Raw genomic sequence first — 117,012 nt, 5'->3', positions numbered from 1 at the left:
TATTCCAAAAGTATTCCGTGTATTTCCCTAAAATTAAGTCATAACCTATGTGTTAATTGATATATCATATTAAAGTTTATATGATTTACATTTCTTGTAGATAATGTTTGTATTTTCACAAATCACTTAATCATACGAACTTTTATACAATTATCAATTATTTATATGTTATTTAATCCGAGTAATGAAACATAAATTATAAATATTTTTAAAGTACCAGAGTCTTTTTCATAAAAAGCAACATATCCTGCCGACTGTAGCTTGTTAACCTCTATAAAATAGTGGGTTGCTCATATTTTTTTTCTTTTTTCTAGACCCATTTTCTTCTTGTGACAGCGAACTACTGTTGTAGATCCTTAAACTCCAACTCTTTATGTTAAAATCATGTTTGGGAACGCCACTAGGTGTATTTTTAAAAATATATATATTTTAGATGCTAGCCCAGCTATATCTAACATAAAAAAAAATTATTTATTATTATTATTTTATTTTTTATAATATTATTAAATTAATTGAGGTTTAATTTTATTATCAATTTTTTTTACTTAAAAAATTATTTGATATTGTAACAGTGGTTGCTTTTCAAAATATTTTTTAAAAAAAAATTTATCGAAATAATATTTTTTTATTTTTTATACAACATATTAAAATAATATGAAAACATTAAAAAAGTAATTTTAAATAAAAAATTAAAAATATTTGTAAAACTAGAAAACAAACATACACTAAAAAAAATCAGTTTGATAAATTATTATTTTTTAGTTAAAATATTTTTGACCCCGCTCGTGGCCCGGCGTGGGCCACCGATACAGACTATGATGATATGATCTATACAAGCTTTTGTTCCCTTCACGCTCCGATCCCCTTGTGCATGTTCTCATTGACAACTGGCTCGTGATATTTTCACGTCCAAATTTCACAAACTACCACTGTTTACGATATGATGACGGGCATAAAAAAAATCAAAATCTGCATTATTTTACTTTCAACTACTTTTCCACTAGCATACAAAAAAGAACTATTACCATTTCCCATCAATCTCGCAAGACATGTCGTTAATGTATTGGTACCGTGGTTAAACTCTATTTTTGATAAATATTTTTTTAAAAAAATAATTTTAAATTAATTTATATATATTTTTTGATATATTAATATTAAAAATAAATATTATAAAATAAAAAATAAATATTATTTTAATATATATAGCATTCTCAAAAAATATTTCGAAGTTAGGCTGGTGTTTGATTTTGCGATCGTCTATTTTTGTTATTATATAATTAAATAAAAAATAATTTTAAAAAATATAATTCCAGTAGAGTTCATAACCTGATTCACGGGTTTGATTTGTTCGCCCAGGTTACTTGATTTACAAGCTTACCCACCGACTGAATATGTTTATTTTTGTTTTCAATCCTTTATTATTTTTTTTGATCTTGTCCTTCAAAATCGGATTGGTTAGGAAATAGACTGTATGATTTATTTTTGTTTATATTCTATAATGTTATTATAATCTCAAATAAATTTCTATTTTAGACTTGGTGTTCAATTTTGCAAAAAAATATTTTTATTACATAATTAAATAAAATAATTTATGAAAAAAGGTTGTTAAACTCAATATAGTCCATAACCCAGGTTCCGGGAGGACCGAGATTGATTCAATATATCATCATGTCAATATTTTCGTAGAAAGGTTATCATCTTGAAATTGTTTTAAAAGTTAAATCATGTGTTTACTCATCATCAAGATTGCCTTTAAATCCATAAAATTAACTAATTTAAGTCATGTCAGCTCCCACGCAGTTTAATTAGAAACTTGAGTTGGGCAAATAACTGTGAAGAAAGGTTTTAAAATTGATTCACATGATCAAATTTAATAATGTTGTAAAAAAATACTTTATGTGCTCTTAACAATATTCTTTATATTTTTAAAAAAGAGATTTGACAATGGGAGGACACGACCTAATCCCCAATAAATAAAATGTTTAAAGATAAAATCAAAAATAAATTCAGGAACAACAATAATTTTTTTATTTGAAGGTTAAATCGATAATAATAATAACCTTAATGAAAAGATTAAAAAAAAAGTCAGGATCAAATTATAGAAAATAATATATTATAAATTTTGATTGAATAATGAATATAAAAAATAAAAGTTAAAAAGTCATAAGTTAAAAGAATAAAGAATAAAATGAAAAAATAATATATTCTAAATCCAAAGCAGTCTTTTTAAAAAAATAAAAATGATAAAACCATAAATCCATGATATTATAATGCACAGTGAAGTACGAGTGCATGTTCACCGAATACGCTTTCCTTGCGTTGTCGATGTTGTGTTGGTGTTGTGTTATATACTGTCATTGGATATTGCAAAAGATCCCCTATTGCGTGCCCATCATGGCACTGGTTTACGATCTGATCGCGTTAGCACATAAGACCCCAGACTCCAAAAAACTAGCTACCAACAAAGGAATCAATCGATGGCCAAAATGGTGAAAGAAGGCAATTTTTTTTAAAAAAAAATATTTAAAACATACGAGTACTAAACAGAGGAGATGCCATCTTTTATTACATATATTTGTACGATTAAGCATGCATTCCCTGCAATTATTAATTAACAAAAACTAGGGTATTGTTTAGTATTGTATTGTGGCAGTGTTTTTTTTTAATTTAATTTTTTTAAAATTAATTTTTTAGATATTTTTAGAAGGCTTTAACATATTGATATTAAAAGTAGATTTTTAAAAATAAAAAATATTATTTTAATATATTTCTAAGTAAAAAATGCTTTCAAAATCAATTACTGCTACAATGTCAAACATTATCTTAAAAGTACGGGGAAATCACTAATCACCGATACTTATTGCATTGTGGATTACAATAGTAATTAAAAGTGTTTTATTTATTTATTTCTTCTTGTTATTTCTTCTTGTTATGAGTTTTTTTAATTTGTTTTTGTCAATTTTATTTTTAAATATTAGAGTGATTGAGAATTTGTCTTTGTAATTTGCTTTCTTTTTTTTTATAGCATTAACATGATTTACAAGTTTGTAAAGACAACTCAGGTTGTCTCGGTTTATAAGTTTGGTGAGATATTTATTTTTTTAAAATTAAACTTGACTTGTTATAGTTTTTTTTCTCATATAGTTAAAAATAATAATTCCAAAGAAAAACTTTGTTGTTAAGTTCTATAACATAAGAAAAGCTAGAGTGGGTGGGCAAACCACTATTCACCCACACCTACTATTCCATTGTTTTGCTTTTTTTTTGTTATGATTTTTATTTTATTTATTTTTTGTTAATTTTATCTTTTAATATTTAAATGATTGAAAATTTAGCTTTATAATTTATTTTTTTCTTTGTCTTTTTACAAGGGTTAGTGTGGATTATAAGTTTGTTAAGGTAACCTCGGTTGTCTCAATTTACAGGTTTAATGAGGTATTGTTTTAAAAAAATTAAACTTGATTTTTTTTGTATAGTTTTTTTCCCCACGAGGTTATTGTAATCTAAAAGGAACATCTTCTTATTAGACTGGTGTTTGATTTTGTGATTGTTTATTTTTTAAATAAAAAATAGTTTTGAGAAAAAAATATAATCTCAGTGGAGTTTCTCAGTTTATAGATCTGAGGCGCTAGCTTGAGTTTCTCTAATCATAAGTTTGACAAGTTTGCCCACCAACCAGATGTGTTTTTTTTTTTTGATCATCTAGTTGCTTTTAATTTATTTTTTATGTATGATTTTTTTTTTCTATAAGTTTATCGGTCTCAAATAAATATCTATTTTTAAATTGATACTTAATTTTATAAGCGTATATTTTTATCATGTAACTAAATAAAAAAATATAAAAATTTATTAAATCCAATAGAATCTATGATTCGAGTAACAGTAGAACCATCTAATATTTTATTATTTTAAAATTTTATTTTATTTTTTTAAATAAAATTATATTTTTATTGGGTATCAAAGTTATATTCACATTTAATTTTATTAAAAATTCAAATTAAACAAAGAGCCAAGTCCAAAAACATTTACAAGCTCTCGACATTTTATTTTACATTTTTTAAAAAATATCAGAACCAACCCGCTGTGAAGGTCAAAAGACTAGTTCTAAATAAACTCAACCATGTTTGCTTTTAATCTGCATAAGAGATTAAATTCAAATAAAAATATATTTATTTTTGTATTTAAAATATAAAAATTTTATTTTATTTTTTTATTTAAGTTATTTTTTTAAATATTTTATATTTTAATATATTGATATAAAAATAATGTTTTTTTTAAAATATTATTTTAATATATTTTTAATAAAAAATACTCTTAAAAAACATGTCACTGCTTCTCACCCTCTAAAGCCAAAAAAAATTATTTTATTAATTCTTTTCCAAAACTTTTTTTTAATAAAACATGATATCATTTTGACAGAGATCCAAATGAATCCAACATTATTGAGTAATGGATAGTTTTTTTTGTTTGGTCACCGTTTTTTACCACTTACAAGTAATTAATACTTAATAGTAATCCGAATAGCCATGCAACAACCATAAAACGTACATCATCCCAATTTCTGTCTGATTAATTTATATATCTCCCCTCTTTCTTTACTTATATTGAAAAATCAAGAAAAGATATTTTTATGACACCCATAATTTAGAGAGAGAAATAAAAGGGCAGGGAAAGAGCTTTATCCCTTGCCAAAACGAGGAAAAAAAAAAAAAAAAACAGGAACCCTTAAACCAAATGCACGCATCACGAACTCAAGCGCATCCACGAGGAGCAAATCCGACTCGTGAGGACGCCAAGTCATACACAACCCGGAAACCTTGTTGTTGGATATTTCCAATTATTGACAATCCACTCGCTGTACCTGCAAACGCAAAGCAAAAACTCCCACTATTATCCACTGGTATCAAATAGTTCGACGCCGGCAATGACACGTCAGCACCTCTGAAATGTAAAACCACCGTTGGCACCTTCACCTCTGTCTTCCCAGACAAATCAAAACATGTGTCAAACAACGAGAATTCCGGTGCCCGTTTCAAATTGGATGCTCCGACCCGGAAAGCATCACGTAGAGCCACATAAGCGGCCCGGGTCAGTCGGGTCACTGACGTGCCCGAATCAATTATAACGCCGCCGTTCCCTGTAGAGTCGAGTTTGAATAAAGAAGCTGAGATCCCAGAAACACGCGTCCCACCGACACTAATCCCGAGAAGCTCAACATAATAAAAGGTGTCTAATTTCGGGTTCGACAACAATGGAGTGAACCGGGTGGTTCTTGAAATAGCCGAGTCACCAAAAACTATAGAAGACGGTCTAGAAGAAGCAGACCGGTCTGCCAGACAGTAAGAAAACTTGCTGTTGAACCGGCGACCGATTTGTGAAGGGAAGGATAATCTTCCCCTACCGAGTCCCAGCAATCCAGCAGCACCAACAAAAAGGCCCTCATTGTCATGCCCACAACCAAGCACCACACGACCAACTCTGGTTCCTCTGAACGTCAGCGTTTCGGTTGAGAACTCACCAACAGTGAACGACCCATCTCCGTAAGAAACTTGATACAGACAAATCTGTTTTTTCGTGCTGCAGCCTGGATAATCAAGTCTCCTACACAAGGGTGACCCACAGGGGATATTAGCGAAGGACCTGGATTTAGTCGGGTCAAAAATCGGGTCGGTTTGAGAGTAACACTTCATGCATGGAGCACACTGGATCCAAACGATGTCGCTTCCAGTGTCAAGCACCATGTAGACATATCTTGCTGGGGTCCCTACACCAAGGCGCGTGAAGTACTCTCCACTCCCTTGAGCGAGCCCTGAGATTACAGAACTACTGAACCCAGGGCCGCGCGCACGCGTCAGGTTTGTACCGCCAACGGTTTCCGCAAGGGAAATTAAAGATTTGACACGTGCTGCATCACGTACAAGTCTGGAGTTGAAGAGATCTTGTGACGATTTGTCCGAAGACAAGGCATCTATGTGGTGTAACTGTACAGAGAGGAAAGTGGTGGCGGAACTGGAGGGTTCTGATGTTATTGGGTCGGTGAAGGTTTGGGTTCCGGGCTCGGTGTCGGCCCACGAGATAGTGGGTTTGTTAGGAAGGGGGTTGAGGGTTAGGGTTTGGAACTGCAGTGAAGTGGAGAGAGTGGCGGTGGTGGATAGGAAAAGGAAAATACAGGTGAAGGAAAAAAGGAGAGTGGAGGCATTTCTTGTTTTTCCTTCCATTGAATAAGAGAGAGTAAAATGAGAGAGTATACACTGAGAGCTGTTTGCATAAGTGAGGGAGTATAAATAATTGGGAGTGCTGTCAAAAGGGCTATCAGCTTTGTCGGGGACTTGGCTTTGTTTTTTCCTTCCATGATTTTCTAATTTCTATTTTCTACACAAAAATCACAAATGTGATTTCTAATATCAGTACACGACGGGCCTCTTGATAAATATAAGGAATTTAATAGTTAGATCGCTTTTTGAAAAAAAATTTGAAAAGGGTGTTTGACGTTTGCCGTGTTTTTGAAGTTTTTTGAGATTTTTTTAGTTTTATTTTTTAATTGTTTTGATATATTAATATTAAAAATAAATTTTATTTTAATAATTAAAAAATAACATTTACTTGACTTCTAAACATGCATAAAATAGAGTTTCTTTTCTTCTTTCTACGGTCTAACTTAATTTAAAAATTAAATATAATTTTTTAAGAAATTATACAGAAAAAAGTTAAATAAATAATTAAAAAATACAAATAAATAATATTAATTGAAACATAAATTTAACGGTGAAAAATCCGAAAGTTAGTTTGCTTTTGTCGGGTGAAAGTTGGGCTAGGATTAACGGTGGTTATTGCTAGACAGATAGGATAATATCTTATGATACTCGAGAATTGAGGTCACCCCTTGTGACTTGGCGGTGAACTGTGGTCATCCTCCCGCCGCCTCGCGTAGCCGCGCCGACTACGTTTTTAAGCAAAGTTATTCTTTCTGCATGTTTGTTGTTTATTTGTTGAAAAATAATTATTTTTAAAAAGTGAAATTTTTTTATATATAGTAGTATTATAGAAAATAAATTGAAAAATATTTTTTAGTGTTTGATTATGTTATGAAAAATAAGTTAGAAAATAAATTGTTAATATTTTTTTTAATTTTATTAAAACAATGAGTAACAAATTTTACAAATTAAAAAGTTGAATAAGAATAAAATTAAAAAAATATAATTTCATAAATTATCTTAAATAAAATAAATAATAATCAAAATAATAGAAATCAAATATAATAGATAAAAAAGTTGAAAGATGATAACATTAAAAAAAATACAATTTTATAAATTGATTCAAATAAATTAATAACATTAAAAAGAATGAGAACCAAATTTGATAGATAAAAAATTTTAATTAAGAAAATGATAAGAGAAAAGCAAATAACAAACAAAATATATGGCAATCAAAAATTTGAGGATCAAATTTGATATAATCAGTAAATCACGTGATATTTCTAAATTTTTCATAACTTCTGAAAAGTGTTTTCACCCCTTGTGACTTGGCGGTGAGCTGTGGTCATCCTCCCGCCACCTCGCGTAGCCGCGCCGACTACGTTTTTAAGCAAAGTTATTCTTTCTGCATGTTTATTGTTTATTTGTTGAAAAATAATTATTTTTAAAAAGTGAAATTTTTTTATATATAGTAGTATTATAGAAAATAAATTGAAAAATATTTTTTAGTGTTTGATTATGTTATGAAAAATAAGTTAGAAAATAAATTGTTAATATTTTTTTTAATTTTATTAAAACAATGAGTAGCAAATTTTACAAATTAAAAAGTTGAATAAGAATAAAATTAAAAAAAATATAATTTCATAAATTATCTTAAATAAAATAAATAATAATCAAAATAATAGAAATCAAATCTAATAGATAAAAAAGTTGAAAGATGATAACATTAAAAAAAATACAATTTTATAAATTGATTCAAATAAATTAATAACATTAAAAAGAATGAGAACCAAATTTGATAGATAAAAAATTTCAATTAAGAAAATGATAAGAGAAAAGTAAATAACAAACAAAATATATGGCAATCAAAAATTTGAGGATCAAATTTGATATAATCAACAAATCACGTGATATTTCTAAATTTTTCATAACTTCTGAAAAGTGTTTTCCGTCCAAAATAAAAAAAATACTTTTCTAAAAACCAAACCAAATTTTCCTTTTACTAGAAAGTATTTTCTGTTGAACAACTTTTCTAATGACCAACAAACACAGGAAAGTTTAAAAAGTAGTTTCTAAGAAACTATTTTCCATGAAACACACGGGGCCTAGGTTAATGGTAGATTTACACGGAGTGCTTATTATTTATAAATATATTAAAATAGTTAATTTTATTTTTTTAAAAAATTATTTTTAATATTATCACATTAAAATAAAAAAAACATTAAAAATATTAAAAAAAATTCAAGTTTTAAAAAAGGATGATCTAAGCCGTGAAAACAAACAAGGTCTATTATATTGAGGTATGGTTGAAATTATGTTTTTGTCCTAATAATGGTTTTGAAAGCATAAGTTAATTAATATACTTCAAAGTTTTACACTAGTTTTACTGAAAACTCCCTCCTAAAACCTTGAATATTTTAAATATATTTTCAAATCATAGTAATAATAAAAGCTATTATAATACTAAATACATCTTAAATTAAATCAAAATTGTTTGTACTAGAGCTCTCTCTTTTCTTTAAAAAAAATGTAATCTATAATTTTTTTAAAATTTATTTTTCAAATCACAACATTAAAAACTATTACAATAACAAGCAAACATTAAATGAGTTCGGAACTTCTTGTACTTCATATTCTGACAACATAAAAATTTATTTTAAAACTATTAAAGATAAATTTATTCCAGTATAGGTTTCTATTTTGGTGTGACAGACAACATGAATGAATTATTTGTTAGAGAATAATATAAATTATATATCGGAACCTCACCTAACAACTTAAGTTTTTGAACTGAATTGATTCTTTGACTTGGTATCAGAGCGTTGATAATCTCTGCTTTCATGGAAAGGATATATATATTTCAAATGAGGATGAACTAAAATTTGAGTTTTTTTTGTTAAAAATAAATAAATAAATAAATAGTTTTAATATATTAATATAAAAAATAATATTTTATATATATAAACAAAATACACTTAAAAAATAACTAATAACACAACATCACCGCATAATAATTGCAATCTTGTTTTTCGTAACATGCAGTGGCCGATCTTTTCAGAGACAAGGGATGACAGCAGCAAGATGTCAAAAACTTCAATATAATCAACAATGCCTCATATTTTTTTTTTATAATATAATTTTTAATTTTAATTTTATCAACTCATAATAATTCAAAATTATAATTAATAATATCAAACCTTCAATAATATCATTCATCATCTTAAAATTAAAATCACACAACAAAATCTAAACAATACTAACAATTTTTTAACTTTATTAATAATAACTCATTGCTCAATCACAAAATTTAAATTTACCAATTATTCTTTTAATCACATCAACTTATAACAAAAAATCATTAGCAACTTATTCTACAAAAATCAACAACAACCACATTTATTTTATCATGTTTATTTCTTCAACATTAACTATATACTAAAAAAGCTCCTTCTTTTATTGTAGCGCGAATACTATTTATCATTTCACATATTATTGTGAATCGAAGTATTTAGCTCAATTTAATCCTGGATTTTTTATTTTGCATGATTTAGATATTTTGAGTTTAAATTAATGTTGCATATTTTCTTGAGAGGAAGGGTTGAATTGAAAGACAAATAACTGAAATGAAAAAACATGTGAAATAGGTGGTGACTTTGAAGTATGTCTTAAATGTTTATTTTTGTTTCCTATTTTTTTGACTCTCTGTTAATCGGTCTCTTTAATTTTTAAAAATTTATTTTTGGTATCAAAATTAATTTTCCTTGTTTTTCAATATTTTTTTGGTGGGAGGAGAGAGAAGGACTCATCGGGTTCTGATGTAGAGAGAGAAAGTTATTGTTGACGACGATTCTGACCACTAAAATGATCAATTTTTTATGTCAAATAGTTTCACATAATGAGAGGAGTTAAAAAAAATACCTAAAAAACAAGTTTGAGCTCGAGAATATTTTTGGTTTCAGGTTAATTTTAGATTTTGAGGCTTTTTATGTTTCTTTGAGGCCATGAATTGATTTAACAAGGTTTTTAAGGTGTTTTTTTTAAGTGTTTTGGGATGAAAACAAAATGCACCTTGTTTTTTTTTAGCACCATAATGACTGAAATCTGAGAATTTAGATGATGTGTCGTTTATTTTTTCAAAAGAAATTTAGACCCATTAACCTAAAAAAAACCTACGCGTGGACCATTTCTTGATGGGCCTAGTGCTCGGCCTGAATTATTAAGCCCAGCAACACCCAACCTCATTTGTTTTTATTTTTTTCTTTTGATTTTTAATTAATATATTTTTTATATGTCTTTTTTTACATAATTTTTAAGTTTATGTTTTAATTAATACATTTTCTTTGTGATTTTTTGTGGCGAATTTAACATTTGTTAAATAGCGATAATTTTATAATAATATTGGGTGAATTTAATTTTTTAGAAGGTTAGTATGATTCATTTATAATTTTTTAAAATATTTTATATAGATTAAACTTATTTTAAAAAATTAAAAATGTTTTATTTTTTTATAATATTTTTAATATGTGCAGTCTTGAATAATATTTTTTTTCCTTTTATTTTATTCAATAAATTTTGTGTGTTGATTTTTGTTAAAAACTATTTTAATAACCAAATTCATTAAACATAACTAGATAAATGATTTGTTTTGCAATGTTAAATATATTGATCTAAAATTGTCTCTCAATCTTTCTAGTTTGTTTTTATTTATCGCCAGTTTTTTTTTAATTATCTCAACTTTATGACTTATGACACACGATAGACATATAATCTGAACATATCTCATGTCCAGGTCACGAGTTTCACGTATTAGCTCAGCTTTGTCAGGTGTAATATTTTTTTAATTTGTTATTGTTACCTTATTTTGTTATCGTATTATTAAATTAATCAAGATTTAACTCAGTTACCAAGTTTCTCTTACCTATTTAAAAACAAAATCATCTTCTAATTTTTGTTTTTTGGGTTTAAATTTTTTTTTCGACTCACAATATCGTGCGGGTCACCAATCTAGTTAAGAACAAAAACAAGTTTCATTAAAATCATAAACACACTCAAATAAAAATTTTCATCTAATTTACAAATTAAAACCTACACTAACATTACAAGATTCAATTTAATAAGCAAAAGTATTTTAACATCATAAATCACTTTCAAATAATTAAATCAACTAAATAAGTATATAACTCATGAATCTAAACACAATGTCTAATTAAACTACAAACCAAACACAACAATAGAGTTACAAATGTTAGTGTTTAGGGATTTTAAAAATCAACCTTCAATGATGGAGGAGGAATGACATTGAAGTAGCCGGAAATCAACAATAACAGTGATGGCACATCAACATCACGCGCAAGAGAACCACCATGACTGTTGGCATGTTTTCCCATATTCTAGTGAAGTCTGGAGGCGCGTGAAAACCTCTGCATGATACACCAACCTTTTCTCTTTCTACTAGTATTGGTAGTGTAGTCTCACATGAGAGCAAACAGGTTGAAGTTTCATGCCTTTCTCTCTCGACTTATAACCAAATCCTCTCTCTCTCTCTCTCTCATTTTTTGTTTTTCTTATTCCTTCTCTTGATTATCTTCAATAAAAAGTTAACATGGTTTGTGTTTACTTTGTGTGTTGATAGCTCCAGAGAGATTGAGGGAGACTGTTTAGAACATCTCCAATGGATAAGCTAAATGAAAAACTATATATTAAAAAATATTATTTTAGTTTTTTCATGTTTAATTTGCACACTCCAAAGGAAGTGTTAAATAAAATGCTAAAATGCCTTTTTTTCCGCACAAATGCTATTCCTATATATCTCTTCAAAGAGTCAAAACCAATAAAGTGGAGCTACTAAAAAAATAAACTAATTAAATGTAGTAATGTGGAAAAAAAATAACATCAAACTTATTAAAAAATAATAAAACACTTGTTTTTTCCACTCTAATATAAATGGCTCTTCAAACGGTTTTTTTTTATTGGAATATATATGATAAAAAAAGTTATATTTATACTATTTAAAATATTATTTTATCAATTTAGCTTTTTAAAATAACATTTTACATTAAAGATGCTATAAGCTTGTGTGTCTTTAAAGGGAAAAAAAATGTTTTTTTATTGGATAGAGGGAGAGGTTTTTTCGTTTGCTCTTCTTTTTGAATATTTAATTGCGAAAATATATCCTTTTTCCGTAAGTCTATTAATAGATCAAAACTAATTAACGTGGGAAACAGATCCAGTAACGCAAAACATGCCCACTTGACTCAACCAAACCCCACTTTTGTCGAATTCATACAAGAGTGACATTCCCATGTTCTCATTGATATAATATAGAGGTAACCAAAAGCATACAAGACAGTACTGGCGAGACTTTCATGTGTTCACGTTTTTCATGGAACTGGAGCTTCTTGTATTTGTGTTCTTCCCCTGTCCAGCTTTCCTTTCCCTTTATTCTTATCTTCTAATCCGCTAGCTTGTCTTCCTTTTTTGGCCCTTTCACAAATATCAGGTGCACTCACCATTTAAGAGTATCTAGCGTGGCAATACTGGGTCATGTCATACACAGCATGTTTTAGGGACGCAAGCAGACACTTTTCCAACTTTTTTTTTTTTAATATTAATATTTGAGTGTAGCTCGATTAATTTTATATATTTTAATTTTATATATTTTAAAGTTAATGATTATATAAATTTTTAATAGCTTTAAAATTTATAAGATTTAAATTAATTATTTTTAAAAAACAAATTTAAAATTTAATTAGATGAGTTATGTCTTAATATTTCACTTTCCAACCTTTGATCCGTAACTTTAAGAACTAGAACTTGATGAGTTATTTTGATGATAGGACATGTATGTGAACATGGTCCCAGATGAATGTACATGAAAGAATTATGGGGATATCCGTACTAGATCCACAAACGGCTAACGACAAAAATAAAAATAAAATGGTGCTGTCTGGAGATGTCAGGCTAGTTGTGTGCACAAAAGATGCACCCAGGTCCCTGGCATCTACATGTCCAAAATATTCTTGTAACGTGATTGCATATTCACAAATAAATCAAACCAACACCCCTCTCAGTGCCGACCCCTTCATCTACGAAAATCTTAAATTCGTTGAATACCACGTAAGTGAGGAGTGAAAAATGCTATGGCTTCTATTTAGCCATAGCCACGGCGCCCATGGCAATTAAGGTATGGTAGCTGTGATACAGTTGCAATGACAAGCTCGCCTACTGGTGCAAAATGTCCCTCTCTCTCCACCCAGGTCAAACTTGGTGATAATCAAACAAAAAAAAAGGACCTTGCAATAACATCCTTTCCCTTTTTCCCTTTCTATAGGTGAGAATGGAAAGGCAGAGAGGACAAAAAAGATGGCCGGGGAAAATAAAAGGAGGGAGCGAGGACATAAGAGATGGCAAGGGAAGCTCCATTCCAAGAGGGTGGCTAAAACCCACTGCCTGAGAAAGGGCTCCGTTGTAAGGTGGCTTAACATAATAGCAAGCTGAGTCGAGCAATAAGTGTATCTCATGCAGAAATTGCAGTTGAGGCCTGTAAACATTCTCAGGGGCAAGAACTTACCAAAAGCGTAAAAGAAAAGTAGAAGGAAAGAAGAATCATAACCTGGAAAGAGCATTAAAGTTAAGCTTCAGATCTGTTACAGTATCAGTGATATATAACTGGGGTAAATGAAAATAAAGATGCTATAAATGATGCTAGCTTTTGGATCTTGTTAAACCTTTGGACTCAAGGCATTTCTTAGCGTGAATCATTTGGTCAATTCCACCGATGATGTCACTGAAAACATAGATTAAAGTCAGTCAAGGCCCTTGTAGCTTAACATTGGAAACTTCCTCTTCAAAGTTCAAACAGGAGCACATAGAAGCACGGAATAACGGGACTGGGATCAGCAAGTCTTTGAGCTAGCCCTGATTGAATCTACTAAATAGCATAAACTCTATCTTGTTAAATTTGACAAACTATTTCCCCAGATGGAAAGATATATAGAAAGATGATAAAGAATGATGTATGCTCACGCATTATAGAACCCCGTCTAAATGATCAGTTCATTTCCAGGGCTACTAAACCAACAAGAAAACATGTCAACTAAAATGTCTTCATAACCAGAACTCTCAAAGGGGTAAAAGAAAAAGGACCATGTTAAAGTGCAAGTGCCAGGAGGAAACCAAAAGTAAAGATTTGATTTTGATGTGGCTTCCAATGCTACCGCAAAGCAAATCAATAATTGGAGCAAAGATATTTATCTTCAGGGAATAATGCTGATACTGAACGTATAATTTGGTACATACGCTATCAGTAGGTTGGCTATCTTAAAAGCTTGCTAAATAATCTATATATCTTCTCTGGGCCAATTCAATATTTCATCATCATCATTAATTATTTTGTTGTTAGGTTGTTCCATTGAACTTCTTTCAATTGTTATTTGATATATCTAGTTTTTGATCCAGTCGGTCCATATGAAACTGGGGTTGGATGCCAACAGCCAAACCTACTTGAGAAGGCAGGCTTCATTCCATCTTCTAGGCCTGGGATGCCAAACCACCGCATGTGCTTCTTCTTCTTTTCTTTTCACACTTGACCTTACAAATTAAAAACTTCTAATAACTAATTAAATCAGGATTCCTTCATGTGCCAAATTGAACCTTTTATCTTTGCATGAGTTATAATTCTCCAACTAGTACCTTAGTTAGTGACTATCAATTCTTCTATAGCCTCTTAGATTCAGAGAAGGTTTGCCAAACTCAAGTTTGGTTCTGCATACAGATCTGCTAATTGACAACCATAACTACCTTGCTGTCTACTGCAGCTCTAAGATCTATAATTTTCGTCAGCTGCATCATACAAGTTTTCGGCATTCATTTCTCTCTCCTTTTCTAGTTGCTTAATAGTAAATGACAATGTATTGTAGCTCAACTTCTTTATGAAAGTAAGGCTGAGATAGATAGCAAAGCCCTTCCATTAACAAGCAGTAAAAACTAGAGGGGCCATGGCACAAGTAAAGTCGCGTTTAGAACCACGAGGATGCAGTTTTAAATATTGAAAGCAGTCCCTTCACACAGAAGAGCTTAAAGGATAATATTGATTTCAAACTCTCTTCCAGAACCCACTTTGGTGTTACCCTAGTTACCTTTTCCTAATATGTAGAATTAAGGCAAATATGATTAGAAAGCTTGTCCTTGGCATGTGCAACAGCTTATTGACATACAAAAGGTGCACTATACTACAAATTCTAACATAAAATATAAAATATCAAACTAATCTTTGACGATAAACATTTCATTTGATCATCAACTTCCTTGAAAAACAAAGGAACACTTTAATGCAATAACCTTCATGTCATTTGGCAATACCAACAGTACATTCTTCAATCAAACATACCACTACTCCCTGGACCAGTCCCCGCTCTTACCACCAGTTTTACGCTCAAGCCGCACATCTGTCATCTGAATTTCCTTAGAAGCGGCCTTGCACATATCATAAACAGTTAGGCCAGCAACCGTCACAGCCATCATTGCCTCCATCTCAACCCCAGTTTTCCCAGATGAAGCAGCTTCCCCTTCAATTTTGACACTGTGATCATCCGGATTCAGCACTAGATCAACACGAACATGGGTTAGCATGATATTGTGGCATAATGGGATAAAGCTGCTAGTATGCTTTGCTCCATTTATGCCAGCAATTTTGGCCACGGTAAGGACATCGCCTTTGGCCATTTGGTTGGCTAAGACCATATCAAACACCTTCTTGCCAAGAATTACTTTGCAACTAGCAATAGCAATTCTCTTAGTGTTTTCTTTTGGAGACACGTCCACCATTTGGGCCTCTCCTGCACTTCCAATGTGGGTTAGCCCAACAGGATTATGATTCATTTTTTGATGTGCAAATTGGGATTCTTGAGACCTACTAAAATTTTCACTATTAGAACTGGCGAGTCCATGAGGTTTTAAACGGGATTCTCCAACCGCTTGATTGTTATTGATAGAACCTGCAGCAAGTTCACTTGGAGGACATTCACCAAAGACTGATTCCATTTCCTGAAACAAGCATTGGTGTATAAGAAAGAAAGATTGTGTAGCAAAAGTAATGAGTAATTCTCTTGAGAGAGACTGAGATTAATATCGAAACGCATTAACTATGTTTTTCTAGATGATTGAAGATTTTCATTATCAAAGGAACAAAGTAGGTGCTCAGCCTACTACAAGAACATTACAGAGGGATACAACCCTGAACAACTGGGACAGCAGATGATTTACACTTGACAGATTAACAAAATCCCAAAACAGATGGTGACAGAACCTTTACCTTATTCATTTCTTCAATGACACTTGAAATATCATAAGTTTTGTCAGTACTAAAGAACCTTCTCGAGTGGGGCAATGCCACTGCAGCTCGCCGAAGAAACATGACAAACAGAGCTCAATTTCGGCCCTACTGTTGCCAGGGAACAGAAAAAAACACTCAAACTTTGCCTGGTCAGAATATCATCAAAATTATTTGAAACAAAATAAAAATGAAAAAGAAGGAAAAAATCATTCTATATCCAACAGAGTTATTAGCATAGTTGATGCAATATTTTCAAGTATAAAGTCACGTAAAACTCAAATAAGCACGCTGCGTGAATATCTGTGCAACCAGGGTCTCGTTCAGGCATTTGTACAAACAGGTGACAAACATAAAACTTTTGTAAGACCAGCAGAGTTGAAAGGGAATTTAGGTGTATTTCGTACCTTTGAAGAGCGATGGTTTGCGCAGGATGTGTCGATGTGGAACGACAAACTCTATCTTGATTCGATGTCAGGAGTGCACTGTAGCTTGGTTTTGGTAATTCTATCAAGACTCTATTTCTTTTGTCGAGTTCGAGCAAATTTCAGGGCCGAAGTTGGCTAGCGGGTTAAAAAAAAAAAACGGGCGGGTTCTTTGGACTTTGATTCTTTTATTAAATTGGTCTCAATATTGTCAAATTGAGTTCGATTAGTCTTTCAAATTTCATTAATTAGTCATTCTTGATTCCTCTAACTTGATATATAAATTAAGCAGAAACAAGAAATTAAATTCACGACAAATATTGATTAAAATCTACTGAAAATTATAAATAAATACACTGAAATACAATTTCTAAATAATAAATATTTGAACACACACACTATTTTATTAATATTTACTTTTAAAAATCTCATTTCCTCACGGATATCTTTCCCTAACTAGATTCAACTAACATCCCACATTCATCTAAAAAAACTTCAAAATTTCTCCACTTCTGCAGATGCTTGATAAGTCACTAATTTTTTCTTTCAAAACTATGATTTATCTTGCAAATCTTTAACTCCATCTCACAATTACTATCAAAACCCTATGAAAAACCCATAATTATACAAATCCTAGTTTTTAATTTAGATGGGGAAGTTGGAGCAGGCTAAAGTTTAATTATTTCAGGGTCTGGGGAAACAAATAATTTTTTAGGGCTTGGGGGTAAGCAATATATCTTTTATTTATTTAGTAGGAATTAATATTAATATAATAATATATGTTTAAATATTTATTATATTTAAAAATTATAATTTACAAAGGGATGATGAAGTAAAAAAAAATAATAGAGGCTATTTTATCATTATTATAAATTAAACGCCACTATTTGAATGGGTTCGGGCTAAAGCAAGCTTAAGGACTATTCATAAAAGAGTTTTAAGGTGAGGTTAGAATTGACTTGTTAGTCTTATCAAACCAGTTTCAGGTAGCGTTTAGAAATGCGGTTGTAGTTATGTTCTTAAAAAAATTAAATTTTTTTTAAAAAAAATTTAATATGGTTTGTACGTTTTGGATCGTTTTGATGTGTTGATGTCAAAAATAATTTTTTAAAAATAAAAAAAATCATTGACATGTATTTTGACACGAAAAGTTATTTAAAAAACACTCGCAACCACACTACCAAACACTCTATCAGTTTTAAACACCTCGATTCATCTGCAGACTATGAAACCAGTATCTTTTATTTTCTTTAAATTAATTGAGTGAGTGTAGCCGTGAGAAGCTGGCTTTATGGTGTTTTTGTTGTCTGATTTCCTGGTCACTGATTTGACAGCATGCATAACCCCTTTTAATTCAAAATTCTTAGATTTTTTTTATTTCTTTTAAAATAATGGTATCACATGAGTATTATTTTTTTTACATTTTAAAAAAATAACCAGGATCATAGTGTAGCTCATGCCATCTAACTATTAATCATCAAGTTATACAAGCCTCAACAACTCGTGTTATGCGTGAATGATTTCCATGGCCTCTCGTGGGCCTGCAGATTCTACACCAAAATATTGCTTAGAGACCGTTTGGGAACGCGGCTGCGGCCGCGTTCCCAAAAAATTTGAATTTTTTTTTTTTTGCTAAAATTTAATATGGTTTGTACGTTTTGGATCGTTTTGATGTGCTGATATCAAAAATGACTTTTTTAAAAAATAAAAACATCGTTGGCATGCATTTTGGCACGAAAAGTTATTTGAAAAGCACCCACCACAACACTGCCAAACACGCTCTTAATCTGCAACATCCTAGTCACATTGTTCATAGAAAATGCACCAAGCACTTCCCTCAAGCTCACGGGCTTTTCTGTTTGAGACCAGGCCCATACATCTTGGACAAGTTGTTGGGCCTCACCAGCACGGTGATTTGCAATGGACTCGAGCCTCTTTTCTTATCACACAAAGAAGCTACGTCCTGATGAGGCTGTTGACCCAGCTGAAGAAGGTTGCCGAATACAGGCAATCTTGGTGGGCCTGGAGGCAGCCTGATGGATTTATGCTGTGACTTCAAATAACCACGAAGTGTAGGATTGAACACTGGGCGGCAACAAGGTCCATGAGCAGCCTTGTTTTGTTTCGCCAGGGAAGCTAATTTTCACAAGATTCTACCTGGGGTATTTAATAAAAGAAAGCTGATGAAACTCTAGAGAAGAAATTATAGTTTATCGGCATCTATATATAAGATTGAAAACTGAAAGCTTGAGCTTAAACGTCTAAGAACTTGCTCAATAGAGATTAAAAGGCGATTTACTACCACCCACTGTCTTTATTCCAGTGTTAACTAGATTACTAAATTTGAGCATTTAATTTTTCTGGACAGATACAGCATGCGTGATGATCTTTATATCATCCTACCTCAAAGAAATAGCTTTTGCATGACCCTCGAATTTCAAACCTTGAACCATTGACAGTAGACATAATAGCACGAACCCTCTAATCAGCCGAAGAAGTTGGACTAGTTTATCCTCAACTGAATCCAATAACCATGTTCAAATCTCGGTGAAACCTCCTTTTCGTTCTCTTTTTACGCAACATTAAACTTTTATCCTCAAATCACCCCCAAAAAACAGCTGACAAAAGCACAAGTGAAGTAACGCCATTTTTCAGTCCCTCTAACTCGAAAATTCTATAAGCATGAGAAGAAAATCCCGGTTGCTTGTGTTCCCAACTAGTCCTGCTCGAATCCGAAAAGCCAATTCGAGAGGTAACTTGAATATTCGCTAAGATAAGCAGTTTCAGAATGCATCTTGCAGAAATAAGAACTTGAATAGAATTCCATATTGGACAAATCAAAAACATGTACCAAACAGCAGCTGCAGCCTTCGAACCGAGATTGTGACAAAATGAAAGTGAAGAGGCAACATCGTAAGTCCGTAACAAGCTCGAGGACACGCAAAGATTTTACTTTGTTTTTAGCATCTAAATTGGCTATGTCAACATGAAATACAAGCAATGGTGTACCATGAATAATACCCCAATGTAGCAGTGCCTTTTCCAGTGGTTCATGCATGCTAAAATATCTTCAACACCAGAGCTCAGCTTTCTGTTGGAACATTACCTCATACTTACGGTTTGCCTGAAGAGGCAGCCCTGGCTTTATGCAACAACTGTTGTTCTCTTAGCATATCCTGCTCAGTATTATACTGTTCCCACCTCAACTTCCTAATCCTATCTTCCATTTGACTATAATTTGAAAATAAATCAGATATGCTAACGATTAGTGGGAATTACACTTCGAAAACTTCCCTGCAAACGGATGGATTTTTGCAATAAAAAGGTAGACATAAAAAAATAATAGTGAAAGCACAGGTACGAATCGACAACTCCTCGAGTGCATTAACTATTATAATAAGCCCAATCACACATACACACACACCCAAAAAAACAAAAAACCTCAATGACAAACGGCTTAAAAGGTAATCACAAACTTACTTGCTGCCAAGCGCAAAGAGCCCATTTTTCTTGATCATCCCACCATCTAAAGACAGGGCTCCGTGAGTTGTGCATAGGAGAGCAGAAAGCATGCCAGCTCTAGTCGTGTGTACTTGCAGGTAAGAAAATAGGTTATAGAATAGTGTCTCTCTGATGCTATGTCCGCTGGCAGTAACACAAAACAAATTCCGCTCATCCAAATTGACCACGTTCACCGCAAAGTCAAGAAATCAAGGACTCTTCTCATTTGGTAACTTTGGCTTTAAAAGGGCAAGTATTTTTTGTTGTTGTTGATAATTGGGTATGAAACCACCACCATACGGCCTGTTAATAAGCTGTAGACAATATCTCCATAAGCAATAAGTTATCCAAAAATGTTACCAAAAAGGAAACATAAATAGGGGTTTTGGCCTCATTTATAAGCGGGGTTGGCGCGTCAAATCTTCAAGACAAATGGCAGTAAATCGACCATCAATTTTCCTCCCATTTGAATATCCAAGACCATGCATGCCCGCTATGCTATTTAGTCTGCCTTCATCATAATTCTAAAACCTTAATCCCATCATATGTCTTGCAGACCATTCCCAGCATAGTCTCCAATCCCAAGACAACATAAAAACTTTTAAGCCGCAAGCAAATCATTTAGATGAATTCGATCGTACTTGATCCGCAATGTTATCTTCTTCTTTTTTCCCCTTTTCTGTCAATATGAAATATTGATAAAGGTAAAACTACATTAACTATGTTTTATTAAGACAAATTCCAATATATTATTCTTTTCAAAATTACAATTCTTCATTGCAATAGCTTAGAATACAATATGATAACTTGGAGAGGAGATCTAAGGAAGGAGAGGGAGAGGAGGAAGTAAGTTAACGTTCTACTTTTGTGCTTCAATTAGTTTGATTTCTATGCCATAATACTTAGCACTTTGTGTTGATGCGGAGTAAAGTGCTTTAGTTTGATAAGCAAGTTTAAAAGTTCCCTATTTAAAGAAAAAAGACTTGCCATACCTTATTTTTATTAATTATTTGAGAAACTAATACTAAAAGGATGTTTTGAGGAATGGTTACTGAGTACTGTGAGAATATTACTCATTTATTAACAAAGAATTTTAATAATTACTTATGTAAGAAGAGAGGATTGAATATCTTTATTTTGATATAAATTCTCTATTTTATTTTAAGTTCCTTAAAAGCTTAATACTATGATTGAAGTTAAGGGTGAGCAAAAAAATCAAAAAATTGATTAAACTGAGAAAATAAAAAAAATGATCAAAAAAATCAAACCGTGAAAAAAACCGATTAAAATTTTAAAAAAACCAATCGGTTCATTTCGGTTTTATTAGTCTGAAACAAAAAAAATTGAACCGAAAAAAACCAAAAAAAAAACCAAGGCAAACCAGATTTAACTAGTTTTGTCCAAAAGAACCAAATCAAAACTGGTTGGTTTGAACCGATTTTAGTTTTTTTAAAAAAATTAGTTTGATTATTTTTTTTTATAATAAAAACCGAACAAAAAATAATTATCTCTAATTGAATAATCGAAGTGGTGTCTTTTAAAGTGTGTGCGTGTGTCTATATATATATATATAAAAAAAATACCAAGAAAAATCTTTAATTCAAAAACACTAAAAGGAAATAGCAGATGGTAACTAAATTAACGGTGTAACGGAAAAATATTGTGAAGCTGGACTTTTTATTAACACCTATTATAAGGGCCTTTATAATTGGTGACCAAATTTTTTGAAAGAATAAATATCTTTTTAGTTAATTTTATTTTTTAATTCATTATTAATAGCATTTTCTAGTTTTCTTATTTGAATTGAATACCGTTTTTGGTTTTATTTTTCTATTCATTATTAACAAGGTTTTTTTTTAATTTTTCTACATAAAGGGTTGAAATAACTCTTGGCAAGTAGAGGCTCAGATAAATAGAAAATAAATATCTTGAATGTTTTCCCATAGTTACAGTATTTCTATGTTTTATATCTTTGAAAATAAATATAATTTGATCCCTTAAGTTTTAAATTTTTATATATTAGTCACTATAGTTTTAGATATTTAAATTTCAATCTTAAAATTTTATTTTCATCATGTATCACCCTTTGCATGTTGAGAGATGAAAAGAAAGTTATTGAAAAAGTAAGATGAGAGAGAAAGATTTTGACTTCTCAAAAAAAATTATCAATCTTCATATTAATTATTTTGTATTGGTGAGAGAATTCAATGGAGGTATTTTTATTTTGAATCATGGTAGAGAAAAAAAAAAACTAGTTGATTCAATAACTATAAACGGATATTAGCTTTTTAATAAAAAAACACATAGAGGATACTATACTATACTATAATATAATTTTTAGTTTTGATTAATATGGGTATCCGGGCTAGCTTGTGTGTACCTCGACTAATCTTACAAGTTCTAAAATTAACGACTATATAAATCTCCGATGGTCATGAGGTTTGTGAGAGATCTCTAAATAGCATTATCAGAGTTTGACCAGTTTTACTATAATATAATTAATATACTATGAACATGCTTACCAAACCTAATATATAGTAAGCTTTGTCCCCATATAGATGGAGGAGGGCATGCATTGACCATTGAATTGTTGCTTCCAATTAATAGAAGAAATTGTTCACACACGTTTCCTAGCTGAATTGGTCAGCCATCACGACCCCGGCTAACAGATCTTGGAAGACCGCAGATCGTTCATGTTTATGTTTCTTAGAGAATAATGGATCCCCATCCACCCTATTAAAATTAATTTTTAAAAAATTAAGTTAATATTTTTTATATCGCTGGTATAAAAAATAATTTTTAAAAAATAAACATATATTATTTTAATATATTTCAAAATAAAAAACACTTTAAAAAATAATTCTATTACACTTCCAAACAAACCCAAAATAGTAATCCACGACTGTACTGAAAGTATTTCGAATTTGACGACAGCATGGCATGTTCTTCTGCCTCTTCGCGTATTCGAAAACCTCGTCCCACCTTGTGTGGATCATTCAACTCCAACCAAAAGCAAAGGGAGAAGTTTGAAAACAATGAATATGAGGAAAATGAAGGACCCAATGAATTGACATGAAACTTTAAAGGAGTTGAATGAGATATGGGCGTAAAAGCTAAAGGCTAATACAATGTATGGACCCTTGTTCGGCCATGTGTTTTAGGCCTTCAGGAATCTGAAATCGTCCCTCTCCTTTCAATCCGTGTGACCACAGGAAAAGAAAATAATAAAAATAAACCAAGCACATGGTGTTTTTTCTTCTTCTTATTATTATCACTACAACGTGCCTGCCTGCCTGCCTGCCTCGGTGCTTCGAGATGGAAGCCTTGTTCTCTTCATATAAATTGAACAGTGAAATGGGTTTCTTATAATACTAATATTCAACCCCCACGCAAAGACTTGAATGATTGAATCGCCCTCATGCTGTGCACACGAAGAATTTGACACGGGTTCTTGGGCCTTGCAAATCAAGAGAAAATGGCAGTAGTATCTATCCTGTTATTGTCACGCTTTTCTGGGTGCATCATTTCAAAGTCACAAGTTTTACTCTTTTTTTAAGGGCACACATGCACCACATGATTTTTGTCATCACTTCTCTATTGGTTGAACCTGCTCACGGGCTTTCTGATCATCAATTTTCAATTTTGTATTGCAATGGCATGATGATGGTTTATCATCATCACCTACTACTTTATTAGAGTCCTTGGTTGTGTTGTACGCGCGACAAATCCTTGTGCTCTTATTATTCAGTCTCTCTCTTTGTTTTTGTTTTTTTAACTCGGAGTTCTTTTCTGCCAGTGTTGGAGATACCTCAAAGGCTTTATTGAAAGAGGGAGATGAAGGGATGGCCTAGAATTTGAGAACAGGATCTATTCTTTCCTCCTTTTCATGTGCATCTAAAGAAGCTTCACTTGATTGTCAAGACAACAGGGAAAAGTGATGAAAAGAAAATTGAACTAGGAATCTCTTACAGTTCCACTGCATGTCCTGTTTTTCGTTAAAAGAAGACAGACTTGAGCATTTCTTTAAGCAACGAAACAAGAAGGTTGAGGTACACAAGCACAGCAAATGCCACCCACTTGTTTGATTAAAACATCTGGATCCATTTTCACGAAGCTTGACTCTAGCCCATATGATAAGATATGGTCCCCAGTTGCAAGCTTTTTCACATTTTATTCAAACCACAGAACTGATAACGAGCTTCAATTTCTAAAGGAGATTTATCTGGAACGGCAATGGCAACATGGGATGTCTTTATTAGCTGCTATTCGATTTTTCCACCAATTACGTCAACATTTGATGATAGAGAATTGCTTGAAACATATAAACACGTTTCCTTCAAAATGGTAAATCTCAAACGGAACATGTGACTATCTTGAGTTGAGAGTCATTGATCACCACCTCCAGGACCTTCCACGCTACTAAATCAAAAACCTGCCACACATAACCTCCTGAATAAAAGATAATTTTATTGCAGCGAGGGCAAGAAAATGAATTGCCTCGTAGAAGACGTGGCTTAAGAGTAGCAGACTCGCAAATCAAAACCTTTAGCATCTCCTACTGCAAATTTTACAACTTGACTGAAATAGCTTGCATTGAGTTCATCTGAAACAAGCACCACGGACAAAAAAATATAGCCATGCGATGATAGTGCGCATTGCATGGAAAGGAACAAAAGAATTAAACAACTAAACATAAAAACAAAACAAGTATATCAGCTAAATAACCAACAATGATACAGTTGGTTAAAACTTAGAAATGTAATTCATCTGGCAAGAATACATCCTTGGAACAAAATATGTATACTATAAACAATCACAGAAAATTTGCTGCCCTACTTGGTCAATAGGTAGTTATTTTTCTACTTCTAGCCAGCTCTTTTTAAGATCCCTTGCGGTGTATCAAAACCACTGAAGAAGCTTTCAAAAGGGTTCTTCACTACATATACGCCTATGGACTATATGTCAACCTTAATTCTCGAACTACCCAGTTGATGATAATGAGTGTAATGAGCTGGATTCGCGGGAAAATGCTGCCATCAGCTTTTCCTTTGTTAGCTGCTCGGATCCTTGAGACTTGATCACAAATGTATGAAATACAGTGTCATTTGCAGCGGAAAGTTTTGACTCAACAACAGTGATTTGTGCTTCTTTGAATGCTTGAATCACTCTTGATGCAGGATGTGAATCCAACGGACAACTCACTCTTACCATCAACCCATCATGGGAAGCTTGAATGTCGAAATCTGGAGCTTGATTGTGACTTTCTCCATTTGTGTTAGCATCCAAAGCTGATGCATCTCTCGAAATGCTCCCTGACTTTTCCCTTTCAGCTTCCATTACCTTGAGCTTTGCTTGAAGCTCATTGATGTAAGAAATAGCATCTCCCAACAATGAAGCCTTGTCCATCTTGGAAATATTGGGCACGACAGCTCGTAATGCATAGAACCGCTGGTTAAGCTTCTCTCGCCGCTGCCTCTCTGCCTCAACATGATTGAGGGGTTCTTCTCTTCCATTTGCTGGCTTCCTGCCTCGTTTACGAGGCTTCCGATCATCTGCCGTGCCTGGCCGTTCTTCCTTGCATGAAGCTTCAACATCAGAATGCTCAGATTCTGCACTAAGTGGTTTGCCAATCACAGAAGGCCCCGAAGAGGCTCCTGAAAAATCAATTTGCATTTGCACCTGCTTTTGAGGTTGGTAATGGTTAAGCCTAAACTCCTCCCTAACCCCATTAACCAGCTCTTGTAGATTATTTGCTGTGGCTTGTGAACCATAAACATCACTTGGGGTCCCTTGTTTCATACCAAAACTCTGTGCCCAACCAGAACCAGGAAGGCCATTTTGAGCACCAGGTAATGCAAGCCTAGTACCATTCTGGTAAGCATTCCATGATGATCTCTCTTCCATTTTTCTGACGACAAGTTTCTCCCTAAAGCCATGACCATGACCATGATTTGAGTTCAAATCCTGACCAAAAATCTTCGGAACTCCAACTCTCTCCACAATCCCAAAATTTGAAAATGGGGAATTCTCATCTTTCTTTTCACTCACAGCAGGCATGGCTGCTGCTGCTGCTGCTGCAGCCATTGGCTTGGCTCTGATACTTGAATTCCGAGTGGAAAACCATGACCTTATTGATTGAACCATTTCTATACTTTCAGGAACAGATCTCACTGACCCTAATTCAACAACGCCAACATCAGTAGCCACCAACACAATTGTCTGAAACCCCGCAGACTTTGCAAGAAATGACCTCACACAATAATCAGGCCCTGGTTTCAAAGCATCAGAGATCCACATATGCTTCCCGGAGGCATAACACTTTCCTGGACCACCTTCTCCATGGGGAAAGGAGAAATACATGGAGGCCAAAAAGAACATCTCAGTATCGGTAACCTGGTCCAATCCCAAGGCATAATTATCCTCGTCTGATTCTCCAAACAACGTCTGCAGCTTCTGAATAACTCTCTTTCTCATCCTCTGCTGAGTCTCATCCTCATGGCGTATATTGAGAATTCTAGTGACCTCAGATTCTTCACCTTGTTTAGGCTCCCTGCAAGACCCATCTCCCCAACCCAGAACCCAGTCACCAGACTTGGAACATGAAATCTGCCAAAAAATGGCATAGTTCCAGCTGAAATTGGAGGCGTTGGGGCGGTCCACAAGATCAGAGAGCTTATTTTGCAAACTCTCATCACCACACATAGCCATTAACAGATTCTGATTAGCTACAGAATTTGATAGCAAGTAATTAAAAGCTTTAGTGCCTAAAACAGCAGCAACCATGGTCTTATCTTCATCGTTCCATGCCCCACCTCCCACACCCAGCTCAATCTTCATTTCTAGGACACCCAAAACTGAAACTTCAAACTACCGACTAAACACAAAGCTTCAAACTTTATTACCCAGAATCAAATCTTGGTACTGAAACCCCTAGTTTCTATTATAGCTAGGGACTAAAATATAATGCATTTAGCAAAATAAAACAAGCCCACATGGTTTCTCTCGTACAATACTGTATGCATAAATTCAGATCTCAGGAACTCTATAAGTTAAAATAGCAAAAATAACAAGTTGCAAGGAAAACCCAGAAAAAGTAAAGTAGATTGATGCAAAGAAGAGACAATTGAAAGAAAATACACACCGGTTGCGTCAGGCAAATTGGGATAATGAGACAACAATTGGGGTAAGGTAGCAGGATGGTATTTATTCTCATGTGGTATAAGTTTTCCAGGTAAAGGGACAGGTTTATAAAAAAAAAAATTCCCGGAAAGCAAGCAGAAAATTTGTTAAATATTTCAGAAGCAATAAGGAATGGGAAAAGGAAAGGAAAGGCTTTTTCTCTCTTTGGAGCCAAAGGGTGGAAAATGAGAGAGAGGGAGAGAGGGAGAGGGAGAGGAATGGATTTGCAGTTTGGTGTTCTGCCCTCTTACTCCTTAACTGCATAAGTGGACCATGGTTAAGTATAGATTGGATTCAAAAAAGTAACCATGGTTAAATGCATGATTAAATAAAAGAAACCTAAAATTTAATAGTATTTTGATTGAGAGATGAAAATAAAAACAAAGAAAGAATTGTTGGAGGTTGAGAAGTAGTCGGCAACGACGATTCTGTGGAGTTTGTTTGTTGGTCTAATAAAAGCAGTAAACAGTAGGCTCACCTGGTAACCCTTTTAAAAAACCCTTGTTTACACACCATCTCCTTTTCCAGACATCAAGGTTAGATTCCATATTGCTAAACGGCGACGGACACCCGATCAGTTTTAACACTTGTTATGTTCTTCTTCTTTCTTAACACAAATCACATTTGTTAACCATTGTCCTAAATTATTGTGATCCACTGGTTTTTCTTACTGTGTGGGGTCCGCTACTTCTTTGCTCGTAACAGAATTTGCATTTTTTTCTATGGTTTACATGGCATGATTATTTCTTCTCTTTTTTATTTTCATTTATAAAGAATAATTTCCACGTGTTAAAAACAAATCTGTTTTTCAATTATGAGGATTTTACGCCCCCCTAAACCGACCTCAAGTTTGAAATCTAGTGGCAAGGGAGATATCCAGGGATATTTTTTAAAAAATATTTTTTATTATTTTAATTTATTAACATCAAAAATATTTTTAATATATATATATATATTATTTTAATATATTTTAGAGTAAAAATCACTTTAAAAAAACATTAAAAAAACTCTCAATCGTCATAGAGAGAAGTGACATGGAAGATGAATGAATGAATGAATTGAAGATGGAGTTGGAGTTGGATGCGGAAAAAATCTAACTAGAAATAAAAATCTGCATCTCGTTGACTTCCCATGGCAGGTGGGAAGGAAAAATTCTGACAGCGTGGCTAATCGTTTCCAATTGTTGCTTCGTCTTGTCCTTCCTTCCTTTTTTTTTATTTTTCTTATCTAATACTTCTTAGTATTTTGATTTAAAAAAAACAATTCAAAACATATTAAAAAATTAATTTTTAATAAAAAAAATTAAAAATTTTAAAAACATTGGTTGCCTCACGTTTCTAAATGCTTACTAAATATAAAAAAAAAAAAAAAAAATTATTTTTAAATATATAAATGAATTGGTAAATTAGTGAAACTCATTATTAAAACCATTACAAGTTTTAGGTGATTTTTTTTCACATTTCACATTTTTAATATATTAGATTACTCTTGAAAACATTAAATTAATTAACGAGTAAGAGTAAATTATATTTGATATTTGATATTGCGGTAATTTTAGTGTTTAGAATTAAAATAAAAAAATAAATTATATGTTGATTAATCAAATAATTTTATATCATAATCAAGATAAAATACAGTTTTAATTTATATTGTTGCTTAACTTTTAAAAGTGAAAGGTGATTCTATTTAAATATTTATTGTTTTTCATTTAAAAAGTTAAAAAAAGTATGAAAAGCGATATTCTATGAGATATAATGCACATGAATCTTAATAACCCTGAAGAAATCTTAATAACAAGTATACAGAGCCTATATGATCTTAATTAAATCACGCAGTATTTTATATTTAAAAAAACAGCTACGTGATGTTTTCTTTCTCGCTTCTTCTTCTTTCTTTCTTTTCTTACACGTACTCTTTAAGCGTTTGATGGCTGAGGTTCAAGATTTTCATTCTAAACATGCAAGATTATGAGATTTCCATTCAAAATATTTATACAGCCGACTCTATTTTATTTTTATTTTATTTAAAAAAAAAAAACGTTCAATTTTTCAAATTATCAATTTTTCTCCTTGCCATCATCCAAGCGATGGCTTCCACATTTCGCACATGCATGCGCACACAAATTCATGGTTTCTTTTTTCTTGGCACAAGCAAGTAACAAGCGACCTTCGAGCGCCCACTTGTCACTGTGTAATGATTCTGAAAGATGAAAAAGTGGTCTGCGTGCAGTGTCAGAGTCCCTTAAATAGATCGGATTTGCTATTTATAGAAATACCCCCACCAAACGGAATTCCAAGGCTTCGAGCTGGAGGGCTTTTTCCAACAACGTTTCCACTTTTCCCTTTATTTTTGCGGTGGCGGTACTGGATTTCTCCTTTCCTTTTTCTTTTTCTTTTTGTTTCTTTTAAGTTTCATGAATCTACAACGAGGACTCCATCTTCTTAAAGCTCGAGATGTTTCCTCGGAAACCTCGCACTTAAACCATAGAAGATACAAGTGTGGGATCTCAGGATTATTTAAAGAGAAATTTTATATTATTTCATTACTACTGATTTCTCCACGCAGAAATTAAGTAGAGAATAGAGAATTTTAAAGAATTATTTCTCATTGTAGGCATAAATACTCAGATCATTTTTGTTAAAACCCATTCTTCTATTGTTATCAAACCCGTCAATCTAATGAACCAATCATTAAATGGTTGATCCAATAACTTGATCAGGAATCCATCGTCTTTCTCGGGGTCGAAGTGAAGTTCAATTCTAATAATATTGTTATTTATTTATTTTATATTCTATCTCTCTTTTTAAAAAAAATAAATCCAATAAATAAATCTTTAAATAATATAAAAAACATATCCCATTTAAAGTAGTTTACTTTCCCTTTTCTTTCTTTTTTTATTAACGAGCAATGCTAGTTTTGTTAAAGTTACGCATTTGATTTTTTAGAAAGTAAATTCCAAAAGAATATTCGATAAAACTGGCTTCATTAATTATTTCTTTCTGTATTTTTATTTATTTATTTATTTTTATTAACAAATGGTATATTGGGTTATTTTTTAAAATCATCGAAACAAATTCCCCTCTTTTGCATCCCGTCTAGATTTTTCAAAAAACTTCAGTGAAAACGTCAATTCCCAACAAAACGAGATTAATGCAGTTCATGAAAGATATAAATCTGAACAAAATCCACTAACATGCTGGCGATAGAAGACTAACAGTGTGGTTGCGGGTGTTTTTTAAATAATTTTTTGTGCTAAAATATATGTTAGTAATGTTTTTTTATTTTTAAAAATTATTTTTAACTTCAGCACATCAAAACGATACAAAACGTACAAAGTATATTAAATTTTAACAAAAAAAAATTCAAATTTTTTGAGAACGCGGCTGCAGCCGCGTTTCCAAACGCTGAGAAAGTTCTGAAACTTAATTTGAAGACACGATTCTAATAAAAAAATATATCTGGTAACTCAATCGGGTGGTGTATGGTTATATTTTCAGAATAAAATAGATTGAGATAATAAAAACAATAACATATTTAGTTAACAAAATAAAATAAAAAATAAAAATAGATCTATCTTCACAATAATTAAAGTGACTTTTTATATTTTAAAAACAGAAGATATAAGCGGGACATGTTTTACAGGACAATATTTTTTATTTATCATCTTTAAAATATCATTGTAAAAAACTTGTAATTTCAAAGTTGTTTAACCAAGTCATGTAAAGATAAAATAATTATTATCATGATTTTTAAATCTAAACTGAAAGTTTACTTGAAACAAGGCTAGGGTCATGGAATAGAAAGGTCAATCCAAAATGATTTTTTTAAAATAATCAAAATGACTTCTCTTTGACCAAAAAAATCTTAGGAAAAAATTAAATAGATTTTAGCTCTGGTTGATCTGGATTTTTTAATTGGATCATGCCGGGTCAATTCTTTTTTTATAGTTTTATTAAACACGGGGTGGTTCAGGCTCTGGGTTCCAATTTGACACTGGGCTTTGTTTTATAAGTAGGTTTATTATATTATTATTAATAATTTAAACACTCAATATATACTAAGAAAATATATGTTTGTTTTTTTAAATATACAAGTTAGAAAATAATTCATATTAAAAGTAATATATATATATATATATTATTGTCTCATTTATCCTCAATCGGATATGATATAAAAATAATTATGTTGTTTTTAATAAAACATTCAAATATAATTTTATCTTTACTTTTTATTTTATTTTACATGTCCTATTTATACCTATCCTCGTCTTTTTCCGTTTCATCATAAACCAAATATTATCTTAAGAAACCATGTCTGGTGGGAGATTTATTCTAGGCTTGCGCACAAGTAAATTCAAAACGTGCGCAGTGGCCACGGATCTGAAAGCTTATCTCTTTTCAAGGCTCGTGAGTACTGAGACAGTATTGCGGAGCACGCGGAGCATATATTGTATTGAACCACCCAGAAAGCAAAGAGGCCCGACTACGGTGGGTCCTAGCGTTCAAGTAGCCGGGTTAACACCTGACAAGAATATATCCGCACACGACAGTATTAACCCACAATCATGTTTCCATAAAATGAAATGAACCAATCGTTGAGGTTGCGTCGCTTTGGCCATCGATCCTGATATTGAAAGTTAACCAAAAAGAAATCCTATGAGACTTGTAATTTCTTGACAAGTTTGAGGTTTGAAGCTAAAATAAAAGATGTTGTGTTTGAGAGGGTCTTAACAGTTAATTTTTAAAATAATTTTTGTTTAAAAAGATAAATTATTTTTGATATTAGTATATTAAAATTATTTAAAAATATAAAAAAATATTAATTTAAAATAAATAAAAACATAAATTTTTTTAACTTTTTTAAAAACACCTTCAAAATTCAAAATATTTTACCCGAACAAAATTGAGTAGAATCTAAGAATAATAAAGGATGAAAGCGATACAAAGCCATAGTCTAATCGTGGGCTCATTCATTTATCATGTAAAGTGTAATTATAACTCAGTCTCTATAGTTAACAAAACCAAACGATTAGCCCTTATGATCTTGAAAAACTATATATTTAATCTCTATACTCTTAAATTCATTTATAATTTAATAGTTTTTGCCCCTTTTGTGTTATTTTAAATCTACTTTGTTTTTCAATTTTCTAAATAGAAAAAAAAAAGATGGTGCGAAAAGACAGCATTTTTTGAAATAAAAAGCTACGAAGTTAAGCATAATCAACATTAATCAAATAATTATTTAATTACTTTTTTTTTTTGTGTGATACTGGTGACATTGCAGACAAGAACAAACCTGTAACGGGCCACAAGGCTCACAACAGCCACTCAATCATGTTCCTTCGTGAAATGACGGAAGGACCCATATTCGACATGTTGTGCGAAGATTAAATTATTGAAGGCTGTGATGGGGGATTCATTGTTTATTTTCGTATAAAAAACAAAATGCTTATTGTACCTTTTCGGCCATGCCAATCTCTGATGATAAAATCTCACACAGCTTGATCCTCAAAACTTTGTGGCCATGCATCAATGCACGTCCAAATTAATGAGATGTCCAGCTCCTTTATTCTCTGGTATATATATATTTCACCGGAACATAAAATTTAATGGTTCGTGGTTAGATAATGCTTTTAGTTTTTATTTTATAGTTTTATTATATATTGTTTTTCATTTAGAAATATATTTAAATAATATTTTATTTTATTTTATTTTATTTTAAAATTTATTTTTTTCCATTAACACTTTCAAAAAAATTTAAAAACACAAATAATTTGAAACTAAAATAAAAACTCAAAATATATAAAAAAACACAGTTGGAAACAAGGTTTCATTATTATTTCTCTCTAATTTATTAGTGTAAAGAGTTATTTTTATTGATATCTGATTTAGCGGAGTCTTTGAATTGTTATATTTAATTAAAAATCATTAAAATAGTAAAGATTGTTTTTTAAAATATTTTTTATTTAAAAGTATTTTATAATAATATTTTTTTATTTTTAATATTACTGTATCAAAATAAAAAAAAAACTAAAAAAATTATTTTTAATTTTTTTAAATTAAACACTTTAAAAAATACAACGCGATATCAAATGGTGCAACTGCATTTTTAAAGCCCCAGTTCCAAGTCCACCTAATTAAAAATTAATAAATCACATCTACCTACGTACGGCCATCCTCTCGTTCTAAAAAGAAAGTCCTTCAGTCTAAATAAGTTTTTAGCATGTTACTTCTTGTTTTAAAAATATTAATGAATATTCTCATGTTAATTTACATATAAATTAAAATTAGATTTTTTCCTTAACAATGTATTTTTCATATTAACCTAATGTGCTTAGATCATATCGTCAAAGTTAATCCTAACACGTCTCGTATTAAAGATTTAAGTATTCATAGACTTTGTTAATCACAGCTCATCATATCTAACCTCTTCCCTAACCTAAAGATCTCCAACAAATGGATCCAAATTTGCTCTTATATATTAGGCTAGTTTTGCACATTGATCCTAAATAATAAAATAAGTAAAAAACTTTAAAATTATATATTTATATTGCTAAAGAAGAAAACTGTGGAGAATTAATTAAAAACTGCAAGTGCTAGTATTTATTATTATTATTATTATAAATAAGGATCCTAACACGTCTATATCAAAATAAAAATATATTATATTTTTAAATAACTATAATCATAAGTGATTAAGTATGTAAATACAATTCAAAATAATCGGGAACGGGGCGGCCTCAAGAGATGCACGCACTTCGTGATTTTTTTAACAAAATTGACCTCTTCTTCAGCAGCTCCTCCGCCACATTCAAACAAATATATATATATATATATATATATATATATATATATATATTTTTTCTCTTGCAATTTAAAAACCAAGTAATTTAATTTTTCTAATTTTGGAGTGTCCGAAATCAAGATCCTTGAAAGGCTAGATTGAAGTATTCTATTCTTGAATTAATTTTTCTAGTCCTTGCTATGTCAAGAGCTTGGATTCCATCTACTGCCTTCCACGTGCTGATGGTTCACCAGATTCAATCTTCATTGATCACGTGACGACAGCTCCCCTATCACGCGTTTTGGGTGGGCGTCTTTATCAAATTATCCTCCACTCATAAAATCACACACGTTTACTCGTTCATGCCATCCATGTGCTACTCATGCTGGACCCCGTGACTACGTGTCGCAATCTCATCTGCCCTCGATTCCTTCGACAAACCAATCAAAAGTAGGGATAACTACGAGTCAGCATCCAACCTATTTATTCATTGACAAACCAGTCTCCAATCTTTGAAATATTGCTACTTTCTACCTTATCTTCTATGGGACTTGTCCCTTCCCATCACAAGTTTTATATTTACAAAGATATATGTGGGGACTGATCTGCTTTTCAGTATATATATTGGGACTGATTTGTAGTTTTCCCTTAAAAGTAAAACACTAAAAAACAGTCAAAAAAGATCGTGAAGAGCACGTGACTTGCTAGCGATCGTGAATTAGGTAGGAGGGATTGTGTGTGCGAGAAGAACGTGACATGCATTCAAACAGCGAGTCTACTTTTTATAAATGTGGGGCAACGAGTTTGGCGTGTGTTTGTACCAGATAATGCCACGTCAATTATTTGACCTGTCTTTATGACGTGGAGTTATCTTCCTCTTTTATTAGTCATTCGTGTGAGCTATCCGTGGATTTCACGTGGTTGCTTTTTTGCCGCTGCATGCTTCACAGCCAATATTTATTGTTTTTGTTATAATTAATTTCACGAGGGGGTATGTATAATACTGGTTCTTTTAAGTATGATGTGTAATATCCCAACCCAAATATTTTTGGGCTAGTATCCTATAAAAACTAAATTTACATATAATTTTATTTTTAGACCAAGTAGAAAAAAATAAATTCATGTAATACTATGTTCATATAAAAGAAAAAATAAAACCTTATAGTTCATCCACTCTAATTTTACAACTTCATAATAGTTTAGAGAAAATAAATTTTAAAAGTTATTTTTTCTTTGATATATGCAGATAAGAGAAGTGAAGTGGATTGACCTTGAAGGATTGAAGCCTTTTTTTTTAATGGTTTCAAGGTAAGAATCATGAATTCCTTTTATCTTTAAATATTTTGAATTGATTAAGGTTTTTCTATATAAAAAGGATATAAAATTATGGAAATTTAAATGTTATTTGTATAAATGTTCAAGTATAATAAATATAGTAGAATCTATGAAACTATAAGATGTATTAATAGTGCTTAATAGTAATGGTCTGAAAGTATTAAATTAATTATTCGGTATAAAAGTGAAAAGTTGTTAATTTAGATGTTTGATAAAGACTTCTATTTGAATTAAAAACTATATTAAATTTATGTGATTTTTTACCCAATTTTTATATGAAAACCTTATCCTGTCTAGTTTTTAACACCATAAACAATGCATTAATTCAGTTTCTGTAGAGACAGTTATAGTGAAAATAATAAAGAATATACAAATTATTTAGTATTGACGTCTAATAATGATTTTAGGATTTATTATAAAATATATAAAAAAGATTACTACGTGAGTCATATATGAATGAAAATATAACCGAGTCTAGCTTATAACCCAAAAAACAAAATGAGATTTTGATTTTTTATGAAAGAATTATGGTCAACTAGGAGACAATGTGTAATTGATAGAGTATCATAGTTAAGTATATGAGAGATTTTAATGGATTATATATTTGTGAATAGATTGTTTAAGCTGAGATTTTGGACTCTGGTTATTTAAGTAAGAAAGTTAAATAAATCTTTCCACGTTCTATTATTTTTAACAAAATAAATAGTTTTTAATTGTATATTTTTTCTCAACTACATGCATTACATCTTTAAAATAAGATCATGCACTTGCTATGCTCAAATTGATTTGTTTATATATGATGTTTGTGAGTGCATTGCATTGTATAGAATTTTTATAAAAATATTTTATAAACTGATTTATGAAAGAAAGTATTTTGGAATGAATTTGTGAATGGCTGTATAATAGCTCTCAAATGACCACCAATGAAGTAATAATCTCTGACGGGTAGGGTTGTCGGCACTAAAAATAGTTTTAATGGCCCACCAACGAGTTATAATAATTAACGATAGTTCTTGTTAAGAGCTATAATTAATAGCTAGTTAAGAATAATCAACTTATAATATTCTAGTCACGAGTATAATATGACCATAACAATTTGATATAAAAGTATGCTCATGTTTATAAAATTTAATGCCAAGTAATAATCTGTATAGATGACTTGTTTTATTAAATGTTTTTTTAAGCTTTAAAATATTAACATGTTTTTGAATTACTGAATTTTCACGGAAAACCTAGATTCAGCATGAAGTTCTCCAACTTCGTAACACTTTCCTCTTCTCATATTAATTTTATATCCCTTGCTCGATAAAGCGATCAATATTCTTTTATTTTTTAATTAAAAAATAGAATGTATTCAATTCATATGTATACTTTGAAATAATATGGCATATTTATGAAGAAGAGAAAGCCCTTAGAAATATTGTCCTTGAAATTCAATTTTCGATTATAAGTAAACACTATCCCCACCGATAGAATCAAATATTTGATATAAAATCAAATTCACATCCATGATAATTTTGAATTTTTTCTAAGAGGAAAGAAAACATAATTATACAAAAAACTAAAAAGAAATGCTCTTTCTCGGTAGAAATGGCAATTTGGAAATTATCTGTGAGATTCTGGCTCTTGTAGAAATCGTGAATTTGTAATAATGTGTGGGGATTTGGCTTTTCTTTCCGGGATTTTGGCTATTTAGCTTTTGCAGATATGATATGAAGAAATGGAAAAACCGATGAGGATTTGGTCACTATGGCTGTGGGATTTTGACTCGCTACAGATGATGATTTGGAAATGATGTGGGGTCCAAGGCTAACACCTTTAAAGCGCTTGCTTGAAGATGCTGCCCAGGATAACTTGCTGCTGCATGTTTGGAACGTGATCCAACCTACGTTCCTAAAAAATGGTGTTGGGTTTGGAGATAATGGTGTAGACTCTGTGTGTGCTCTTTGGTTAGGTATGGAGATAATGGTGTTGGGTTTTGTGGAGTTGCACAGATTTTGTGATTCCACACCGTGGAGATGTCAATGTGCAAATTGTGTGAGAGATCTGGAATTTGCAGAGCTTAGGTGCTGAAATTCTGAGATGGAAAGAAGATTTCGTGGGGGATTGAGTTACGTGATTGATGAGATTTCTAGACTGTGCGTGGGAAGATTTTTGGATTTCGCACACTCTCAGGCTGAAAATCAGACTGTGGAGAGTTGTCTTGGAATCTTAATCAGGTTTGAGATTTCTGCAATGATATTTCACTCATAAATTTTAGCAAGGAGATTTCACTGGCATGAATCATCTATAGACTTGCTTCCTTGCGTATTTCCTTCTCTTTTGAAATTTCACTTATGATTGCCTCGACAGAAATTGAAGCCCAATAATATTGTTGTTGAAGAAAAAAAGAGAGTTAATGCCTCGTCTACCTCATCATACTCAAATCATTCTTGTCCCTGGCTGGCATCCCACCCCCTACTATGTCGTCTACACGGCTCTATCCACTAGGTCTTGTCTCTTTACCATGTGGTATTAAAAATTAAAATATTACTGCCGAGAGGAGAAGAAGAGCATCAAAAACTTCAATAATAATATATAAATTATTATTATTATTTAATATATGTCTACCTCCTAGAAAAGGTCTAAGCTTCGAGCCTCTCCTATCTTGTTGTTATAATAATAATAATAAATAAAAAAAAAGCAACTTGATTCATTATTTAACCATAAAATATACATATTTTAATATGTGATTTAATCTTTTGGTTTTTATTATGTAGTATTTTACTTTCGTATAAATACTCATACAATATTTTTTATATATATTTTTCTTAACATATAAATAAAAATGGAAATGCCTAATTTTTCAAGAAAAATTTTACAATGAAATAATTACTTTTTATGATTTTTTTTTCAAAACAAACACATCTCAAGTTAACACGGTCCATTTTTTAATTACTTTCATTCAATGTTAATATATTGATATTTTTTTGTCGTTGTTTTTTTTTTTATTTTTTAACTAACATGTCTTTATTTATTCTGTCTTATTGTATCTACCACTTAATTTTCTTGTAAATTTGTTTTTCAACTTTATGCTATATATAATCAACAATTCAGATAAATAACCAATCTATTTTTTCGTTAAAGTAACCATTGTTTTATAATGACTACTTATTTAACCAATCTAATTATATACTTCTAATAGACTGAATGTCTTATTACGTGTATCAACAATATTTACAAGAAAAAGAGCTCAGCTCACATGAAGCAGTGGAGGGTTGAATTTTGAGGGCCCACGAGGAAAAGTCAAAGCATTAAGCACCGCTAGCCCCGCTCGTTCTATTTTTTTCTTCCTCTAATCGTGTGGCCTTCATTCAAGAAAAAGAATGAAAGGTTGGCATCGCCGGCACGATGTTGAATTCTGAAACATCCTTTTGATTCCCGACAGTGCAACACGGTTCCACCGTCGCAATCAAATACATCAATGGCCAAATTGTTTGGCAGCATGATTTCCGTGCATGGCGTCTTTTCCTCCACAAATATAATCACGTCGACTAGAAAATTGAAACACCAAATCAGATTCAGATTTGTTCATTGATCGGGCTACTTGACAGTCCAGGTTACACATGGACTAAACAATTTAAAACTAACAGACCCAGCCCAGGAACAAGTATAATTAGACTTTATACAAGGACCCAAGTATCAATAACTTAAAAGATTAAGAGCGTGTTTGGCAGTGTGGTTGCGGGTGCTTTTCAAATAACTTTTCGTGCCAAAATACATGCCAACGATGTTTTTTTATTTTTTAAAAATTATTTTTGACATCAGCACATCAAAACGATCCAAAACGTACAAACCATATTAAATTTTAGCAAAAAAAAAAAATTCAAATTTTTTGAGAACGCGGCCGCAGCCGCGTTCCCAAACGCAAGCCTAAGATCCATTTGCTTTTTGCGTTTTCGGTTGCGCTTTAGCAAAAATTTGAATTTTTCTTCACTTCAAAATTTTTTTAAAATCGTTTTAGATCGTTTTGATATATTGATATTAAAAATAAAATTTTAAAAATAAAAAAAATATTATTTTAAGATATTTTAATATATTTTAACATAAAAAAACATTTTAAAAATCAATCACAACCAAATGAATTGTAACTAATTTTGTTGAAAGTCTTTCTTTCTGTTTGTATTGGTTTTTTTTTATATTTACCAAGAGATTACAAGTTAGATTTTTAGCAAATGTTAAAAATTATCAAATATTATAATACAGATTTACTTACCTTGTTTATTAATAATGAGATAATTATTTAATATTTATATCATACGAGATATTTAATGACTAAATGATTATAAGTTTTAATCTTATAATGTTCATTCTAACTAATTAAATTATAATTAAATACATATTAGATGTTTTTGTACAAATCTCAAATTTAAAAAAAATTTGTATTTTAAAAATATATAAAATTATTTTTAAAAGCATTAACAATTTAAAATTTTAAATTGAGATTTTTCTCTAAGCATAGTATCTTTATGTCATGGCAAATAGTTATGCTACCCCTTCCTTCTAATACCAATTATCTTTGGTCACTTGAAAAGAAAAGGATATTCTTCTCTAAATTCATGCACTCATTATCTCTATTAGTATGCAAACAACTCTCACTACTCTCACTTATGAGGATTTAAGCCTCGAAACATTAGTGATCGGTGATTGGATAGCGCATGAAATTGCTTAAAATAAAAAATATTATTTTTAATTGTGGTTTAGTTTGATTAAAATATATGTTTGTTTAAAACTATGATTGAAATCGTTGTTTAACAAAAAACATGTTAAAATATATTTAGTTAAAATTGTGGTTGAAATTGATATTGTAAATAAAATGATAAAAAAATATGAATTAATTTATTATTTTGCAATTACATCGTTGTGCATTGCATTATTAATACAATAGAAATACAACCACTGCAAAAAAAAAAAGATTTTATTGCCCTATTAAACTTGATACAATGTTATCACAAACATAATTTCTATGCCAAGACCTCTGATTTCCATAAGCTTGTGAACGTGCAACCACATCGGTTAAAATCCATAAGAATAAAATTGGGATGATGATCAAACTCGTTAAATGCCATATCTTGCCGCGACTTCCTTTTTAATTTGTGTTTTGTATGGAAACACAAATATATTCTACAAAATTCTTCATATTTTTTCCACATTTCAAACATACGTTTTATTACACAACATATTAAAGAATAAACATGACCGAATATTTTTTCTTGACTTTGTGGTTGGCCTCGCCGATAAAATTCTAGAAAATGATATCTTTCACATCTATATGTCTCTAAAAATCCATACTTATTTGAATATCCAGAGTCAACAATGTAGTATTTCCCTACAATAACAAATTGTTTCTTTGTAACTTAATCCCCATCACTTATTGAAAAATTAACTTATCTAAATATAATAACATTTACTTTTTGCTTCCTCAATACCATCCAGTGGCTTTAGAAATCTGATATTAGGGTTGTCAATCGTCTTAGAAAAAAATTCTCGTATCACGTGCGCTACTTTCCCATCTAACCTAGACAAATATAAATTGCATGTCAAAGTTACATGCCGCCATTATATTTTGCATCGGTACATCTTTTCTACCAATATATGATATTTGATTTTCTACCGATACACATGCACATACATATATGTCATCGATAGCTTCAATACAATTCTTCATGAAAAACAAGAAGTAACAAACATCATTTTGAATATACCAAGCTGGAATTTATACCAAATGATAATCAACATTATTTATGCATACAACTACATTACAATTACCTTGAAATGAGGTATATATCATGGATTAATGGTGATTTATCATGGTGTGTTTGAAAGTTTTAGGTCTCATGGCTTGATGATTTCTACTACTAGCATACACACTGATCACATAACTTCATTAAAATATCTACTAACAGTTTCATTGGAATGTTGAAATCTCCCTTGAACTTTTCTATAAAAAGCACCTAACACTAATGTATAAAGAAACATGTCAACCTTCTCAATAACACTTATCCTTCTTAATGGTTTTAATCCATATTGGGTTTATAAATCAAAGCAAAGACTTTGAAATTTTACTGCATCCATCCTAAACATATACAACATTTTCAATGCCCATGTAAAATTTTGTTCAACCATTTCATTTCTATATTGTAAGAAACAATACAAGGTTCTTTATAAATATAATTATTATAATATATAGCGAGAGCTTTGGTTGTGCGTAACACTAGTTTACAATGATTATACCCTCTCAACCAAAACAATTCTTCTTTCTCATCAACATCATTTTCATTGTTTTTATCATCGTTACCGTCATCTATATTGTCATCATTATCACCACCATTTCTATTTGAACTTTATGATAAAATGCTGAAACATATTATTCCTTTTAGAGTTCATTGCCAATCAATAACAATGGAATTGGTGATAGGTTTTGAGCTAATATTCACGTAACTTTTGTGATTCAATGCATATCTATTTGATTATGGATGATAAAACAATTAATTAGATGTCAACTTATCATTCAAAACTAAAAAGAGGCAATGGCACAATGTTGATCACAATGGTGATAAAAAAAAACATTTCACAATGCAAGTGGCAATTGATTAATTAAACATGCAAACCTAAATTCAGGGTTGTTTAAGATTTACATACATTACCTAAAAACCTAAACATATAATTGAAAGATGATATGGTCAAGGTAAAGAATTCTAAAAACGTTATGTAATCTATACAATCATCAATATCATACAATTGATTTCATTTTATATATTTTTTTGAATTGAGGATTTTAAAAGAAAAAATTGGATTCCTCAACTAGCAATCCCCTATCTACAGTTTACAATCACGGTTTAGGTTGTCTTCTTCTTGTTGAACCATAAGAATTAGCAGGCCATAACTTTTATCCCCGTAATAAAAAAAATGAAAATTTTTAACATAGCAAAGATGAAGGTGATTGTTTTGGCTTGATAAAAAGTTACATTACATCTAAAATGTAGAGAGTAAAAATAGACGTAATAAGTTGTCAAAGTTAGCTTATCAAGATCTATTGATGTAAATGACAATGGTTTGTTAGAATAAAAAAGAAGCAGAGAAAGGAAAACAAATCTAATGGAAAAATATTAGGGATCTTGGAAGAAGATGAGGGTAATTTTTGCCCTTCAAGAGTTTGCTCACTCGTTTTTGCGGTAAAAAATCTCTGTTTAAAAAGAACAAAATGAGGTGTGACCTCGGGTTTTCAATCTCATAATAATAAAAAAGCAAAGTAACAAGATAAGCAGAACTATATATCACTCAAGGATCCACAAAAAAAGACTGGGCCGATTGGAAAGATGATGAAGGTGTTTTGGTTAGTCAATGAAACAACAATTCTTTTCTCTTTTTTGTCAAAAGTTTTTGATGGAGAGAGATGAATTAACTAAGGTTACAAATCAACAAAAGTAAATGTGGAATGCTTCTCGTGAACTCATGCTTGGATCGCTAATTTCAGCGGGTCTCACATTCTAAAATTATGGTTTAAATGGTAACCAAACATTTTATTTCTGTGGTCTGTTCTAAACAAAACCGCTACCACAAAAACAAACACCCTTTAAGTTAACACGAGAGGATCTATGTCATGGATTCCAATACTATAACATATGATACAAAAAACGTTATAGAGCAGTTCAATTAAGCCGCCCAATCGAACCACTTTGCTTAGCCAACCTAAGTAGCCTCGTTCTAAGCTACTGCATCGACCTGATACCACATAAATTTCTTACCCTGACACGCATTATAGCACAATATTACAAACTTTAAAAAGTCATAACAATTTTGTACACCATCTACTGGTGTTATGTAGTGCCCACCATCCATTGGTGTTACGTGATGCACACCTAATTCTCCATTGCAGCGCTTGATCTCTTGAAATTATTAGTGAAGTGCCGACCTTTCTCATCAATGGATAATAATTGCCTACCTGTTCTATTAATAATAAAACCAAATATAATTAAAACACCTATCTTATTTAGTATGACGCTACACTCAACCACTCATTTTACGGGTTACATGGATGAAAAATAAAATTTTCTCCTCCACTCTTTTGTCAGATAAACCACGTGACCTTAGTGCCCAAAAGTATAAATATCCAAGGTCACCCATACAATAGAAGATGGCACACAGGCACACAAGATCACATACTATTTCCCCTACTATGCACATTTTTTCTATATTATATACACTTTTACTCTCCTATGTAAACTCTACTTCACCTTTAATTACTATGCATTATTCTCCTTTTACATCTATTAGCTTAAATATTAAAAAAAATATTTTAATAAAAGATTTATTTGTGTAATCAATGCTGCCCACATGCTATGTCTTCGCTAATATCATTCACGATTCAATTTTATTTCATCATGCAATGAATTTCCCAATAAAAAAAAGAAAATGCAATGATGTTGGTCAACGAGGGATTTTCAAAGTTTCCTAAAGATATAAAAACCCGTCCACGAAGGAGGTCCGTTTTAATATTCGAATAACATCCTTGCTTTTATCATGCCAATGCAGGGTATTTTGGTCAGTTAATTTATTTATTTTATTGTAATCAGAGTGTTTAGCAATGTGATAATTTTTATTTTTAAAGTATGTTTTATTTTAAAAAAATAAATTGATATTTATTTTAAATTTTTTTGATGGTTTTGGTGTATGAGTATTAAAAATAAAAAAAATTTATTTTAATAAATTTTTAAATAAAAATCACATAAAAAAAATATCTTGCACCATGATACATATCACACAGGTAAAAAGAAATAAAAAAGGCCGGGGCCGTTCTAAAATTAACGGTGAAACAGAGGTCACATGAAGGTGGAGGCCTAAATATTTTAGTGCACGGGTAACATAAAAAGAAGAAGAAGGTGGTTTGGGTGCCCCATTGTCGGAGCCCACGGTGAAAGGCCTAAACAGTATGCACCACGGGCTTGATTTCCTTTTCTGTATTCGTATGGTCTTCATTCATCAAGAGAAATAAAAAAGGGTAGGCCGGCACCACCGGCTTGATCTTCAATTCCGGGAACATTCGTTTGATTCCCATTGCTAGTGCAACACGGTTTCACCTTCCATCAGCAAATATAACCACCATCGTTAGAATGAAAGGATGAAAGACCTCAAGAAGCTGATCTTTTTAAAACCTAATATCAAGATCGAACATATTAGTTCATTCTCATCAACATTTAAAATAAAAGATCCCTTTTCTAATTTTGGGAAAAAAAAAGAAGCAATTGAAGGTTTTTCTTGTTTATTTTTATTTTGAAATCACTGGTATGTCACATTATCCTGAAGAAAGCTCCCATGGATACTACGTTATCATTTTTGCAGCAAGATTCAAGGATTCAAGCTCCAGGAATACTCTTACCTCCCTGAGATTCAAGCACCGGGAATACTCTTACCTCCCTGAGATTCAAGGATTCAAGCTCCAGGAATACTCTTACCTCCCTGAGATTCAAGCAGCGGGAGTATTAGACGGGGTCCTCAAAACAGTGAAGGCAATTGGTGGGACATAAGCCTCTCTATGTTAAGATCTTAAATCAATTAAGGACAAGAATTAGTGAAAGCTATTGAGCATCTCAGTAGTTTGCATTCAATGGCTGTGAGGCAATTACGTGTCTATTACCCCATCGGAATTCAGGCAGGCGCCTGAGGCAGTCAGCATGGGAGGACCCATCTTCATGAACAGGGATCCTTGAATAATTGACGCCCTACCTTCCCAGGATATATATAGTAGACCATGATAGCTGGTGATCGGTATTTTTATTGGAAGTTAGCTAGCAAGTATCATTCCTTGTCAGAAGGCGCCTCCTAATCATTGCCATTCCATTATTCCATAGGTGGACGCATGTGTTGATCGTGCCTAAAGTGCCTTCAATTCTTGACTTCTCATGCCCTGGGAACCAATGTTCAGAGCAATGGAAGTGACGATGACCAATTCTGTTCTCATGCTTGCGGGTTAGTTGAATTCCCCCATAGGCAATTAACGAATCACATTATTAAATAAATTAGATTTTTTTTTACCAGCATTATATATATCCTTGTGTCTGGAGATATTTTGTGTGACGTGCTTGAATCACCCAAAAATTAAAATTCATAAAAGGTATATATATAATCGACTTCTTTAAGAAAATCAAGAGGTATTTTTTATGAGCAAAACATTTCTTACCATATTCAAGAAGTCCCTGCCTCTGTCAAGAATTTTTTGTGGTCCGGTGATATGTGTTTTTTTTTTTTTGATTTACGTGGGGTGTTCGGGCCAGTTTGCGCGCACCACGACTATTCCCCACGGCCCGCTGGACATCAAGCCCAGGAGCAGGTAAGGCACCGCGGGGGTGACAGACGTGCACATAGAAGGTCGAACCCGGGACGAGGGCGGAACAAGTCACACGATTGACCACAGCAGCTAGACCCTCAAGTGTTTTCTTGTATTTTGTGCAGGTTGCGGATTCCATTTATGCTTTCAGCATGGAAATTTAGCCCCGCGTATTTGAAAAGCTGAACAATAGCCCCTAAAGTTCTGTTGTAGTGGCAATCATTTTTTTGTTCGTGCTGTGACATTAGACTATCCTACTAACTACAGAACTTAAGATCTGCAGCTAATTTTCAAAAGGAAAGCATTTGAACTACCTGTTTTTATATGGAATGTAAGAGAGTGACAATAAGATTTTAGCGAAGACTGAGAACGTGTAATATTATTGTGTGAATTTGGACAAAATATGAGCTGTCAATTGGATGTAAAACCGTCCAAAAGAACACATAACCAAACAAGGAGACATGATATAACAATTTTATTAAGAAAAAGAAAATCTGCAAAATAGTAAAGAGAACCCAATCTGTCTTCTCTCTTGCTCTCTTTGATATGAGGATTCGTAAAAATGGGGAGTTCTCTCCACTCATGTTCCTGGAAAGTACATTGGGACCCCACCAAACAGTTCCAAAAACCATTTGCCAACTAAACCAGTCTCCGTGGGACGTGATTCCATTCTCTAAAGAGATTTGTTCACCTTCTCTTCATCAGGTTAATCTGAGTTCTCTCCTCTCTTTCCACACTCTTAGCTTGATCAATTTAAGTTCTCTTCACTACTCTATCCATCAATTAATCATTTCCATACCTACATTTTCTCTATGTATATCTTTCTAGGGTTTTGAAGGGGGCCGCTGTCTTGTTTCATTAAGCGTATTTTCTTTCTTGGTTTTGTCGTGTGTTGGCCTGTAAATGGCAGATTAGGTTAATATTATGTACCTCTCTCAATATTTATTTTATCATCCTTTGGTTCGCTACTTAATGCTGTTTTGGTTTTATTTATACATTTTTCTTTTCAGTTTGGAGAAGGAGATCATCGTTGTTTTAGTGGGAAGGAAAGCTTCGGGAAATCTATTGGCGCCGTTCAAAGGTAATTTAATTTATACACACACACGCACACACACTATTTTGTATGGTACTTTTTGTTGGATTTAATTACATGGCACTGTTATTTGTCGAGTATATATTAAGGTTTTTTAAGCAGTACTGTACATTTTTTAAAAATATTGTTGGAAAGTTGCATGGTGTTTTTTAAATGATGTTATTTATAACATGGAAGAAGCCCGGAGAAAAAAGGGTTCAACACTAATGAAGAAATGAAAGGAGAGAACAAGCTCAAAATCAAGAGAGGGGTAAAGATACTGCACTTCGACAAGGCTAAAGGCAAGGAATTGCTTTGCATAAATGAGTGCAAAGAAGCACAGTCAATATGTGACCATCACTTGAACATAGTAAAACCTCATAAGAGAAGTAGTGGTTCCGGTTGCCTGGGTGTTACAGACCCCTCTATCAAGAAACCTGCAACTAGGGCACTCAAAGGTCAGACAAGGGCTACAAATAAAGGGCACTTTCCGAGTTCAAATGCAAACCAGTTTTACTATTATTCTGGGTTCGGGCCGTGGCGAGGTAGAAGAAGGGAAAGGGGAGAAAGTGATGTCAGAGAAACTTCCGTTCCAGTAACTGTTAATGGTGTTGCTCAAAATACAATGCCGCCATCTCCTATTCCAATAATTTATATTGATGATGGTTCTGAAGAGCGTGATAGTGACTGAGTGCCGAAGAGAGAAATGTAGTGAATGCAAGGTCCATCGAGTCTTCAAATTCTTTGCACAACAAATTAAGTAGTGAAGGACCAATTTTCTTCTGCGTTTATAATGTTTTAATTCTTTGATAGACATCATGAAATTAAACAATTGCGCAATATGCATGTTGTTGAGAGAAATTGTTCTGCAATATTCAAGAGTGTGCAATTTATATATTAATCGTGTATTATTTTATTTACATATACCTATTAATTGTTAATTTCTGCTACTTATTTAAGTTTAAGTTATATGAATTTTATTTTCAACCAATAAAACGGAATTTAATGAAAAATATGATTAAAATACTAATAATAGCAAAATAACACTAACGAAAAAAAACTCTTTATTTTATTTAGATTCTATTTCTTGGATTATAGAAGATGAAAAATCAAAATATATTTATCTATAAATAGGGCTTTTTCATTCAATTGTAAGTTTCATAATTTGTTTTTGACCCTCTAATTTTTCTGTATGTTTTTAAAAATTATATTTTCAATATTTAATTTAATTTTATCATAATAATAATAATAATAAGAATAATAATAATAAGAGTTTAGAGAGTGAATTAAGAAATAAGAGGGAAGAAGAGACCACGAAGAGTAAGGACTAAAATAATAATATGAGAGATTATACAAAATTAAATAAATAAAAGAATCAAGAAAAATAAAAAATTATATGAAATACATCCTACACATTAAGAAGAAGAAATTAATTAATTAGGAATCCATGGTCAAGAAGGAAACAATATAATTTCTTAATATAATTTTTTTATTTTAGATTTTTCTATTTTGCAAGGAATTCTAGATAATATAAACGGGAGACATTTAAATAAATAAAAGAGACATACATAAAGATTAAAAGAGAGGCCATTGCGAAGAAAAAACTAGGAAACAACAAAAACACAAAAAAAAATTGCCCCCCTCCAGGTTGGAGGAAGACAGCCTAGAAAAATTCAGCAAGCAACCACCTTCTCGGCCGTTGATCTCCCACCCTAGGAGAAGGTGATCGGCACCACCCACACTAACAAAAAGATGAGGAAGTTATACGTGGCAAATAAATCACATATGGGATTAAGATTGACATTTATGAGTCTTCACCAACAAAATTGCTAAAAGAAAGAAACAATCCTGGTGTACACATAGATTACAGGTATAATTTTCATGGCTTCTTTGCACGTGCCTCTAGGGCAGGGAGGTGTGAGAATCACTCCGCGACATGGACAGCTCCCTCTTTTTTTTTTGTTGGTGAGGGCAACGTCGATCACCTCCTCTCAAGATGGGAGATCGACGACGGAGAAGTTACTGCTTTGCTAAGTTTTTCTAGGTTGTCTTCCTACTTTGGGGAGGCTAGGTTTTTTTGTGTTTTTATGGTTCCTTTGTCTATTTTTATTGTTTTTTTAGGTTTTTTATTTACAAGGATCTCTTATTTAATCTCTTTACTGTCTCCTTTCTTTCTCTAAGTATCTTCTATTTATAGTGGCTAGAATCCCTTGCAAAACACAAAAAACTAACCAGGAAAAATAATATTAGGAAATTATATTATTTCTTTTTTTTTTATCATGGATTTCCTAACTAATTAAGTTTTCTCGTTTTAATATGTAGGATCTCTTTCATATAATTCATAATTTTTTTATCATCTCATTTATTTTTATTTTCTCTTTTATATAATCTCTCATATTATTATTTTATTTCCTACTCTATGCAGTCTCTTGTTCTCTCTTGTTTCTCAATTCACTTGCTAAACTCTTTATTTTTTATTATTATTATCATCATGATAAAAATTAAATTAAATGTTAAAATTAAATTGGATCAGAAATATAATTCTTGAAAATACATAGAAAAATTAGGGTGTCAAAAAAGAGTTATGATAATTATCTTATTTTTTACAATAATTATGATATAAAGTCATTGAAAAACTTATTTATTTTTGACTTTTATAGTAAACTTGTAAAGAAAAAAAAATAACACTAAAAATATTTTTTTCAAAATGAAACAGTCTTGTCGAGAGGTGATTATCCTTAAAACAAATATAAAAAGCAAAATAAATCTCATCAAGAGATGACTAGCCTCAAAACAATTAAAAATTAAAACAGGTCTCGTCAAAAGACGATTACCCTTGAAACAATTAAAAAAATATAGTCATTTTGGGAGGCGATTACCCTCAAAACAATAAAAAAAAGATCATGCCTAATAATTCTTAACCTTTTTTTTTACTTTTCATTAATTTTTTAGTTAAATCTAAATCAATACACTCTCTTTATTGTTTAGTTCAGTTTTCTTTAAAAAATTATAATTAATCTTTTTAATTTTTCTGGTTTCACATTACTTCAATGAGATTCTCGCAATTCTTCTTTAATTTTTCTCTTTCTTGTATTTTACTTAGATTTGTTGCATTTGCATAAACATTTATAAAACAAAAAGATTATTTGTTCTTAACATCTAGAATTAACCTAGAAGATAAAATAAATAAAAATACATAAAATAAAATAAAAGGACAATCGTAAAATATTTATTAGTGAATTTATTTTTTTGCTTATAATATAAAAATCAACTTTCTATTTAGTATTTAAAATTACCTTTAACAACTCTTTTTTATTTATCAATTTATATATATTTTTTTTATTTAATTCAACATAAAAATCATCCTTTTGTTTTTCAAAAAATTAGTTAAGAAAAGCCAAAAAAAATTCAGAGTATTAGGATTTAGTTGTAGACTTTAATATTTAGAGATATAAAATTACACTGTAAAGTATATATTTAGGTATTAAAAATACAAAATAAATGCATTGCTAAAAATTAGACTCTAGAATGATTATGATTTAACCCGATAAGATAAAAACTTCTTCACGATGGAAAATCTATCTTGGATTTTAGATGAGACCAACAAATAAAAACATGTTTTATATTAACAATCAATCAATGATGCAGCTTACCATAGATAAGGTGCATTAGGGGTGACGTATTTTTCCCTTCCACAAACTAGTCCCCCTACCCAGACTCTCGCAGATCATTAGGGTTTGTTTTTGTCAAGAATCAATTATTTGTCCTTAAGGTTTTATTATTTTTCACTTGGTGCAACAAAAAAAAACTTTCTTTAATAAACCTCTCATGATTCCAATAACAACACCATGTTTATGTGCACTCATAAGCAAGGTCTAACAAACTCAAAACAATTATACTCAGTATCTGTTTACAAAGAGTAAATCTCGGCTTTAAATAAAAGAACAAGTCCATGAAAAAAAAATAATAGATAAAGGAAAGAACTCAAAAAATTTCATGGATGTTTTTCCACCCATTTAAGACATCTATTTATGAGACATGAAAACCAAAACATTAATACTCATAATTCATGAATATTCAAAACCCATGAATGTTTATTGACTAAGATTAATGTTTATAATTCATAAATTACTCATAATTCATTAATATCTATAATTCATGAATGTTTATAGGTCATAAAAAAATAATGAGAGAATTCATGAATGTTCATAGTTCATGAATTACTCATAATAACATTCATTTTCATCATATAATTAATGTATTAGTTCATGTACTAAGATATTTTGAAGGACTAAAAAAAATCACCCATCAAACATGGATTTAATATAAAATATTTTTCACTAACAAAACTCTAGTCCAAACTTATGAGCCAACAAACCCATTATTCAATCTAAAAAGTTATCTTGTGCTTGAAACTTTTGTTATCCAAAAGTTATTTGAGAATAATTTATCATTTATTTTTAGTTGAATTTTAAAATATGTTAATATCTCAAATTAAAGTACTCAAGTTAAATTACAAAATCCAACATGGTTTTGACTTCCATGTGAATGGACTTTATATATAATTCAATGTTTTAAAAAATCCATTATACATTTTATAAACCAATTCCAACAAGATTTGAAGTATAGAAAGCAAGAAATGATTCATAATGGGAAAGATAACACACCTTCATAGTCTTGCAATCTAGGTTATTTATGTATGGTTGGCGAGAGACAAAGGAGGGAACATTTTTTGATGAACCAAGTAGTTATTAGTGTGTGTGTGTGTGTGTCTATATATATATATATATATATATATATATATATATATATATATATATATATATATATATATATATATATAAAAACAGATCAAGAAAGATTTACATATATAAACTTTTGAGAAAATAAGCACGTCCGGTGAAGACGCACTGAGCTTGGTATTGTGCCAAGCCCCGGGCATGCTGGGTTTGGTGTTAGCCAGATCCAAACACGATTCAACTTGGCAGTATGCCAAGCCCCATGCATGCCCAAGGAAATGCACATTGCTCCTAGGGCACTCTTAAGAGAATGATCATTCTCTTTTAGGCATGCTTGGAGGAATTATCACACCCTCTCTTGGCACATCCAAGAAAATGATCATCGTTTCTTGGCATGCCCAAGATAATGAGGTAATGTGAGTCTGATGAATATGTCAGGCCTAAGGTGAGTCTGTCAAGTCTAAGTTAATGTGAGTTTAGCAAACATACCAAAACTCAGGCACTTCTACTTAACAATCAGCCAAATCTATTGCATTTTTGCTTGACTATCAGTCAAGTTTAAGATAATGTAGGTTTGGCAAGCATGCTAGACCCAAGGTACTTAGACTTGGTCATCCGCCAAGTTCAAGGTAACGTGAGTCTAGAAAATATGTCAGACCCAAGGCACTTGGACTTCGTAGTTCTGCAAGTTCATGTTAACAACCATCCTCCTTTGAGCACATTCAAGGGAATAGCCATATCCTCTCTTGGCATACCCAAAAGAATGGTCATCCTCCCTTGACACATCTAAAGGAATGATCATTCTCTTTTGGCACGCCCAAGAAAATTGAGTTAATATGGGTGTGGAAAACATGACGGACCCAAGGCATCTAGACTTGGTCATCCACCATTGGACTTAACAGTTAGCCAAGTCTAAGATTAACAAACATGACAAACCTAAGACACTTAGACTTGATAATCCAAGAAGTCTGAGGTATTTAGACTTGGTAGTTAACCAAATCCAAGGTAATGACCATCTTTTATTGGCACGCCCAAGAGAATGATCCTTCCTTGGCATGCCCAAAGGAATTATCATCCTACTTAGGGCACGTCTAAGAAAATGACCCTCCTCCCTTGGGTCTAGTCTAATGAAAAAGTTCAGCTTCCATAAGCTCAACTACAAATGATATCTTGGACCCTAATCTTCCTGTATTTTTTAGGTGTGTAAAAGTCATTTAGAGACCCTCTATATTTTTATTAAATATTAATATAGATATAAGGGATATTTACACCTCATTAAATGCTATTAAGGTAAAATTATTATATATACTCTTCTTTTCACAAAAATACAAGATCTATGAGCTATAAATACACCATGAAACTTTTAAATTAAAGGTTTACAATTTTCATTATATATATATATATATATAAATATTTTTATTTTGTCTCTCTAAAAATTACTTAGTAAGTCTCAATTTTATCATAAAATGAAACCTTTTACAACTACCTTTATTTCTAAGCTATTTAAATTTCTGAAGACTTTATGATTTTTAGTCTGATGTGGCATATTTGTAAAAAATGGATGGCTTTGATGCATATTTTTCCGTCGCTACTTACGTGTGAAAAAACGTGGGGCCTTCGTCAAATGTAAAAAAAACGTGGTGGTTTCTGGAAGGAGCAGGATCATGATCGGCAGTATCTGGCTTTATTGAGCACGCTTAAAATCAGGCTATACTTTGGAGTACGAGGGGCTAGACTGCAGTAAGGAAAGGGAGCAGATCATCAGTGATTGAAAAGGAATCCTGATCTGCCAAAAGATGCGAAAGACAACACGCAACATGTTGGTGTCTGTCGTTTCCATCCAAGGGAGAGCACAACTAGCGCTGACCAGTCACTTTATCATTGCTCTTTATTCACATCTTTGCAGTTTTATTATTTTTGGGTCATTAATTTCAAGAAATCAAAACTGTCGTTAAAAGAGAATTACTTCTTGTTTTTATAGTAATTTTTGTGGAGGGAAATTTCCTTATGATTATTGCGGAAAAAAGAATCTTCGTTGATTAAAGTAAAAGAAACTGCAGCTTAAATATCAAAATGAAAAGAATAAAAAATTAATAATTAATAAAAAATTACTAGAGAAGGAATATGATAGTTATAGCCGTGTTTCATGAGGTTTTTGATAATGTAATACTGATCGATTTTATAAGTGTTTTTCACTTAAAAAATACTTTTAAATAATATTTTTTTTATTTTTTAAAAATTATACTTTACATCGATACATCAAAATAATCTAAAAACACACAAAAAATAATTAGAAATAAAAAAAATAAAAAAAATTAATTTTTTTAAAAGCGTTTTTGAAATGCAAAAACAAATGAACTCTTAGTTTTTTTATTAGATCATTGACCTTCATTACGTATAAAAGAAATATCTAAGCGTTGCTAATGTCTTTCTAGTAAAAAAATTCAAACCATGCAGAGGTCGAATTGATGTGATATGTTCAACTTGATGGGTTCAAAGACAACTTGAATGACAAGTAAAAACGCAGTTTGACTAAAAAAACTCAAAACAATATCTTTTCTTTTAAAAAACGAAAACGACAACATACTGGATCGATCCAGGCCAACCCAGGTTAACCTTTCAAATTCGTTACCCAGATCATAAGGTCATGATATCCCTATATAAAGTCAATCAAAACAAATTATAAAACTCAATTTTCAATCAACCCAAAGATTGAATGATGGAATTGAAATAAATTAATTAAAAAATAAAAAAAAATCGACCTTAATTAACTTGTCAAACTCATGACCCGAGTCGTGAGATCGTGATAATCTCATTGAAAATAAACATAAATGATGACATGAGTCAATTCGGGTTAACCTGTTAAACTCGCGATCAAGACCATGGTATTGTGATAGCCCTATAAATAGTAAATCAAAACAAATTATGAAACTTAATTTTCAGTAAACTCATTGTTTAATGATGAAATTAAAAAATAGAAAAAAACTTGAGTCAACTACGTTGACCCGTCAAACCCGCAACTCGAGTTATGAGACCAAGATAAACTCATAAAAAAATAAAATAAATCATAAAATATAACTCTTAATCAATCCAATGTTGAATGATGAAATTGAAATAAAATCAATTAAAAAAAGATAAAAAAAACTCATATTAATTCTCCAAACTCGTGTCACGAGTTATGAGACCTAACTAACCATGTATAAAGCAAGCCACAATAAATTCCAAAACTCGGTCTCTAATAAATCAAATATTAAAATATAAAATTAGAAAAAATATTGATATAGAAAAAAAACAGAAAAAAAACATTATTGAAATAAATAATATTTTATGAGGTGATGCAAAGTAAAAACACCATGCCCTTTAATCTATTGTTAATTAATTAATTAATGACATAGATACAAACTTTTTATATAAAATCTCTATTCAGATATATGTATAAATTATTTTTTTTTCTAAAAATCTCGAGTTCGACTATCTCATTTGTAAAAAAAAATCTTAATGTATGAAAACTAAAATACTACTATGATAAGTGTCTCTCTTTCTTTGCTCTTCATTCACAAGCAAAATGCTCAATAATTCTGATACTGTTTCAAAATTCATATGGTTGGAAATAAGTTTTTTTAGTAGTTGGATTATAGATTAATTAAGTGTTCATGTAATTCAATCCACTCTTTTATAGTAAAGGGAGTTGATTTCTTGATGAAAGAATTCGGATGCCTAGAAAAAAAATTCTCTTTGATGGATTTGAGAACTCTCAAATATTTAAGTTAGACTTTTTATAAAGGGAAAATATAATAAATGTGCAATGAGCATTAAATTCTAATAATAAAGTTGTATGTTCTTGTTTTAGTTTAAAATAAATGTTGTGTAAAGAAATGTTATGTGTGTATTGAGAATGGAAATTATGAACTCTATACCCGGGTGATTCATGAACTATTTATATCTCACAAATCTTGACTTATTGTTTGAAGGAGAGGGCTTGAAAGTCATTGCCCTGTTGTTATATTAACGAGGGACCAATCTATCTTATTCTTGTATTAATAAGAGATAAATATCACTTACATACACATTAATGATATGAAAATATTGAGTAAGATCCAGCCGAAAATAATTGGGTTTGATAAAAAAACAAATCCAGATAGAATAAATGTTGGTTCCAAACCATAAAAGGTAGGTCTTGAATAAGCTAGGATAGGTCACGTAGAGTACCATAGCTTGAATTCAGAGCTTGATGTCATTCACATATGTTTGGTATTATGATAGCTTTTGTGGTTGTGATTTGAAAAAAATTATTTTATAAAAAGTATTTTTAGCTGAGGTTAGTTTGATATTTATATATGTTTGGTTAAAAATGTGGTTAAAATTGAAATTGAACAAAAAATAGTTTAATGTGTTTAGTTATGAATACTTTTTAAATTGAGGTTATATATATATATATATATATATATATATTAATGGTTTAAAATTTAAATATTGTAGATTTAACTACTACTATTACACATGAAATAAATAATAATTTATATAAAATATTTTTTATTGTTCCATTAAACTATTTACAATTCCATTATATACAAAATTCATCCAACAAGAATTACAGTTTTCATGATTTTTTGAGCGTGCAATAAAATTATGTAAAATATTATCATAAATAAAATTAAGATTACAGTGTGAGTAAATTTAATTCACTCTAAATTAATTTTTTTAAAAAATAAATTATTATTCACGTAAACAGTACGAGTGAATTAAAAAATTCATTGTACTCCAAAAAAACATACTATTCACTTTAATAAACAATGCAAAGAAAAAAAAAGCAGCTGAGCTTTTACCTGTGTTTTAAATGCAAAACTTAATGGGCTTAATCAGAAGTAAATTATGTTTTGAATGTTACTAAATAATTATTTGGTTGTGGTTGCTTCGCAACAAAATGTACTCTTAGGCCCTGTTTGTTTGCAGGAGAGTAGTTTTCTTTTGGAAAGTGAATTCCGAGGAAAGTGAATTCCGGGAAAGTATTTTCCGATGTTTGGTAGTGTAATGGAAAATAAGTTGGAAAACGCTTTCCAGTGTTTGGTTATGTTATGCAAAATGAGCTGGAAAATAACTTATTAATGTTTTATTTTTTCAAGTTTATTAAAATAATGAGGAACAAATCTTACAAATTAAAAAGTTGAATGAGAATGAAATTGAAAAAAAATATAATTTCATAAATTATCTCAAATAAAATAAATAATAATCAAAATAATAGAGATCAAATCTAAAAAATTAAAAAAAATGAAAGGTGAAGAAATTAAAATAATAATAATTAACATTTCATAAATTATTTCAAATAAAATAAGTAAAAATCAAAAGAATGAGGATCAAATTTGATAGATAAAAAATTTCAATAAAAAAATGATAAGAAAAAAGCAAATAGCAATTATAAAAGTAAGGACCAAAATTAATATAAAAATTAAATTTTAAGAGATGAAATTGAAAAATAAATATTCAAAACAAATTATATATAGCAATCAAAAGTTTGAGGATCAAATTTGATATAATCAGCAAATTATGACATTTCTAAATTTTTCACAACTTCCGGAAAGTGTTTTCCGTCCAAATTTTTCAGGAAAACACTTTCCTGAAAACCAAGCCAAATTTTCCTTTGACTGGAAAGTGTTTTCCGTTGACCAACTTTTTCAATAGCAAACAAACACAGGAAAGTTTGTAAAGTGGTTTCCCGGAAACCACTTTCCGGAAAACAAACACAGCCAAAAGGGAAAACACTTTCCTAGAAATCAAACCAAATTTTTCTTTTACTGGAAAGTGTTTTCGGTTGACCGAAAAGTGTTTCCGTTGACCAGAAAGTGTTTTCCGTTAACCAACTTTCCTAATGACAAACAAACACAGGAAAGTTTGGAAAGTGGTTTTTCGAAAAATGAATTCCGGAAAACAAACATGGCCTAAGAGAAAACACTTTTCTAGAAACCAAACCAAATTTTTCTTTAACTGAAAAGTGTTTTCCGTTGACCGAAAAGTGTTTCCGTTGACCAGAAAGTGTTTTTCGTTGACTGGAAAGTGTTTTCCGTTGACCAACTTTCCTAGTAACAAACAAACACAGGAAAGTTTGGAAAATAATTTCCTGAAAAATGAATTCCGGGAAACAAACATGGCCTTAGGTCGTTGTTAAAACAGACTTGGCCACTTAAAAAATATTATTTTAAAAAATACTGATAAATAACGGTTATCAAATTTCCTTGGGGAAAAGGAAAGCAGCCACTGAAAAGTTCAGGAAGTAAGAACATGCTTCATGATCTCAATGATTGGATGACACACACACGATTAAAAGGTTCGAGCTGGTAAAATATTTTGTCCTTATCACTTGGGTGACCTGTGGGCTGACGTCCCAATCATATTTTAATACCATAACTACACCCACCAAATATCATGCAAAAAATCACACCAAAAAGCGCGGAAAATAAATAAAACAAACAAACAAACGAAGCGCTGTCACCTGCATCCCGTGCTACCGTTCACCATGTGAACCTTCCCCAACTCTTCGAGACCACAAGCAATTAGCAAGCAGCTCTTCACAATGACATCTATTACGTGAAAAGGTTATGCGGTCATGCTATGTTTTTTATCCCGGTAAATATATTATAGTTATTAAAATCAACTAGATTTATTGGGTTAATTTAAAATTTTAGTATCTAAAATTTAATTTGATTAATTATTTAGTTAAATTATATAAGATATTTGATAAAATAAAATCCGCTTGATTTGATAAATTCAATTTAGACTCCACTAATTCAATAATAAAAAAAAATCATTTTAATTTGGTTTTAAAACAAGTCTCATGTCTAGTAATTATGAAAAGTACTTTACACCCTAAAAAAAAATATTTCTTCCTCCAAAGATTCATTAATATCTCACTTTATTTTTATTTTTTTATTATAAATATCCAGGCCAGCTTACGCATATCTTGACTAATCTTTTAAGACCATGAAGTTAACAATCATGTCAGCCTCCAGTGACACTAAAATTTATAGCATTTGAATTAATAATTTCTAGAGAACAAATCTAAAACCTAACTAATTAGAATACACCCCTTATAATTCATTTCTCGTAAAGATTTAGTATTGCTATCAATTATATCCACTCTACCCCCTAGTGTTTATTCATTAGAACTATTTTATTAAAAAATTACTTTGATTTAACAACTTTATAATGATACGAGGACCCTAATTACATCTCCCACACCTCGAACTTGGGCGGTGAAATATGTTTTTGTCAATTTGTAGGTTTTTTTTATATGGGGGGGGGGGGGCGAAACTCACTTTTTTTAGCAAGGCCATTTAAGTAATTGAACTCATTGCTTTTGTCTTGTAACGTTTACTACAATATAAATATTAATAAACCATGACATGCTAAGCCATGAATCTTAATGTAAATGGAGCAACCACCATACATTGAAGATGACCCGACAACAAACTCTCCAGAGGCAGCCACCGCCAAAACCCACCAAAATTCTGAGACTCCACGGGGCAGCGGCACTCGAAATCCTGTCTATCGCGGTGTCCGAAAACGGAGCTGGGGGAAATGGGTGTCTGAAATTAGAGAGCCACGCAAGAAATCACGTATCTGGCTAGGCTCATTTCCTGTGCCAGAAATGGCAGCCAAGGCATATGATGTGGCAGCGTATTGTCTTAAAGGTTGTAAAGCGCAACTTAATTTTCCCGACGAAGTGGATGACTTGCCTAGACCGTCCACGTGTACGGCCAGAGACATCCAAGCAGCAGCAGCAAAGGCAGCACATTCAGTGCTGCTTCCAACGAAAAAGAGCATCGAAACAAATAGTGATAATAGTGTTGACGGAGAAGTTGCCGATGATGATTTCTGGGGCGAGATAGAATTGCCGGAATTGTTGACGAGTAACAGTGGGTGCTGTTGGAATTCTTGTGGATGGAGTAATACTTTTGCAAGTGATAGTTCAACGTGGCAGCAGGATGGAGAGGGTCTACCACAGTTCATGGCATGTCTTTATTAGTGTGCATAGCTTCTAGGCAAGTATCAAATCTTCAAGTACTTTAAAATTGGTCGGTTAATATCCCTACATAGATGAACTGGATAGTAATTTTTCTCGTTTCGGGTGTGGAATCAAAACAGCCAGTTTACAAGCTCTAATAATTTTTCAGAAATGCGGCCACTCCCAAATTAACACACCCCAGATCAAGGTATTCCGCCGCCTACTTGGTGGATGTTATGGAGGATTCACCTTCCATGCAAGTTATTTATTTAAATCATCTCATTGCGAATAAGAGCGTCTCTGTGCGCCTAAATAAATTTGCGTTACTCTATTTAGGCCCTATTTAGGCCATATTTGTTTGCAGGAAAGTAGTTTTTTTTTTTAAGTGAATTTTGAAGAAAATGAATTCCAGAAAAGTAAATTCCGGGAAAGTATTTTTCGATATTTGGTAGTGTAATGGAAAATAAGTTGGAAAACGCTTTCCAGTGTTTGGTTATGTTATGAAAAATGAGCTGGAAAATAACTTATTAATGTTTTATTTTTTCAAGTTTATTAAAATAATGAGAAACAAATCTTACAAATTAAAAAGTTGAATGAGAATGAAATTGAAAAAAAAATATAATTTCATAAATTATCTCAAATAAAATAAATAATAATCAAAATAATAGAGATCAAATCTAAAAAATTAAAAAAAATGAAAGGTGAAGAAATTAAAATAATAATAATTAACATTTCATAAATTATTTCAAATAAAATAAGTAAAAATCAAAAGAATGAGGACCAAATTTGATAGATAAAAAATTTCAATAAAAAAATGATAAGAAAAAAGCAAATAGCAATTATAAAAATAAGAACCAAAATTAATATAAAAATTAAATTTTAAGAGATGAAATTGAAAAATAAATATTCAAAACAAATTATATATAGCAATCAAAAGTTTGAGGATCAAATTTGATATAATTAGCAAATAATGACATTTCTAAATTTTTCACAATTTCCGGAAAGTGTTTTCCGCCCAAATTTTTCAGGAAAACACTTTCCTGAAAACCAAGCCAAATTTTTCTTTGACTGGAAAGTGTTTTCCGTTGACCAACTTTTTCAATAGCAAACAAACACAGGAAAGTTTGTAAAGTGGTTTCCCGGAAACCACTTTCCGGAAAACAAACACAGCTAAAAGAAAAAACACTTTCCTATAAATCAAATCAAATTTTTCTTTGACTGGAAAGTGTTTTTCGTTGACCGAAAAGTGTTTCCGTTGACCAGAAAGTGTTTTTCGTTGACCAACTTTTCTAATGGCAAACAAACACAAGAAAGTTTGGAAAGTGGTTTCTCGGAAACCACTTTCCAGAAAACAAACACAGCTAAAAGAAAAAACACTTTCCTATAAATCAAACCAAATTTTTCTTTGACTGGAAAGTGTTTTTCGTTGACCGAAAAGTGTTTCCGTTGACCAGAAAGTGTTTTTCGTTGACCAACTTTTCTAATGGCAAACAAACACAGGAAAGTTTGGAAAGTGATTTCCCGAAAATTAAATTCCGAAAACAAACATGCCTTAATAAATAGATTCTGTTTTTTTCCCGGATGAAGAGAGATTTCATTGATACAGAAATAGACAAGTAGGAGCTCATCCTACTACAAAACTTTCCGCATACTGACAGCAGAATATTGCCAGAAAAAAATCACATAAGAGAGAGAGACATTCAGTTTGAGAGGACTAGAGTGCCGTTCGGTTTCTCGGAGCAATTTTTGTTCTTGTTTCAATTTCTTGAGCAGTTTAGTATATTGAAAACCATAATCATTCATTGATCACTTTATTAGCATGGCCTTACTTGTACTCTACCAGTACTCCAAGTTATTAACAATTAAGGCTAACAAGCAATTAACAAGAGCTCAGACATTTACCGTGTGAGCCCTGTTCGTACTCTCACAGAGTCATGTTCATAGCACTATTTATATTTATTGTATTTTCCCAAGCTGATCTTCGCCCTCTATTTCTGGAAAGGGAGCGTTAGTTGTACTTTGCGGTAATTAATTGTTGTGGCCACTGTGTTTATTGTTTGTTAGTGTTGCCCCCCATTCTTTATCCTGGGAAAAAGCTGTTATTGGTGGGTTTTTCGCCAATTAAATCAGCTCCATCAATGTGCATTTAATGCACAGATTTATTTTGACCATCTCCCCCATCACAAGTTGTCTTTGGATGGAGCTTTCGTGTTCTTAGAAGGGACAGGTTAGTAGCTAGCAGGTTGTAATCGATCAACATTGCGTTTCTCTTTGGTCCTTTTCCCCTTAATTGGGAGCTGGTTTCAATTGCTTTCGTTCGATTATAACCTCACGTTACCAGATGAGTTGGTTGCCACTGCTGCTGTTTGCTCTTGATTTTCTTTTTTTCATGCCCTTTCTATGCTCTTCTGTTTCATCCTCAGTTGAGGCGTGTTGCGTGCCTTGCCTGCCTTTTCAAATGGAGAGTTGGGAATTTGGCATATTTTTCTGAACATTTTCCAGAGCACTGGCAGATTTGATGCATTTGACGGGTAGGCTTTTTTCACAACTTTTAGTTTTCAGTTTTGGTCTTTCCACGCCATTTCTGACTGGCTTTTCTTGGAAGGCTGTCTGCTACCTCTATATGGCATTTTTGGTTCCACAACTAGATGTGCTTGCCTCATCGCATGTGGTTTTCAGTTCGTTTTAGCAGCTTGCTTTCCATTTCAGGATGCTGCTCGTAGGTTTTCCCTGGAGTCGTTTTCTAGATCAACACAGTGAAAAAAAAATTTCTCACATTAGTCTAGCAAAACAAAAATCCAAATTAATCCAGTTAAAGCACTCGTGCAAGTCACATTTGCTCTAACCAATACGTGTAGATAGCAAATCATAGGGAAAATAGGTTAACCAGTGAGGTAATAAATTTACTTTTTAAATATTATTAATTTTATTGGTGATTTATATCATTATTAACTTTAAATTTTATAAAATTAATTAAAATATATTTAAATTGATCCGAACATTCATATTAATAAAAAAAATATATACACGTTGGTAATACCTATACAACTAACACGTTTCATTTTTCTTCCTGCAGATCCAAGCATTTCCATTCCGATTAAATACCTTCTATATCAAAGTCACCATAAATATACATGTTTCTTTTTCTTTTTTTTTTCTTTCTCTTTCTCTTGTCTTTTAGTAACATCTCATCTTTGTTTTAGAGAGATGAGAGAAAAGAAAAAGAAAAAAGAAAGAAAAAAAGGAACAAGACACATATTTAAATATTGAAATTCAATGGTTATAAAAATAGATGAGATATCATAAAAAGACAAGAGATAAGACAGAAAAGGAAAGGAAAGGAAAGGAAAGGAAAGAAAGAAATTTAAATATTGAATTTTGTATATTTAAATTAATGTAGATTGATTTGGATATTTTTAAATGCTTGGAGGGGAAGTAATTTGATTGGGCATGTGTGGATATGCAAGAAAAAAAATGAAAGGAGCTCATGCAGGTACTAGCAGCTCGTGCGCAGATATAACCAACACGAGTGCTTTAACTGTATTAGCTTAATAATTATATTTTAAAATTATACTAGTTTAAAAATATTTTTTTTACATTGTGCCAAGATAAAAAAATTCTTTCACCTTTCAAGACCTTATTTATTTTTACCTTTCAAGGCCTTATTTATTTTTACATTTTAAAAATATTTTTAAAAAATTTAAGTTTTTTTATGTTTTTAAATCATTTTGATGCGATGATGTCAAAATTATTTTTTAAAAAATAAAAAAATATATATTATTTTGATATATTTATAAATAAAAAATATTTTAAAAAATAACTTTAAGTCCATAAACACACTCCCAAACACTTAGAATTATGTTTGTCTTTCGGTGTATGTGTGTGTTTTTTTTTTCTTCTTTGCTTTCTAGTTTTACTTTTCTAATGACATTACGAGGCTTCGTTCTTATTTGTTATTATTCCAGCATTTGAAAAAATAATTTTTTTATTGTGTTTTAAAAAATATATTAATATTAAAAAAATTTATTTTTTTAATATATTTTAAAATAAAAAATAATATTAAAAATAATATTTACCACAACTTTAAATCTTCTTTAGAAATTTTATACGGGGGCATGAAACGACAAAGAGGAGGGGGGGGTCGAAATTTAATGGCTGTGGCTGGTTTTCGAATTTCAAGCCAGTCTATTGTTGACACATTGACACCACAAGAATTTAGAGGGAGGATGTGGAGAGGTAATCATCGATATGATTTTTAAATGTATTTATGATTTTCAAATATTTAAAAGTCATTATTTTCAAAAAATATAAAAGCCAGAATTGGCTAAAAGTCACCATCACAACTTTTCTAAAACAGAGATCTTTATTAAGTGGGACTTTCCTGTTATGAGTCGGTACTGTGTTGATTATCCTGTGCTAGGTGCAAGTAGGGATAAACCCCACAGCATGAAGGATCATGCAGACGCGCCTGTAATTGTCCGCCCCTCGTTCTACCATCTTGCTTGCCAACTAAATTCAATGAAAAAAAATCTAGCGAGATTTTTCACAGGAGAGCAAGATATTCTAACGTGATCATCTCTATGATAACGTTATTGGTTGTGATTGGAAGTTGGAACTGTCTTGGTCTATTGCCATGCCATGGGATGCTCCGCTCACTGATTCCACCTGTCCATGTTATGGGCTTTGGCCATTTCGACCATTCCTTTCTACTGTGTGAGTAAATTATTTATTCAGTCGCTGTAGTTCTTATGATTTTGTATTTAGGTTTTGAAAATCATTAACCTTTGAACAAAGTTGAATGCTAGGATTTTTTAAAAAATTTTCAAACTATCCTTTTTAATCATTCTTTAGGTTTTTCTTTTTTCAGTTGTTGTAATCGGGAATTATGACTATTAAAAGGCTGGGTATTTCAGGGAAGAAAATTAAATTGTATAGATAATTATAATTGAAGATTCAGGGGGGTTAATATAGGTTGTTTAAATAATAGCAGGATTAAATAATTATTTCGCTAAAATTATAGGGACTAAATAAAGCAATTCTCATATTGTGAATTTACAAATATTAGTTGACAAAAACCTATAGGGTGCGGGTGTTTCGTTTGTAGTAGTACCAAACACGAATCCGTATGGTTTTCTACTATGAAACTACCATTTTATCCTTAGGTGGGAAAAATAGTAACTTTCGTGTTGGAGTTGTAGAGGCCCATAACTCTCCTTTTCTTCTAGACATATTGTCACACCTTGATGAACATCGGACAAGACTTTGTATCGTGAAAAATTAACTAGCAATTAAAGAAGATTAAAGATTTTAATAATTACATTTGTTTTAGAGATTCAGGTAAGAAATTGATTATATTTAAAAGAAGAATGACATCACTCTTATCTTGTCTATTTTTTAACGAAAAGTTACATTCAATTATTTTATGAAAAAATTAATGTCGTTTTCTAAAATTAAAAAACTTGTCGATTCGGTTATTTAAAAATAAAGGGTCATTTGTCTCCTAAAAAGAAGACTTGTCTTTAATAAAGTTTTGACATCGATCACTATAAAAAATAGACTTGTCATCTAAGTTGTTTATAAAATGAATACTAGACCTGTACGATGGTAAATTTGGACCAAATTTTAACCCATTTATTTTTATTGATTTTTCAGAACAAACTTGATGACTGTCATTTTCAGTCAACGAAACTTGATGGTATCATATTAATCCTGTCAAAATTATTATAACTAATGCTCAAAATAGTACCAAAAATATAATGATAATAATAAAACAAAGATTTTTATTACTTATTTTTTTTAGACCCCCTTTATTTATTATATTTTTTTACGAGAAGGTTATTCCTAAAAAATAATCATGACTTATACAAAAAATACAAATACATGAAATTAAATACACAAATCTCATGAATATTTATTCGAGGTTAAAAAACATTAGAAAATCATGGGAAAATACCATTGGCATACGTGGAACGCGGGCAACCCACATGCCACTTATTGTTATGCCAATAATCTTCAATTCCAGCCGACACTTCTTCCCCTTCTCTCTTTCTATTTTTGATGGTCCTTTGTTGTGAAAAAAAAAAGTTTAAAGCTTTTTTATGTCGGGTTTTCAGTGGGGAATGATGACTGCTATGTTGGCTGGGGAAGACGGTGTCAAAAAAGAGACTACGGTGTTGTTGATGGCGAGGTCAGTTGAGTTTTGGTTGATTTTCAGCTCTGTTCATCAAACTGTGATTCAAGTTATAAAATTTACTTGATTAAATTAATTTTTTTATATAATAAAAAATATAAAGAATAATTTATCATTAATCCAATACTAAAAAATAAAATTTAATTAAAAACATAACACTGAATAATATAATTGGAAAGAACCATCCACTGAGCTGGTCTGTCCAAAATAGCTAGGTGTGTGGGAATGGAGGAGGCAAGCGTGCTTGGCCTTCTTTCTTTGTAAAAAAGGACAGCTAATAGGTCAATCGAACCCGTGACCTCCGGATCAGCCAGGTGCGCTTCAACCAATTCAACTACAGCATGCATTTGTTAACCAAACAATTCCAATTATATATCACTGTCTATTAATACAATCAATTAAATCGAGCACACTCCATTTAGTTGTTTTATTAACTAAACACAAATGTCACGTGGTAAAGTTTATCGAAGGATTTGACATCTTATGCAATAGACGTTTAAGGAATGACCAAACCAAAATAGGTTTAAAAAGTAGAAGGCTTACATTAATACAAATTTCAAATAAAGCTATAAAGGTTAAATTAGCACAGAATCAAAAGTAGAAGGATGAATATAATTTTATTTTTTTTACCAGTCTCGTCCACTTGTTTCCAGTGGTGCCAAATCGAGCCTATAAGACATAAGAGCTTGGACTCGATAAAAGATCCGTTCAGAAAAGTTGTGGTTTTTAATTGTAACTATTACTTTTAAAAAGTTATAAATTATAGATTTTAAAAAGAACACATGGAAAAGACTATAATGTATTACTAAATATTTAAAAGCTATAATACGGCTATAAATCACGGCTATAACCAAATTAATGATTTCCAAATTGGCATTAAATATGAGTTTAGTAATGTTGACGATATTTTTGTAAAATTATTTTTAATTAAAAATATATTAAATTATTTTTAATTTTTTATATAAGCATAACAAAATCATAAAAAACCTTTAAAAATATTAGTTTAATATTTTTTAAATAAAAAATAATTTAAACTTAAAAAAAACACACCCTATTTCTCTTCGGAACTTGAAAACTTGTCGGTCTCTTCTTTTTTAAATAGTTTATTTAATATTGTGATTATAATTATAGTTATTTTTTAAAATATATTTTTCTAAAAAAATCATTTTTAAAATTAATATATTAAAATAATCTAAAACCATATAAGAAAACCCTTAAGTTTTACATCAATATTTTCCCAAAAAAAAAATCCAACCAAGAAAACAAACGAATCTTAGAGCGCATTTGGTAACATGACTGCCGGTGAGGTTCACCCACTGCCACACCAAATGCCGTTTGGTTAAAAAAAAAAATTGATTTTTGATGGTAGAACCCATCAAAATGTCAGCCGAACCGCATGTCTACAAGAAGCAGCATTTTATTGCTTCTCATAGGGGGAAAAGCAGAACAATGGAGTCATGCTCCACTGTTGCACTGTTCACTTTAGTGAACAATTTTTTTTATAAAAAAAACAGGGTGAAAAGTTTAAGTTTTTTTTCTCGAAAAATCAGTGCAGTTAATTGATTTCACTCGTATTGTTCACGTGAACATGAACAATATTATTTTTTTAAAATTAGTTTAAGGTGAATTAAATTTACTCGTATTGTAATCTCAATTTTATTCTTGATAATATTTTATTTAATTTTATTGCACACTCAAAAAATCATGAAAACTGTAGTTCTTGTTGAATGAATTTTGTACGCAATGAAATTATAATTTTTTTAAAAAAATTAAGTTTTACTCAAAAAACTAGTATTTAATATTATTTAATAACACTACATAAATTAAAAGGATATTGCATGATGACGTAGCATTTGTAGAATTTGATCGCAATTCCAATTATGTTATTGCCGGGCCTGACCCAGTTAAAAAAAAATCAGTTTTTATTTTTATTTTAATTGTATTTTATTCAAAAAATTAGAAGGATATCGCTTGATGACGTAACAAAAAATTAAGTTTTTGTTGTTGCGTGCTTAAGAAACCATGAAAAATATAGTCATTGTTGGATAGATTTCGTATGTGATGACATTGCATATAGTTTAATGGAATAATAAAAAAAAATTGATATCAATATTATTTATTTCATAATGTAATAATAGTAGTTAAATCTACAATATTTAAATTAAAAATATTTTTTAATTATTTTATAACCACAATTTGAAAGGCTTTTTTTAACCAAACACATTAAACTACTTTTTGTTCAACTTTAATTTCAACCATAATTTTAACCAAACATATATTTTTTCAATCCAACTTCAATTAAAAATATTTTTTATAAAACAATTTTTTTAAAACCATAACCACAACAGCAAAACAAACATTAATCCCACGCTACCACCCAATATATCATCCAACAATACAAAGGCACGTAAGGAATTTTGACGAAAAATCCTTCACTTTTCCCTCTTTAGCCATTTCACTCTCTCTCTCTCTCTCCAATTTTCAAATTTCAATTTCTCAAACCCTAGAGAGCTGCCAACACTCACAAACCCCAACGAAAACACAACCATATCATGGAATACAATCCAGAATTCCTCTCTCAATGTTTCCTCCACACACTCTCTCCACAACCCGAGCCTCGCCGTGCCGCCGAATCCAAACTCGCCGAACTCGCCGACCACCCTAACTACGCCCTCGCCGTCCTCCGCCTCGTAGCTGAACCCTCTATCAATGAACAGATCCGCCACGCCGCCGCTGTTAACTTCAAAAACCACCTCCGCTCCCGGTGGGCTCCATCTCCTGATTCCTCCTTCACTCCGATCCTCGACGCGGAAAAGGACCAAATCAAAACCCTGATTGTCACTCTCATGCTCTCCTCTACTCCTCGAATCCAATCTCAGCTCAGCGAATCGCTCTCTCTTATTGGAAAACACGATTTCCCTAAATCCTGGCCCACTTTGCTGCCTGAGCTCGTGTCAAATCTCCGAGCCGCTTCGCAGTCAAACGATTATGCTTCAATTAATGGTATTCTCGGTACTGCTAATTCCATTTTTAAGAAGTTTCGTTATCAGTATAAAACTAATGATCTCTTACTTGATTTAAAGTATTGTTTGGATAATTTCTCCGCTCCATTACTAGAAATGTTCCTTAGAACAGCGGCTTTGATTGATTCCATGGTTAGTTCAGGTGGTGGGTCATCTGTTACTCTAAAGCCTTTGTTTGAGTCACAGAGATTGTGTTGTAGAATATTTTTTTCATTGAATTTTCAAGAGTTGCCCGAGTTTTTTGAGGATCATATGAAAGAGTGGATGGCTGAATTTAAGAAATATTTAACAAATGGCTATCCCGTGCTAGAGAGTAGTGCGGAAGGATTAGGTCTTGTTGATGAGCTGAGGGCTGCAGTATGTGAGAATATTAGTCTTTATATGGAGAAAAATGAGGAGGAGTTTAAGGATTATTTGAATGATTTTGCACAAGCTGTTTGGACTTTGTTAGGGAATGTGTCCCAGTCCTCAAGTCGTGATAGTTTAGCTGTTACTGCAATTAAGTTTTTGACTACTGTGAGTACTAGTGTTCATCATACTTTGTTTGCGGTTGACGGGGTTATACCACAGATTTGCCAAAGTATCGTGATTCCTAATGTGAGGTTGAGGGATGAGGATGAGGAACTTTTTGAGATGAATTATATTGAGTTTATTAGGAGGGATATGGAAGGGAGTGATATAGACACTAAAAGGAGGATTGCCTGTGAATTACTTAAAGGGATTGCAACAAATTATAAGCAGCAGGTGATCAATATAGTTTCTGTTCAGATTCAGAATTTGTTGACTTTGTATGCTGCAAACCCAGCTGCAAACTGGAAGGACAAGGATTGTGCGATATATTTGGTCGTATCCCTTTCAACTAAGAAGGCCGGCGGTACTTCTGTTTCAACTGATCTTGTTGATGTTCAGAGCTTTTTTGCATCGGTAATAGTGCCCGAGTTGCAGAGTCAGGATGTAAATGCCTTTCCAATGCTCAAGGCTGGTGCTCTTAAATTCTTTACAATGTTTAGGAATCAGATACCAAAGCCTCTTGTACTTCAGTTGTTTCCGTATTTGATTCAATTCCTAGGTGCAGAGTCAAACGTTGTTCATTCTTATGCTGCAAGCTGTATAGAAAAACTCTTGTTGGTCAAGGATGAAGGGGGAAGATCAAGGTATGCTTCAACAGATGTAGCTCCAAATCTTCTAGTGCTGATGAATAACCTTTTTACTGCCTTAAGGTTTCCAGAGTCAGAGGAGAATCAATACATAATGAAGAGTATCATGCGGGTTCTAGGGGTTGCAGAAATAACTCCTGAGATTGCCGGACCTTGCATTGCTGGATTGACTTCTATTCTGGCTGAAGTTTGCAAGAATCCAAAGAATCCAATTTTCAATCACTATCTCTTTGAATCAGTGGCTGTTCTTGTAAGGCGGGCATGTGAAAGAGACATCTCTCTCGTACCATCTTTTGAAACAAGCCTGTTTCCTAGACTCCAGGAGATCTTGGGAAATGATGTAACTGAGTTTTTGCCTTATGCATTCCAGCTATTGGCTCAGCTTGTTGAGTTGAATAGACCACCCATCTCAGATACCTACATGGAAATTTTTAAACTTCTCCTTTCTCCTGATTCATGGAATAGAAACTCAAATGTCCCAGCCCTTGTCCGTCTCCTTCAGGCTTTCCTTGAGAAAGCACCTGAGAAGGTCACCCAAGAGGGGAGACTAGCTCAGGTGCTTGGCATATTTAACAGGCTCGTGTCAGCCCCGAGCACTGATGAACAAGGCTTCTATGTGCTGAACACTGTTATTGAGAATCTTGACTATGGAGCCATTGCTCCCTATGTTGGTCACATCTGGAATGCCCTATTTTCTCGCTTGCAAAGTAAACGCACAATAAAGTTTATCAAGTCTCTTTCGATTTTCATGTCACTCTTTGTGGTCAAGCATGGCTCTGCAAACCTTGTGGACTCTATGAATGCAGTGCAAGCTGGTATATTTTTGGTGATTTTGGAGCAGTTCTTGATACCTAATCTCAAGCTGATCACTGGGCGCATTGAGGTCAAGTTAGTATCAGTTGCCTCAATCCGACTTATCTGTGAATCTCCTGCCCTTTTGGATGCTGGGGCTGTTAGACACTGGGGGAAAATGCTGGACAGCATTGTAACTCTCCTTTCACGAACAGAGGAGGATAGGGTTGGAGATGAACCGGAGATGCCAGATATTGCTGAAAATGCAGGTTATACTGTTTCATTTGTGAATCTGTACAATGCTGGAAAGAAGGAGGAGGATCCTTTGAAGGACATAAAAGATCCTAAGGAATTCTTGGCTGCTTCATTAGCGAAGCTTTCTGCCCGTTCCCCTGCGAGGTTTCCCCAGATCATCAATGAAAATCTTGATCCAGCAAATCAAGTAGTATTGCTCCAGATTTGCAGCACTTACAACTGTCCGATTGTTTGAGTGAGTAGCTATACTAAATTACTTTTATTGTCTTTGCTCATGTTCATTTTTTTCTTATTGTGTTTTTTATATCCAAGAAATTTGCCACTGGATAAGATCAGTAGAGCATTGCTATGGTTGTATTTGACAAATAAAAATGCAAGCTTGCCAATCATAGTGAAACTTTTGGATGAATTTAATTGCTTTGCATGGATTCATGGACTGCCTTAGTTAACCATTCCTATTGACTAACAATTTAATGCAATTAGTTATCTTCACCAAACATTTTCAACAGATAATAATGATATAATCAGCATAATTTTGATATGGTTTTATCATTATGGTACCATAGCATGTTTTCATTGTGATATTTTCTTTTTACTTGACTTGATCATTCTGTTCTTTTGAATAATTCTGTAATACTTATCAATGCACATCTCTACCTGTGTGGTCCTGCCAGAGAGAAGCCTACTGAAAGTCAACAAGTTTCTAGGGTGTAACTGCATCTGCTTTGGTTTCTCTTACAAAGTGTGAGCAGTGTAGATAATTTACCTCATGGTTGTCTTGTGTATTGTGCTGTGCAATTATCATATATTCTATCGTTTCTGAAGTCAACATGACCAATTTAAGGCAGGTCTTCTAAAAATTTTCTTAAACAGCTTTCGGTCATTAGTCCATCTTGCATTTCAACTGATTCTTTCATGACCCTGCTTGTTGCTGTTGTTGGATAGCACAAAAAATTACCAATTCATTTCATTCTTCCTGAGAATTTGTGAATTATCATGGCTGCATCTTTCACGCCTAAATTCTTCAATAGCTGATACATACAAATACATGCATTCTGCAATCATCCCATGACTTTGTAGCTAGGTGACATATTTAAGGCGAGAAATCAGTAACTGAAATGTAAGCTAAAGCTGTGAGTTTAAGCCTTTACAAGCTCAATTTTACAAATTACTTGACTCATCAGGGAAGAGTTTTGTAAATGACCTATCTGAATACTTTAGTTTAAACAGTGCAGAACATATATCATAAATTTCCATGTTTTATCCCCGGTGCATTGTTTTGTGTCTGAAGACTGCTAACATTATTTTCTGAAGTTGTGTTACAGTGGAATCATCATGCTAGCTTTTATAATAGCTCATAATTTTTTATACCTGGTTATTCTTCTCCTTTAAATTGAACTTCATACTTTGCTTTGTTTCCTACAATCTTCCTCGAAATTTAATTAGTAAGCCCACAAAAGAGCTCTTGTTATGGAGTTGCAGCTGCATTGTTTGCTTATCTTTCTATGTCTTTGATTATTTTTAATTTGTAATTCTAAATGCCATATGATGTAGCATTCTTAACTAATAGCTGTTGTGGATGAACAAGGGGCATCAGCTTAATTTCCTCCCTTGTACTTTTTAAATTTGCTTGCAACCACTGGAGAGATCTAACTCATTCTTTGTGCACCCTTTCAGATTATCATGTGGGAGTTGAGGTCTGTTGTGTGGTCGGATTTTCAACAAGGGGTTTCATCGTGTTTATTTGCAGGTGGTACCTTTTGCATTGTGGTCGACTGGTTTTGTCAAGTAATAATCTTGTTTGCAACTTCCCATGATATATGCAGTAATGACTTGATTTTGTGGCCACAGCCTGGCAGCAATTTTTCTAAAGAGTTAATGATAGTTCCACAATGTGGTTTATCGAATCTGGTTTGACAAACCTTCTTCCAGGCTTTGTTGTGAAGAGTTTTATGAGTCTTGTTCAACTGCATTTGTGATCTAAATGTAGTTTCTGTGTACTTTACATGCATGCACTGTTGTCATTGGGCCCACGAAATGAAAAAAAAACAGTTTTTGAGGGTGTTAGGTCAGTCAGTTAATGTGAAGGTGAATTTTGGTTGATTTGCTGTTGCAAGTCTTCATAACTACTACTAGCATGTTCCTGTGGTAAATTTGATTTTCCATTTTTTCCTGTAAAATGATGATGTTCCAAATAGAGATGAAGTCCGCATGATCTGGCAGGAATTTGTTTGACACTGAATAAGGGTGTTTAGGAAGAACAAGAAGTTCCATGATTTCAGGTGCAAATTCGATGGCTAAATTTGTTGGGAGCCGAAGCAGTGGGAAGTGATACCTGCACTCCCATGAAGGTTAACCATACTCCAATTACATTTTTTTCCTGGACTGATTATGATACCCTTGGGCAAAGAAGGCAAATTAAAATGGCAGAAAGGTAGGTAATTTAACCCTGAATTTATGGATATTGAATTGAATCAATCTATATAGGTGCTTTTTTTATAATAAATATTTTATAGATAATAGATACGGTATGAAGATTGTTAATTTTAATTTGGAATTTGATCCATATATATATATATATATATATATATATATATTAATGATTAGGGTATAGGGGATAGATGTTAAGCCTGGCTTGAACTTAAGAGGTATGTAGTTGTATCCTATATACATGTGTTTGTGTGTGTTATTTTATGTTGAATAATAAATAATACTTGAATAATAGATATTTAAATCTATTTATGTAATGAGTAGGAAATGAATATAGTAGAAAATCAACTTGTTAGTACTCCTTACCATTAATATATATAAAATTTTACCATTTAATATATGTATACATCTCTCTATAATAATAAACAGTAAATATTTAAAATGCAAAAGATGTGATTTAAATATATAGATTTTTTAAATGATCTGGAACCTCGGCAGCGCCAGTTTTTTAAACTAAGTTCACAGGGATTGAAGTCTCTGCGGGCTATCAAGGGCAAGACCAAACAAGCCGCGTCTAAAAAGGCGTCGTCCTGAGCGATATCTTCACTTGGATTCCCCAAAAATATTGGGAATCCTGTCTTAACCTGAAAGAAGCGTAGGAGATCATTAAAAGCAGCCCAGGATAGAGACAAAGGAAAAGGAAAGGAGTACAAACCTATATATGAATACGAAACTTCTTTTCTTGCTCTGATCTGAGTAATAAATAGGATATGAATATATAGTTTCTCATTATTAGTTTCTCTCTACGAAAGCTTGGAATGGACTCATTTCCTTCTCTCAAATCCCCTGACTAGGAAAATATGGCATCTTTTGAGTTCACATCTTCCCTCAGCTTCAAATAACTCCTAGCTCTCAAATCCCACTCTCCACCTTATCCACGGGTCGCAGGTTTGTGGACATTTTCCTTTTATTCGGATTTACTGGTGGTTGGGTTTGGATGTGGGAAAAAAGGACTTGTTTGGCAATTTGCTCGAAAGAAGTATTGTAAATATAAGAGGAAAAGGAGGGGGGAATCTATGTTTGTTAATATTAATTAAAGATATGGATGCTCAAAGACTGTTAAAAGATAAAATCCATTAATTCTCTATTAGATACCATGACTTGTATGGAGCATGGTGTTGTTGTGATGCCCATGCTGCCGTCGTTCATATGGCATGCATGCGTAATTATTCTATTGTTATTAATATAAAACAATCTCCTATTCTCTTTCTAGTGAAGGAAAAGAAAAATGTTTGTTGCCACAAATCTCAATTTTTATTAGAATCCAGAAGAACACGCCATGCACCAAAAATCTACCTTGTGGAAAAAGAAAACATAATAAATAGCCACATTCAACCAGACAGCATTTTTGATTGTTTCTTATGGGCCCTGAACTCTGGAGCTGGGGCTAACGGGGAAAAAAACCCATAATATTTCTGCATCTATCCTTTTTCCTATTCTCTTCCCTGTTGACCTTTTCTTATTCTTCCTTCCTTTTGATTATTTTATCCAAATTGCTTGGAGAATTATTCAGTCTGGCTCTTCAAATCCACACAGAAGCACTCACTACACATCGACACCGATCATATGTTGTAAGAAATTGATTAATAGCAATGGTACATTTCGTCCACCAAATGTTGCTGATTTTGCTAGACTGCCAAACTGACTTCCACTAAGCTTAAACATGCTATATTTTAACATCTGGTGGAGGATCAATGGTGTGATTCTTTACTAGTAACGTATCATACTTCATATTATACCAATAAGTGTCCTTTCCAATGCTAAATATTGGTACTGATATAATCATTATTGCACTGTGTGTGTGATGAACCCCACCATCATATGGTTCAGGCTGAGCCATTTATATGGTCCCCTACCGAGCCCTCCCTGATCACCTACTCTAAGCACTAAACCAGTTGCCCAATGAGCCTCTAAACGATCCATCAGGACCTGAAAGTAAAATTATTCTTGTTTTTTTTTTTATTATTATTATTATGGGTGTTCGGGCCACCTTACACATACCTTAATTAATTTTATGAGCCTTAAAGCTAACGATCATATAAGTCTCCAATAACCCTAAGATTTGTGGACCTTGAATTTATGATCTTTAAGAAACAAATTTATATAACCTGACGAAATATATTTTTTATGATTTTGTTTATTAATTTGCTTTGATGGGGCTTTACTTAACTAGGCCAATCCTTTGACATTCATATGGCTTCCCATTTATTGCAATAGATTACTTAAGAAATAGCATGGACCATTCTTGGTTTATCCATTAAGATAGATTTGACAAGACGAGCAGACCTCACAATCCTTTGGAACCCATTCGAAATAAATGGTTTCGATTCGTCAAGTCCTTGAGACTAACTCAACAGTATGTGATTTTTAATTTAAAAATCAAATTCAAGTTGTATAATTTTTAACCAAAGACTCATTCAAGAGGGAAGAAAAAAAAGGTATCATATAATTCTTTTTATTGGATGGCAATATGTTTCAGCACGATCCAAGAAACATATTCCCAGACAGTCGGCGAGATTGTGTGGATTGAGCACAAGCTTTATCGTCCGGACTTGCAACTAGCAAGAAGAGGGATAATTCTCCATTTTCTGCCTTGGCATTGCTTTTGTTATGCTAATTTGCTTTGTGTGTAAATAATCAAGGAAATCAATGTCATGAACCCCACATGAATATTGTTACTAAATGGGAACTTCCACTCGGGATTCTAGTCCTTTTCTTCCAACTTGTGTGTAAAGTTGATATGAAACTCAGCTTCATTGCTCAGAAGAAGAAGATTAAAGTTGGTGGAAGGTAGAGGCAATGGAGGGCCAATGGTTCTCAAGATCCCCAACCTTAGGCACAGATCTAATGGCTTTAGAAAGCGTCCATTTAGGTCAAAAGCAAGTCATTATCTATACGGAAATACATAATGATAATAAACGGATAAAAAAAATCATATAACTTAGGGAACAAAATCTTTTTTCAAGAGTGGAAAAATAATGGAATCCAATATCTATGATGAAATTAAAATAATAAAATTAATGAAGTTTAGCCAATTAAATATATTTTGATCATATTATTTAGATTAAAAGTTTGGATAGTTATTTTAAATTAATTTTTTTTATTTTATCCTTTAATATTAGATTGATTATGAATTAGATTTTATTTTTTTTATTGGGTTATTTCGACCTCATGATTTGGATTATTAATTTGACAATTTAACCAGGATTGACTTGAGTTTTTTTTTGTTATTTTTTTAAAATCAATTTTTTTTAATTTCATCATTTAATATTAGATTGTTTAAAACTAAGATTTGTAATTTTATTTTTATTTTTTTATATAGTTATTTTGGTATTATAACCTGAGATATAATTTTGATAAATTACCTGAGCTGACTCGGGTTATTTTTTTGAGTTGTTTTTTACATTAAATTTTCATATATATTTTTTTAAAATAATGTAACGGCGCAGCTTGGATCAAAGTTCTCTAACCTATAAAAAGATGAAATTTGGCTTATAAAAGAGGGTTTAGCCACTTCATTCATCTATGACGAGATATTATTGGAGCGTGTTTTTCAATTGTGTTTGTATAAATTTGTGCTTAAAAAAATAGTGCTGTGTTTATTTAATTCATTACACTATAACATTGTATTGCGCTATAGTCGGATCAGATCACTTTTTTTTAATATAAATAATATATAGGTGATGTTAATGTTTTTTCTAGTAGAAAAAATTAAATTGTATAGAAATTAATTTGATATGATTTGGTGATGAGTCTAAAGACAACCCGAATAATTAATACAAAATATAATTTGATTCAAAATAAATATTTAAGATAAGATTTTTTAATAAATATTAATATGACAATATATTAGATTGATTTGGATCAATTCAGTTAAGTTGTTAATCCGCATACTAAGTCATGAGATCATGATAATTTCATAAAAAGTAAATTAAAATAAATTATAAAATTTAATTTTCAATAAACTTAATGTTGAATGATGAAATTAAAAAAATATAAATTAAAAAAATATAAAGCTCAGTTCTCAATCAACCTAATATTGAAAGATGAAATTGAATAAAAAACATCAAATAAAAAAGGACACAAAAAAGATTCAAGTCAACCAGTGTAACCCAAGTTATGAAATGACGATAACCTTATAGAAAGCAGACTGAAACAAATCACTGAACTTGATTCATAACCAACCTGATAGTAAGGAATAAATTTGAGAAAAAAATCCAAAAAAAATAATTCGAATCAACGTAATTAACGTGTTAAACCTGCCACCCAGGTAGGTCATGAGTACAGAATAACTTCATAAAAAAGTAAATTATAAAAATTATAAAATTTAATCATCAATAAATCTAATATTAAAAAATAAAATGAAAATTAAAAAGAAAGAAAGAAATGTTTGGGAAAAAAAACTATTATTCAGTAAATAATATTACATGAAAAGAAATACAGTAAAAACCTCTTCTTTTTTAGTTTTATTTTATTTCAATTTACTTTCTCTCCGCTATCGGTTCTCCGTCATTCCTCGACCCTTGTATATCTGGCCACAAGTGACTGCCTCCGTTAATGAAGTTCGTGTATCTCTTCGTTAAAAAGTAGGTGCGGTCAAATTGTTAATTCACATCTGACCAAAATTATACCAGTAGATACGGAAAGTTTATCTAGCAAAGGGTTTGTATAATATATAGAGAGAGCATTGGAGGATAATACATGATTTTTTAGGGTAGAGAGTGTGTATTTTTATAAGATAAACTTTAAATTGAAGGATATAATTGAAAAATCCAGAACTTTAGGATTAAAATGTAAAATTTCTCAGAGTTTCGGCCTGCCTCCCACCCTTCAATACAGTTCTGCCCCGTTCTGAAGTAGATTATAATGGTTATAAAATTCTTTTTGATTCTGAAAAAAAATAATAAAAAAAAGACACCGACAATCAAATGGATACGAGGATGGGGAAACCGAAACCTTTTGATCTCTGGGACTTGCACTAAAACTCATGCAATCTTTTTTTATTTTTTGAACTGCACATAGTCAATCGTTCGTGATTTTCTTCACATGTTGTAACATGAATTCCGACCTCAGATGCTAAGCTCTTTATCATTCCCAAGGTGCCCAGATAAATATATAGCAAATTCTGACGTTTATTCTTTAATAATTCTATAGGGTACCCTAATGTCAAGTGCACAAAACACAGGTGGGCATAAAGAGAGGAGGCATGGTGGGGGTGCCTCCAATTTGCAAGGTTTAGGGCAGCCAAGGAACACGAGCTGAGTCGGTCTCCACACGGGGTGTGCATTCAAGATCACTAGCCCCCACCAATCATGTATCTTGCCAATATATTATGTCGCAAAAGAAGGGCACATTGTCTGGAAGGAGGTCAGCAGCTCTCTCTGTTTTTTTTTTTTAGCATGGCCCAATGCAAAAATAATTATTTTTTCTTCTTACTAACAACAGCCCGAAGTAATGGCGGCAATTCAGAAGATTCTGTCTACACTCAAAGATACCAAACCTTCAAGCAAAATAAAAAATAAAAAATAAAAAAAACCGAGGTAGAGAATCGAAGAAGGCATTCCCAGTCAGGTCACGAGGAACAGCTCATCTGTGTTTTCACGATTTGGAGGGGGATCTAATCTCTAATCCTAAAGGAATCTACAGATCGGTGGAAATATAAGATTATACGATAAGATTACTTCTACTTTGTATATTATTATTCTTCAATAAATAATGTTATGAAATTTGGAGGTCTTATTAACCCTTTAGAACGGGCAAGAGTCGCTTTGAGATTAGATTGCAGTCATTAACTAGGATTATCTTAGGATTATACGCTGGGCGTCCACAGAGTGCACGTGCCTTAATGTGACTGGTCCGTCCTCCCCGTTAAGGCACATATGATCCATGTATACCCTCTTGTGTTCAAAACCTGAATACAATGGTCTGAGTGTATTACCATTGTGTTAAAAAAAAAAGAGGTTAATTGTCTTATATATAGTTATTTACTGAGATTTGTCAGGTTTAGAAATAATATTCCTTGAAGGGAATTTTTTTTTTTAAAAAAAAAAACTGCATCCTTTCATTCCCTTAACACTAAGCATTGCCACAAGTGTCTGGTAATGCTTCTTGTATTTGATAAGTAAATTTGAACTTGAGATATCGTCTAGTAATGCTTCCTGTAATGGTATTTGATAAGTAAATTTGAACTTGAGATATCGTCTAGTAATGCTTCCTGTAATGGTATTTGATAAGTAAATTTAAACCTGAGATACTTTGATATTTATTAAGCATATGGATGGTCGTTAATTTTAGAGTTCATAGGATTAGTTGAGATGTGCGTAAACTGACCCGATAATCCACGTTAATAAAAAAAAAAAGAATTCGAGGGTTCAAATTATAATACTTTCTTGAATTTGACATTTTTAACATTCTATATAAAAAAAAGGTTCAAATTAAATCTTTATATTTACTGTGATAGTTAAATTAATCCTCTACGATAGCAAAACAGTACAACGTACATGGTTAATGGGGTATTTTCTTCTTTCTTGTTAAGGTAGTGTTAGTTTGTGAATTTTTTTTTAGTTTCAAAACAACTTATTAGGAAAAATAGAACACGCGCTCGAAAGTCAAAAGAGTTGCTTAAATTTGAAAAGATGCGGGGGATCTAGCTAGGAATAAAATCTGGGTTGTAGCTTAATGAAAGTTTTGTTCTTGGTAACTTACTGGTTATCCTTTTGCTATGATTCTCCTGTGAAAGGAGATAAAAGAAGCTTAGCCCATCCAACATGCATAACAATGACCGCCACCACCGCCACCACCCCATCATTTTATTCATTTCCCACGATGATCTTCATCCCACCAACCACCGTCTGATACTCGCATTTCAAATTCTTACTCCAACATTAATTTGCCACTTTTTTTTTCCTGTTTTTTCTCAAGGTCTTCTCAAGCAAAATTCACACTCAACAAATACGCGGAAAAAAAAAACACATGGTCGATAATTAATATTATCTGTAAAAGTATCTTAAATCCCAATTTTAATTCAAAAAAACAGGTGTTGAAGGAATTTTCAAGTGTGTGGATGTTGTCAAAGAACCATCTCAACCCAAAAACTTAAGCTATTAGATGAAGTTCTAAGATATGATTTATATTATTCTCTAACACACCCCCTCAAGTGAAAGTTCTTTAGGCTTGAAACTTGCACAGTCCCACATTACCTTTGTACTTAATTTTTATCAAATAAATAGGGATGGTGAGATTCGAACTCGAGACCATTTGGTCATTAAGACTCTGATACCATGTCAAAGAACCATCTAAACCCAAAAGCTTAAGCTATTAGGTGAAGTCCTAGGATATGATTTATATTATTCTCTAACAGATATGAGGGTTAATTTAGTCGATAATTTATATTTTATTTTTTACATAAAAACTAAAGAAATTAAATGGTGCTTCATGCTTACACTATTAACTGACTGAATGATCATGACCCGCAGGGAAAGGTGAAAGGGTTACGAGTAAAAGAACGTCTCGCAGCCATTAAACAATGAAAGAAAAAGTTGCAGGTTGCCAGGGATCACCGAACCAGTTTTAACTCGAGAGGGGGTTTGATGTTTTAATGATTAAAGTCTATGATCTGGAATCTGGATTCCTCCCCTCCACTGAGCTTTTCTTAATATATCCAAAAAAAACAAATTCTCATCCGTGCGCTCACAAATATTAGAATAATTGTATATTTGTTCCCTACCGTTGGTTGCTTGAAAGGAACGGTCGACGCAGCACCTGGAATTAACTTCGTACTTTTTTTATAAAATAAATTAATAAATAAACCAACCTGGATGGCGATTTGTTTGTCTCCAATATTTTAGTTAAGCGGTAGAACACCAACCACGTCAGTCCACGTGTAACTCTTAGGATGTTGAAAATATGAGATACCAGAACCTTGTCAATCACTGATTAGTCATAATCAGAGACCACGAGGACTGCGAAATTACTTCAAGGCCATTCAACATTTGCCACTAGCGATAACCTAATTTTGTTAGGTATTAGGTAGCGTTATTATAATTATTTTTTAAAATATTTTTTATATTAAAATATATTAAAATGATGTTTTTTATTTTTAAAAAATTATTTTTTAAATCAGTATATTAAAATGATCTAAAATATATAAAAAATTAATTTTTAATAAAAAAATTAAAAATTTTATTAGAAATATAAATTGACCTGCATCTCCTAACGAGCTCGTGGAAATATCATGATATGTTTATCAAATAATTACATCGGCTAAATTGATTTTCAAGGCACCTCTGTGAGTAAAAAAATAATATATCAAATTATATAAAATGAAAATCTCGAAAAGATTATGATAGAATTGATACGTCATTGCTTCTTGCTTTAAGAATATGCAAAGATCATCATAATATTTTCGTTGGAGAGGGATGTAGCCATTGTTCTTCAGGTTCCTCCCGAGCAGCAATGAAGATGCAGTATTCCTTGAGTGAAGTTCGTCGCATGTAGGAAAAATAAATATAATCGGTTTAGGCAAATACTAATTTCGCTGGTGCTCCTTTTCTCAATTTCCGTTTTTAAACTAATTTCTCAATTTCCATTATGTTTTAGTATTCTTAATTCCACTCCTTGCTGTTTTTATCACACACTATATGATGCATTTTATCATTGATTCTTCTTCAATAATTTGTTGGTTACGTTAATTACAAATTAATGCGGATTGTTGGTATAGTCTTGTATATACTATGTATTATACAAGACTAGATACATATAGCTTTTGTTATATGTAAATTATTAAGATATATAAACAAATCGAATACGACTCATCAAAAAGTTATTACAAGTATCTTTGGTTATTCTAGAAGAACAATTGATTTAGGCTTATTTTACCATGATTTTCTTGCTACTGGTTTTTTACTCTCTTTTTTTTAATTTTTTGGTGTTTTTAAGGGTTAATAATTAAATTTTGTTTTCAGGTTTAGTGATTACTGTTGGTGTTAAATGTTTGTTTTTGAGATTTATGGGTTATAGTTTGAGGTTAGGGTATTATTTAAGGTTTGTTGGTGATTTGATTTTTTTTTTTTGAGGTTAAAATCGCTGTATTTAACTGTATCTTTATTAAAATCACTACTGCACGTCTTTGTTGAAACTATGTTATTTCTCAAGTAGTTTTTTGGCCAAGGTTATTTTTTCTCGACTTTTAGCCAAGCGTGTTCCTTTTCAAAAAACAAATCCCGAGTTTATAGGAAAAGGAGTAATTTGATTGGAAGTAGAACTAAAGCACTAGCCGTAGACAATCTAATTAGCTGGTCTTTTACGCACGAAATCTAATATGTCAACCTCAAAAAAAAAAAAAAATTGTAAAAGACGGCAAAGAAGCAATCTTTTGCTCATATTTAAATGTAAAGTGTTGACATTGTGTATATTAGTGTTCACTGCAGTCTATAGCTTAACGTTATCATCGTTATGTGTAGTAACCTTTTCCGTGTATTTTTGTTTTCAGGGGTCAACTTATGTCGTAATCCTTCCGATCCAGCCATGTTAACTTTAGCCTTTTAATGATGTCTTGACTCACTAAACTGTTTGTTAACGGCAGCAACATCATAGTTCAACTTTTACAACCATGCGTATAGACGGACAACCGCAATTGGAACTAGGAGGAGCTGCAAGCATGAGTGTGTGTCTATATATATATATATATATATCATAGAATTTTTTTAATTAAAATATGAAAAGATTATATTTGCATTTCATAAAATGAATAAAAAAAATATATCAGTTAATAGGTCGTAGAAATAGTTGTTAATATTAATTAAATATTAAAATAAAAAAATTATTTTTACTATGGCAAAAGATAAATGCACCTATAAATATTTGATCTAGTGCTGTAGATAACTTTTTTATTTTTTTATTTCATCATGGTATTCATAAGAAAGACAATGATTTAAATTTTGGAGGAAAATGTATTTTTTTAAGTCAAGATTTACTCTTCTTATTCATGTTTTTTTTTTTGTTAAAAAATATATCTCTCTAGTCACAACTCCATTTTCTTATTCATTTGTATACTTTTTCTTAACAAAAACATGACTTTTTTTTTATCATAAGTATTATTTTCTAAATTAAAACTTATCATAATTTTAGATGTAAGTTTCAATAAAAAAATATAAAAAATTATGAATCGATAATCCGCTACATGAAATATAAAAAATCTAAAATCTAAGAAAAATCATATAAAATATTTACAGTAAAAAGATAATTAAATATATAATTCATCTACATTAAATGTTCACGAGGGTTTTTTTAAAATATGTATATTATATAAACATATAATTATTTAAAAAATGTTAATAGTATCATAAAAACTATAATATCATTTGAAAACTATGATATAAGTGAATAATTATTTAAAAATCATTTGAATAAATTTATTTAAAGCAAGTCTTGTTTTAAAATGTTAAAAAAAAATGTTCATTAAAAAAAAAAGGCTAGGTGCCCCTCTTCAGAAACATTAGCTATTGTGACTAGCCTAAAACTATAAAACTCGGTCATGCTTGGGCTTGATTTTTTAAATAGTATGGATGATATGTTGTCCACATCTAATGTTTTTCAACCATGAGAGGTAGCTCTGGTGGCCTAAATACTTGGTCTAAGAACCAAAAAGTGAAAATATTCAAGGAATGATACAAAAAAATATAAACTTAAGAACCAAAAAGTGAAAATCTCGAAGAAGAGGGACCAAAAAATAAAGATGTAACATTCGAGGGACCTACAAATTTTTGATTGCTTAATTTGTTTAACAATAACGATGGAATTGGAATGCTGCTTTCGATCTTTTTTTCATTTTAGTTTTCAGTCCTTTTATTTTGTACAGATTGATTTACATTAATTATTTATATATTTTTTAATGATTGTAATATAGATAGATTAATTTTCATTCTTTTCCTCTACTGTTAGCCAACTAATAACTAGATAATGAATATCTTCTTCTTTCTCTTTCTCTTTCTCTTTACATTAGAAAACAAAAAGGTGGGGTTAGAAATTATTGTACCTATAAATTAGTATTCATTAGAATAGTTAAAATTATCCTTGAACAAAAAAACACCCTATAATACTTTTACCATATCACGGTTGTTTTTTTATAAATTATACAAGGTTAGATTGTTAATTTTATTTTTTTACAATAAAATTACTCATTTAACCCTGTAATAAAAATAATTTAATATCTATTGCTCAATGATATTTTTATTTTTATTTTTTTAGGATAGTATAATTACTTTAATGCCCTTAAAAACAAACCCAACAAGACTCCTATTCAAGGGTTTTTTCATCATTTTTGTTATTAATTTTAAGGGTACTTGGAAACATTGTTGTAAATTATATTTATTAAATATAATTAAAAAAACATGTTGGCGCATACATGGCATGCATTGTGAGTTTTTAAGATTGGATCAGGTTTAAAACATTTGCTGGGTATGTTTTTTTTTCTTTGTTTAAACTAATTTTTTTCATATTTCATCTTCTAATACTTGTTCAATTCAAAAGTACTTATTCAATTCAAGACTAAGTTCTTTTATTTTTAGCTTGCTTTCTGTATATATTTTTATTGGTGTTGAAAATAACTAAGTTATCTTAGGTCTTTTTGTTTATTGTTTATTGTTGGGTTTTTTTGCTAATTTTTTAAATTATATTTTTTTCTTGACCCATGCCTTTTATTTTTCAAATGATTTTTTAAAATACTTTATAAGGTTAGAATTCATTTTTTATTTCAACCCCCTATATTTTATTTTTCTTTTCAATATATTTCTCATTTTTTTTATTAATATTTTTTTATTTAAGATGATTTTTTTATTTTTTTAGAGTTTTTCTTCATGTTTTTTTCTTCGGTTTAACTTTTACGGAGTTAGTCTTAGATTTATGACCAGAGTCATTGGTTTCAAAGGTTAGTGCGAGTTAATTTTTTTTGTCATTTTAGATTTATTTATTTTAATTTCATTAATTAACATTTGATATATTGAAAATTGTTCTTCATGTTTCTTTCCCCTATCATTTCAAGTGGTCTTTTATTTTCTTGTTTTTTTTTATATTCAGTTATTCCATTTTTATATTCATTGTCATAGAGTTTATGAATTAACTTAATTAATTTTTTTTTTCAATTTTAACTTGCAACTTTGAGTTTTTTATTCATCGGATAGGTTTATGTTAGAGTTTTTTACATTTTTTCTGTTGTTAATTTTCATTTTTATTTTATTTATTCATATTATTTGAATTATTAACTATTACAATGACTTGTATCTTAAATTTTTTCCTTTTAATTTTTTTTACATAAAAAAAACCAGTCAAAGCGGAGCGGCAGCCACAAATCTACTGCCTCGTAGCAAACATAGTAATTCAAATTAGGAAAAAAAATAATAATCTCATTCTCAGCATCTGGATCAACCTCTTTAGGGTCGACACATGTACTGGTGGTCCTGCCTTTACGTGAAAACACATTGAGGAGTGAGGACAATATACAACCTTTTTTTATTTATTTTTCTGTGACCTGAAAATATGATAAGTTTCACCGTGTTTAAGAAAATGGAAACAGAATGTCCTGCCTTGAAAAAGGAAGGCAAATCGTAAAACGACACGTGGTACGATAAAGACAAACCACGTGGCCGAGCTTAATTAGAATCTTTTATGACATGTACTATGGGACCACGTAACAGATCACAATTGCAGCCTTACTGTAAATTCAGTAGCCCACGCTCTACTATGATAGGTGGAAAACACAGCCCAATCCCAGAACTAGCTCTAGGTTCTCCCACCCAGCGCTAAAATTATGCGCGTTTTAAGTATATAAATTATAAACTGAAGGGGGAGAGGAGGTTTTCAATGCAATTAAACGGAGACATCAAAAGCCTACGCACTTACCATGCGCTCTTGTGGGACCCAATGAGCCAGGAATAACACGTGTAAATTAAAACTTGTATTCTCCAACGTCCAAAAAAACAAAACATCATAAATTTCTCAGAAATTAAAATTACAAAAAAAAAAAAGTCTGCCGGGTTTACACGAGCCAACACGTTTGCCTGCCACGATGTAGACAGAGATAGAGACGGCAATTAAACCGTAGTAGCGGCAGAGTTAACGGAATGTAACGGAGAGCAGTTACCCTTCTCGAGACGCGTTGATGATGTGACGGGTAATAACTTAATTGAGTCCCGCCGCTTTTATCATACGGCTTCCCTTTCCAACGGTGCCGTACGGCAAGTCCCGTGAACTCTATATTCACCACAGTAACCGCAGGGAGGTTAGGGATTTTTTTTCTTTCAAAAATAGCACATAAAAAAACCCAAATTAAAATAGCTAAAAAATAATAATTCTCAAACTGATAGATGGAGGTCCAACCTGCATAGTTAGAGGGGCGCAGGTTCTTCTCATATGTAAAAAAAAAAAAAACCTACTCTACTCTATTTTTATATTTAATTAATTTTAATTTTATTATTTTAATTTTTACTTTTTTTTTTCAAAAAATAACTAAAATTCATATTTATTTTTTAAAAAATTACTAAAAAAATACTTTTTTTGTCCATAAAATAGTTATTTATTAACTACTTTAAATAAAAATAAGTTTAACTGATGAAATAATCGTAATAATAATGAAACTAAAATTAACTTAAAAAAATTGTGAGACCAAATGTAATTTGAGCAGATAAAAAATAAAAATAAATGGGCTTTAACAATAACCGAAGCATCGAGAGAAAAAAAGAAGAAGAAATAGATAGAAATAAAGAATAAGATATTGGTGGCACACTCAAGCTCTAATGATAATATATTTATGATCATCAAAAAAATCCTAACAATATGAATATATAAAGACCAAGTAATGCTCACCCTTCAATCGGGTGTAATCTATACACCAAAAATAATAAATCTAACCCTATTGGCATGTATATCACATGTGTAAAAAAAAAAAGATTTGGATATGCAGGGTCAACTTGCGTGACTAATCAAATAGTACTAATTTGGAAATCATCTTCTAACTATGCTAATTTGAGTATATTTTTTATCCGCTATGATCATGCTAGACCAACAACTTAACAATAAAAAGTCATAACTTTTTATTTAACTACAAGCCATTTCTATAAGAGATCTAGTTCATTAATCGGTCAAGCTTTGAAATACCCTCAAATTAGGTATTCTAAGATGTTATTTGAGTTAATTTTATTATTTATATTTTTCCTTGACAAAAAACAACCTTGATCGGATTAATATTAATCTTAATTTTAAAAAATAACATAAATTTTAAAAGTAACAGAGAATCCAAAAAGATTAAGGTAAAATAATAAAATTAGCTTAAATAAAATCTTCGATATATGATTTGAAGGTTTTTTAGAGACCCGATTGGTTACAACCAACCAAGCCTCCTATAGATCCAAGTTTAAAGAATCACCACGAATAAATTGAGCTGGATCTAATAGTCAGATTTGAAATTATAATATTTTATTGTTAAGTTTTTGTTATGGTGCTACAAAACATTTTAATATTAAATGATAAAATTTTAAAATTTTTTAAATAAAATAATAATAATAATAATAATAATAAGATGCACTTTAAAAGTACGGTTTTTTGAAAACACGCACTATACACTTTTCAACGGTGGTTTTCCAAATGTTTTATTTGTGTTAAACTTCTCAGAACCTGACACTGTATTTATATGTTCTTAACACGAGTATATTGCTATGTATCATGATTTTTTTTTTAAAAAAAATATCAGAATAAGGATAATAACTTTTGATGTAGTTTGTACAGTGGAAGGAAGAAAGTTTGTATAACATAGAAAAAAAAACCCTTATCTAAAGTTGTATTGCATTGTTTAATTCTATAAATAAGAACTGTACGTAATTGCACAAAACCAATACACATCAAACGAATTTTGCTTCTATTTTCCTTTTTATTATTTTTATAGATTTTAGAGGCTTAATTAATGGGTGGTACATGTATTAATTGTTTCTATATAAAATAAATAAATATATTTAAAACAATGTTTTTAAGCCAGTTGATTTTGTATGTTTCTTTCTCTTCACCCAAATTTCTCTAGCAATGCCAATAGGGGAAAATTTAACTCCATTCTTTATTTATTTATAAAAAAAAAACATTAATCTTTGAGGGTGGACTACATAAGTCCTCGAGGTGAGAAAATACCGAGCTTGTCGTCTATGACCACGTCTCACACAAATGTCTATCACGTTGTCATATTTATTTCGACTCTTCTATGAGTTCACACATAATTAATTAATAATATGGCCAGCATTATGTTTATATTTTAATTTCCAGCGTGGAATAAGGGATTATTGGGATGATACAAGTGTGGAAGCTTTCGACATCATTAATCTAGTGTATTTGGTATTATGTTAGTTGCTGTGATTGTAATTTGAAAAAAATTATTTTATAAAAAGTTATTTTAGTTAAAGTTTATTTGAAAAAATGTATATTTGATTAAAATTATAATTAAAATTAAAATTAAATAAAAAATAATTTAATATATTTGATTAAAAATATTTTTGATAATGAGGCCTACCAATAAAAAATTTCTTTTCCTGCTATATCAAACAACAATATTTGCAAATAGCACCTACTGGCTCCAATTAATATTGAAAGTGGTTCTTACCACTCCTTCCGTAAGAACAAAGAGAGTGTTTCTTATCTTTTATTTTTTTTACAAGTCCCAAGATGTTTGTCTTATTTTTTTAAGAAAAAGAGTCAAAGAATTAATTAAATATCAAAATTTACAACTTTATTTCCTTTTAAATTATATTCACATGACTCGTTTCTAACCTTTTTATGATAACAAGATTTTTATTTGCTTGTTCGAATAATTTTTCATGCGATTATCCCTTGAAGATCTGAGTTTTGTGTTATTGGTACATGATCATTGACTGAGAAAGGAGGCCACAGCCCTGATGTCATAATAAGGCTGCAATTAACTTTTTTTTTTAAAAAGAAAAGATAAAAAAAAGAAAGGTTTTTACTCTGCCACACCTTATATATCTATTCACCACAACAGTGTTTTTTATTTTATTATTTTTTTCATTTGTTTTTTTTAATTCTAATATATATATTTTAATTTCATCATTCCATATAAAAAATTTATGCATTAAGCTTCATATTTTTTTTCAACTTTTTGTTATAAAGTTACCCAAAATTCATGATTTGGACTGTAAATACCTTGTTAACTTAGTTGACTTGAGTTTTTTTTTCTAATTAATTTTTTTTTTAATTTCATCATTCAATATTAAGTTAATTAAAAATTAGATTTCATAATTTATTTTGGTCTACTTTTTACGAGGATATCCTCATCTTATAAATCGAGTCACGGGTTTTGTGAGTTAACCTTTGTTAACTCGTGTAATTTTTTGTGCTTTTTATTGGGTTATCTTGGTCTCGTGAACTTGGTCACGAGTTTAATAAGTTAACTTGGGTTATTTTTTGGGTTTTTTTTGTAATAGATTATTTTTTCATTTTCATCCTTCAACATCGAGTTTATTGGAAATTAAGTTTTCTAATATCTTTTGATTTGCTTTTTATGAGGTTATCATGATCTCATGATTTAGTATGTAACTTAGCAGGTTAACCTAGGTTGACCTGAATCGATCTAATATGTTGTGTTCTCAATGTTTATTAAGAAAATCCCATCTTAAATATTTATTTAGACTCAAACTATATTTTTATTAGTAATTTGGGTTGCCTTTATACCCCAAGGCAACTGAGACATAAAAGATCAATTCTCACACGATTTATTTTTTTGTCTACTCAAAAAATATTAACAAGGCCTATATGTTTTTTATGCTAAAAAAATTAATTTGACCCGTATCATAACACAAACCAATGATCTAGCCTGTAAATAAGCCAAGACAAACTTCCTGAATCACATTTATCTAATTTTAACTTGGTTGGAATTCTTAATTGACGTAATAAATAACGATGAATAGAAATTCATGGTAACTTAAACTCTAAGTTACAATTTTACACTGCATAAAAAAATATTATGTTTATTTTAATTATGAAGTTAAATTGGTATCTTTTTTTAAAAAAAAAATTAAACCAAATAAAAGTTTGAAATCTAATTTAAAAAATCATAAAACAACTAGAAGAATAAACAAAAATGAAGAACAAACAATATCTTCAACATCTTTTAAGCATGGTCGATCACGGTTGATTTGGTTATTTATGGTCAATTTTGTTAGAAAACTCTTTTTACAAATTCAGGCTACTTCTTGGGCTTTGTTTTGTTCACTTGGTCTCTCAACATGTCTGCCAAACATTTCAAGTCAATCCTCTCTACTTGTGAAAGACTTAACTCAACATTTATTATGCCATTAAAATTCAAATATGAATCATATATTCTCCATAATATTCACCAAACATTACTAAAGAACTTACCATCTTGGTAAAAAATAATGATTTTTGGTGTTCTATGCAAATGAAATACCTTCCAAAGAAAAGTTGAGCAATTGCTAAAGCATTGTTAGTCTTTTTGCAATGGATAAAATATGTCATCTTCTCTTATATTATATTTATATATTCCCTGAGTTTGTTGTATTTTGCAATCCAATCAAGAAAATTTTTCATGTTCAAGTCTTCATTTAAGCTATGTATATTTACCTTGAGATTGAGAATTCATTTGTTGTCTTACGATAGGGTTGACACATATGTTGTAGCTTACAATAATCTACAAAACCCCTTGTAGCCTCCTTCAATTTCTTCCTCACCAACCCCCACATAAACAACTATGTTTTTTATAAGTTTTGAATTAAATAGTAATAATCTCTTCTAAAAATAACACAAAAAGTATTTGAATAAGAGTTTAAACCAATATTATTTGGAAAACCTAAACCAAATAAAATTTGAAACCTAATTAGAAAAAATTATTGGTTGATCATTAAATAGTAATAATCTTGGTTGATTGGTTGATCATCAATCATGTTTGATTTGGTTTTTTATGATCTATTTTGTTAAAAAACCCTCTTTATGTGTTTATATTATTTTTGGGCTTCACTTTGTCCACTTGATTCATAAACATATTCATTAAACATTTCATGTTAATAACAAATTTAAAACATAAATTTAAATTCAACTTGTATCCATAACGAGTTAAAAATTTAAAACTCAACCTGATACGAGTTTGATATAAGCTCATTTAAAAATAAAACAGTTTCAATTGATTAGTAAATCCCTACGTATAAACCTAGTTCAATCCTTTTGTTCTTGTTGTTGTTATTATTATATCATAGACTGATTATTTACATGGAAACGTAGAATATTATGGTAATTTATTAGTAACATGCAAATTAGCCGGGTGTTTTTTTAATGAGATCTAATGCAATGTTTCTCCTAAAAAAATCTTTGATAAAAACATGTTTACATGCTTTTGGTACTGGGGAATCCATATAGAGAAAAAGGAGGACAATCGTCCCTTAAACTTTTTTGTATATTGAATTTAGTCCTTAATTCCTATACTTTCCTGATTTTTACATGTAGATAATTGGAGGATCTACCTATACATATTCAAATCACAATGTAATTTAAAATTATATATATTCACATCTATGTTCACGTAAATCAATTGAATGATTGTAAATTGTTCATGTGTATTGCTCCTGACAATCTCACATAATACATGCATGCATCATATTTAATATCCAATTAACTTAATTAAAAAGTTGGCACGCATGATCTACGTGATCTATAATTAAGTTTAATGATTAATTAACTCTTAATTAAGTTATAAATCTATAAATTTCATCAATATCATTAACCTTTCTTGCATTTCTTCACCGTGTCTTTCTATCAATGTTCATAAATATTTTTATCATTTTTTCTTCAAATTAATGTTGCATTGAAAAAGCTTAATGTTCATTGTCAATTATTTTTTAAATCAACATCATTTCAATGCATAAATACATGCACACTAGATATAAATTATTAATTTTTTAAATTTATAATACCATCATATTAAAATCATTAAATTATATTAAAAAATTATTAATTTTGTATTTTTAAAAAATAAATATATTCTTAAAACAATCGGAATCATGTGGAAACACAGTTCGGAACAATCACGAATCCACAATCTCATATAATGATGGTAAAATAAAAGGTCTAGCAACTAGCATCAGTAATTAGGATCCCTCACCAATGCCTTCTCATTTTTTGTGCCGATGGAGGAAGTAGTACGTCTATACACTCCATAGATCAGTGACTAGCTAGTGGCTATTCATGCAGCAGTAATCGGCAATTGGTGAGAAGGAAAAGGAAAAAGAAAAAGAAAAAGAAAAAAAAATCAGAAACAAGGTGTCAGCTAAGCTAAAAGGACTAAAGAGGCAGAAAAGGACTAGAGAGTAGAAAGAGAAAGAAGAGAGTGGAGGAAACTAGAGTGAGTAACTGGGGAGGGGGAGAGAGAGAGAGAGAGAGAGAGAGAGACCAGAATGAGATTACGACCATGATCAGCAGGGGAGAGCTATTCTAGTTTGAGGGGATTTGGTAAAAATATTGGTAACTTCGACTCAAATTCCTTGGATAGATAGATAGATAGAGAAATCACAACAAGAAGTCATCATCATCATCATCAGCAGCAGCAGCAAAACACTCCCCTCTCTCTTTTTGTGTGTTGTAAAAATTACAGCGTTTTTTGTGTGGATGCGAGGTCAAAAACAGAAGCAGTTTTGTAACTGAAACAGAGAGAGAGAGAGAGAGAGACTGAGCCACTCCCCACTGCTTACTTCCTATATAATTATGAAAGAAAAGTGAAATCTTGCATAACTGTCATGCCTGCTTAGACTTTGCTCATTTCATGGGGTAGTTCTTTACTGCCTGAAAGCTTTTTCTTTCCTTCTCTCCTTCAGCTTCGATCTTATTAGTGGATTCTCTCTCTTTCTTAACTCCGTTGTTTTCTCTCGGCTTCTCTTGCACGACCTTGCTTGCCTGGCTGTTTTGATGGCTCATGCTGAAAGAGGTGAGTGGGGATGGGTATCTTTTGTTAATTTGGTGACCAAGAAAATGAATGGGCTTTGTCTAGTTGCTGAGAAGGGAGAAGAAAGGAAAAGTAATGGGGCTTTGAGATGTACTACCAGTTAATTTTGGTGTGCATTCTACCAAAAAAAAAAAAAAAAAAATCGGTGTACAAAAGATTGAAGATTTTGATCCCACTTGAGTTGGTATTATTAATATTTGCTGAAGCGGATGTTTTTGCTTTGAAAATACTATAATGGTGCCAAATTTATGTTTCTTAAATTGTTGTTCACTCTTCTTTTCTCGGGTTTTCTCAGCAACCAGACAGTTTTAGACCCACTTAAAAGTTATCTTCAAATCTCTTGTTATTTCGTGTTTTAATTTGGCTGGCTTTTGACGGGTGTAGCAGGTGATGATCTGTATACAGAGCTATGGAAGGCATGTGCAGGGCCATTGGTGGATGTCCCGAAGGCTGGAGAGAGAGTTTTTTACTTTCCTCAAGGTCACATGGAACAAGTATGTAGCTTTTGATTTACTTTTCCCGGAAATATTTTAACTTCATTTCTCTGCTTTCATTGTTTTAAAACTCTTAGATCGAAATCTGAGCCTCTACCTATATTGTTTTTGGTTTATGGATTGTTTATGCAGTTAGAAGCATCAACAAATCAAGAACTGAACCAGCAAATCCCACGGTTTAATCTTCCTCCTAAGATCCTTTGTCGTGTTGTAAACATTCAACTTCTGGTAGTTCTAATTCTGGTGCTCTTATTTCATTTTTATGTTTTCCTTGCAAGGCTTTCTATTAGTTTATCTTATTAATGTTTGGTTTCTTTAAATTTCTAGGCTGAACAGGACACGGATGAGGTTTATGCTCAGATTACTCTGCACCCAGAAGTAGATGTGAGTAAATGTTCTCCTTTTTGGTTTTATTTTTTCGGTTTGTTGCTGAATCAATCTGTCTTATTTTACATTCTTTGTTCAATTCAATTTCAGCAAACCCGACCTACAAGTCCAGACCCTTGTCCACCCGAGCCGGCAAAGCAAACAGTTCATTCCTTTTGCAAAATTCTAACAGCTTCTGATACTAGCACCCATGGAGGTTTCTCTGTTCTCCGAAAGCATGCAACTGAATGCTTGCCTCCTTTGGTGATAACTCTAACTTAAATGGTTTTTAGATGTATTGATGGATGTTCATTGGAAATTTTGTAATTAATCACCACTACCACCGTTTCTTTTCATCAGGACATGAGCCAAGCAACGCCTACTCAGGAACTGGCTGCCAGAGATCTTCATGGCTATGAGTGGCGGTTCAAGCATATATTTAGAGGTAAATGTTCCATATCAATTTTGCTTTGTGCAATATTGCTAGTTTCTAGCTTACTGAAATGGGTAACACATTAAGAAACTGGAGTTTAGACTTGTTTTTTTTTTCTTATATAACTAGGTCAACCACGGAGGCATTTGCTTACAACAGGATGGAGCACATTTGTCACCTCCAAAAGACTGGTTGCAGGAGATTCTTTTGTGTTTCTTAGGTAGTTGGACCCAAATGATCTGATTTATTGTTCAAATTCAGGTCTCCATTTCTGCTTACAATTATATCGTATATGATGTTTAGAGGTGATAATGGGGAATTGCGAGTTGGGCTTCGGCGTGTTGCTCGTCAGCAATGCTCCATTCCGTCATCTGTGATATCCAGCCAAAGCATGCATTTAGGAGTGCTTGCGACTGCCTCTCATGCCGTTTTGACACACACTCTCTTTGTTGTGTACTACAAGCCAAGGTTTGATCATTGCCTTCACTACTGTAAAGCCACGTGCTTGTTAAGTGGTCATCTGATCCTGTTTATCTTCAATTTACTTTCTGTGCTCTTCTGCAGGACGAACCAGTATATCATTGGGCTGAACAAATATCTGGAGGCTGTTAAGAATGGGTTTTCTGTTGGTATGCGCTTCAAGATGAGATTTGAGGGAGAGGATACTCCTGAGAGAAGGTATCTCTTCCATATATTTTTGGCTACTGGTTTCATGGTTGTTTTAAGATGATAATTAATTCTTGTGGAAACTGTATGATCAGGTTCACAGGCACCATAGTTGGAGTTGGAGATATTTCTCCAGAGTGGTCTGGTTCTACATGGCGGTCGTTGAAGGTAGATTACAGTTTTAGAATTCGTATGTGAATGCTGACATATCCAGTGTCTTGTTTTTGATACTTGTTTCCCTTCTATTTTCCCATACAGATTCAATGGGATGAACCAGCAACAATTCAAAGGCCAGAGAGAGTTTCTCCATGGGACATAGAGCCTTTTGCAGCTCCTGCTTCCCCAAATCTTACTCAACAGGTGGTGAAGAGCAAAAGGCCCCGATCCGTGGATATTCCTACATCTGGTATGTGGAATAATTGTCTTGGTTTCTCTATTTGTTATTTTTCTCTATATTTTTTTTTGAAACTTTATGCACTAATTGGAGTGTAGAGATTACAACAAATCCAGCTGCTTCAGCTTTCTGGTACCATGGACCAACCCAATCTCGTGAGTTAGTCCAACGAGGGAGTATTACTGAAGTCCAAAGCTCTGAAAGCCATGTCTGGTCTATGAGGCAGAAGGAAATTGATAGCAATCTCAATAATAACGGTTTCTGTAACTCAAGGGCACGACCAGAAGGAATCTGGCCTTCTTCATCTCACATGAACGTTTCTCTCAACTTTTTTCCAGATTCAGCAGGGGACAACAAATGTGCTAAAACACAGTCTATTATCTCTGGTTTTGCCTCTTCTATATCATCAAGGCAAAGCAATGGCCTGATAAATGAGCAGGTGGAGAGGGGGAGAAAGTTCGAGAACTCTGTAGGTTGCCGGTTGTTTGGAATTGATCTGACAAGTAACTCTGGCATTGCTGCTGTTCCAGATAAGGAACCTGCATATCCAATTGTTGATTATAATGGAACCCAAGGACTTGTTCCAGCTTCAAGTGAGGCTGAGAAGGCTCAAACCATGGATGTTTCAATGTCCTCAAAAGAACAGAAGCAAGTTGTACCAGACACATTGGCAAAGGAGTCACAAAGCAAGCAAGGCTCCACAACCTCCACGAGAACTCGTACCAAGGTAAAATTTGAAGTTATGTCGTCTATGGCTCTTCCCTTTCTGTCTGAGCTTGTGATGAATAAAATTTTGTTTCATTTTGAGAAGGTGCAAATGCAAGGGGTTGCTGTTGGCCGTGCTCTTGATTTAACTGTGTTGAAGGGGTACAAGGATCTTATAAATGAGCTGGAGAAAATGTTCGAAACTGGAGGAGAACTTTCCACGCGTGAAAAATGGGCTGTTGTGTTTACAGATAATGAGGGCGATATGATGCTCGTGGGCGATGATCCATGGCCGTAAGTGATTTAGAAATTCATCTATTATCACTTGACTACCTCCTTTCCATTAAAACTGTAACTGGATTATTGAAATATATTTTATTAATTGTAGTGAGTTCTGTAAGATGGTGAAGAAGATATTCATATATTCAAGTGAGGAAGTAAAGAAGATGAGCACACGATGCAAGCTTCCTGCATCTTCTTTTGAGGGTGAAGGGACTGTTGTAAGCATGGAGTCGGAGCACAAGTCTGACGCATGAAATTCAGAAATCCTTTTGCTTTATACAGAGTTTTATTTTATTTTTGTTTTATTTAGTTTGGGTAAAAATGGAGGAAGCGTGGTGCCTAAGTTTGCTCAGTTTTTTTGGGAGCTTGCACTTGTTTGCCTAAGGAGTGAAGGAGGAAAGTATTTTGGTCTCTAGGTAGCTGTAGTAGGGATTTCGTGTTTTTTGTTAAAGGTCAAATTAAGTCAGGGTTAGAACTGGGATTTGCGTATACCTTGATTCTGGGTTGGCGAGGACTTTAATCAATCAGCCTGTAAAATTATATGTATGCGTGCTTGTGTTTTGGCTGGCAGTTGGTTCTTGGTTTCTTGCCAGTGGAAGCTGTGAGTTGTTGCTTTCACTATTTAACATTTTGTGTGCCTGCCTCAGGGAAAGCCAACAGAGAAGATGCCCTCATTTTCTTTCCTTGAACTCACTTTATCTGATTTTAATTTCTGGGACCATTACATTACAAGGTGTACGAGGCCCCAGGGTGTTCAGAGCAGTCAATAAGTTTTCAGGGTATGATAATTGTCCTTGCCGCTGGTCCCAGAGAGGACCTTTCTTTGACAAGGACTCTTCTCTTGAGAATCCTGATTAATATCATATCTGATCCTAGAAACTTTTTATATGAAATCTGCTTTGAGAACTGGATGATAGTTTACGCATGGTCTGGCTCTCGGATTGGGTGGAAAGCCCTTTTCGCCTTTTTATCTATCATGGCAATGGTAATTGCTCTCAAGTCTCAGCTAGTTGGGCTGTTAATTACTGCTTGTAATTTGTAAAAATGGGGGCTTTCCAATTTTCACAGTTTAGTCGGTCAAGAGTCTTCCGCTCCCAAGTTCATGTTCATCTTTCAGGTGCCAGTATATATTTTCCGAGATGGTTTGGAAAATGTCCTTGCCATGGTGATTTTCACATTGCCAGAACCATAATAGGAGAAACCGGGTTGGCGTGGTTTTTTTGCCTTTAGTTTGTCGTATACGGGGAGGCAAGATTTGTTCCCATGGAGATTATAATTATTACAATATTTACTGTATTATAAACAAAAAGAGAGTCTTTTACCTAACGGTTGCATCTTATGCTGATCCATTCTCAGGATTGCTATGGTGCAACGGAGCCTGTTCTTCGAGACTTCAGAGCATTTATATCCATTTTAGCTAGCTAGTTAAAGGTCGCTATCACATTCATGCTCTCTGACACAGAGTCATTAATATTATCTTATTAAACCAATCCCAGAACAAGATTGACCATTGACTAATAGTGTGAAATCAAACTCTCAAAACAAAGTTAAGAATAAAAATTGACCACCAACAATATTAAAAAACCAACTTTGAATCATACCAATCCCAGAAATTGATGAAACAGACAAGATTTTGATTGCAAAGTGTATGATCACATGCCCAATAAACACAAACAAATCATTAAATCAGCAGTTTTAACTGTCAAGATCTAAACTTTAACAAATAGACAAGCTTTCTCTGCCAAACACCATGCCAAGCTTCCACTGCATGGCTCCTCACTAACTCAAGAGCTTAAAAAATCAACCTTTATTTCCAAAATTCAATTCATAACAAAGAATTAGAAGCCAAAAAAGTTGGCATTTACTGGATTGGCCTAGGTAAATATTCTGATAACTCCTTAAAAAGTTCACCCTCATTTCCAAGATTCAATTCCAAACCAGAAGTCAGAAGCTCGATTCAAAGCTAAAATTCAATTCAGAACTTGAATCCACAAGGTTGCCTCTGGTTTTGGAGAGATCTCAGAAGAATTTTTCCATGTCACTTTTGGTTTTTAAGAAACCTGAGAAGACCAAAAACCCATCTTTCATTCACCTCAGCCTACTAGGGTTTCATAGTCGGATTAATCACAAAAACAACAACAACAAAAAAAGCCCATGTCAGTAAATAGATAAAATATAAATATAAAAAAAGAGATAAAAAGATAAGAAACTGACTTGAGTGCTTCACGATAGAGTTCTTCAGATGCAGAGATTACCACAGTTCTAGCGGGTTCGGTATCGATCTCTCATCTCCGGAGAAGTTGACCACCACAACCAGCACGTGCAGACCGACTCTCTATCATAACTCAAATCTGAGTTATTTTTTAAAAAATATATATTTTAAATAAAAATAAAATAATAAAATAAAAATAGATAACGTTAAAAAAACAGGTCGAAAAATAAAGCAGTAATTTTAAAGGAAATTTTAAGACCTTATTGTATACTATTATGCCAAAAAAAATGGAAAAAATGCAAATTTAAAGTCAAATTAAATGATTATTGGACGAATTTGCATAAAAATTAAGTCCAAGAACATAATTAAATTTTTAATAAGTCAATTTGATTTAATCATGAGCCAAATTAAATTTTAATTATGTTTAAGAATTAATTTGGGTTCAATTGAATGATTTAATTAAGTGTAAGGACTTGATTATACTTTAAATGAGTCAAATTAATTTTATGTGGGGCTTAATTGGTGAAATATTAAGTTTGGAAGTCTAATTTGGGCTTAATTGATAAAATTGGAATTTTAAGAGACTAAATTCATTTTTCACTAAGTTAATTGATTGAAATCAAGGGCAAAATCACAAGAAAATTAAAGTTTTGGGGTCAATTAAGGGTAAAATTGACAAAATTCACATCCAAGGACCAATCTGCAAAAGGTGCCAAACTACAGGGGCTTAATTGAAAACAACCATGGGTGAAATTGAAGATATTGAAAGTTTAATGGTCAATTAGGGGTTTAATTGAATAAATCTGAGACCAATGACCATATTACAAAAGGCGCGTAAATCCGGGGTTCAAACAGTAATTCATCAAGGGCATAATTACATTAAATCAAAAGTTTAGGGTCAATTAGGGGTTTTATTGAAAACAATTAAAAGCTGAAGGATTAAATTGAACTTCAGCAAAATCCATAATTTAACCTTAAACGACATCGTTTCTATCATTTAAAAAAAAAAACTAGACGACGCGCCGTCTGGTTACTGTTCATTGTCTTCCCCGTTTTACTCAAAAAAACTGCTTGGGTGCCTACTTTTCAAGTGCATTTCATGCTTCATTTCTCCATCAAATATAACAAAACATGCACGTAAATGATCACCTGTAATTTCTCTACAACCTCATGTTAACATATCAGGCTAAATGATAGCACGACAGCCCGGCGCTGGCCTAAAGAGGCCAACCCATATAGCCTTTTCCTGCAGATTTGACAACTTAGGATGCCTACTTTGAACCAACGGTTAAGATCCTTCCCAACTGAATCAAGGGCTGAAAATTTTTTCTAGTGTAGACAAGATTGCCATTTTCCACCGTCTATAAATAGAGGTGGATTCAAGGCTCAAGGGAGGAGAAAATCGTGTCCAAAGTCGACCAAAAACTAACCTCTCTGCCTCCCTTTTTTGCAGTTTTTTCTCTCCCTCTCTCTCTACTCGCCGTTCAAACCACCACAAGCTTCTCCACCACCAGCACCACCATAGGAAGCCAATAAAACCACCAAGCTGCCACTGCGACTCTCTCTCTTCTCCTTCCAGCCTTTCTCTCTGCTTTACAACTTTTTCTTCTTCCTCTCACAACCGACTCCGGCTACCATCACCTCAGTCGACGCCTCCTAAGCCACTAGCCAAACATCCTCATTATGTCCGAGACCCCCGCGCCAGACAACTTTCTCCTCCCCGTTTCGCCTTCTTCTTTTTCATTGAGGCCGTTGCATGCAAAATTCATTTATGCATGCAGCGGCTGATTAATTAACTTTAGTTTTGGGTCAGGCCTGTTCTGGCCCTGCCCAAATGGCTGGGCTGGATCCGACCCCTATTTAAAAAAAAAACCCAAAAACTTTAAAAATCATTTAATTTTTTTTTATTTTCTCAAATATTTTTCTATCCATTTTGCATTATATCGGGTTGTATATTTACACTGTAAAATACAATTAAATCTGGTATTAAAATACTCGATTTTCTCTGAATTATTTCAAAACAAATTCGAAATATTTCCAAAAATCTCAAAATATTTTGAATTAATTTCTCTTCTCTAAAACAAACAAAAAAATATTTTGTTTTCATACATACGGTCAAATCCTAAAATTTTTCCTAGTATATCTTCATAAAAATAAAAATTGCATCTTTTTCACGTTTTAAAATGCAAAATGGATATTATAACCAGTTTATGATTATTCATTAGTATTTGGCTGAAATATAAAAAAAATTTCCAACCTTTTTTTTCTAAGGTTCAAATGTAGACTTTAATATCCGTGAGGTGTAAAATTACAAGATAAAGTACACCCTCAGGTATTAAAGATATAAAGTAAATAAATGTTATGCTAAAATTCGAACTTTAGAATGGTTAGGATTTAACCCAATAACGTAGAGACTTTCTCATGAAGAGAGATCTACCTTGAACCTTAGAAAAGATCAACAAATAGAAACATGACCTAGAAAAACAATCAAACAATAATGCAGCTTAGGTAGGGTGCACTGGGGGTGATGCGTCTTTTCTTTGCACAACCAGTCCCTTACCTAGACTTTCGCAGACCATAGGTTCTTAATGACCATAATACTAGGTGGCGACTCCTAAATATTAATCATAATTTCATGATTAAATTCAAAGTTTCTTCCCAACACATCACACCTCATCAGGAGGCACGACAAAAGCCTCCGCTGTCGCTAAAAAACGTCGTGTTGGCACGACCCCGCCACACCCTCCACCATTTCTTTCTTGCGCGTAAGGCTTCCTTTCCCCGTGAATATGCTCTGCAGTTTGAGAGTGCTACAATACTCTCTCTCTATAGCAAGTACTAGCAACAATGCTTAGTGAAAATTTATGGATACTTGCTACTATAGTTAGGGAGTTAGGAAAGCCAGGAAGGATGTGGATGCTTTTAGGCCCTAATTTCAAACAAAATATATAAAAAAAGTGAATTCAATCTTTCTTTCTTTGTTTTTTTTTTTGTCTACAAACAATTATACACTTGTAATCACTAAATATTTTTTTTCCTTCAATTTCATCTTTTTATATTGTTAACATAGTTTTAAACCTCACAATTTATTTATTTTATTTCATGTTATAGTGTATTCACGATGTTAATAAATGTGCTGACATTACATTGATGTTTAAAGTTAAAAAATAAAATTTAATTATATTAATTAAAATAATTGAAACAACAAGGACTAGAATTAACATATGAAAAAACTAGCTTTTTTTCTCTTTTTACTATTTATGGGACACATAAATCTATAGTTTGATCTTTGAAGTTTTTGTTTCATTTATTTTATTCTATTTTTGATCCTTGTGTTTTGACGGTTTCATATTTCAATCCTAAATCTTATTTGTTTTAAGCTTTTGTCTCTTAAATTTAAAAAGAGAGGGAAAGTATGATCGACCATGTTTTGATAATAAAAAATGATGATCTTAATGTTAGCATATTCATCTTAAAGAAAGGGGTTTCAATCAATATGATGTTTTTCTTTAAATATATCATAAAAAGTACATCATACCATGAAGTTGTTTTTTACTTGGCTAGATTTTGTTTTATTCAAATTGATTATAGGCTTTTTATAGGTTTGGGATGAGTTTCTTGAAGTAATTAAGATGTTTTTTTTAAGGTATTTCAATATGAAAAAATGTTGAAAATTAGGTTTTTGAGGTCTCAAAACTCGAACTTTGATTTTCTGCCATCGAATATTGATGGAATGTCAACTATAAAATGACGTGTTGTTTGTCCAAACAAATGGCGCATTGCTATATATATATTGGATTCGTCTACCCATTGGAAAAGAAAAACCCATGCATGTGGGTTATAGTTACTGAACTTTGTGTAGTTATAGTTGATGGTGTTCCAAAATTCAAGATATGTAAAAAAAAGATTATTTAGTATTTGAGATAATAGTTAATTAATATGTTCAAGTGCTTGAATTTCTTCTTCTTAATCTAAAAAACTTCAGACTTATGACAAAAGCTTGAGTACATTTAAAAACAGTTCCATTTTAGGGGGAAAGACCTTTCGATGATAAAATCAGTATATTTATGGAAAATATATTAAGTGACTTAAGCAGATAAATAAATTAAAAGAGTCTTAAATTCAAGGAACACCTTGTATATACTTATAAGTATAGGCATGACAATTTATTTTGTTTTTCATACTTTTATTGTAGATGATCATCCGTTATCAGACATATACCTTTGGAACTTGATAATGTTCAAGTTTGTTGGGCCTGAAATGTTCTCCGGGCGCACATTATCTTGGGTTTAACTGACTGCCAAATCCAAGTACTTTGAGTCATGCATGTTCGCCATACCCATATTACCTTAAACTTGGTTGATTACTAAGTCTAAGTTCTTAGGGTCTGACATATCGTCACATCCATTTTATTTAAGATGATTTTTATTTATAAAAATCTTAACAAAAAAACTAACTCATCAATAGTTACTTAATTATTACTTTTTTAATTTCATCCTCACATTATGTTGGCATAGTTTTAAACCTCATAATTTGCTTGCTTTTACGTGTTATAGTGTATTCATGATTCCAAGAAATGTCCTGACATTAAATTAGCACCTTATAAATTGCTTGTTATAGGGACTGGATTTAACACTTTAAAAAATCTTATCTTTTTTTTTCTTTACTGTTCACGAGGCGCAAAAAAACTATGGTTTAATCCTTGAAGTTTTTGTTTTTTCATTCTTAGGCTTTATGTTTTGAGGATTTCATGTTTCAATCTCAAACTTTATTTATTTCATGTTTCGATCCCTGAAATTTAAGAGGAGAGAAAGAGTTGTTGGAAAAAATAAGAGGAGAGAGAAAGTATTTAGTTCATCATATTTCAACTACTAAAAGAGTCGATCTTTGAGTCAACATATTTGTCTTGGAGAGAGGGGGTTATTTGAGGTGATGTTTTTTTTTGAACATGTAAAAAAAATAGATTAATGCCCATAACATCATTTTTTATTAGGTTGGATTTTATGATTATAGGCTTTTTTGGGGTTTGAAATAAGTTTGTTGGAGTTTCTAGGATGTTTTTGAAGTATTTTTCAGGTCACAGAGTCTCGAAACTCGGATATTGATTTTCCACCCATTAGAGATGGCAGAGGTGACCTGAAAATCAACTAGAAGATGAGGTGTTGTTTGTTCAGGCAAGTGGCGCATCATCTCCTATATATATAAAAACTTAGGGGTGGATGTTTTGAGAAAAAAACCAAGCATATGCATACTTGGACTGTTTTCTTAGACTACACGCATGTTTTTTTTCTTAGATATTTATTTTTTTAATTTGTTTTTTTTAAATACCTCTTTAAATCAATTTATTAAAATAATATTAAAATAATTATTCAATTATTTTTAAGGCTTTTGTGATTATGTTATTAATTGTTTTATAGATAATTATATATTAGTCTACTATCGTTTTTTTTAAATACTTTTCTTATTAAAATTGAATGTGAATCAAATATCTATTTTTTATCATAAGTTTTTATTATTCTTATATTTCTTATATAGGTGCATGAAAATGACTAATTCATGATTTTTTTTAATTGAAGCTTCATAATAAGATTTTACTTAAAAAAAGTACTTCTCATAATAAAACATGTTTTGTCATAGTAAAAAAGAAACAAACGAATAAGAGAATAAGGGCTTTTAATTAAAAATATATATTTTTCCTTTTTAGTTCAAACCATTATGTTATTTGTGAATACTTTTTTTCTTATTGTTTTTACTTTTTGTTCAATAAACTATGCTGCTAATAGATAAACAATTTTACTGTCAGATTAAAAAGATTGCATGAATTAGAAAAGATAATTTTAAAAAAACATATTTTCTCTTGTTTTTCTTTTTTTTGTATATGCTTATTTTTATTACTGTATAATTAAATAGAAAATAGGTTTCCATAAAAAAGTTGTCGGCAGCATTTAATGGAAACATCGCTAGCTTATTCTAAAAGAAGTAGTTGAAGTGGAGAAGTAGGAAGGGATTGAGGTTTAAAAAGTTGTAAAATCTGCTCGACAATGACATGGGAAGATTTGGGAGCAGTTTTTCTCCGTTTGAAAAGGAAAACTTCCCGGAAAAAATAGTTAAAAATAAATAAAATTGTGGTTGAAATGATCAGTCAGAGACCACACAAGAATTTTGTTATTTTTGGATGAGAACTAAAAGGATTATTTAATCCAAGTGGAAAGGGGATCTCCTGATCATCTTTTCATGGCGTGCCGCACGTTGTTGCAGCCTCTTCTCCGTTCATCTAATTAACCATGAAGGAGAACGGTAGAGTCAGCCAGGGTTTGCGTCCAGTTTCCAGACAAGTCGTGGTTGAGCTATTAAGTGTTTTAATTTCACAAACATGATCTCTGTACAGATACTACCTCTATTGTTCCCAAGAATGTGAGAATATCCATACCCAAATTCATATTTGATACCAAATGAGTTTCAAAAGGAATTTTGAAAAGATTTCTCCAAACAGTTTTAGTGTTTTTAGTTCTTAATCACTCTACCACTTAAATCCTACGAGTGTTGTTTTTCTCACGATCAGTTCCCCGTTTTTACCCAGGAAGAAAGAAAGAAAAGGAAAACGAAAGAGATGAAAGAAATGGCTGTAACTGGATATTTTGTGTTTTTCGCAGCTGTGTATCTCGTTTCAGGCCATTACCAATGGCTCTGCTGAAAGGTGAAAGGCCCACTGTCACCATAACTCCATCCAGCATCAAAGATGATTCTCTCCATGCAATTTCGTTCTTTCTGTTTGCATTTTTGCAGGAGACATGAACATTAGTTAACTCTCTCTCTCTCTCTCTCTCTTTTCTTTCTATTTCAGAAAATTATAAACGCATACACCCAGATCTTTTGTTTTTTAATTTGCAGCAACTTGAATACTTATATGATTGCCAATTGTCATTTACTTGTCTGTCTATGGTTATCAAATGCCAGTCACTCCTTGAACAGGCTCGTGATTGATCTTGTTCCCCAGTAAGTGGCGTGGCTGGCCCAAAGAGACTGGTCTTGAATGCCATCACTAATAATTTAAATAGCTCATCGAGGAGATTTGTTCTTAGTTCTTACAGCATAACCATTATGAGAATCATTCCTAGCTAGATATGTTGTTGGGTGGGAGGCCTGCAATATAATAGACTTGCAAGAATATTATGTTGTTCATCGAAGGTATCCGAACACTTTGAATGGCAAGAGATCCTATCTTCTAAGATGATGCACTGTGCAACATGGAAATTATAGATTCTTTCAAATGTCAAATGGCGATGTTACGAGATCGGTCTGGTGATGAAGTGTTCTCGCGATTATCTTGGTTGAAAGGCTGAAATTTAGAAAATTTATTAAGATTTTATGAATACATCTTTGTTGCAACATGTGAAGGATTACTGTTAGAATCATTTGAGAAAAAATGTTTTAGTCTAAATTAAATCGACCGTGTCAAATACACTAATCAGCACACTCATGCTGTTTAAAGTTGTTATGAGTGTGGATTAAATCTACGATATTAGATTTAATTTTATACATTTCAAGTAACTAAGCTATGAGATAAAGTTGTTATAAAACATTTTTAAAAATATATTCACCTGGTTTACTATCCATGTAAACTGTTAAAACGACCACATTTTTTAATTGAATTTATAATGAGAGGGAATGGATAGTGAATATCCCAAATCTCTCGAGTTTATTGTATAGCATAATAACAAATTAACAATTGGACATCCTCTTTTGGGTGGGCTATTTTGACTAAAATTAAGCTGGCCTAAGATTTGGGTTGCCTTGTTTGGTCCACATGGCCCATTATAGCTCTGGGCCTTCTAATATCGTAGAAGATTTCCTGAGCCTTATCAATGAAGGTTTCCTTCGTTGCTCAAAATCGTTAATTTTTTGGGTAATTTCCTTTGGGCCACGCATTGTACACCCACAAAAAAAAAAAAGGTCTGTTCATTAATCTGCTACCCTTAGCCCGAGCTGGTTGCGAAAGCTTTTTTTATCCAAAAAAAAAAAAGTTTAAGAAGTTATGGGCTTCAGCAAGAATGAAGCAGGACCTAACTAGGCCTGAAGCAGCCCAGGAAATCATCTCTAAACTAGTTGATGGGCTTGGTCGACATGCTCTTACATTTCTGTCCTTAGTAACTTCCATTAAAAAATACTTACCAAAAAAAAAAAACACTTCCATTAAAAAAGCATGCCGGCTGCCCAACTTGCTGTTGCTTTGATGGCTGTGGTAAGTGTTCAACGCTCAAATGATTATGCTCCCCACTTATTGTATCCTTGCCATTGATTGTTTATCCTATTAAGTTGTTTTTTGTTTGCATAGACAAGACAAAGGCAAATTATGCTGCTCTGATTTGCCCATCTGGATTTAGGATAAAAACACAAATGATTCGTGCTATGCTTTTCTGGTAAGACTCTAGATTGAGCCTTGCTGCCCATTTTCTATTCCCCACTAAAATCCATGACGTTATAATCTTAAATTGCACATGCAACCAACAAAAAGTCTTGCATGTTTTGGTAATTCTGGCTTGACTTTCTTTGTTTCACTTCACCACAATGATATGATTGAATGGGTTCCCACACAAACATGGAGAATCGGATTGACGAGAATTGCTATGCAGATGGGCTTTGTTTTCCATTACCTTTTCACTGTGAATGAGAGCTGGAGACAGAGTCAATGGAAAGAGATGGCACTCTGATATATGCTTTGTACGTGACCACTCTGTTCTAGGCTATGCTTGGGGGCATGCTTTGCTTCTTTATTATCTTGAAAATGACCGATACTTTCTTCGTTTCGCTTTTGACTTTTGCGTTTATGGTGGCGGGTGCTGCTTCATTTCCATTCCTCTCACATTTTCCACTCACTAAAAAAGCACTCATCTGACCTTGATATTAATGAAGAATAATATCCCTTCAATAATATATAGTAAACTCTGTTTTTTTTAATCATATTAAGTTGTATTTCTTAATATCACCGGATTAAATCCTTATAAATGATATCGATTGATCTGGGAATACGTGTAATTGATGTAGAGCTCGAAACAGATTTTTCCCTCCTTGAGGTTGGTGTCGGCTAAGCAGCAGAAGAACTGTCAGCACAAATCACACCTATGTGTATTGCATTTCAATAATCCTGGGATATTAGTCATCTGCTTAAAGAAATGAGAACGCAGAGGATCTAGCTCACAATCTGCTGTTCTAGTTGCTGTGATCAATCATGTGACTTGTTTCGTTCCCGTTTCGGGTTCGATCTTTTATCTGCACGCCTGTCATCCCCGTGGTGCCTTACCTGCTCCTGGGATTGCAGGATGTCCAGCGAGCCGTGGAATAGTCGTGGTGCACGCAAGCTGGCCCGGACACCCCACGTAAATAAAAAAAAAAAGAATGCAGAGGATCGACCTCACAACCTGCTGCATCTTCTTCGTCGATGTTGCCTTTCTTAAGTCGCAAGGAAATATATTTTTGCAAGCAGAGAATCCTCAGAGCCCTGCACTCGAAAATCTCAGGCGCCATTGGCCCGAGGAAGGGTTAGGAAAACGGTGGCATGATGGAAAGTAGAATGACTTGGGCGGCCCGGTATTAGATGAATCAAGTAAAGTCCAAGAAGTCAAGTCTTAGCAAAGAGATTGTCTCTCTCTCTGGCATCCGATGCTTGCCCTATTCAAGGTAAAAATCAGGTGTGCTCCTATGCATTGAGATCCTGACACCTAAAAAGTTGAGATTGGCTGACATATTTGAAATATGTGCTCTTGTTTGTTACATTTCTTTATTTTGAAAAAAAAAGAAACCATAAAATAAATAAAACACTTTAGTCTTTACAAAGTCACTCTCAAGGCAAGCTGTTCTCATTTCAAAACACAATTTCTGCTATAGTGCTTTCACTGTTATTTTTTTTTCCAATTTAGAATGAGAGGGCAGGTTTTGTTTTAGAATCAGCATTAGATCATGCATGTGTAATTTAAATGATGTTTGGTATTGCGGTAATAATTATTTTTTAAAATATTTTTTGTTTATAAATGTATTGAAATAATTTTTTTAAAAAATTATTTTTTATATTAACACATTAAAATGTTATAAAAATACAAAAATAATTAATTTGAAAATAAAATAAAATAAAATTTTAATTTTTTTTAAATAAGATTTTACTAGTAAGGTGTCTTTTCACTTAATTTCCATTGCTTTTTTTCTCTTCTCCTCCAAGATACATATGTGTGATGGGCCAGCTCTAATGAGAATATTTTAAAGCAAACGGTAATTATTAGTGTATTTAAATGTCCGTATTCTCGTATGAATATGATAAGATAGCTCGTGATAAATCCATCACTAATTTTATCGAAACCTAATTAGTCGGTATGAGGCTACGGGGAGGGTAAACATTAGACAGCAAATGCAAATTCAGAAATGGTCCTACTGTAAGCTTTTCCATTTAATGAAGACGACGATGACTAAAAGAAGTCTGGCCCTTACCTTGTTTCTTTTCCCCATTGTCTCCCTAGTACAAAAAGGTCACACCCCTTAAAGCACAAACAAGTCACTAGATATAGGCACTTTGAGAGAGAAATGGAATCGGAGGCAGAAGAAGAGCCACGCTTCACTCCACCAAGGTCACTGCTAATACCAAAACCACGTGCATATGGACCTAGACAGTCACCGGAGAGGTCAGGGACACGAACCCCACCACTCCACACTTCAGCATCTGTCCCATTTCGATGGGAGGAAGAGCCTGGCAAACCTAGGGAATATTGCACCCCCCTGATCTCCAGGCCCATAGACTTCCCACAAAAGTGCCTCGAGTTACCTCCGAGGCTGTTAATAGAAACCCTACCTTCACCCACCACAGTCTTGGAGGGTCCTTACACGGGGAGGTCATCAAGATTTCAGTCTTCTTCGTTTAGAATAACCAGATCAAGGTCATCAAGATTTCAGTCTTCTTCGTTTAGAATAACCAGATCAAGGGAATATAATTATGGGTCCTTTCGCAGGCGCTGTAGTCCTGAGAGGGGTCAGCTTGGCACCATAGCTCCTAGCAAGAGGAGAGTCAAAGAGAAAGGCGGGTTTTTGGGTTCTTGGAGTTGGGGAAGGAGGGATTTGAAGGGTAATAGAGAGGCTGGTGGGGGTAGTTATGTCTTTCCATCTTCAGGCGATAGAGAAGCTGCCGATCAAAGCAGCAATGAGGAGGAAGGGATGGTCAGTAGCAGCGACCAAGTCAAGATGACAAGAATGAGAAGGTCAGGGAGTTTTTCTGCTGTGTCCAATGCCAGGTCTCAATTCTGGGTTAGTTCCAGTCTTAAACTCTTCATAAATTTCCTTGCTTTGATTTTACGTATGTGCGATTCTTACTACGAATCCTCTTTCTTCAAGTAAAGAATAGCGTTGATTTGTCGTGTTAGGAACTAGAAATTTTCCTCTTGTAATCTCTTCGTAATTAGTCAAAAAAACATTACTATTCTTTTTTTCTTTTTTTTACTGTTTTACAGACAAAACTAGCTAGCTTTTCACTTCTCCAAAGTTTAATGAATGAGTTTGTGACATAGCGAAACAACAAAATTAAACAGCCTTAAAAGGCCATCACCAAACATCTTTAATTGTGCTGATAAGTTGAGCAAATAACTTAGTAGAGGTCCCATTTACACCACACCAGCCGAGGCAGCTTCTTATGTGCGGCAATGATAGAGGAGGTTAGAGTGGGTTCCAAGAGTGTGGTCAGGTATAAATTTCAGCGTGCACAGTGTAGTCTTTCATTACTTCCACTTAAAGAAACAGTTGTTCTCACATTTTGCAGGCGAGTATTTATGAGGGCTTGAAGCACGTCGTGGGATGGAGGCGTAAGAAACTGAAGAAAGACCACGGGTTTGTGAAGTGCAGGGTGGACATGTCCAATTAATTATCTGTTAACCGCTGAGGATGGTCCCGTATCCTATCGACCTTAATTCTATATTTCTCTGTCAAATGAAAATGGCGTTTTTATTATGGTATTTCCCATCATCACCCCTTGCTTGTTCTCCTGCTGTGCTGTCATCTGCATCGTTTTTGGAAGGGCCTGACCTTAAGCTGCAACCTTTTTTTCTGAACTGTGGGGAGAACTTACTGGACGTTTTAGCCAAGTGTTGACGATGGCAGCAATTTGGTCGTGCTGTCAATGTACGAGTGAAAGCTTCTCTTTCTTTCTTTCATGAATAGCAGTAAAAGCGTTTTGTAAAGACTGAATTGTACTAAAGGTAAGTGTTCAAGGAAAATATTGAAACTACTGCTGCGATTTACCTTAGAATCATTAAACTGTAGTTGAAATTTTCTCGGGGGTGAACCGGGCTTATGAGGACCACTCTACATGCGCTGCCTAATTAAACCAGCAAGCTTGACCTTGGTGTTCTCTGGTGAAGCTAAATTATCAACTTTTACTAGCTAAACTTGTTTGAAATTTACTTTAGGGGAGTCACATTAAACATTTTAGAGCAGCATCCTTAAAATCATGCTGGCGCGCTCCGCCATCAACATTCAACATAAGAAAATAGAACAAGAACTTCCCAGTTGATCAGGTTGCCTCGACTGGGCAAACCAACGGCAACACCAATCTCTGTATAGGTGGTAACATCTTTGACTTTGCCTCTCCATGGTAATCTGATCAGATGAATCCCAGAAACAATTAACATTTTGGTAATCTATCATTGCTCTCAGTTACAGTGGTTAGCAGCTTACCAATATAATATTAACGTTAATACACTTAGAAAGCAATTCATTCCTACGGACTAAAATATTTAGCGGAAAAGGGCGCAGCGGATTAAAGTGTTCAATTAACTCAGACAAGAAAATGGTGGGAATACCCAACCGCATATTACACGAGTAAATTGATAAAGATGATGAAGAATGATTTAATTTATCGCTTTTTATTGGGAAATTAAGCTATTCTAGACTTATTTTATTTATTTAGGTTATTTATGTTAAATAATTTTGATTTGTTTATTATTTAAATTATTTATGTTAGATAATTTTAATTAAAGGGTTGAACCCAATAGTCGAATATTTTAAGATTATGTTATTTACATGTTTCTCTTTCAGTTTGTAAGACAATTTGGATGAATTGAATAAAAATCACATATTATTCCTCCTCTAAATTATCTTTTTCCTAACTTTTCTTTCATTGTTTTTAATTCATGGCTTCTTTCTTTCCTTCCCTGCTTTTATTTATTTTTAGTTTATTGTCCCGCATTAACTTTAATATTAGAGCACATGCTTTTAATTGTTCTTATAATTAATTTATGGATCTATTATGGCTTGTGTTAAATCATAATCAATTGTTGATCTAGACTTGAAAAAAAATCATTTCATCCTTTTGTTTATAGTTAAAGAAAAAAAACGCCATTATGCATCTTCAACACAAACCCAACACCCTAAAACCCTAGACATACTACCACCATCCACCCTCATGCAGCCACTAAAAAGCAGATCAAACTCCTTTAGTAGCGCCTCCCAAATAGTTCTTCAGCAGCGCCTCCAACACTTCAAATCATTATTTAAAAGGTAAATAAGATAATCCTAAAACATTCTTCTCTTTCTATCCTTTTCTTCTTTGCTTCTTCTTTTTTCTTTTCTTAGCTAATCATTTTATTTTCAAATCTCTTTTATCCCGCATCAACTTATTCAAGTTTGTATTTTGATGATATCCTTATTTATAGCAAAACCAAGGAAGAACATTTAGATCATCTTATTCAAGTTTGCACCACCTTAAAAAAGAAAAGTTTATTTGCCAATGTCAAAACGTTTTCTTTCTTTACGAATTGAGTGGTTTTCTTAGGGTTTATAGTGTTATGCGAGGAAGTCTTTGTTGATCCCCAAAAAGTCCAAGTGATTGTAAATTGGCACAAGCTTAAGAATATTCACGAGATTCATAGTTTGCTTGGGCTTACGACTTTTTATCATCAATGGATTTGCCACCATCATGTCATTTATTACAAATTATTTGACACAATGCGAGTTTTAATGAAGTAAAAGAGCTAATAAGTCATTTAAGGAGATTAAAAAGAAGATGGCATAGGCTCTAAAAATGCGGCTTCCTGACTTTACTAAGGTATTTGAAGTAGAATGTGATGCCTCAAAAGTTGATATAAGTGGAATATTTAGTCATGAACGTCACCTTATAGCTTACTTTAGTGAGAAACTTAATAAGGCCAAGCAAGAGTATTCAACCTATGATAAAGAGTTTTACACAATAATTCAGGCTTTGCGCTATTGATGTTATTATTTTCCACCATAAGAGTTTGTTCTTTACTTCGACCATGAGGCCCTTTACTATCTCAACTCCTAAAAAAAGTTCTACAATAGGCATGATCATTAAGTTGAGTATTTGCAAGCCTATTAATTTATATTGAAACATAAATATGAAATGAAGAATAAGGCCATAAATGTTTTGAGTTGTTGGGTAACATTATTATCCGTAATGTCGAACATTTTAGAAGAAATAAAACCATTGAAGAGGTGAAATATTAGTTCTTTTAGTCTAGCTTAAAAAGATATATAGCTAAGTTGATAGGTCAATGTCGAACATGTCAACTAGCTAAGTATAAAAAAACATAATATTGGTCTTTACATCCCCTTTCCAATTCCCATTTGACCTTAGCAAGATGTAAGTATGGTTTTTATGCTCAGGCTTCCATGTACTGCTAAGAAGCATGATTATATGTTTGTGGTTATCGACCGCTTCTCTAAAATGACCCATTTTATCTCCTGTACCAAGACCACAGATTCTTCTAGAGTTGCAAAACTCTATTTTGACAAGATTATCAAGTTGTATTGACAAGATTATCAAGTTGTATGGTCTTTCTCAAACCATAGTTTCAGAGATGGATGTTAGATTTTTATGATTTATTTTTAGCAAACCCTTTGGCATATAATAGGAATTATGTTGAAGTTTTCTAATGCTTACCACCTCTAAAATGATGGTCAAATTGAGATGGTTAATAGAAATTTAAGCAACTTTCGAGATGTCCAGTGAGTGATTATAATAAAAATTAGAATTTACTTTTTCCTACAACCTAATTTGCCTATAATAGTTATGTCAATATGTCGATAGACATGAGTCCCTTTGAAGTTATACATGGTTACAAGCTTAGAAAGCCTTTAAACCTTCTTCACATGTCTCATCGTGCTAGGGTGTCTGAGTTAGCTAAGTCATTTGCACGTAGAGTTCAGGATTTGCATGTTGAGATCACTAAGAAGATTAAAGCAAATAATACACCATATAAACTTCGAGCTGATTTACATAGACGGCACAATAAATTTAATGTTGGAGATGATGTTATGATACGGATTAGACCCGAATGGTATTTTTTGAGAACTAATAAAAAATTACATGTAGTGCTAGACGACACTTGCTTCATCAAATGATTCATCCCCGCTGTTTCCCTGTCATGCCTGCAAGCACCTGCAGAAATGCAAGACATCGATACTCAAAAACAGGAAAAGGAAGAAAAGCAGAATCCTCATGAAGATGGTTCATGGATGTCAAATGCCCTTTGCACTATCACAAATTGGCTTAGCTCTTTGATGCCCAATTTAAGGACTGCACTTTCCTGATTCAAAAAGATCAGGAAAACAACAGAATCCAGCACACAACAGGTCCCTACAACGTAGAAAAAACACTCTGAGGCTTTGATAATTTAGCCGTGTAATTTCATCAGGTTTGTGTACTCTTCATCTAAAAATAATCATAAAAACTTAACAAAAACAAAACAGGTGGTGGGAAATTGAAAATGCATCACCAAACAAACTTTAGTTGAAGTACGCAAACAAACTTTTGTTTAAGTATGCAAGCAATCAATTAGCTGTAACCCAATCAGACCCAGAACAATTGTTTCCTCAATTAATTTATTATATCAAAATGTTCATGACTGGAAAAGATACTTCTATTTCAACTTAAATGAGCAAGTCGAGACACCACGGATTACCAACAAAATAACAATACTTATAGCAAGGTTCATTTTAGAACAAGGATAATTACTGCATGAATAATATGCCATGTTCAAGAAATACTAATTACTAAATTATCCACAGGTTCTAGAGGTTTAACACCTAAAACAGGAGCTCAGTTATGCACACTAGTATGAAACACAAACCACCCAATAGTAGTACAGAACTAAATATTTATACCAAAAATAACGAACCATAAAACTAAATACTCACATCACTAATAGAAGGCTGCCGCCTTTCAGGGACGTGCTTCCTTCCTTCTAAGGAATCCAGCATGGGCCTCACAGCAGCTGGAAGGAAGAGACCAGAAATTTTCAAAAAGATTAAAAAATCCATTACTAGAAACAAAATGTTGACAGTACTGGGGATTTTTTCATCTGCCAAAAAAATTAAAAAAATCAACCCTTTATCGCAAACAATAAATAAAGCAGGATGGTGTCATTGCATAAGGTCTGTCCAGCTTATAAACAACAGCACCACATGGATCGGTAGAATGTTTCATTTACAGCACGCACATTAGTAGAATTTTGCAGTATTATTCTCAGCCCAAGAAATATTCTTCAGTCAGGGGGTGAGCAGCTACGCCACAGCTTTGTAGAGTTGGATTTAGCTGTGAATTTCAATCAAACCATAACTATTCAACAAAAATAACGAAAACTTCATGGCTTGGAGAAACCCTAATACTGTTTTGGTACAGTTCACACGAAAAAACCACCAAACACGAAATTGATTGTTCTACATTTTCATTAACTAATTAATCTTCATCTTACCGAACCATGATCATTAATTGAAGCACGGAATTGAGAAGACGAAGAACAAACAGCCACCACTGGATCTTGCGCTACAAACCTTCTCAACTTTTCCATCACCGGCATTTTTGTTTCTCTCTCTCTCTGTCGCCAAATTTCTGGTGTATTCTATCAGTTAAGGGATATTTGAAGACGAGATCCTTTCCATCTTACTCTTCAGTCTGTAACTTTATCTTCTTTTAAAGCTGGACGGACCCCCGAATGTTCAGGATAGTTGGAATTTTATATATGGGCCATTCTCCTCAAAGCCCAAAGTAAATTCCACTTAACTCAGAAGAAAATTTCTGAGAATATGATTATGGTTAGTGCTTTTTTTATAAATACTTTAAAGTAAATTTTTTAGTTTTTTTTTTAAAATTTACATCATCATATCAAAAAAATTCAAAAATAATAAAAAATTATTAATATTAAATAAATAAAAAATTCACGAATCTATATTTAAGCCATATTCTTAAACGAGGGGCGGAGATGAGAGGTCAAAATAGTTACCATGTATGATCTACTTATATTTTTTATATTTTTTTAAAATAAAAAATATATATTTATTTACTTTTAAAAGTAGAGACTTAGTAAAATCTCTGAAGATATATGTTATTTTTTAAAATATTTTTTTATTTAGAAATATATTAAAATAATATTATTTTAGTTTAGTTTTTAAAATTTATTTTTCATATCAGCATAATAAAACCATCTAAAAAACAAAAAAAATGAAACTAAAAATAAAATTCAATTTAAAAAAAATAATGCTAAACACCACTTTTATTTTCAAATTTCAATCAGTTGGCTATCATTGTCGGAACTATTTGTAGATAAATTGCTAGGCAGCTTATCAAACCGCATTTGCACA

The 117,012-nt window shown here is 32.1% G+C and overlaps 7 protein-coding genes and 3 long non-coding RNA genes across 11 annotated transcripts; 5 read left to right on the top strand and 5 right to left on the bottom strand.

Annotated features, from left to right (window-relative positions):
- Positions 1 to 4,549: 4,549 nt before the first annotated feature.
- Positions 4,550 to 6,276, bottom strand: LOC133681744 (aspartyl protease family protein 2-like). The gene has a single exon (XM_062104869.1). It carries the CDS (start codon positions 6,216 to 6,218, stop codon positions 4,752 to 4,754), a length of 1,467 nt encoding a protein of 488 aa, XP_061960853.1. The 5' UTR covers positions 6,219 to 6,276; the 3' UTR covers positions 4,550 to 4,751.
- A 9,175-nt stretch (positions 6,277 to 15,451) lies between these two features.
- Positions 15,452 to 17,250, bottom strand: LOC133682243 (cyclic pyranopterin monophosphate synthase, mitochondrial). Its single transcript, XM_062105529.1, has 3 exons — positions 16,932 to 17,250; positions 16,507 to 16,635; positions 15,452 to 16,238 (listed from the first exon to the last, which is right to left on the bottom strand). The coding sequence occupies exons 2-3, from the start codon at positions 16,606 to 16,608 to the stop codon at positions 15,585 to 15,587; spliced, it is 756 nt and encodes a 251-aa protein (XP_061961513.1). The 5' UTR covers positions 16,609 to 16,635; positions 16,932 to 17,250; the 3' UTR covers positions 15,452 to 15,584.
- Positions 17,251 to 25,160: 7,910 nt separating this feature from the next.
- On the bottom strand, positions 25,161 to 27,892 carry LOC133682570 (transcription factor MTB1-like). The gene is made up of 2 exons (XM_062105962.1): positions 27,592 to 27,892; positions 25,161 to 27,462 (listed from the first exon to the last, which is right to left on the bottom strand). The coding sequence occupies exon 2, from the start codon at positions 27,285 to 27,287 to the stop codon at positions 25,431 to 25,433; it is 1,857 nt and encodes a 618-aa protein (XP_061961946.1). The 5' UTR covers positions 27,288 to 27,462; positions 27,592 to 27,892; the 3' UTR covers positions 25,161 to 25,430.
- Positions 27,893 to 37,203: 9,311 nt separating this feature from the next.
- Positions 37,204 to 38,341, top strand: LOC133681346 (uncharacterized). The gene is made up of 2 exons (XR_009836503.1): positions 37,204 to 37,966; positions 38,100 to 38,341. It is a non-coding gene; the product is annotated as an uncharacterized LOC133681346 (long non-coding RNA).
- A 20,979-nt stretch (positions 38,342 to 59,320) lies between these two features.
- Positions 59,321 to 60,215, top strand: LOC133683082 (ethylene-responsive transcription factor ERF023-like). Its single transcript, XM_062106597.1, has one exon. The coding sequence runs from the start codon at positions 59,348 to 59,350 to the stop codon at positions 59,942 to 59,944; it is 597 nt and encodes a 198-aa protein (XP_061962581.1). The 5' UTR covers positions 59,321 to 59,347; the 3' UTR covers positions 59,945 to 60,215.
- Positions 60,216 to 68,514: 8,299 nt separating this feature from the next.
- LOC133681650 (exportin-2-like) lies at positions 68,515 to 73,520 on the top strand. Its single transcript, XM_062104741.1, has 2 exons — positions 68,515 to 71,575; positions 73,018 to 73,520. Exon 1 carries the CDS (start codon positions 68,666 to 68,668, stop codon positions 71,573 to 71,575), a length of 2,910 nt encoding a protein of 969 aa, XP_061960725.1. The 5' UTR covers positions 68,515 to 68,665; the 3' UTR covers positions 73,018 to 73,520.
- Positions 73,521 to 93,012: 19,492 nt separating this feature from the next.
- LOC133682619 (auxin response factor 18-like) lies at positions 93,013 to 97,739 on the top strand. Of its 2 annotated transcripts, none has more exons than XM_062106040.1 (14): positions 93,013 to 93,811; positions 94,214 to 94,323; positions 94,456 to 94,551; positions 94,651 to 94,707; positions 94,801 to 94,953; positions 95,050 to 95,134; positions 95,252 to 95,342; positions 95,426 to 95,590; positions 95,687 to 95,800; positions 95,884 to 95,956; positions 96,047 to 96,194; positions 96,281 to 96,909; positions 96,994 to 97,181; positions 97,276 to 97,739. In XM_062106040.1, exons 1-14 carry the CDS (start codon positions 93,793 to 93,795, stop codon positions 97,421 to 97,423), a joined length of 2,076 nt encoding a protein of 691 aa, XP_061962024.1. In that variant the 5' UTR covers positions 93,013 to 93,792; the 3' UTR covers positions 97,424 to 97,739. The 2 variants fall into 2 exon arrangements, with proteins under 2 accessions (XP_061962024.1, XP_061962025.1); XM_062106041.1 differs by having other exon boundaries at positions 93,014 to 93,811; positions 94,217 to 94,323.
- A 1,043-nt stretch (positions 97,740 to 98,782) lies between these two features.
- On the bottom strand, positions 98,783 to 99,484 carry LOC133681695 (uncharacterized). Its single transcript, XR_009836550.1, has 2 exons — positions 99,384 to 99,484; positions 98,783 to 99,270 (listed from the first exon to the last, which is right to left on the bottom strand). It is a non-coding gene; the product is annotated as an uncharacterized LOC133681695 (long non-coding RNA).
- A 10,296-nt stretch (positions 99,485 to 109,780) lies between these two features.
- LOC133682620 (uncharacterized protein At4g00950-like) lies at positions 109,781 to 111,640 on the top strand. The gene is made up of 2 exons (XM_062106042.1): positions 109,781 to 110,667; positions 111,176 to 111,640. Exons 1-2 carry the CDS (start codon positions 109,954 to 109,956, stop codon positions 111,275 to 111,277), a joined length of 816 nt encoding a protein of 271 aa, XP_061962026.1. The 5' UTR covers positions 109,781 to 109,953; the 3' UTR covers positions 111,278 to 111,640.
- A 2,934-nt stretch (positions 111,641 to 114,574) lies between these two features.
- LOC133682138 (uncharacterized) lies at positions 114,575 to 116,350 on the bottom strand. Its single transcript, XR_009836620.1, has 3 exons — positions 116,127 to 116,350; positions 115,570 to 115,646; positions 114,575 to 114,811 (listed from the first exon to the last, which is right to left on the bottom strand). It is a non-coding gene; the product is annotated as an uncharacterized LOC133682138 (long non-coding RNA).
- Between the last annotated feature and the right edge of the window lie 662 nt (positions 116,351 to 117,012).

Source organism: Populus nigra, chromosome 2, assembly GCF_951802175.1.
Source record: "Populus nigra chromosome 2, ddPopNigr1.1, whole genome shotgun sequence".
Taxonomy (NCBI): domain Eukaryota; kingdom Viridiplantae; phylum Streptophyta; class Magnoliopsida; order Malpighiales; family Salicaceae; genus Populus; species Populus nigra.
The sequence above is the reverse complement of the archived record's forward strand: the minus strand, read 5'-3'. Positions and strand labels throughout refer to the sequence as shown.

What these genes read in the sequence shown, in the direction of transcription:
- LOC133682243 (XM_062105529.1), bottom strand. Translation starts at nt 16,608, where the DNA reads ATGTTTCTTCGGCGAGCTGCAGTGGCATTGCCCCACTCGAGAAGGTTC. An exon ending in TCATTGAAGAAATGAATAAG is followed by an intron (nt 16,239 to 16,506) that starts GTAAAGGTTCTG and finishes TGCTTGTTTCAG; the next exon opens with GAAATGGAATCAGTCTTTGG.
- LOC133682619 (XM_062106040.1), top strand. An exon ending in GATTCTTTTGTGTTTCTTAG is followed by an intron (nt 95,343 to 95,425) that starts GTAGTTGGACCC and finishes TATGATGTTTAG; the next exon opens with AGGTGATAATGGGGAATTGC. An exon ending in CCACGAGAACTCGTACCAAG is followed by an intron (nt 96,910 to 96,993) that starts GTAAAATTTGAA and finishes CATTTTGAGAAG; the next exon opens with GTGCAAATGCAAGGGGTTGC.
- LOC133683082 (XM_062106597.1), top strand. Translation starts at nt 59,348, where the DNA reads ATGGAGCAACCACCATACATTGAAGATGACCCGACAACAAACTCTCCA.
- LOC133681744 (XM_062104869.1), bottom strand. Translation starts at nt 6,218, where the DNA reads ATGGAAGGAAAAACAAGAAATGCCTCCACTCTCCTTTTTTCCTTCACC.
- LOC133682570 (XM_062105962.1), bottom strand. Translation starts at nt 27,287, where the DNA reads ATGAAGATTGAGCTGGGTGTGGGAGGTGGGGCATGGAACGATGAAGAT.
- LOC133682620 (XM_062106042.1), top strand. Translation starts at nt 109,954, where the DNA reads ATGGAATCGGAGGCAGAAGAAGAGCCACGCTTCACTCCACCAAGGTCA. An exon ending in ATGCCAGGTCTCAATTCTGG is followed by an intron (nt 110,668 to 111,175) that starts GTTAGTTCCAGT and finishes CACATTTTGCAG; the next exon opens with GCGAGTATTTATGAGGGCTT.
- LOC133681650 (XM_062104741.1), top strand. Translation starts at nt 68,666, where the DNA reads ATGGAATACAATCCAGAATTCCTCTCTCAATGTTTCCTCCACACACTC.